The sequence below is a fragment of the Notamacropus eugenii genome, chromosome 3, assembly GCF_028372415.1.
Source record: "Notamacropus eugenii isolate mMacEug1 chromosome 3, mMacEug1.pri_v2, whole genome shotgun sequence".
Lineage (NCBI taxonomy): Eukaryota > Metazoa > Chordata > Mammalia > Diprotodontia > Macropodidae > Notamacropus > Notamacropus eugenii.
Genome location: NC_092874.1, coordinates 275,843,232 through 275,987,410, shown reverse-complemented (window position 1 = coordinate 275,987,410; position 144,179 = coordinate 275,843,232). Strand labels below are relative to the sequence as shown.

The 144,179-nt window shown below is 40.5% G+C and overlaps 2 protein-coding genes across 4 annotated transcripts; one reads left to right on the top strand and one right to left on the bottom strand.

The window, feature by feature from the left end:
* Positions 1-40,643: 40,643 nt before the first annotated feature.
* MRPL42 (mitochondrial ribosomal protein L42) lies at positions 40,644-91,235 on the bottom strand. Of its 3 annotated transcripts, XM_072655577.1 has the most exons (7): positions 91,135-91,235; positions 58,255-58,396; positions 55,940-56,047; positions 54,373-54,436; positions 52,532-52,616; positions 46,908-47,071; positions 40,644-40,823 (listed from the first exon to the last, which is right to left on the bottom strand). In XM_072655577.1, the coding sequence occupies exons 2-7, from the start codon at positions 58,301-58,303 to the stop codon at positions 40,778-40,780; spliced, it is 516 nt and encodes a 171-aa protein (XP_072511678.1). In that variant the 5' UTR covers positions 58,304-58,396; positions 91,135-91,235; the 3' UTR covers positions 40,644-40,777. The 3 variants fall into 3 exon arrangements, with proteins under 3 accessions (XP_072511678.1, XP_072511679.1, XP_072511681.1); XM_072655578.1 differs by lacking the exons at positions 58,255-58,396; positions 91,135-91,235 and adding an exon at positions 58,200-58,253; XM_072655580.1 differs by lacking the exons at positions 58,255-58,396; positions 91,135-91,235 and adding an exon at positions 58,011-58,072.
* Positions 91,236-91,353: 118 nt separating this feature from the next.
* On the top strand, positions 91,354-133,127 carry UBE2N (ubiquitin conjugating enzyme E2 N). Its single transcript, XM_072655581.1, has 4 exons — positions 91,354-91,575; positions 131,386-131,632; positions 131,797-131,937; positions 132,439-133,127. Exons 1-4 carry the CDS (start codon positions 91,546-91,548, stop codon positions 132,477-132,479), a joined length of 459 nt encoding a protein of 152 aa, XP_072511682.1. The 5' UTR covers positions 91,354-91,545; the 3' UTR covers positions 132,480-133,127.
* The last annotated feature ends 11,052 nt before the right edge of the window (positions 133,128-144,179 follow it).

Genomic DNA, 144,179 nt, shown 5'->3' with positions numbered 1-144,179 from the left:
GACCAAATGTAATGTTCTTACCACTGGGTAACAAGAAATACAGGTTAAGGGGTCAAGAAAGCTATCTGGTCCTACAGGACAAAAGAGAAGACGGAGACAAGAGCAGGGAGGGAGGATAGAGAAGAGAGCAGATAGGTCACAGGGGCAATTAGAAAGCTCGGGTTTGGGGGGGGAGGGGAGAAAAGGGGAGAAAATTTGTAACCCAAAATTGTGTGAAAATAAATGCTAAAAATTAATAAAAAAAAAATAGTGGCATCAGAAAGCGGAAAACAAACTGGCAATAAGGAAGGAGGTCAATCCAGACATGGACACTGTCTGGGCAAAGGTACAGCAAGTAAACCCTTTAACAAATCCAGGAATGCAGTCATAACCTTTTGAAAAGTGAGTTTTAAAAATTGGTTTGTTTCTAACAAGCTTTTCTACAAGTTGGAACTGAGAAACAACTCAGTTTTACAGCAAACATTGTACTTCATGGCCATAGTGCACTTCAGTGGCATCCTGGTTGGCATTAAGGTGGCTTTTTTCCTTTGTTTTTTCAACATTAGAAGAGCTTTGACTTGGAATCAGGAGACTAGACCCTACCAGTAACTTCTTTGGGCAAGTTCCCTCACCGCTGAGAGCCTTATTTTCCTCATCTACAATATAGGAAAGGAGAAGGAAAGGGAAATATGCATTTATTAGCACCTACTACATTGCTGTTGGTTGTCCTTTGTTCTCAAAGAGCACTATGACATCAGGGAGGTGATGCTACGACTTGCAAGTGAACTGGATTGAAGTGAGGCAGGGTTGTACAAAATCACCAGCCTCACTTTCTCCTCCAGAGCCATCTGGGTTCAGTGGTGAGATATAGATCAGGACGACTAGAGATGGCCCTGGATATGGTGGGAGACCTTGGCCTTTTTAAGCTAAGGTCTTCCCCAGATCTTGGTTTGTCTGAGGTAATATGCCCATTCAGTGATTAAGGCTGGATAAGTAATGAGGCAAAGAATGGCCTCTTCTATCTAGTAAAAAAAAATCAGTTTGGGAGAGGAAGACCCTTAGTGATTCTGGCCAAAACAGAAAAAAATTGCTATTCACTCTGAATGCTGAAGCCCAAACAATGACCAAATGAGGCTTGAGTTGAGACATGTTATTGGCCAATCAAAGAGAGCCAGAGTGCTTTGGGTTTAAAGCTTGGTCCTTAAAAAAGAAATCTAGTCCTTAAAGCCCCAAAAAACTTGTGAGATTTCAGCAAACAAAATTCATATTCTCTGAGCAGAGTCTTTGAAGGTAAGGGCATAATTTCCTATGTGGACAGAGGAAGAGGAGGGAGGGAGAGAAAGAGGGAAGGATAAAAGGAAGGAGGGAAGGCACTGTACTAAGTGCTTTGCAAATACTATCTAATTTGATCCTTACAACAATCCCTGAAGGTTGGAGATACCTTAGAGGTAGCTACTATAACAATCTCCACTTCATAGCTGAAAAAACTGAGGCAGACAGAGGTTAAGTGACTCATCCAGGGTCATAAGTGTCTAAGACTGGATCTGAATTCAGATTTTGCTGACTCCAAGCATTGTGGAGCCATCTGGCAGCATCTAATGCAGAGACAGTTCAATTCAATAACAAACATTTCTTACATCCACTATGTGCCAGGTAGGAAGTAGAATGATAAGAGAGCCAGCCCTTGAGTCTAGAACACCACAGATCAAAACCAGCTTCTGATAAATCACTTAATAGCTCAGTGCCCTTGACTCTTAAGCAGCCGAATATTTCTGATTCTCTGTTGGCAGAGGGAGTTTTATTACCAAGAATTCCCTTCTGTAATGAAATTGCAGGTCTGCAATCTGACACCCCCTGCACACGCCAGGTACTGGGTTCACAGCTTACTGATGACTAGAGAACCAGAAAAAAGGGAGCATGCTAAGAAGGGTGGGATCAAGACAATAGTACTTGGCATAAGGGAACCATAAGGAGTATGGTACAGGGCGATAGAGGGCTGGTCTTGGAGCAGAAAGACCTGGGCTCAAATTCTGCATCAGACATATACTCCTCCTCTCCCTCACTTCCTTAAAGTCCCAAATAAAATCTCATCCTTTACTAGAAGTCTTTCTCAGTCCCTCTTAATTCCAGTGACTTCCCTCTATTAATTATTTCTTATTTATCCTGAGTATAGTTTGCTTTGTAAATATTTGTTTGGCATGTTTCCTCCCCCTTTACATTGTAAGCTTCTTTAGGGCAGGGACTGTCTTTTGCCTCTTTTGTATACCCAGCATTAAGCATGGTGCCTGGCACATAGTGAGTGCTTAATAAATATTTGTTGATTGACTGATGCTAGCTTTGTGACTGTAGGTGAGTTATTTAACTTCGTGGTCTACCACATCATTCTCCAAGCAATATTGAGAGTGCTACATCTGGAATCAGAAGACCTGGCTTCTAGTCTCAAGGTCTTAGTTTTCGTATCAGAAGACTGGAAGAAATGACTGCTTAATGTCCCTTCCTGTCCTAAATCTTGTCTTTTACTGGGATATTTTATGTTTCAGTCAGAGATAAAGCCCTTTCTGAGTGAAGCCAAGGGACTGTTGAGGTATCTGTGAGTCTGGTCAAGGAATTCAGCTTGAGTTTTCATTGTTGTTATTGTTTTGTTATTAAATTAGCAAGATTTTCCTCAGCAGATGGAACTGCTGAAATAATTTTCTTTAATAATCTCCTAAGAATAAACATTAAACAGGAGAATGTGGGATTATCATTTAATTCTGGAAGGAACCTTAGCACTTTCCTCAGTTTCCTCATCTGTAAAATGGGGCTGCTGTGGTCAAATTAGTTACTATATGTAAGTGCTTTGTAAACCTTAAAACATTATATAAATACTAGCTACTCAAAGTTATTGAGGACCACCCCCAAATAATTTTTGTCTATGTGGCTTATATCCAGAGAGCATGGTAGTAAATATTTAAATATTAAATTTAAATATTGGCTTCTCCCCCCAAAAAAACGCCTGTATGAAGAATATATTTTTAAGTTTAACCTACATTATTATTAACATTATTTCCATCACTTTCTTAAGTCTAGACAATCAGCTAAATAATAAATTAAGACTTGATTTGTACCTTCTTCAGGAAAGAGCTGGCTTCAGTAAACCCCTGGTAATATTTATCAAATGTACCATATTGGAAGAGAAAGCATCTTAGTATGATTATGAAAATAGTTTTGACCACAGTTGTTACTCAATCACGTTTCGATGATGTCTGACTCTTCATGACTTTGGGGGGTTTTCTTGGCAAAAATAGTGGAATAGTTTGCCATTTCCTTTTCCAGCTCATTTTACATGTGAGAAAACTGAGGCAAACAGGATTAGGTGACTTAATGAGTCTCACAGCTAGTAAGTGTCTGAGGCCAGATTTGAACTCAGGAAGATGAGTCTTCTTGACTCCTGGCCCAGTGTTCTGCGTGTTATGGCGCCACCTTGCTGCCCTGTTTTGACCTCAGAACCCTACTGTAAAGGACTCCTAGATCACACTTGGAGAACCACTGTGTTTGATAATAGTATAATGTGAAGGATTTGGAACTGCTGAGCAGATCATTTACAAACCTGTAGCAACTGACAAAGAGTTCTCTAGTGGAGTGTCCTAGGATCTGTCCTTGGTCCTGTTCTCTGGAGCATTTTTAGCCGGTGATGCTTTAAATGAAGGCATAGTTGGCATGCCCATCAAATCTGCAGATGACACAAAGCTTGAGGGGGGACAGATGACATGTTGGATGGTAGAGAGCAGAGACAAAAAGGCACTGACAGACTAGATTATTATGGGACTCTGCAAACTACAGTCAGTAGCCCTGTTTCTGTACAGCCCCCAGGCTAAGAATAGTTTTTACATTTTAAAATATGATAAAACTTTGTTTTAAAATACAAAACCATTCTTAGCTCATGGGGCTGCAAAAAAACAGCCAGTGTGCCTACCTCTGGAGAGTAATGCATCACACTGGACATAATGAAATTTAATGAGAATAAATGTTAAATTCTACATTTGGGTTCAAAAAATCAATTTCAGAAGAGCTCCCACCAGGTAGTGATCATGCTCCTCACTGCACCCTTCATGAACAGGGGGAAGTGAACAAGCATTTACGAAGTACCTACTATATACAGACACCCTTTACAAAAATTATTTCATTTGACAGATAAAATATCATACTTTTAAAAAGAGGAAGGAGGAAGATTAAGAGAAACAAGGAACCTAAAAAAAGTAGCCTCTGCAATAAAGAATAGAAAAGCAGAAGCAAAAGAATGAGCAGCAGGAAAAAAAAAGAAGCCCTTCTGATTGAGGAACAAATTAAAAGTTGGAATCTCCTCTGAATAAGAAGAAAAACAACAACAACAAACTTCAGCTACAGCCTGGAAACAAGGCTGGAGCTAAAGGACAAAACAGCCAACAATGACAATACAGATCACAAGAGTCATTTTGTGGGATTCTCATTCATGTTCCAGTGATTTCCCAGATCTTAGCTCAAATGTTTACCAAATACACCTAAGAGCCTTCCTCTCATTTTCTTGGCATTGAGAGAATTTCATTGGTCATCTTGCTTTTTCATTATGTTATCAGCCCACTGCCACCCTGCCCCCCACTCCAGATACCTAGATATAAATTTCTTTCTGTTTCTTTGTGTCTGTCTCTCCATCCCACATGGCTTCTCCTTTGCAAATTTTCATTGATAATGTCTTAAAACCTGCTCATGGCCACCATGCTCCCCCCTGTTGCCTTGTGGGTGGCCCTTAACTTTAAATTCATTGTATATTGGTATTCATTCTATAGGGCAGCTAGGTGGCACAGTGAGTAGAGTGAAGTGGAATCAGGAAAACCTAAGTTCAAATCCAATCTCAGACACTTACTAACCTGTGTGATCCTGGACAAATCATGTAACCCTGTTTGCCTCAGTTTCCTCATCTGAAAAATGAGCTGGAGAAGGAAATGGCAAACCACTCCAATATCTTTGCCAAGAAAACCCCAAACGGGATCACAAAGAGTTGGACATGACTAAAAAATGACTGAACAACAAGAATTCATTCTATACCCAAGATCCATCCAGAATTACAAGAATTTAGCTGTTAAAAAGCTCTTCCTTTGGATCTGTGAAGTAGTCATTGCCCATTTCAAGTGGTGGAGCATATGAAGATTTAGGAGCTGAGGTAGACAAGGGGAACGATACTCAAGATTAGCTCAAAAAGAAACACTATTAAAATTTGGAGTCATTAAAAGAACTAGATAATTTCTTAAAGGCAAACCAGCTCATTCTCCTACTCCTGGTCCACTCTGAGCCAAATTCACTATATCTTCTCCGTCTGCCCATATTATACCTAGTCAATACTAACTAAATATCTGTAGAATTCATTAATTAGGAATGAAGCCCCATGATAAGCAGAACATTGTGGTAGGCATTGAAGTGTATAGAAAGATAAGTATTTGGGACAAAGCCAAGATGGTGGGAGTAGAAAGACAGACCTACTCTAGCTCTCCTCCCAAAGCCCATAAAATACCTGTAAAAAATGATGCTAAACAAATTCTAGAGCGGCAGAAGCCATAAAACAACAGAGTGAAAGAGATTTCCAGCCCAAGACAGCCTGGAAGGCCAACAGTAAGGATCTATCACACCAGGCTCAGAGTGGAGCACAGCCCAGTCTTGACCACACTGCACCAGCAGGGACAGGACTGGAGCTGACTTCAGTACATGGAATTATGGGTAGCAGCTGTGGTTCCCAGATTTCTCAACCCACAAAAGCCAAAGACAGCTTCAAAGGTCAGTGAGAAAGTTTTTTCACCTGGGCAAGGGTAGCTGCCATTTTGGGAGCCCTCAGCCTAAAGCCCCTGGGGGAATCTCCTGGAATCTCCTGAAAGAGATCTGAAAAGAAAAACTCCTAGGAATATTGTAGCCAAATTCCAGAGTTCACAGGTCAAGGAGAAAATATTGCAAGCAGTCAGATAGAAACAATTTGAGTATTGTGGAAATACAATCAAGATAGCACAAGATCTAGCAGCTTCTACATTAAGGGATCAAAGGGCTTAGAATATGATATTCCAGAAGTCAAAGGAACTAGGATTAAAACCGAGAATCACCTCCCAGTGAAATTGAGTATAATACTTCAGGGAAAAAAATGGTCGTTCAATGAAATAGAGGACTTTCAAGGATTCTTGATAAAAAGACCAGAGCTAAATAGAAAATTTGAGTTTCAAACACAAGAATCAAGAGAAGCATGAAAAGGTAAACAGGAAAAAGAAATCATAAGGGACTTACAAAAGTTGAAGTGTTTACATTCCTACATGGAAAGATAATATTTGTAACTCTTGAAATTTTTATCAGTATTTGGGTAGTTGGAGGGATTATATACATACATATATATATATATATATATATGTATATATATATATATACACACACACACATATATATATATACAGATGGCACAGGGTGAGTTGAATAGGAAGGGATGATATCTAAAAAATTAAAATTAAGGGGTGAGAGAGAAATATATTGAAGGAGAAAGGGAGAAATGGAATGGGGCAAATGATCTCTCATAAAAGAGGCAAGAAAAAACTTTTTCAGTGGAGGGGAAAAGGGGAAGCTGAGAGGGAAAAATTGAAGCTTACTCTCATCACATTTGGCTTAAGGAGGAAATACCATGCACACTCAATTGGGTATGAAAATCTATCTACACTACAGGAAAGTAGAGGGGAAGGGGATAAGTGGGGTGTAGGGTGTGAGGAGATGATAGAAGGGAGGGCAAATGGAAGGAAGGAATAATAAGAAGTAATCACTTTAGGGGAGGGACAAGGTCTAAAGAGAGAATAGAATAAATAGGGGGCAGGATAGGATGGAAGGAAATATAGTTAGTCTTTCACAACATGACTATTATGGAAGTCTTTTGCAAAACTACACATTTACAGCTTATATTGAATTGCTTGCCTTCTCAGTGGGTATGGGTGGGGAGGGAGGAAGAAAGAGAAGTTGGAACTCAACGTTTTAGGAATGAATGTTGAGAATTGTTTTTACATGCAACTGGGAAATAAGAAATACAAGGTAATGGGGTATAGAAATCTATCTTGCCATACAAGAAAAGAGGGAAGATGGGGATAAGGGAAAGAGGGATGTGGTAGAAGGGAGGGCAGATTGGGGGAAGGGGTAATCAGAATGCACCATGTCTTGGGGTGGGGGAAGGGGAAAGATGGGGAGAAAATTTGCAACTCAAAATCTTGTGGAAATGAATGTTGAAAACTAAAACTAAAAATAAATAAATAATTTTTTTAAATCATGAACTTTACAAACACAAACATTCCAATGAACAAAATACACAGAAAAGTGTATTTGTAGGAAACTTAATTTCTGTTTACATACAATTTGTTTTGAAATGTATGTTATATTGAATAAGGAAATAATAAAAATTTGTCTCCCCCCTCAAAAAAAAAAGAAAGATAAGTATTAATTTTTTCTATCAAATGAACATTCATTAAGCACTTCTTGTATGCAGAGTATAATGCTGAGTGAGACATGGTCCTGGTCCTAGTTATTAGTCTGGCAACAAAGGTAAGATACACACACAAATAATTATAATGTGAAATAGAAAGAGACGCACCTAAGTGAAAACACAGGGTTATAGGATTCCTAAAAAAAGGAAAATTCTAATTATTGTTGACTTCATGGAAGACATTAGATCTGAGCTGAGTCTTGAAATATGATAGAATTTCATCACACAAAAGGGATGAGAAGAGTGGGGTGGGGGGAGCACTACTCCAGTCACTGGGAAAGGTAGATGTGAGAAAGTATGAGAGTTTTTACGTAACAGAAGAATCCAGATTGCCTGGAGTATGAAATGGAAGCAGAGAAGAAAAGTGAGAATGCCTAGAAATGTAACCTGGGGTCTGTTTGTGGAAGGTTTGAATGCTAGACTAAGTAGTCAAGTCAACATACATTTATTAAACACCTACTATGTAACAGACCTTGTGTTAAGCATTGGGGATATCAAGACTATTTTAAAAAGCAAATAGTCTCTGATCTCAAGGAACTCAGAGTCCAATGGGTACTTGAAACTGTCTCCTCTAACTAATTCTCTGTCTCTCTGTCTCTATTCTCTCTCTCTCTCTCTCTCTCTCTCTCTCTCTCTCTCTCTCTCTCTCTCTCTCTCTCTCTCTCTCTCTCTCTCTTTCTCAGTCTCCTTTTCCCTCCACTTCCCCTCACCTCCTTCTTCCCCTCTCCTTTCCTTTCTCTCTCCCTTCCCCCAATTTTCCATCTACATCTCTTACACACACACACACACACACACACACACACACACACACACGTATGTGTGTGTGTATGTGCATGCACATTAGGGCTAAACAATATTCACAAGATAAAAGACATATGATCTCAGGTTCAGTCACTATATTGTTGAGATATAGTTTGACCTTCCTGGAGGTTACCTCACCTGGAAAGTATGTCAGAATTAGGAAACAAAATATTTCTAATGAATTAATTTCCTTTCTTGTTGATAACGCTATGGGTTTCTAGCAAATTCTCCTGTTTGCACTTGCAAAGCTTACAACTTCAAAGCAGCTTTATCAGTACAGGAAGGCACTGTTGGTTGGGAGTGGGAGGGAGGTGGAGGTGATGATCTCAAATAGTCACATAACAGGAAATCCTAAGCTCAGCTGTTTATGGTGAGAAATGAAGGAGACAAAGAAACAGGGGAAGATAAAATTGATGCAAAGTCAAATACACAGAGGAAGGGGGAAAAGAAACAAGCATTTATTAAGTGCCTACTATATTCCAGGCACCGTGCTTTACAAATATTCTCTCATTTGATCTGAGTCATCTGAAACAGAACCAAGAAAACAACAATACACGACTACAATACTGCAGATGGAAAAAAAGCAATAATGAAGCAATAGAAAATGAATGTTTCAGAATGATCATAAACAAGTTTGGCCTCAAAGAAGAGAACTGAGAAATTCTGCTATTTCTGGGGGACTGTGCATATAATATTAAAAAAAAATTTCTGCTATGTTGTTCTGTTAAGTTTTAAAGACTTGTTTGTCTGTCCTCTCTTTTTTTTCATTATCCGAGATGGCTTTCAGGTAAGAGTTGGGCAGAGGAATACAGTGGAAAATGTATGTGTTGTACAAACATCAATAAAAATTTATTTTAAAAAGGTCTAAAGGAAAGAGAAACATTTTTGAAAGCATCCTGTTAACATTTGGCACACTCATATATTTGCTTCACTTTATTTAAGAGGCAGGATAAGAATATTAGAGTAGGTGTTAGGAAGATCAGAATTCAAAAACCATCTCCAATACTTATTAACTCTGTGAACCTGAGTGGGTTACATCCATGGTAAACCTCAGAGTTCTTCATCCAAACAATGGCCATATTAGTGGGTAGCCTACCTCACGGAGTTGGTATGAAGATCAAATGAGAAGTGGAAGGGATGTTGCAAATGTCCACTATTATTACTAACATAATCTCATCATAATTATTATTATCATTATTTTATAGTGGTGGCCGTTTCATGGAGACATCCTTGGTAAGTGGTAACTTGGGGTTCCTCCCTCCAACCATTTTCTATAGCTTTGGGGAGCCCTGATTTGCAACAAGAAGCAAATACCGTACCCAGAAGCTGGGCAATAATTGAATTCTCAGGGCTGAGGGCGTTTGTATTCCCGGTGCTAAAAAAAGTTCTGAGGCTCACATCCATCCATCTGAACTTATGACAGCTGTTGATCACTTTTACCTATTTCCATTTGTTAAAAAAAAAAAAAATGTGTTGGCCTTAAACATTTCTGATAAAAATCTGACATCCAAAATCCATAAGGAAGTGACACCATAAGATCTATTTCCCTATAGATAAAAGTAGTTAAAGGATAAGAACAGGTGGTTCTCCCTCCTCCCCAATGCAAGTTAGATACAACCACATGACAAATTGCCTAAACTCTCTAATCGTCAGAGAAATACAAATTTAAACATTTCGAAATACCATCATCCACTCCTTAAATTGGTAAGGGTATGTAAAAATGATAAAAATTCAATGCTGGTGGAACTATGGAGAAACAGGCATGCTATTGCATGAAATGATGCTAGCTTTTTAGAATTAAACAATAAAATTGTTCACACACTTTGACTCAATAATTTCACTATTAGGTCTATGGCTTAAAGATGTTATTTGTTAGTATAATGCATACGTACTTATATACATATTAACATTTTTAATGAAACTGGTAGATAGCAACTGTATCATTTTCATATATAAAGAAAAAATGCTTATGAAACCATGATTTTCAATTACATTCAGCTTTTTAAAAAGTATTAAATATGTTTAATATGTTCATTCTAATATTGTCTTGCTTTTCTACTCCTTTCTGACCTTCTATCTTCTATATATTTGGTAAATGTTACATTAGTTTTTTCCCTTTTTTCTCTCATTTTCTGACATCATTATTACTTCTCTCTTGTTAATTCCCTGCCCCACCCAATAAAATTCTTCCCTTGCAACAAATATGCATAGTCAGGCAAAACAGATCCACATATTGGTCTTGTCATAAACAGTATTTTTCATCTGGGCCTTCTAGGCTAGTTGTGTCAAACTCAAATAGAAATGGGTTGCTAAACAAGGATCTCTGCAGGCTATGTACTGACTTAGTTTTAAAATATATTATCTATTTTTTATTGTATGTTTTACTTATTTTGTTTAATATTTCCCAGTTATATTTTCATCTGGCTTGGGTCACACTCAGGAGTGCTATGAGCCATGTATTTGGCATCTCTTCTTTTTCAAGAGGCAGGAAGCATGATCAATCTTCAGAAGTCCTAGTTATTCATTACATTGACCAGGGGTCTAAAATCTTTCAGTTATTTTCCTTTACAATGTTAGAGCTATTAAATAAATTGCTCTCCTGGTTCTGATCACTTATTCTACATCTGTTCTTACAAGTCTTCTCAGGTTTCCCTGAATCTGTCCCTTTTCTTGTTTCTTACAGCAGTTTCTTACTTGTTTGTTACATTCCATTACCTTTATGGACCATAATTTGTTCAGTCACTTCTCAATGGATAGATACATTCTTTCCTACCAATATTAAGAGCTGCTAAAAAGTATTTTTGTACATATGTGTGCTTTCTGTCTTTCTTTGATCTCTTTGGAGTATAAACATTGTAGCGGTATTGCTGGGTCAAAGGGTATGAACAACTTGGCGATTTTCTTTTTTGGTATACTACCAAATTACTTTCCAGATTGATTAGACCAATTCACAGCTCCAACTAAAAGTGTCATTTTCTTTCTCTTTTATTTCCTCCTCCTCCTCCTCCTTCTTCCAATTGATGGGTATAAGGTGGAATCTTAGAGCTGTTTCAATGTGTATTTTTCTAATTAGTGATTTGAAGTATCTTTTCATATGTCTGTTAATAGCCTGGATTTCTCTTTTTGAGAATTGTCCATAAATATCCTTTAACCATTAATCTATAGGGAAATGGCTTTTATTCTTATATATTTAAATCAATGCTCTACATACCTTAGCTTTCAGGGCTTTATTAGAAAAGTTAGCTACAAAGACTTTTCCCAGTTAATTGTTTCCCTTCTAATTTTAATTGTACTGATTTTTTGTGCAAAAACTTCTCATTTTTATTTAATCAATTTAATCCATTTTTCCTTCTGTGATTCTCTCTATCTCTTGATTGGTTAAGAATTCTCCTATCTATAGTTGCAAAAGGCAGTATTTCTCCTACTCTGATTTATTTATGATAATGATCTCTATGATAAGATCTCTGGGCTATGCGTTGATTTGAAGCTTCTTGTGATATGTGGTATTACATGTTGGTCTAAACTTAATTTCTAAATTGTTAGGAAAGAAGCACTCAGTGACTCAACAATTAGACAACTGCTGAATAAACTATGGCATATGAATGTAATGGAATATTATCAGAAGATAATAGAATTTTGGAGTTGGAGAATATCTCAGAGGTCATCTAGTTCAACCTATACCTGAACAAAGATCCCCTGGACAACATATCTGGCAAGTGGTCATCAAACCTGTTTGAAGACTTCAAACAATGTGGAAACCCACCACTCCTTAAGGAATCTCTCCTCACCATCCTCACCCTTCTTCGGTGTACTCTCCAGTTTGTCATTGTCTGTACTAATATAACAGGGGAAATGGGTTCATGGCCTTCTCCAATGCACTTACAACATAATTCCAGATAAGGAGTTATAGTGGGGCCACACCCAGTAGGGTTTTAATGTCTAATGGATCTTTCACCTGGGCATATGAAACATCCCACTTCTCTCTGGATTTGTCTCATCTTGCTCTCATATCAGCAGGTCAAAGCTTTCAAAGATCAACAACCACCACATGGTTATATTTAAATTCTCTGAGAATCTTAGACAGTAACCTTGTTGAAGGGAAATTGACTTTCCCAACTTAGCACTCTAGCTCTTGAGCTCCATCCGAGATGATTTCTACCTACACAACCAGCCACTCACAATTATGACATTTTTAGATCTTAATAATAATAAGGTAAAGGAAAAATATTATAGATACTAACTTGCTAAAGTAAATACATAAATAATTTAAAATACATAAAATACAAAATATATTGTTATATATTATGATTTTAAAATTATAAATTTACAATATTATAATTCTACACATATAAACCCAGATCATACTCTTCCACCAATGTACTCAGTAGGTATGGGGATAAATGGGCACACAATTATAGGAACATGGCAGGAAAACTCATGTGCTTAGTACAACTCACAACTCCAGACTGCAGGCTTCAACATTACTGGTATCTTTGGGAACATCTGCCCACTAGTATCCAACTCTCTGCTGACTGATTGACTTTTGATCCTCACCACTCTTTAGCTGGGGAGACCCTCTATCTGAACATAGCCTCTAAGCTCTTTCAAAAAAAAAACCGCAAAGCGAGTTTAGAAAGTAAGAGCTCTTAATACAAATAGTAGCTTAATGTAAATAGTGAGAGCTCTTAACGTAAATAGTAGCTCTTAATGTAAAAAGCCAGCCAAGTGCCATAGCTCATCAAACTGGGTTTCTCTAGGCAATACAAACCAGACCATGCAGCTCACCAGGATGCTGTCCTTTCTAAGGAGCTCACAACTCAGTTCAAGTTCACTCTTTAAGCCTTCTCACTCAGCTCTGCAGGAAAGAAGGAAAGAAAGGAAATAAGGAAAAGAAGGAAGGAAGGAAAAGAAAAAAGGAAGAAAGGAAGGATTCTGGGAGTGAAGTAACATGGTGAGGAGAGAGCATAGGCCTGAAGAGAAAGGAAACATGGGTTTCTATACTGGCCCTAAAGTCTACTATCTGCATTTCCTTGGGCAATGCCTTTCCTTGTCCTGTCCTGTTTCCTTAATTTAGATGCTGCCTAAGATTCTCTCTAATTCTAAATTCCACCATCCTGTGGTTCATTCCAAGTTCAATAGCATCTCCAGGGATTCCCCTAATTTTTTTTCTCTCATAATTCTAGTCATTTCTAGGCCATCCCCCATGGGTCATCTCGTCAGCCAAATCAAAGCTAGAAGAGGTGACAGATAGGATCCTAGTGATATCTCCCGCTGCCCTCCTTCAAGCTGCTCACCCCTCTGTTTGGCTCATTTGTCCTTGCCATGCACCTGTATCCTCTGGTTGGTTGTTGTTGTGTTTTTTTGTTTTGTTTTGTTCTTATACAACTGGAGCACAAGTAAGTAGGGAGCCATTTTTTTAAGGAAAACATTTTAATTCTTCATTTTATAAGGATGCCCACCAGATGCAGTCTTGGCTCCTTCATGAAACCTTCCACCATCCAGCCCAGTCAATAATGACCTCTTCCTCCGCAGATCCCATAGTGGGGAACAGCAGAAGGAACCTTGGGTGTGGACGCAGAGGACTTGCTTCAACTCCCAGCCTGTCTCACCCTGAACAAGTGGCTTCCTTCCTCTGGACTTCTGTTTCATCATCTAGAAAAATGAGGGAGTTTGAACTAGGTGACCTCTAAGGCTAAAATCGAAGATCCCTGATACAACAGTTCTAGGAGAATTTCACCTCATTCTTATTCCATGTCACTCTTTCATATAATTTACTTCCATGTGTGTCTTATCATCTCCTAGCATCTGGACTACAATGTCCTCAAGGGCAGGGATTGTGGATTGTTGTTTTTTTTCCTATTTCCCCTCGTGCCTGGCACAGTTGACTACACTGCACCTAGAAGTGATTCAGTAAGGAATAAAATAGCAAAATCTCACTAGTGCAAGAGACCTAAGAGATCGCAGAGCAGATGGTTTTCTGAATGAATGGTTGAATGAATTTCAGTTTCCTTGTATGTAAAAAAAAAAAGGATGCTGGAGTAGAATCAGGGGTTCTTTAACCTGGTGGGGGGGGTGGTCTATAAACTTGTATTTTTAAAAAATCTTTTGATAAATATCTTTTGGTATATTAGGTTTTCAGTCCTGTGTGTTTTATTTCATGCATTTAAAAACGTTATTCTGAGGAGTACATGGTCTTCACCAGGCTGCCCAAGGACAAAAAAAATGGTTAAGGGGATACCTAGGGCAGGTCATCTTGAAGGGCCCTGACAGTTCTAAATGCTATGAGCCCCTGAATGAATGCTCAGTGGGACATATTCTGTCTAGGTCTCTTGGTAAAGAAGGCTTTCAAGTAAACTCTTCATTGAACACAACAAAGAAAAGACATCCTGAGCATGTCAGAGTTCTCTGATGACAGACTGGCAGAGAGTTAGTTCTCAGTAGCCCATACATGTAGCCCATAAAGCAGGAAAGGGCTAAGGGGGTGTTGGCAAGGCGGCTTCTATCAACAATCTTGTCAAATGAGAGAGAGTAATCACCAGTTAACCCTTTGGTGTTTTCCTGTGCTTAAGACTCCAAGAAGCTAACAGGTCATTGGCAACCTCTGAGAAAGCAAACGGTTGGTTGTGGTAGAATACACCTGTAATGCCCAGAGCCAGCAAGGCAGAGCCTGGTGGATCTTTTGGGTTCTGGAGTTCTGAACTGGAGTAGGCTAAGATAAAGGATGTCTGCAGTAAGTTGGGCATTAAAATGGTGAGCCTCAGGAGTGGGAGCTCATCTGGCTGCCTGAGGATGGACCACATTAGAAAAGATGGAGGAGGTCAAAGCTCTTCTACCAATCAGTAGTGGAAATCAGTCTGTGTATGACTGCCATACCACAAATCTGGGCAAGATAGGGAGACCAAGTCTTAAAAAAAGGGGGCAGGGGAAGGATGGAAAGGGAAGGAAGAAGAGAAAAGGAGAAACAGAAGAAAAGGAATGAGGAAGGGGAGAAGAGGGAAGGGAAGAGAGAAGGAGGAAAAGGAGAGAGAAGAAAAGAAAGCAGAACAAAGAAAAGAAAAAATAGCACCACTAAAGCAGAGATTCTTAAACTTTTTGTGTCTGGGACCCCTTTCGCAGTGTCTGGTCAAGTTTATAGATCCCTTCTCAGCATCCTGTTTTTAAATAGTAGAAGGAAATGCTAAATTTCAGCTGGAGGTTAGTGAAAATGAAATGTCATTTTCCCCCCCACCTGCATTCACACACATCAGGTTAGATCCTTCTAGATGAGAATATTGGGGTAAAGTTCATTGAAAAGGGTTGAGGAGAGGCTGGGGTGTATGAAGGCAGCTTCTGATGAAGAGGGACTCACGTCCTCCTTAGGGCTATTGGCAACAGATGCCCTCCTGCCCACAAGTTGCCCCATCCTCCATCATCATCAGTTGTCCTACCTTTATTGGTAGGTACAAGGTTCCTACCTTGTACTAACAGAGCAAGTGACAATTAGCAAAGTGTTGCTTAGGCGGAACAATGACATGGCAATATTAACAGGGGAATCACCGATAGTCAAAGAATTTGCAAGAAATAAGTACACCAATCCATTTTAGAGAAAAGTGTCCAGGGGGTTGCAGATGTGCTTTTTCCTGGTGCTTACTGGAAGAGCCCTCAACCTTGGCCTACAATCAATTTTTTTGGCATGGGTTTTGTCTTTTTTTTTTTTTTCATAAAAGTAAATCAAGAGGAATTTTCAAGAGCCTAAAAAGGCTTCTGTCTTTGCATACATTCCTTCTTCATTTTTCTGGCAGGCTTTCCAGTAAAAAATATTTGAATCTCCATTGAGCTAAGAACTAACACCCCTCCTCCAAGTTAAAGGTTGGCAAATGAATCAATGAATGAAAATGCATTTGTTAAATACACTGAAGATAGAAATGGAAAATGCTACACAGAGTCTCTACTCAAGGAGTTCACACTCAAACTGGGGAGAGATAACACATAAAAGAATGGTCATCTAAGGGGCAGATGGCAAGGCCCAAGGGTCCTTAAGCTATCTGGATAGTCTGGAGAGTACAGGCACAGGACAATAAGGCCTGAAGAACCTTAGGAGATTGTAAGGCCTGGTGGTGATCCATCTCATGGAAAGGAATAGAGCTGGTGACTCTCATCTCATTCAAACCATGTGAGCAGTCAAACAGTCAAGAAGGGTCCTAGGCAATCCAGGGCCAGGTAAAAAGAAGGATATAAGCCTTTATATAATGCCTATTATGAGTGAGGCACTATGCTAAGTAGTTTTTTTTTTCTTACAAATATCTCATTTGATCCACAGAACAGCCTTGGGAAGTAGATGGAAGTATATTATCTTGATTTTACAGTCAGGGAAACTGAGGCACGCTGAGGTTAAGCGACCCAAAGTCACATAGCTAGTAAGTGTCTGAGGCTGGATCTGAACTCAGATCTTCCTGCCTCTGAGTGCTGAGCTCTATCTGCCATGCCACTTAGTTACCTCCAGGGTAAGGAGGGAGGGCACCCACAGTGGTAGCAGTTCTTGATACTTGGCCGTCCTGGATTGTCATCCTTCTTTTGATGAATTTGCTGATTCATAAATTGCTTTTATTTTCTAGTGAACAATGCCTAAGCTTGTTTATTTGTCTGTTCTGTTCATACCCCCTTGACCATTTTCAGATTAAGTCTAGAAGTCATCTCAAATATACTCTAAAGCTAAGGAGGTTTACCTTCAGCCTTCCTTCTCACTGCTATTGCTAAAGGGAGGATTGGAAGGGAACGGTGCAAATAAAGCTTCACTTAGCAAAGATACTGAGTATTTGATCCCAGAAATTATTCAGGAAAATACATGGTGCTTGGTTTGAACTGGGAGGATTACAGTTCTGGGTTCAAATCACAGTTCTGCCATTTATAACCAGTGTGAACCCAGGCCAAGCAGCTTAAATATTCCTAACATCAGTTTCCTTATCTGTAAAATAGGGGTGGGGTGGGGGTGAGGAGGGGCTGGGCCTAGAGAGTCTGTGAGAAACCTCCCAGTTCTGAATCCATAGGCAGAATTTCCTAGTGCTCAAGTTGGAAGGGGTCCTTAGCAATCATCTAGTTGCTAGACCCTATCCACCCTCTCATTTTACAGAGAAGGACACTGAGGTCCACAGAGGTGATGAGGCTTGTCAATACAGAGCTCATAAGCAGAAGAGCTCGGGTCTTCTGACTCTTAAGAACATCATTCTTTTCACTATTTCATAGTCTTGTTTCATACTCACAAATGTGGGTGTCCCTCAAAGTTCTGTCCTGGGCTCCCTCCCCATTTCTCTCTCTAGACTCTCTCAGTGAACTCATCAGTTAGCATGTCCCTGCAGATGACTCCTAGATCTCTATATCCAGCTTCAGTCTTGTATCAACAACAGCCAAGCAGACATTTCCAGTTGGGTGTCCTGTAGGCATCTCAAACTCAATAGAGTTTAAATGAGTCTAAAATAGAACTCATTTTCTCTCCTCAGAGCCTTCTCCTCTTCCCAACTTCCCCCTATAACTGTCAAGGGTACCACTATCCTCCCAGCCCCTAGGCCAGCAAGCCATGAGAGACTCCTCATTCACTCTCATAGACCTAATCCACTGCCAAATCTCATTATTTCTACTTCCACAATATCTCCCATCTATGTCCATTTCTCTCCATTCATACAACCGTAATTCTCTGTTCAGGGCTTCATCTCCTCTCTCCTGGAGGGGTACAAAACCTTCTAAATGACGCCTCTGCTTCAGTTCTCTCCTGACTCCCTCCATCCTCCACTCAAATGACAAAGTGATTTCTCTAAAGTATTGGTCTGACCACCTTGCCCCACTGCTCCAGGAGCTTCAGTGGCTCTTTTTCTCCAGGATCAAATAAGAAGCCCTTTCCTGAAGTCAGGAAGACCTGAATTCAAATCGGATCTCACATACTTATCAGCTATGTGACCCTGGGCAAATCACTTAACCTATTTGCCTCAGTATCCTTATCTGTAAAATGGGGACAATAATTGCACTTATCTCCCAGAGTTATTGCAAGGATTAAATGAGATTATAATTGTAAAGTGCTTAATATAGTGCCTAATGTATAGTAAGTGCTATAGAAATGCTGGTGATGATGATGATGACAATGTGGATGAAGGAAGAAGGAAGGAGAAGAAGAAGAGGGAGAAGGAGGAGGAGGAGGAGAAGAAGAAGGAGGAGGAAAAGAAGGAGGAGAAGAGCCTCAGTATCCTCACCTATAAAAAGAGCTATTGAACTAGATGCCTCTAAAAGAATGGATATTTCATTAAGGCAGAGATGCAATTTACAAATAAACACCAGGGAAATGGTTCAGCCTTATTAATAATGGAAGAAGTGCAAATGAAAACAACTGCAGGGATGTGATCTTTATCCCATTAAATTAACAAAAGTAAGTAAGAACCATCAAGTCCAAGGTTGGCTGTGATCTCACCTGGTGCTGGTGGCAGCGCAGACTGGGGCAATTTCTCTGGCAAGAGCACAACAAGAGTGTCCATGTCCTTTGTCCTGGGGTTTCCATAATTGGGAATCTATCCCGAGGAAATCATGTGGTCCCAGAGGGGCCAGGGGATAACAGCAAAATATAAAGTAGGTCATGGGATCCTAGATTAATAGCCAGAAGGCACCTTTGAGGTCACTCAGTCCAATCTTCATTTATTTAGACGAAGGTACTGAGGCATAAACAAATTAAATGCCTTCCCCAGAATCACACAGCTGGTAATAATCTGAAGCGGGATTCGAACCCAGGTTTTTCTAAATCCAAATCTAGGGCACAATCCACTAAAATCATACAATAAAGATAGGTTTAATTCCTTAATTGATGTGGGAGGATTATAAAGCTTTGGCTACTAGATGAAGGCAACTGACCCCAAACAGAAAATATGATTGGTTGAGAATCAGTTGTGCCCCTTGGGCCTATATTTAAAAAAAAAAATCAATCATCGGTGGACCCCTGGGGGGGTAGTGGTGCCCTTGACAGTTATAGAGGAAAGTTGGGAAGAGGGGAGGGCTCTGGGGAAAGAAAATAAGTTCCACTCATTCAGCATTATTACACAGGAAAAAGAAAAGACATATAATATGCAAGGAAGGTTCTGAATTACATAAAATAAAAACATTTTAGTAGAATAAACTAGAAAAGATCCAAATGTCCAGCAGTTAGGAAACAGACTGTAGGTTCACAGTCTCAGAAGGGTCATCTTTCACCAGAAGAAGAAAGGCTTGGTAAAAGCATGGGATAACCTGGGAAATTTCATGTTTTCCTTTACATAATTCATTTTTATCTCTGTATCCCTGGTGTCTAGCATAATGTCTGGCACTCAGGAGGTGATCCATAAATATTTGCTGATTGAGTGGTTGATTGTTACAATATCCCCCCAAATGAAGCTCCATCTGGTTTCCACTACAGAGGATCTGGCTCTGCACACTGGTCTTCAGCAGATGATGTCAATCATAGGTGATGGAGAAGCAATAGCAACAGGGGATCACAGAAAGGACCTTAAGGGTCTGCCCATTCCAGACCCTCCTTACCAATGAAGAAATTGAAGCCCAGAGGGATGAAGTCACTTGCCCAAGGTCAGAGGTTGTAATGAACAGACCTGGGACTGCAGATGAGGTACTCTGATTCCAAATCTAGAATTTCTCTTAAAATCATGAACTTAACTTTAGGGATATTTCAATATACAAAGAACAAAAAAAAACTATGTATAAAACTGTGAATCTATTATATACAACTTGCTTTTTTCAAAGTGTATATTAAACTTAATAGGAATGAATCTAAGTTCAAACCCAGTCTCAGATATTGTGGAACCTTGAACAAGTCACTTAACCTCCATTTGCCTCAGTTAACTCAACTGTAAAATGAGGATAATGACCTATTTCCCAGGTTGTTGTGAAGATCAAATGAGATATTTGGAAAGCACTTGGCACAGTGACTGGTACACAGTAGGTATTAAATCAATGCTAGCTATGATAATAATGATGATAAAGAATGAAACATTCAGTACTTCCTAAATGTGAATTCCACTCCCTGTTCTTAAGGAGCTCCCATTCTGATGAGGGAGATAAGACACATGGAAAGTTGTAGCTGCCAAAATCCTATTATCCTTAGGGTGCACTAGCATGCTAGTGCCAATATTGTCCTCTTTGCTTGTGTCAACTTCTGAACTACTTCTGCTCTCTTCTATACATTTTTAAAAATGATTCGACACTTTTTTCATTATTGTCACTTTCCTGCCTTCTCTTAAAAAATATAAGCCTTCCCACCTAACAAAATAAGTACAGTCAAGGAAAACAAACCATCCTTTGGCTGCATCTGAAGAGTCCATCCCTGCCCTGTTGAGAGGTGAGTGGGTGACTTGCTTCCATCAACCATCTTCTTGAGTTCTAATTGGTCATGGCAGCGATCAGAGCTCTTAAGTCTTTCAGCGTTGTTATCTTTTAAATTGTTCTCCAAGTACTTCTCATTTCATTTAGATCAGTTCACACAATGTTTCCCAAGTTTTCTTCTGAATCTGTCCCTTATATTATACATTACGGAATAATAATATTCAGTTTTATTCATATGCCAGAATTTGTTCAGTCATTTTTCGTTTAATGGACAGACACCTTCCTTTGTTTCTAGTTCTTTGCTATAAAAGAGCTACTATAAATATTGTGAATTTGTGTGTCCTTTCCCTTTTAATTTGTCCTCTTAGGCTGTATGCCTAGAAGCAGCATCCCTGGGTCAGAGGGTGTGTGTACAGTTTAGTGACTTTTTGGATTACTTTCTAGAATAATCCACATCTCCATCAACAAGGCATTATTCAATTTGATAAATATTTATTCAGCACCTACTATATGCCAGGGACTGTGCTAAGCACTGAGGATACAAAAAGGGACAAAAGACAGTCCCTGAGCTCAAGGAGTTTACAAATAATGGGCACTAATGTGCTCGATCTCCCACAGCCCCAACCATTATCCTTCTTCCTTTTCTGTCTCAATCTGATGGAACCTCACACTCACAGACTGTATTTCTCTTATTGTTAGTGGTCTGGAGCATTTTTCTTCCCCAGTGACTGTTGGTTTTGTAGTTCCTCTTCTAAGAGTTGACTGTTCATGTCCATTGACTGTTTATCGATCAAGGAATGACTTCCATGGCTCTTTCCACTGCCCCATGAAACCCCCTAGGTGCATCAGGGTGACTTGGAGGTCTGCGACCTTATGCAAAGCATAGGCCAGATACTTTCACAGAGGATGCAATGGGGACAGTGTGTGCATTGCCCTCTGGCTTTTCTTTTTCTTGGCAACTGATTTTAGGTTGTGAAGCCAGATTCACTAGTGGGAACTAGAGGGGCTGCAGGATCCCTTCTTTCCTATCGCTGTTTCTGGCTCTCTCCTTTTCAGAGATCAAATGCCTGCTCTCTCTCTCTCTCTCTCTCTCTCTCTCTCTCTCTCTCTCTCTCTCTCTCTCTCTGTCCCCCTTCCTTTCCCTTCCCTTCTCTTTCCTCCCTCCCTCCCTCCCTATTGGAGATCTCCCTTTCTAAAGCATATTTTCTATATATTTTCTCCTTTCTCTTTTTTTCTCCCTCTCTCCTCTTTTCATTCTCATGATTTGGGATCTAAAAGTTGTCACTGGACTTACCATTATTCCAGCTGACAGGACCCTACGAAATGTATCTATTTAAAATCCATTTCCATTTGCATAAACATGCCTGAATGAATTTTTAGGATTTTGTGTTAGAAAATAGATTGTTTTTATCCACTAAAGTTTTTCTTTTTCAGATCTTCACATTTATATTAAGCAAAAACGCCTCTGAAACACTTGATCTGTACGTTAGTTGTGTGTGGGTGTTCATATTTTCCCTCTCTTTCAAAGAGAACTGTATTATGGGGTTTGGAGAAGGGGCGGGAGGAGCCAGGAGCATGCTACTAAATATTCAGCAACTGACGCTGAGGGGAAAAATGTACAACAACACACCTATAAGTCTAATCTTCATTATTAACATTTTTCCATCACCATTTAAAGTCTAAAAAACCAGAATCATCCATCAGGCCCTGATTTGTAGCATTTGCTAATTTTCAAGGTGTATATATGCTCATAATGAACATTTAAGAGTCACCCAGGAGCCAGTAAGAGCTGGCTCTAGTACATCACTGGGGGCTGGGGCAGAGGAGAGGGGAAGTATTCAAGGGAACAAATCTGTTAAAACATTTTCTATCCAATCAGCCTAGAGTCTAAGGGCACCAGATTGTCTTCTTAGGAGACCCAGGCTCCTCAAGCATTCTTTGTAAGAAATGGAAAAATGACTAGACCCTCACCTCACCTTAATAGTATTACAGCAAATCACCCTTATAGGAAAAGGCAAACGTAAATAAAAACAGCACCAGCCATCGAAAGCTAACCACCCTGATCTTTATGACTGTACAAACGTACTTCTATGAGGTCATAATTACGCCTACAGTACTCCCAGGTCTATGGTTGTTCAGATGGTATGCTTGGACAGCACCCATTCCATTCTCAATGCTAACCCACTTAGCCCCTGAGATGCTGCCTTTACAGTCTTCCAGAAGCACAGAGACTGGGAGCATTCTGTGACTGCAATATCCACCCTTGGGATAACATGGTGAACATGCCTCAGAGGGCACCTGTCAATGTAGGGGAAAATGTGGCATGTTGAGTGGACATTTTATGTGGAACCAGTATTTTTTCTTCTAAAGACAATAGAGGGTTGTTTTGTTTTGTTTTGTTTAGGTGATAACCCCATCTTTATTTAGGTTTTGAGTCCCTTTCTCTTGGAATTCTCATGGACTCCTTGGCAATCTAGTGAAGTCTATGGACCCCTTCCTTTTAATACAAATAAAAAATACAGAGGATTTAAAAGAAACAAATTATACTGAAGTGTAGTTATCAGAACACTTTTCCTTAAATGCAATAAACAAGGTCACAGAGCTCAGGTTAAGAATCCCCTCCTCTAGATAGTTTTCCTACCTTCACATCCTCCCTTACGTTTTCCATGATACACTCCCATGAAACTGCAAGTGAGACCTTGCTCTTCTGAATTCCCAGGGCACCCTAACTGGATCTCTTGTATTTATTCATCACATTCAGCCACAGCCATCTGTGTACGTGCAGGAACACAGGCCCTTGTGGGTGTGGCTGAGACAGGAGAGGGGTACGGTGGACCCAGCTTGGGAACATGCCAGCATGGCAGCAGCACATAAGGCAGACGCAGAGATTGTAAGGCACATCTGCAAGACACCAAAGCTTTGGGGAGATGTGCTGCTAAGACAACCAGCCATTTCCTCCAAGGAGCCATGTCTCTTGCTTCCGAACCCAGAACTGACTTCCCCACAACCATGAATTTCCTTTACAAGTTTTCCCAGTATCTCAGTCCCTTAGATTTTGGCAGTGGGAAGGAGCTGACATTTTGCTTTTGCTTACTTGGCTCCCAGTTTGGACCCTGGGCTCTTGTTCCCTAAGGCATGAAGTGCCCTTCTTGTACCTCAGTGATTGTCTAATTTCAAGTACCCACCTTGTCTGTCTCCATAAATAGAGGGTCCACTATGTACCAGTCACTGTGCTAAGTGCTAGAGATACAAAAAGAAGCAAAAGACAGTCCCCTAATGGGGGAAGGTGACAAGGAAACAATTTTGTAGAATCAAGATGTGTGCAGGATAAATTGGACATAACAGGAAAATGGGGAAATAGCAGAGGAGAATAGGAAATTAACAGAAGGAAGGCACCAGAATTCAGAAGGATTGAGAAAGACTTCTTGTAAAAGGTGAGATTTTGGTGTGGGATCTGAAAAAAGCCAGGGAAGTCAGCACGTGGAAGTGAGAAAGAAGAGTGTTCCAGGCCTAGGGGACAGTCAGAGAAAATGCCTGGAGCATTTGTGAGCATTAAGTGAGGAGGAAAGGCCTGCTCTGAGTCCCAGCTGTGCAGAGAAACTCCAGGCTTGACTTTTCCCCTTGGCCAGCAATATGTGACCCATGAGTCCACTTAGCTAGTATTTCCTGCTCTTAGGCGATGGTGTATCAGATTAGGCTATGACCTCGTGAGTTTGGAAAGATCAGGGGAGTTGGTGGTCTGCCAGAACAACACAAAGGAGTGACCAGGACCCACCCAGCAGCAAACTGGCCTCACTGGCATGATGCTGGATCCTACAAGAGGGAGGAACTCCTCCACCAACTAGGCCACATTCTGAAATGAACTTAGGGGAACAAATACTTGGTAAAAACATACGTCTGAGCCCCAGGGAAGAGGAGGAGGTGGAAGAGAAGAAAGATAGAAAAAGGGAGAGGAGGAGAAAAAAGAGAAGAGAGAAGAGGAGGAGACGACAATTCTGCCCTTACCACAGATCCCTGAATACCATCAGGTCCTGGACATCCATGCCCTATTTGAGACCAATCTAATACAGCAGCTGATGGGCAGTATTTCCCACGCTTGGCTGGATGTGGAGTGAAAGACAGAGGGCTTTTCAGACCTCACACTGCTTGGCCCGTGCAAAGTCATCTCCCTGTCCCTGTCTCAGTTGGTCTTTCAGGGATTCCTGAAGGGCTTTTTCAAGACCTGCCAGCCTAGAAAGCAGTGGTGGCACTACTCAGTTGTGTTCTTCTGTACTTCTGGGACCAGAGATGCCACTGTGCCGGGTGGAAGGACTCTCTTCCATAGATTGCGTGGGCAGGAGGGCAGTGACTGTGTCTTAGTCACCACCCTATCTCCCCCAGGGCTGAGCACAGGGCTTTGGATAGAACAGGTGCTTGGTACATACATTTTGAATAGTTGGAAGCAATGGTGGAAATGGCAAAGAGGCTGATTTAGGCCTGATGTCCCCCAAAAGTTTCCTCACAATTAGAACCATCCCAAGGTAAGAAGGGCCGCCTTAGGAGACCAGAGTACCTTCTCTTTGGAGTTCTTCAAACACAAGACTGCCAGACCACTTGTCAGGAGCTGACAGCAGGGATCCCTCTGGTGTATGGGCTGGACTCGACTCTCTAAATCTGTGATTTTGTGTCATCATCCTTATAGATGAGGCTGGAGGAGACCTTAGAGGTCATCTAGACATATAAGCATAGATTTGGAACTGGAAAGGAACTTGGAGGCCATTAAATCCAAACCCTCCCCCCATTTTACAGACAAGGAAACAGGCCCAGGAAAGCTAATTGACTTGGTCAAGGTCACGCAGCTTGTACTTAACAGAACTGGGACTTGAACCAAGTTGTTCTAATTGAAATCTATTCCTTTTACAAGTGTGTAAACTGAGGCCGACAGAGCTGACTGGTGATACCATCCAAATAAGGTAAGAAGGTGATGAAGTAAGGAAAACCCTCATAACAGAGCAGTGCCAGAGTGAGATGACACCTTTCCTACCTGGTCTCGGTTTAATTTCTTTCTTTTCCTTTATTATTCTCTGACAGGAGACTATAAAAGGTTAATGACTGACATTTAGAATAATAGCTAACATTTGTAGAGCCCTTTAAAACTTGTAAAGTACTTGACAAAGAGTATCTCATTTGATTCCCAATTTAAGGAAGGTGCTATTATTATCCCCATTTTACAGATGACAAACTAAGGCAGAGAGGCTAAAAGATTTACCCAGGGTCATCCAGTTTGACAAGGTTTTGAATTCAGGTGTATCTGGCTTCTATTCACTCTGCTACCAGGCTGCCAAGTCTAAACGTAATCACTACTTTAAAGTTTGCCAAGTGTGTGAAAATGTCATCTCCAACAGTAGCCCTGTGAGGGAGGCAGTGTAGTAAAGATTCAGGATTTGAATTCAAGGCTTTGGACTCCAAATCCAGTATTCTTTCCCCTGCACATTTGCTATCTTGAAACAGTTTTGGATTCAGAGTCTAAAGAACTCAGGCACATTTCTGCACCAATGCACCAATTCTGCACCAATGGGTGCTAGTTATTTTCCATGTGACCTTGGCTATGTCATATCACTTCTCCAAGCCTCAGTTTCTTCTTTTGTAAAGAAGAGGGGTTTAGGCTAGATGACCATGGAAGTCCCTTCTAGTTCTAAATCTCTGAATTCTTTCGTAAGCCTTGAGGGTGATAATAAAACCTGCTGGAGATGCAAACGAAAGAATGTGTATATGTGTATACCCACAAGATCAAGGAAGAGCTCAAGAGGAAAGAAAAAAATGAAGAAATAAGAGTAAGACTCAGTACAAAATATATCGCCTAGTCCAAGAAGCTTGCAAACATGTTGTTGCTCCGTCACTTCAGTCGTGTCTGATTCTGTGTGACTCTTTTTGGAGTTTTCTTGGCAAAAATACTGGAGTAGTTGTCCATTTCCTTCTCCAGCTCACTTTACAGATGAGGAAACTGAGGCAGAGTGACTTGCCTAGGGTCGCACAGCTAATAACTATCTGAGGCCAGATTTGACTTCAGGACGATGAGCCTTCCTGACTTCAAGTCTGGCACTCTATCCACAGAACCACCTAGAAACCCTTGTAATCATAGGGACACAGATAAAAGATTTAGAGGCAGATGGGACCTTAGGGCTCATATATTCCAACCCCTCCCCCCACCTTGTATTTTCCACTTCAGGAAATTGAGGCCCAGAGGGTTAAGGGACTTATTAAAGAGTATTTCACTAACTTCATTACTGTCTCACCTTCTTTGGATTTCAGGGCTACCCAGCAGAAATGTCAACATGTATAATGAAGCTGCTACCTAGGTCTGCTCTGTTACTTACAGTGAGCATGACATTTCCCTTCCCCTAAAATCCAGGTGGAACCTCTTTCAGTTGGTCATAGAGTACGGTAGAAGTCCATGGTGAGAGTATGGAGTTTCGTGTTTCCTCCAGTTGAGTTCTAACCAAGTAGAGAGGAGTCATGGACTTGTACAAACTAGCAAGAAAAACAATGACCCAATTAGAAGAGAAGCAGAAAGCTGGGAAATAATTTTTATAACCAGAGTTCCTGATAAAGGCCTCATTTCTAAAACATATACAGACCTGAGTCAAATTTACAAGAATACAAATCATTCCCTAATTGATAAATGGTCAAAGGATATGAACAGGCAATTTTCAGAAGAAGAAATTAAAGCTATCTATAATCATATGAAAAAGTGTTCTAAATCACTATTTATTAGAGAAAAGCAAATTAGGACAATTCTGGGGTACCACATCATGCTGATCGGATTAGCTCACATGACAAAACAGGAAAATGATAAATGCTGGAGAAGATGTGGGAAAATTGGAACACTAATGAATTGTTGGTGGAGTTGTGAACTAATCTAACCATTTTGTAGAGCAATCTGGAACTATGTCCAGAGGGTTATAAAACTGTGCATACCCTTTGATCCAGCAATACCCCTTCTAGGTCTGTATCCCAAAGAGATCATACAAATAGGAAAAGGACCAAAATGTTTGTAGCAGTTTTTGTTTTGTTTTGTTTTTTTTGCAGTGGCAAAGAATTCAAATTGAGGGATGCCTATCAATTGGGGAATGGCTGAACAAGTTGCGGGATTTGAAATGGAATGGAATACTACTGTTCCATAAGAAATGATGAGTGGGCAGACTTCAGAAAAACCTGGAAAAACCTGAATGAACCGATGCTGAGTGAAGTGAGAAGAACCAGGAGAACATTGTACACAGTAACATGGTGTGATGACCAACTGTGATGGACTTAGCCCTTCTCAATAATGCAAGGATCCAAGACAATTCCAAAAGACTCATGATGGAAAATGCTGTCCACATCCAGAAAAAGAACCATGGAGTCAGAATGCAGACCATTAGCAGACTGTTTTTTCTTTTTTTCCTCTTTCTTGTGGTTTTTCCCTTTGGTTCTAATTCTTTACAACATGACAATGTAGATAAATATATTTAATGTGATTATACATGTATAGCCTATATCAGATTGCATGCCATCCTGGGAAGGGGAGAGGGAAGGGAAGAGGAGAAAATTTAGAACTCAAAATCTTATAGAAGTAAATGTTGAAAACGAAAAATAAATAAATTTTTTTAAAAAGATAGTGACCCAGTATTTTATATGTTTCACCATTATCCTTATTGCTACCATTATAACCATTAGTAGGAATATCTCCAAACATTAATCCTTCAGGATCTGAAGTCAGAGGACCTGGGTTTGCTTCCTGACTCTCCTACTTATTTTCAGATCACAGATTTAGAGATGGGAGGGCCCTTACGGGTCATCAAGTCTAACCTCATTTTACAGATAGGAAAACTGAGGCCCAGAGAAGATATGTACCTGGACCAAGGTTCCACATGGACAATAAGAACCATCAATGCCCCATGAGGTGATGAAGTACACAGTTAATGAGTGTCTGTGGCAGAATTCAAACTCAGATCTTTCTGACTCCAAGTCCTGCGCTCTGTCTATAACTCCATAGTACCTCTTGTCAGTAAAATGGCAGGATTGGGCTAGATGGTCTTTAAGGTGTCGTTCAAGTTTCAACTAGGTTCTTAATACTTCACAACTTCAAGGACCTGTGCCTGTTGGTGCGGATATTCCTTTCACCAACGCCCCTTCACCGCCCTTTTATGCTGCCAACAGATTCTCTGGGACTCTGTGATGACACTCTCTAAACTTAACTAAGCTGGTCTTTGGCCAAGAGATCTATGGACTGATAAGTGGTCCATCTCTGAGGCCTCTCCAGCTTGACAGGACCTGCCGGAGCTGAGAACCAGAACCAGGAGTCTATGAAGACTGATAAGATCAGACTCTAATTAGCGCAGACAATACACATAGCAGGATTTAGATTTGGGGCTGAAAGTTAAGATACCTCAGAAGCTATTGCCTCCCAGAATCATCAGTTTTAAAGTCTTAAAGATCTTCTACTCCAATCCGTTCATTTTATAGATGAGGAAAGTAAGGGCCAGAATAGGTAAGTGACTTACCGGAGGTCACACATGTAGCAAGTATCCAAGGAGAGATTTGAACCCAGGTCTTCTGACTACAGAGCCAGTACTCCTTCGACCAAGGTAGTCTGTCCTGAAATAAACAGCAGATCTTTTTGCAATAATTTACAATTTCCAAATCACTGTACTGAAAACAACCCTAGGAAGTAAGAGAGGCATTATCACTTCCCCTCTCTTCCTTTTTACAGACAAGGAAACTAATATGGAGTTAAACTAACACAGCCTTACTAACCCCAACAAGAATTTCATCCTATTATTCTGCAAAATTGTCGATGAGTGGAAGGCAAAGTTAGCTTGCTAAAGAAGCTCAATAATTGTTGGTAGAAGAGCTAAGGGGAGAAAGGTATTGTGTGAAACTGTCATGCAGGAGAGTTTTTCAGCAACAGATTAAAAGGCACCAAGCTTTTTGTTTAAAAGAAAAAAACTCTTATCTGTGTTGAAAGCTTATGCATGTGTCACAGGGCTTCTAAGGTTTTTTTCCACTCTTGCCTCCCAGGCTTTTTATATTTTCTCTTGAAATGAGGTAATCCCATAGTCTAAGGAACAATCATAGTGACTCACTAGAAGAGATGATCTTTTACCCATATTTGGAACTGTCAAAGCCAGCAAATGCCTCAAGAAGACCTAATTTCTCTATACCAGTAAAACCACAGGTCAAGACCCTATCCAGTATTTATTGCAAGACTTTACTTATATGTCCATGTTGTCTCCTCCTATTAATATCAATTCCTTGGGGGCAGGGATGTTGGTTTTTTTTTTTTTTTTTGTATTTGTAATCACTGCACCATGCATAATACTTGGTATGTAGTAGGTACTTAATAAATGCGTGGGGAGTTAACTTTTCTGATCCATTAGAGAGCTGGTTTAGAGGACCTCTAAGGCCCACCCATTCCAATTTTAAACCTATAATCTAATGGTGTTGAACAAGTCACTTCACCTCTTTGGGGTTTACTTTTAATTTATACTTATTCCACAAATATGTACATTTATATAGACTATAAATATATACTATCCTCCTTGACTGGTAAATTGTCCAAATCTCAGGTCAAGTATACTTATATACATACATGTAGTCTCCAGTGATTGACTATACGCTACCTGAGGGCAGGGATTAGTTTTTCTTTATGGTCACAGTTGCTAGCACAGTGAGATCAAGTCCAGCCCCTTCATCTTATAAACAAGGAAACTGAGCCACAGAGAAGATAATTTGTCCAGGGCTACATAGCCAATAACAGTCTTGAGTAGGACGCGAAGCCAAGTCTTCTTGACCCCAAATCTAATGGTCTACCAACTATGTCATGCTGGTTCCCCACTCTATTTTCACAGATTACCACCTGTCCATGGTCTTCAAGAGTTTTGTTGGCAAAAAAATGTATTGGCTATGTATTGGCTAAAATATGGTATCCAATGATGAGCCTCTCAATGCTTAGTCTTGTCCCCCACCAACAGAAGACTGGTCCTTGAAGCCATTCAAGTTTGGTGGGACCTTCAGGAGATGGCATTCCCCTGGCCTGGCCTTCGAGTACACAAGGCTCACCTCCAATCCAAGATGAGGCACCAGACAAAACATTAGTGAAGTATAACTCAAAAACCCCAGGTAAACAGTTACATTTTTTGCGGTGGCAAAGAATTGGAAACAGAGTAGATGCCCATCAACTGGGGATTGCTAAACAAACTGTGATATGTGAATATAAAGGAGTATTGCTATTCTGTAAGAAATGATGAGTGGGATGAATGGCTACAGAGAAGCCGAGGAAGATTTGCATGAACTGATGCAAAATGAAGTAGCAGAGCTGGGAAAACAATGTGCACAATGACCATAACAAAGGAAATAGGACGAACAGTCAAAATAGTCAAAAGCGATTTTTGCAAAGTTATAAAAACCAACATGGCTCCAAAGAGGAGACACAAAAAGATATTTCACCCCACTCTCTCTGGAGGTGGGAGCTACACTGTACTTCTAGACTTTTTTATGTATTAACTAATATTACATTTTTCTTTTTTTTCCTTAAAATATTATTTATTATATGGGATGGCTCTCTGAAAGGTGGAGAAGGATGCTCAGGGAATTTTTTTTTGAAATTAAAAAGATATCCATAAAAATTTATTTTTAAAAAATTAATTAATAATGCATATGTCTTATCTCTCTTACTAGAGTTCCTTGAAGGCCAGAGCTGTTTCACTGATTTTTCCTCCAAAGCACCTAGTGCAGGGGTCTGCTCATACAAGGTGCCAAATAAATGCTGAACGTAAAGTATGCAATGAAATTAAATATATCTCATGAGAACAGCATATTAATAAGCAAGATCCCCTTGCAGGAAACTCATGTTTGAAAACACTTTGCCAACAGCTGTCTAAGCACTGTGATGATTTTGTGCCTGTGTCCTGTTCTAATGAGGTTCACCAGCAGCTGGAAAGATATTTTTATACTTTGATGGGCTTATAAAGGCTATGTTGGGCTTAAATAGAAACATTAGGGAAGGGAAAAAACTAGAATTATTTATGGTCACTCCTTTATATTCTGAGGGTTTCAAATAGAAAGCCCCAAACTAAGAATTCACCAAACTGATTAGCTTTTTCTTGGATAAATTGAGTTACCAATGGAAGGAAGACTTTGTCAGTAGCCAAGAAAGGGTAATGGTGGAGTTCCTTGTATGGCTCTGAGACAGCCCGAACAGTTGCAGCAAGGCATGGCTGCTAGAGCCTACAACAACAATCTGTCCATGGGGCAGAAAGAAGAAATGCTTTTTGGTACAAAAGAAGTCGATGGTGGCAAGAACCCCTGGACTACCCATTGTTGGCAGCAGTGAAAACAGCAACCAAGTGGAAATGTGTACAATGGCAAGCAGATACCTCCAACATTAAAACAGGAGTGAGGTGTTGACATATAGGTAATGATGTTGCAGCGTGGATAGTGGGACGTAGGCACAGCACTGACTCAGACAAGTTCCTAGGGACAAGGACAATCCCAGAGCCAGTAATTGTGAATAGATCTATGTGACCATGTCAGAACAGTGACTATACTCATTCATCTTGAGACCAGTTCAATTAGTTCTAGAGAAACTAGAGGAGCACTGTTGACAGAGATTGTTGGGATATTGGGTCAGTGTAATGAATATATTTGAAATCAAATATATGTGAAATATATTTGCAACTCTTATTCATGTTGATGTGGGAGCTGGCATGGCCCCCAGATCTCCCTGCATTACATTCGGATTTCAGTAGGTAGGTGATGTCTGTCTATGTTCTAGGGAAAACAGATCTGAGACGTGTTTGCTATGCTCTCCATGGATAATGGGAGCATATGTGACTCGGTCTTCTCAGACCACAAGGGGAACAGGCCTCCTAGCCACAGGCTGAAATAAAGATTTTACCTTTATCCCTAGAGAGGGTAGTATTAACCCTGAGGAGGAGTCCTTATCAGATCTCATTCTTTTGCAAATCATTGACGTTGTTCAGTCGTTTTTCAGTCAGGTTGGACTCTGTGACCTCATTTGGGGTTTTCTGGGCAAAGATATTGGAGCAGTTTGCCATTTCTCCTCCAGCTTATTTTACCGATGAAGAAACTGGGGCAGACTGTGTTAAATGACTTGCCTAGCATCGCATAGCTAGTAAGTGTCTGAGGCTGGATTTAAACTCGGGAAGATGAGTCTTTCTGATTCCAGGCCCAGTACTCTATCCACTGGGTCACCTACCTGCCCCCAAATTCTACATTCTAGCCAAATTGGCTTGTGTGTTGTTCCTCCATATACATTAAATCTCACTCTTCCATGCCTTTGCATAGGCTGTTTCCCCTACCTAGAATGCCCTCCTTACTTACCTCTGTTCCTTGGAACCCCTAGCTCTCTCTAAGGTTCAGCTCAAAGTGCAAACTCCTTCACCTCTAGGGAGAAAACTGATGAACTCTGAGTGCAGATTAAAGCACACTTTTTCACTTTATTTGGCCAAGGGGAGGGTGGGAAGGGTATGCATGTATGTGTGTGTGTTTTCTTTTACAACACAGCTGATATGGAAATATGTTTTGCATGACCTCACCTATATAATTGATATCGTATAGCTTGTCTTCTTGATGGGCAGAGAAGAGGCAAGAGAGGGAGAGAATTTGGAATTCAAAATTTTCAAAAGTGAATATTAAAAGTTTTTTATATGTAATTGGGAAATATCTAATGAAATAAAATATGTTATGAGAAATGACTATAACTTACTGACAAATCTTGGCTCTGCATTTCTGAATGGATTTTCCACACCAGGAATTCCCTGCACCAATTTCTCGTACAGGTGAAGCCTAAAAGAGAAAAAATAGACTGTCGCATTAGTGACTTACTTCCTCCTTAGCTGTTAGCCAATACTCAGCAAACATATGCAACAGTCAAGTCAGGCTCTTCAGGTTGTCCAGCCCTGGGGTGTCAAACTCAATAGAAATGAGGGTCACTGATCCATATATAAGGATCCCTGCATATTGACTTAGCAAAGCACATGAAAGGCCCCACTGGGCTTATGTTTGACCCTGGAGTCCAGCCTATACACACATCCAGAGACACAGAGTTATGTTACACCATAAACGTCACTTCATTGCCTTTATTTTCACTATATTTATGAGTATCCTGTGCTCATGATTTCTAATCTAGCCGTCAGGAATATCATATGAAATTGTTAAGAGATCCTCCATGGCCACACAGTGTCAAAGGTGGGATTTGAACCCAGGTTTCTGCCTCCAAGTCCAGCACTCTCTACCCACTATTCCATGTTGTTCCTCAAGAATATATTACATCCACTAGGTGAAGAAAATGACATTCACCTGACGTATAGCACAGAGGACATCCCAAAAGAACTTTGAGCTTCCTGCGTCAGGAGAATTGTGTATTCCTGTCCTAACTTGTTTTGAGGCCATAAGTTTCCTCACCTATAAACTGAGTCACCAGCTTAGAATGACATTGGAAGAACTGAGAGGCAGTTAAGGGCTTCTTGGGGTAAGAGTATGAACACTGGGAACTATCATTAACTCAAAATAAATACAGAGACAGCTAGGTGGGGCTATATTGCACCACACCTGAAGTCCTTAAGACTGAGTTCAAATCCAGCCTCAGATGCTTATTAGGTATGTGATCCTAGGTAAGTCACTTAACCCCATTTGCCTCAGTTTCCTTATTTGTAAAATGATCTGGAGAAAGAAATGGAAAACCACTTTATTATCTTTGCCAAGAAAATCTCAGATGGCATCACAAAGAGTCAGACACAACTAAATACAACTCAACAGTAACAAAATGAACACTGTCCTCTCTTGGCCATAGCAGAAAGTACTTTAATAATCTCTCTGATTTCCTTCCCACTGGATTATAACTTATTCTCTTTGTGAGAGGTCAGAGCACAATAGGAAATCAGAACAGTGTCCCAATTGCTAACATATAATTAAGTCAATTTTTTCTCCCATTATAATATTCAATTAGCAAATTATTGGGGGGAATTCAATTCAAGGCACAATGTCTGAAGAAAATTCTAAACAGGAACCTCCCCCCCACACCATGTTTAAATGCAATGGAGAAATACTTCTTTAATATTAATGCCATCAGAGCAGGAGAACAAAACTATAGCAACATGGTAAAAATAGAAAATTTTGAGACTTAAGACCTCTCATCAATGCCATGACCAATGACAATTCCAGACGACAAAAATAGGAGAATGCTACCCGCCTCCTTACATAGAGGTGATGGACTAACTATGCAGAATGAGACATATTTTTAGGCATAGACCATATGGAAATTTTTTTTGCCTGACTATGCATATTTTTTTAAAGGATTTTTATTCTTTTTTTAATTCCGCTGGGGGTGGTGAATGAGAGAGAGAAAATAGATGCTTGTTAAGTGAAAAAAATAAGAAATGGAATTTAAAAAAGAAAATATTTGTGACTTCAACAAATTAGTCACATTTAGAGATCCTTTTTGTAACCTACGGCATTCAATTATGACTAACCCTGAAAGTTTTCTGTTTGTTGGATTTTTTTAAAATAATAAAGATCATATACCGAGGAAGCCAGGTTCCTGGGGAGTAGGAAAGAGGAAGCATGCCAGAAGGCAAGAGGAAAGAATTACTGCATGTTTTATCTTCTTTTATTTGTTATCTAAGAGGTCTTTGCAAATCAGTATCATTACCTTCAGTATCAATGCCATTTCTGACATGCTAGACTGCAAATAAATAAAAGTCAAGGGTGAGGGAGATTTATTTTGCATAAACATAACAGATTATGTTTATGATTCTGCCTGTGGGGGCTTCCACTGCAGTGAATGAGGATTCTTTAAAGGAAAATGGTCAATCAAGTGCGTGTATGGGTAGCCATTAAGAGCAGCTAGATGGTACCATGGATAGAGGATGTGGCATGGAGTCAGGAAGACTTAAGTTCAAATCCAGCCTTGGACACTTATTGAGTGATCCTGGGCTAGTCACTTAAGCTCTGTCTGCCTCAATTTCCTCCTCTATAAATAATACTAGCCCCTACCTCCCAAGGTTATTGTAAGGATCAAGTGAGATAATAATTGTGAAGCATTTAGCATAGTGCCTGGCATATCATTAGTGCTATATAAATGTTGGCTGTGATTATTATGACAAGTAAAATGCCAACAGCTGGCCCTGATGGTTGGGAGATTCTTGGTACCTTCAGCCCCTTTCCCCACAACATCACCATGGAAGCAGCAATGTATAGACTTGGGGCTGTTGGGGTTCTTTCTATTTCAAGAACTCCATGGCGCCCCAAAATTGGCCAGTGTTCTGATCATGAACTTTTCTCTATTTGGTTGAGCTGGGCCTCAGTCAAGTCACCCAATCGGTCATTAGTCCTATACTTAAGTCACAAAGATGATATTAAGTGACTTCTATGTGCAAAGCATTCAGAAACAGAAAAGTAAGGCAGTCTCTGTTCTTGAGAGGGAAACAAGACAGATGAAAGGTTTCAGCTGCAAGACAGACAGCAGGTCCCATGGTGCTTAGAGGGCAGCAGCAAGGGGGATGGTGAGGAGGTCTTGAATTCATCATTTCATCTAATGCTGAACTACTTGGCAGTGCCAAGGTCTTTGATGGAAAGAACTTTCTTTTCTGGGTCTTCAGGAACGAGGGCTATATGGCAACTTACTTAAAAGCCTTTCAACTTTGGTAGAACCTGCTAGACCTCAAAGAGCTTTTAAGAAAATGGGGTTAGAAAGCAGGGTCAGTAGCCATGAATTAAAATCTTAGCCCTGGCATTCATCCATGTAAATTCAAACAAATCAACTCACTCATTTTACAAATGAGAAAGATTATGATAAGACACAGCTAGAGCGCAGTTAGGTGGCACCACAGTAAATCAAGTGCCAGGCCTGGAGTCAGGAGGACTCATCTTTGGGAGCTCAAATCTGGCCTCAGACACTTATGAGCTGTGTGACCCTGGGCAAATTACTCAGTTTCTCATCCATAAAATGAGCTGAAGAAAGAAATGGCAAACCACTCTAGTGTCTCTGTCAAGAAAACCCAAATGGGATCACGGAGCATCAGACATGACTGAAATAAGTGAACAACGTAAGTTAAGGAGAGAGTGTAAATAGGACACAGAACCCCTATGATCCCTAGTTGGAGGTGGCTCTTTCCATGATGCCAAGAACTGTCTGTGGTTTTGTCCTGTATCATTACAAGTCTTCAACTAGTCTGTATCTGGTTGTGTCTTGGCTGGACTGAGAATCAGGAGCCCTTAGCAAATCATTTTACATCTTATAAGCCTTACCTTCTTCATCTGGAAGGAGGGAGGGTTGATCTAGAATAGATTACCTTAAAAATTCCTCCCAGTAATCAATCTATGATCCTGTTGGTGTAGGGACTGATTCTCCTCACCTCTCCTTGACTAAGTTCCTTAGGGGTAGGGACTTAACCTAATTCATTTTTGTGTATCCCACACGGCGCCTAGAACAATGCCTTCCTTATGTATGGCAGGCATTCAATATTGACAGAATTGAATGGAGTCATTTTCAATTTTCCTTTTCCGATAGACTTCCAATTTTTCTTCCCAAAGGAATCTAGTTGTTCTACTGGGTTTGCATAAAATCTACATACAACGGCAAGTCTGAGATATTTCAGCTGTTCTCAAGTAACTCATTTAGTAATGTCATTAACACAGGATAAGGCAAACTTGGTTCTGATAAAACTTCCCCAAAAAGCTTTTATATTTTATCACAACACATTATATTTGTAAATGACATTTAAGCCAAAAATTTAACAAGATTTTTAGACAGTCATTTAAAGTGGCTTGATCACAGAGTTCTCTCTCTGTATTCCTGGACTGTTAATTTCTCAAAGTGCAGCATTTTCCTTTTCATTGGCAGCATGTTAATCAGCCACATTCTTGACATGGCAGTGATTGCAAATTTACAGCAATAAAATATATGGGCAAGAGCATATCATTATGTAAAACTTGTCAGAATAAAATATTTTATTTCTAAATTGAGTGCTTTATCATGCCTAGCATGAGACCATGCATATATACCCTGTAGGCAGTTAATCAATATTAATCTAAGGCTATGAATATTTACCCAACTAAGAGAGATATGGCCAAAATTTCTGAATAATTTAAAATCAGATCTAATGAATAAATTTATTATTCTTACTCCCATGGTGATAAAGTAAAAAATAAAGAAAAAACTGGAGATAAATTTAAGATTGATGATATGGAGAATCTTCATGGACAGAAAGAGATAAGGCTTACCTCAGAGAGAGGTTAGTAAAACATAAACAACAAGGAAATATAATCAGATTTTTCCTTCCTTATTCTGTATGACTTCTTTAAATGAGTTTAAGTCCATTACTCAACACTCCAACCACACAAATGTGCTTGTGTTCACCCCTTCCACCACTTTAAGAAATAAACATTTGGGGTGATTGCTGCCATATTCATGGAGTCTAGGTCTTAGCTACAGACAGGATCCTGCAGCCTCGCTTTAAGAGAACAAAAAGACTACGCTACAGCTGCCTTGAATTTGAATTTGGGCATCAACAATCGGTAAAAAGTTTAAAAATCTAACTTTCCCATCACATCTTGTTTCTTCAAAGATATAATCAAATATTTGTGGCAACAAATCTGACAAATATAAAAGGAAAAAGTTTCTGTTTGTAGCTGGATAGGCTTTTTATGAGACTCTGATTGCAAACTTTGCCTAGAAGTTATTTCACTTGCCCTGCTCTCAGTATCTTATTCTGCAAAATGGGAGGCTAAGATTATTCAATTCCAGGTGCCATAGTTTAAGGACACCATGAAAAACATTGGAGGACAATGGGGATGAAGAGCCTTAGGGGATCTGGTGAAGGGAGTGAGGATGTTTAACTGGGAAAAGAGAAGACTTTGAAGGGTCATGGTAGCGGTCTTCAAGTAACCGAGGGGCTCTCATAGGAAAAGGGGAACAGAACCAGGAATCATGGATGAAAGTTTGAGACAATATCAGGAAAAACAGCCTAATAGTCAGGACTGTCCTGAAGTAGGACAGGCTGTCTCCACTGGCAGAGGACTCCCCCACTTTGGCAGTCATTAAACAGCTAGGTATGGTGGTGTTATCAGGAAGGCCTGAGCTCAAATGCTGCCTCAGATACCTAGGAAATGTATGGTCCTGGGCAAGTCTCTTAACCTCTCAGGATCTGCCTCCTCATCTGTAAAATGATGGGGTTAAATCTGATGGCCTCTTTTAAGTTTCCTTTCTAGTTCTAAATCTATGACTGGACGTTCCTTTGGCCATGCCATGACCGTATGGGGGGTATCCCTTTCAGGTACTGGTTGAATTAGATACTTTCTGACTCTCAGACTCTGATTTAATTGCTAAAAATCATTTAACCCCCAGAATCCAAGTGATGCCCAGCTATCAGAAGAATCAGTCGTTATATTCGATTTGAGTCAATGAATCTTTACCAGGCCTGTATCATGTTTACTTCGTGGCCCTCCCCACTGAGTATTTAATCTCAGGTGAATATCTAATTATTCGCAATCAATTAAGACTACTATTGAAAGTGACATATTTTTTGGTTCTATAGCAGATGCTGACCACTCACTAGAAGAGGGTGCCCTCTGGTGGTTCATGTGACATTGCTTTTTAAGAATGAAAGACAGTGGCTTCATCTGCATCTTATTCACTCAAGGAAAAGCCATGTTAGCTGGTGCCCACTATGGCTTACCTCAGGTCTTTCTGGAGATTTTTAGACAGCTCTTAACCTGAAATAAAACTCAACATTCTTTTTCGGGGTCAAAAAAAAAATCAGAATTTCAAGTACATATAGCAACTGTTTGAGCAGGGCATACCAACAACTCAAATTTCCTACGGCAATTTAAAGTTAACATAGAGGTTTCCTTAAAACAATTCTGCGGGTAGCTACTGTTCCCGTAGGTGAAAGTGAAGGAAACCAAAGCACAAAGAAATTGGTTTTTTTTATCCAAGGTTATACTTCTAGTGGACAAATGATTCAAATATCAAATTTGTTTTGGAAGCTTAAAAAGTCAGGAGTTTTTTTCTTCAGTTTAAAAAATATGTAGATGTATTTGATTGATCTAACAAAAAAAAAATCAACCAGGTTTTTTTTTACACTTTTATTGGCAACCAACTAGAGCAGAGATATATTTTCTCTGTCATTTTCCAATCACTGTCCCTGACTTTAATTCACCAAATATTTTTAACTGCCTGTGACTTGCAAGTCTACAAATGATTTATTCAAACTAGGTGTTCAGTATTATTTTGGTAGATGAAGTACTACGTCTAGGTCTGAGTATACCCACCTGAGTATACCAGCCACAAACATAATTTTCTTTTTCCCATTAAAAACTTTTCATTTTAGTTTTTTTTTCAGCCCTTGCTGAGTTTAAATGTGGAACTTTTTCTGCCTCTTTGAAAGACTGATTAACATGTTAACATGCCCTTCCTGACTAGGGAAGAAATAATGGGATTGTAATTTTACATTTTGATAAAAAAAAGGCAGTGAGAAAATTTATGTTCTAACCACAGAGTTACAGAAAACTCTGTGATTCTCTACACATCTTTCTTCAGTCAGTAAAATGCTATATAATGAGAAGGGGGAGTGGGAAAGTATAATTTGAATTAAATAACAAGTTAAATTCCTTTCCAAAAAAAAAAAAAATTCAGCAGTTACTTTTTTTTTCCCCTGATAAAGTAGCAGGGAAGGCATTATCTCAGTGAAGCAATCACATTCAAAACTTAAAGAACAAGAAAGTTGATTTGTGGCTTTTCTATGGTACTTTACGAGTTATTTTCAAAGGCAAGATAAGATCTTTTGATGAAGAGCAGCCATTCCCCATTTAAAAATTGTTTTTTTCTCCGTGTTTATACCACGATCATGATAAGACTGAGTTGTGATATCCTATAAAATGAAGTGAAATGTGACAAGTGGGAATTAACTCAACCAGGTGTTTTTTAAATCAGAATGCCAAGCCTGGAGATTATTTGATATGTGAACAAAAATATAATCAAAAATCTAGAAAAAAATTTTATTAAAATTTCCCCATATAACATCAGGAAACACTTATTTCATTTCTTCAAGCAGCGAGAGAAACAAAAGATGACATTTCCCTTTGACAGTAAATGATGACTACGTTAGCATCTGAAAATCATCTCTCTTTGGGAGGATTGGGTTTTCTGCGCCGCTGGTGATACCTTGAAAAGAAGAAAAGATATCCTGGTAAAGATGTGGTATTCATTTAGATTGGCTTGCTGTGGCTGTCTCTTTTATACATACATATGTACATATACTTTTACATGTGTGTGTTTCTAGTACATATGTATAGGCATGCATGTGTCTGTAAATATAGACACACATATACACAGAGATGAGTAAAACAATAGGATTTATATATGTGTGCCTCTCTCTCTCACACACACACATATATACATCTCCAGATAATCATCTCACAATAGGAATTCTGGGGAAATGTATTCCCTTCTTTTGGGTCGCTAAGACAGTAAGAACCCCAAGTGCTGGAAGGCCTTTCTCACTTAATCTCACCATCTCAGGGACACCAATGGAGCACGCCCTGCCTCTACCATGTGGCCAATCCACTTTTGCTGATGCTGTGTTCCATGTCTTGTAGCCATGCAACACTGGGAGAATTTTTAAAGAGACATTTTTTTTGTTTCCAGGAGAAACCTGGGGTGACCAAAGGAACTCTGCAACTTCCTAATGGTAAACCAGCCTGCTCTTCTCCTCCTCCTCTTTAATTCTGAGCCCAATTTGTCATCTCTCCGTTGTGCATCCAACTACACACAAGCTGGACAAGGGACATTCATACAATCATTGGTCTTTCCTGTCAAATTCTGTCTAGTGGGTACAGAGACTCAACAATGCTCCAGTTCCAGGGTTTGATGTCATCTGAAAACAGGAGCACACGGAGGCCCTTACCCTCCACGGGAAATTCCTCTTCAACTTGGACTGTGTTGGATCTCCCCTACCACAAAGTCAAACACCATGAGAAAGTAGACACCCTGTGTTATGCTTCCCATGACACTTCTTCACATGATGCAGAGGTATCAATAGGGATTCAAGTAATAATCTTCAGTGGTTTTGGTGAATGAATGAGAGCTACCTTGTTGGAAGAGAGCCTCGTCTACCAAAACAAACCATGAACAGTAAGTCACCAGAACTTGTTTTCTGGACATCTTTCAGTCAACAGTACAAGGTAACAGAGGTCGGCTAGGGACTTTCCTGCTATATATCACGTCCATTCCCAAACTCCTACTAACCCTACTGATGACTTTCCCTTATCAAGGCTGCCCTTGATGAAATGCACAAAGCAGACACACAGGCCACTGACATTGCCAGTGTCAACTGTCTTTCAGCATAAAACTCTGAGATTTTTCTCAACAGCTCTAACACCTGCTGCACTAAGCCAACCCCCCAACAACTGTCTTCTCCTCTGTATAAAGTCCTTGTCCAATGCAGCTGTTTTTCCTGTCTTTCTTCTCTTTCTGCTTCCTCTAAAAGAGAACTGAGGCTGTGATGTTAGGTTCCAAATGTGGTAGTTCTATTGCCCTAGTAGGTGAAAACATTTATTATAAAAATCTTTATGAACCTTTTCCCATTTTTCTGGTCTACTGTCCTATTGTCTGCCTAAAATGTCCTCAGGACACTGCTTAGGTGGATTTCTTACTGAGTTTTTAAAAAAAACTCCTATTACTCTTCATTACTTTTCTTTGCTGTTAGGCATCAGCTGCCTCGGTAAGACTTTATGCAAATAAGTATATAAGTTAGACTGGTCGTGCTTCTGACCATTACTATTTCTGTCTGGTCAGTGAGTCAGGTGATTGCTATCTCTTTAGGGTCTCCTGGTATACGTGTGATGGCAAACTGGTTTATACGGGCACCACTGCATGGTTTGGTTTTTCTGCCATCCCTTACTCAGTACCGACTTTAATAGTTCATCACTGAGTTGTTTCAAGTGTATGGCATATGTTTTTCTCATTATTCTCCTAGCATATTACTCGCTCTGATCTTCGTTCTGATGAGTCAGTAATCTGAATGTAAAAATAGTTAAAGTGGACAAGAAATTATTAAGAACAGAGGTAGTGTAGAGGAAGTCTGGGAGAGCCAAGAGTGTATCCTGGAAAGGAATGAATATGTGGCTAGCCTGGGCTTGTGTTCCTTAAAATGAAGGCTCTGGAAGGAACCAGCCAATCAGAAGAAGAAGCTGCAGGAGTAGGGGGTCACTTCCAATATGTGAAATCTAGAAGTTGTGACCTTCCAGGGTGAAAAGTTTTCTGAGACATGGCGGAAGAGAGCTAGAGAGAAGCCTTCAGGAGGAAGGTGGCCCCTGAGTGGGCCTTGAAAGAAAACAAGGCTTCTAAGAGACTAAGACAAGGAGGCAACACGTTGAGGGCGAGGAGGATGGCGTGGACAAAGCAGACTGGGACAAGAGATGGAGTGTCAAGAATCCCAGTCATCAGAGTAAGTTCAAGAAAGTGGGACAGAAGAAAACAGCGAGGATCCCAGCTGAGAGGCACAGGGGAAGAACAGCGGTGATTCAAGAGCATGGCAGCTCAGTCCAATACTCACTCACTGCCCCATGTGACAGACACATGGTGGGAAGTGCTACAAGCAACACACAACCACATTCTCTGGTCTAGTGTCACTAGAACCCCATGCAAATGTACAGTACCAAAAAACCAAAACAAAAACCCTTCAATGTAAAAGTCCTATGGTCAAACTAATGATGACTTAGATTTGATTTTCCGGACTTGGGCTCTCAGAGCCCTGGGATCCTGGCCAGAGGCGGAATAAATCTCCCAAGGACTTGGAGACTGAAGACTCTAATCAAGAGGGCTTTATGATGAAAAGAGAGGCGAGACGGCAAAGACAGGCCCCAAAGACAACTGTTAAATGGGACACTGTACTGCAGAGGAAAACAAGCATGACACTGGGGAAAAATAGTGAATGAAGAGCCCAGTCATTAACAGGAGAAAATAATCTTGGATCAGTGCTAACAGTATTTTGGCCTCATCTACTTACAACTGCTCAGAGCATGGGACATAAACTCAAGTGGGGAGGCAGCTACAATAGGCCAAGTCAGAGAGGGCCTGGACTGGGACAAAGAAGTCAGTTATGTCAACATTAAAGAAAGGGACAAATATGAAATGAGGTCTAAAGGAAGGACAAGCAGGATCTCATAACGGACTTCATATGAGAACAGGAAGGACACGACTTTGTGACCATAAGGAGTTCTACAAAAACAAAGTATTTCCAGGTTTCTCCTTAAGGGTAAGGCAAGTCAGTGGCCTAGGCTGTGTAGAAAGAGAACAGAAAGGGGAAATTTCAGGAAGGAAGGGAGGAAGGGAGGAAGGAAGGGAGGAAGGGAGGAAGGAAGGGAGGAAGGGAGGAAGGGAGGAAGGGAGGAAGGAAGGAAGGAAGGAAGGAAGGAAGGAAGGAAGGAAGGAAGGAAGGAAGGAAGGAAGGAAGGAAAGAAGGAAGTTATGTTTGCCATGATGAAGCTGATAGTCCATTTAGGAAACATTTCTCAAGAATCGACCTTAGCCACTTTCCTAAACACTGGGGATACAAACATGAAAACAACACACACCCTGCCCTCAAGGAGCTCACATTCTCCTTGCATGTACACAAATAAACAAGGAAAATGGAGAAGAAGGTCACCCCAACAACAGGGATGACCAGGGAGGGCTTCCCAGAATGTGGCACGCCTTTGCTGAACTTTCAAAGAAAATGACTGGGGAAGTAGTAACATTTCCCAGGGCCCTGCCCCATACAGGCTAGGCTACTTTCCTTTAGGAGTACTGAAATCACCTCTAAGACTTAATTAGCCAAGAGGATCAAGATTTAAACCTTTGCCACAGCTTTAGCTTCCTGGTAGCCTAAATACAAACACAAGCCCACAAGGACTCAGGAGTTCTTGCCTCTGGCTTCTGAGCAGCACATCCTGAAGCAGGGAAGCTGCCCCAAAGGCATCAATGCTGTAGCCTTGCTGAGTATCCTTTCCATGCTATGGCTTAATAAACTTCCTTTTGTTAACTGTTAAACTGATCTAGGACAACGGTGTCAAACTCAAATAGAAAGGGATCCCTGCAGGCTGCATACTGACTTAGAAAACCACAAGCTAACATTATCTATTTTTATTTATTTTGTTAAACATTTTAAAATTATAATTAATCCAGGTTCAGGCAACCCTATAATTTTGCGACATCTTGCAGCCTACCCTCCAGTTTGATACCTCTGATCTACAATGATTTCATTTCACTCCAATTTTAACCCCAAGGCACCATTCAGTCTACTCTGGATCAGGTCCAGCTTATGTTAAGGAACATTTTGGGAGTCAGGGAGAAGTAGGCAGTGTATGTGGGCATGTACCTTGAGTGAAGACATCAAGGCAAGAGATGGCCTATCAAGTGATGGAACAGCTTGTAATGTGATATGGCCAGAGCACAACAGAGTGATATCAAATAAGGCTGAGAGGTAGCTAGGAACCTTAAAATATCAAGCTAAGGATTTCATTGTATTTCCCATAGAATGTGATATTTGGAATTTGACTGAAAAAAAAAAAGAAAATTGATGGAGAGACAACATGAGCATGTGATCAATCAACAGACATTCCCAGCTATGAGCATGAGTTTCACCAGGACATGAGATACAAGCAAAAAACTAGGCTCAGATCTGAGTCCTGAAGAATCTCTATCATTAGGAAGCATTAGAGGGAACTTTCCACGAAAACTTCCCCAAAACCTATAAAATGAAAGCTAGTTATGACCAGCACCTGTAAAACAAGGTCAGACGGGATGCCAAGAGGTGATGCAACCAAACTCTGAGTATTAGCAAACATGAGGGTGATTCTGTTTCCTAGCACATGTAAAGTCTTGTTTTCTCACTCCAGTCATCCAATTCCTTCAATTTCTTGACGTATTCTTGAAAATTCTGAAAGCTGTTATGGATAGTAATGAATCAATTCTCTGTCCATTCCTGAGTCCTCCCCAAGTCCAAAGCCTGCTGTCTGTAGGATGCTAAAAACATCACCTCACTATGACTATAAATCATTCACTAGGGAAATAAATAAAAAAAACTGAAGTACTAAATAAATATCTCACAGAATTTTAAAAATAGAAGAGTCCTTTTTATCGTCAAAGATTTTTGCCAGTTTCCATTACAAGCCTTGGCAAGATTCCATTATAAAATTAAGAAAAACGTTGTTCTGACATTTAGCTTCAGTTGTCATGTCTAGGCTAGCATCTAAAAGTAACGTGCTAGATGCTGAGATTAGTCCTAGTTTCCCAGAGACTGTCCCAAGTCCCCCCTCCTAAACCACAAACACTGGAGCTAATGGGGTCTTAGTTCTCCATAACTCCTCATTCTCACTCACCCAGGGGTCAGATCTGGCCTTTCCTACCTCCACAACATCTCCGTCACATCCATCCCTTTCTGTCCACTCTCATGGCCTCCACCCTGACTAGTTCAGGACCTGGATTCATGCAGTGGCCTCCTTCCTGCCCAGCCTCCCCATCTCCAGTCTCACCCCCTCCAATTCACCCTCCAAACAGCTGCCAAAGTGGTCTTCCTAACGCACAGGTCTGACCGTGTTATTCCGCTGTTCAGCATATTCTAGGGACTGCCTATTTTCCTCTAGATCTCATTACAAACTTTTCTATTTGGCACATAACCTGGATCCTCACAACCTGGATCCAAACTACCTGTCCAGTCTCATTATAATTACTGCCCCTTGCCCGGCTCCACAGGTCTATCTGGCCTTCCTGCGGCTCTTCACACAAGATACTCCATCAGAGGCTGCCCCCAACCATGTATTCCATCCATCTTCATACCTAAGAATCCCTGGTTTCCTTTAAGGCTCAGCTTAAGCACTATCTTCCACATGAAGCGTCTCCCAGTTCCCCAGTGGCCAGTGCCTCTACCTCCAATCTCTTGCCAAAAGAAAGGCCTTATACTGATTTATTTATTTTGTAATGTAAGCAACCTAAAGTCAGGGTCTATTTCATTTGTGTACATCCACAGCACATGGCAGAGTGTCTGGCTCATAGTAGGTACTTAATAAAGGTATGTGGATTATGATCATATTTCACTAAAATTATACTACTACCTTAGTTTTCTCAAGGGAGAGAATACCACTTTAGCAAAAAAAATCTTTTAGGCTGTAAAACATTAATGCAATAACTACCAAGCATTATTCTTTAGTTCATCTAGATTATTAAGAGAGGATCATTTTTGTTTTGCTTTTTAAAGAAAATACGTACTGTCCATAAGGGTACCAGCGGTGTTTGGTGGTGAAGAATAGTTCACACAGCTCCTCCATCATGGGTCCTTGCTGAGTAGTATTACCCTCTGCTTGTAATCTGGCTTTCAGCATTTGATCATATGTTTCTCCTTGGTGATCCACAGGATCTGGTCTAACTATAGGCTGCAAAATATGAGTTCACCATATCAAAATGAGAGAACTTCGAGCCATTATTTACTAACTTCTGTCATTAACCTGTTGATTCACTAGGTTGTAGTGTTTAAATGGTAAAGGTATTTTCCTGACAAAGCAGTGAGCACAAACTTTTAGGATATGCCTGATTTCTTTTCTTTTTCATACCACCATCTATCTGCTGAATTTTTTCAAACGAAAAAATCCTTATTACTTGAATTTATACTTACTAAGGATGAACATTGATTGCTTACTCAAAAGCCAAAATTCTCATTGAGACGTGAGACTCAAAACCAATCCTTCATAAACTGTTACGATAAACTTAAAACTGTTGGCAATATCAAAAAAGGTGCTAGGTGGCACAGCCGATTGAGTGCCAGGGCAGGAAGACCTGAGTTCAAACTCAGACTCAGATACTTACTAGCTGGCAGGTCACTCAATACTGTTTGCCTCAGTTTCCTCCTATCTAAAATGAGCTGGAGAAGGAAACAGCAACCCACTTCAGTCAATATCTTTGCCAAGAAAACCCCAAATGGGGTCTGCAACACGTGAACAACAGGACCAATAAGCTTCAATGATTTCAACTGTATGTCCAATATTTATCCTTCATAGAAGATGCCATAATTATTTTTTTAATCAAAGGCATTAAATCTAAAAGAGAGAATCTATGGTTTATAGGAGACCTAAGGAAGATTCCCCTCAAAAGATACTACTCCCCTACAAGGAAAAATGATCATCTGTATGTAAAGCATAAAATGATAATGCAGATGAAAACTCATCACAAAATCATTCTGAAAAACTGTTTTAAGAAAAATCAGATACACTCTGATGCAAAAAAAAAAAAAAATGACCATGAAAATGTGGCCCAGTTTTCCCTGAATTTACAATTACCTGAATTACAACAGAATTCTTCACTTTGCCCACAAAGCACTTAAATGACAGGTTAATAGCACACAGTAACTGTGCTCAATGCTACAAGGCCTCCAGGACACAAATCTGTATTTCTTTATTTCACTACATCAGTGTGAGGATACCCACCCAGGCAGCAATTGCCTCTCATTCAGAAAAAGCCTTGGAGTGGCTGTTGCAGAATTATTCATAGCCCTGCCACCAAGCTGGGCCTCAAACAACTTCTATGCTGTCAAGCCTTTCCTACCCGAGGGGGCTCTGCCACAAGGGGCTCCCTGAGGACAGAGCCTTCAAGAACCCAGGGTCTCCTCGGGAGTCCAAGGAGACCTAGGACAAACAGGAGAGAAGAAGGAAAGGCTACCAGTAAGTCGATCCATGATAAAAGGGTGGAAAGTACATGACAGAGAAACACAAATGAAGGATAGGCCAATGGGAGGGGAAGGCTTCTTCATAAGGGCTGTCCTGGAACCCAAAGGACAAGGTTGGGGTCATGAGAAAAGGCAGGTGGACTCTTAGGTGAGAGTGAATACAATGTGGAGAAGGTATAAAAAAGGCAGGAGACCCCAGGAATCACCAGGAGTCTGGTAGGGAGAGAAGGGAGGGAAGGGATGCTGGACCTGACCGCTTCAGGACAAGACCTTCGTGCCTGCTGGGGGAGGAGATCCCGAGCCATGACAACAAGCAGCAGAGAGAGTGCAGCAAACATCCATCTCCTAGCTAAGGTGAGATGGAGTGTAGGGGTGCTGGGCCAGACCATGCTGGGGCTGGCTGCCAGGTGCAAGGAAGGGCTTCAAAGAGCCAATTCACCTCCAAAAAGGAACATTTTCCTCCCCATTCAGCAGCAGGATTGGCTCAACATGTAACGGATCTCCCTAACTGTAAGAAGATGGAAAATATTTTTATTTTTAAATAAAGATACAAACACTGTGATTAATGATTTGTTGAAAGTCACACAACGAGCCTCCGGCATACTCAGAAATCAAGCCATTATCTGATTCTCAGGCACTGTTTGATCTACTTGGCTGAACCTCAAAGAGGCAACATGTGAAAAATTCTAGTTAAACAGGAGAAAGGGGGGAAGGAAAGAAAAACATTTATATAGAGCCTACCATGTGGGAGGCACTGGATTGTTTTTACAAATGCTTCTTTACAATCTTTTAAGCATTTAAAAAAATTTTACAATGATTCTTTTTAACAAATATGACTTCATCTGACCCTCACAACCCTGGGAGGGAGATCCCCATTTTACAGTTGACAGAAATGAGGCAGACAGAGGTTTAGTGTTTGGCCCAGGGTTGCACAGCTAGTATGTCTCTGAAGCCTGACTCCAGGCCAAGTGCTCTAGCCACTGCACCATCCAGCTGCTCCTAAAGCAGAGTATAGTTGAATGCTGGCCTTTAAAAAATTGTAATTCTGAAGTTTTTCTTTTAAAACAATTTTCTGTGTTCAACTCCATGGTACATAATGCTGCTGTCCTAATAACTAAAATAGTAAAGCCACTCCTTCAGTTATTTACTGTTCTCACACTAATAATTTCATTTTCCTAAAATAAGAGAACTGGAAAAATCCTTTTGAGCATTCATGTGGCCAAAGGCACTCCAGCTACTTTAAAGAAACATGCTGGGAGCACAGTTCAAGGTGGCTTATTTGAATGAAAACATACGGCTTAATCAATATTTTTTCAACTACGATTTATTGGTGGTTAAGTGAACAGCACAGATTTATTAGATGATTGAGGGATGAAAATAATGTTTACTATAATAAAGACATTTATCTTCCCTACTTTTCACCAGGGTTCAAGATTGGGGGCAGGGGGAGGGGAGGAAAGAAGGGGAAAAGGCAAGAGGATTTAGAATATTGTGGATCATTGAGATTCAAAATTCAAAGCCTGCAAAGAACAGTATAAACATGAGGGGACAGAAACCTAAATTTATAAAACTCACACTTAAGAATATTTAGAGTAAGCTTTGAGCCTATAAGGGATCCCTTCTTCTAAAGCTAATCAGAAGAGGAAGACAACCCTGCTTTTGCAGAACAAAAAATGTCTAAGACCTGCAGCTGGACAGAGGAATTTATGTCCTGCTTACCGCTTACCAGTCTTTACCCTGGCTAAACTCCAGCTCCTGTAAAGAGTGCTCATGCGGCATGACTGAAGACTGTCCTACCCTGGCTTCACCCACCTCTGCAGACTCCTCACACACTTCTGGGTCTACTGTGCTCCTGCTTTTCTATCTCTACACCTTTGCCCTCTTCTTGACTTGCTGAATTCCATGTCCAATGCTAATGCGACCTCTTGCACGGATCCTCTAGGATCTCCAAGAGTAACAATCCCCCGTCGGAGTCAGGGAGCACACACTCCTCTCTTCTCTACTTGGTCTATCTTTTCCATCTACCTACAAACATGCTTCAGATTCCCCCCATGCCAAAAGAACCTTCTCTCAGGCCTGGGGGTAACTCAAGCTATTGTCTCTTCTTCAGGATAAACTTCCAGAAAGAGGGCATGCCCACTGCCTCCCTGTCCTTAACAGTCACCCCTCAAACCCTTTCAATTCAGCTTCCAACTTCACCAGCTCTACTGAAACTGCTTCCTCCACGTCTAGAACAATCTGTTATATGGCCAGTCCATGGCCTTCCACCATCCTTATGCACCCTGACCCTTCTACAACACAAATTGCATTCTATTTGACAGTTGCCACCCCCTACTACTCCATTCTCTCTCCCTTCCCTTGAAGTTCACCAAACCGCTCCCTCTGGAATACAGTGTAGGTTGGCCTTCACGGTCTCCTCTGATGGTCTTTCTCCCAGCCCGTGATGGGACACCTGAGCACAGATGCATCTCAATGTTTTCCACCCTCAGCTTTCTCTTCTTCCCCTCTCAGAGTTGGCTTTCCTCCAAGCCACACTTTCAATAATCACCTCTGCACAGACAGTTTCCAAATCCCTCTCTCACTCTGAGCCCTGGTCATTCGATGGCTTGCTGGACCCTGCAGTCCGAAGACCAGGGTCAGCCTCCTGGCTCTGGGCCAGTCAAAGCGTCTCTCCATCTGTTCTGTCCTGTGTAAAGTGAGTGTCCTGCAGGAAATCACCTCTGCTGTCCCATGGACCTGCAGATCTCCTTATCCACATTCCTAGGAGCCTGCCTACCTCTGCCCCTACTCTCCATTCTGTCTACCACCCACCACCATGCTCACCCTTCAGTTCCTCCAAACTCAAAACCTGCCATCTTTGGCTTTTCCTTCCCCCTTGCTCCCTACATCCAACTGGATACCAAATCCTCTTGTTTTGACCATCACCACCTCTTTGGTGCCCAATCCTTTCCTCCAAATGATCCTTCTCATACCTGACTCTGCACTAACACTGCTCAGACGCTTCACAGGGTATGGAGGTGACTCTGGGTTCTTAAAGGCCATCGTAGCAGGAGACAGGTTCTAGCAGGTCCCACTAAGCAGGTAAGGTTCCAAGTATGCTGCCAGTAATGGGCTATATAAGTGTCATGCAAGTATGAACCCAGTTAAGGTCAGAGACATCACCAGGGGAATTTCTGTGTTCCAGAAACTCATAAACAGCATGGAAAACAAGGGTCTATGTCTGTGGAGTACCCACATGAACAAAACCTTAGATCCCTCATACTGAAGCACAGGTCTGTGTAAGTCACACCCCTGCTGAAAAATATTCAATCACTTACTGCCTAAAGGTTTAAATTCAAACTCCTAAAACTGGTACTTAAGACCCTTCATACCTGGCTCCAACCTAATCTTCCTGTCTACTTTCATTGGTCTTTATTGCACACTACATTCCAACCAAAGTCTGCCACTGGCTGTTCCTCAATCTCACTGTGTGAAGCTGCCCCATGTCCATCTGCTCCAATGCCACCTACTCTGGTCTCTAGGCTCCCTAGCTCCAATCTCAGAAGGATCTCTTTGGGCATCTCTTCTTTCTCTGCCATGTTCTACATCATATCATGCCTCTGTAGGTCCATGTCCTAGCTCCCAGTAGCCTGGACTCCCAGACTGTTTTTTCAATTTTAATTTCAGGGCCTAGCACAGCACTTTTCATACATAAGGCCCTTAAGAAAGTTCTAATTTCTGATTATCTTATAATACAGAGTATTGTCACTACTGGTGTCCATGTCAGCTCCCTAGTAGACTATAAATTTCAAAAGGGTGGAAACTGTCATATAAAACTTTTTGTCTTTCCTCTGCCTTGACAGAGGTCTCTACAGAACAGGCCCAAACACATCACTAAAATGTGGCGACCAAAATGGAACAGAATACTGCATATCTACATCTGCAATGTAGCATGATGAGGAGCCTGCAGAGGAACTAGAAACGCCTCTGTGCTTGAGAGTGCATTTTCATGAATGCCGTCCTGAACTCTCACTAGCTGCTGTGACATCACTGATGTTACAGTCTGATAAGTTGAAAGCAGAGAACCCTGCCTTTCCCTCCCTCATCCATGCTGCTCCCGCCCATACTTTACTTTCTTCTATCACAATAAGATATGATTTTATGGTGATTCAAAGAGTAAGAAACGCAGACCTACTTTGGTGTGCTCATAGGGCACGTCCACAGAAGGATGGTAACAGATGATGGTTCTGCCATCTGAAGACAACGCGAGTTCCACCTTGCTATAAAAGAAAAGCATTTTACTGTATACTGGACATAAGAGATTCATGTTGTAAAATTAAAAGTGATGAATCTAAAATTACTTGATGAGGAAAACAATGCTAATTGAGCAGTTATCCATTTGGCCCATGTGAAAGAGGGCAACACATCGGGCCACGTCTACGAAGCCACCCTGAGATCAATTTGTATTTTTATCCTGTTTATATTTAAAATGTTTATAGTTCTAAATGTACCACCTTGTGGGAAAAGAATACTGAGGTGCACTAGCCATGGTGCAGATTTCCTCTACTTGTTCCAAACCTACTTCCAACAATTTCCAAGATGTCGCCCCTCATTCTAGTCAGCTGTGATTTAGCAAAAAAGCCTGTGCTCACCTTACCCACTCTTCCGTGATTCTATGGACTTGTAAGGTGAGTAGTCCTCCTTTTTAGCATATTCTAACAGAGCCACTCCCATCCCCCACCCCCCCCACCCCCACCCCCGATCCTTCTTTGGACTTACTCCAGCTTCATTCTCTTTCGTAAGGTCTGGTGACCAGAAATGCACACAATCCTCTAGGCACAAAATCACTTAATTCCTCACCATGTGAAAAACGAATGACCAATATCTTTCTCCTATTTCATACTGCTTCCAGGCCTCAACACTTCCCCAATGTATTCTAAAAGAGCACAATTTTTATAGCTGCCAAAAGAATGTCTTCTTTAGATAACGTGCCACATTTTGGCTCCAAGAACTTTGACTCCAGTTACAGGAGAAACCAGTGTGGCTAAGAAGTAACATGAAAGATCAAATGCTCAAAACAAAAAAATATTTTAGCCAAGTGAAGACCACCAAAAATGAACTACGATGTCAGAACGTTTCACCACCATTCCAGGGTGGAATACTCCAAAATGCTGATCACGTAAACATTCATTTCGGCAAAAAGTGTTTAATGAATTGAACTGAAGCAGCTTTTGACTTAAGAGACTTATATATTTCCAAGAAAGGCACTGGAATAGTGGAAAGAGAACAAAATTTGGAGTCGGAGGATCTGGGTTTGTAATCCTAGTCTCCCTGACAGACCAGTGTGAGACTGGAAAAGTGAATGATCCTTTCTTCCCAGCCATGAAAAACAGGTATTGGACTAGATGATACTTAAGGTTCCCCTCTCTTGCTCTTAATATAGTATTCTCAAATGTGCAAAAACACTCATGAGAAAACCTGAAAATGATCAAAAGTAAATGAGCTTTAGAATAACAGCCCTAATTCACATTTTTAATGGAGTACAGTTAGCATTCCTACTAAAAACAGTCACAAAGGGTAATCTATTTTTATTGACATGTATTAAAGTAAAATGCTCAATAAAGTATGTAGATTAGTTCCTAAATGTTATGTAATTATTAACTGTTCAAAACTAAATAATAATTTGAGCATTTTTGCCTACTAGATATAAACTAAAATCGGGAAATTAATTTTTCCCCAAAGCTACAACACTGTTGCAAAAAGAATAAAGAGGATTTCTGGCAGTATATTTATGTCATAATAAATTGAGCATTCAGTCAAATACAATAGCAGTAATTTTTTATTAACCAATGCTTGTAAACATATGCTTGTTCAAAAACCACCATAATAACTATTGAAAAGAAAAAGAATGGGAAAAATCTGAGGAAGAAAGCAGCAGACACCAAAACAAGTAACTCAATTTGGTTATTTCTAAGATTCCATCTAAGACACAAATAGAAATTATTGTTCTTGTTTCATTTGGATTATAATACATACCAATTGTAGTCTTCTGGAAGAGGCGTGTATGTTGATTTGTGACAAACACAGCCCAGAGCTCCTTCTGGAAAGACCCAAACCACAGAGATCAAGTCAGTCTGCAGCTATATGTACATTTACATCTCCTACTTGAATGGATCTGTGATATCAAGGACGTGGATGCTCCTTCTCTTAATCCCTTGGCACATTTCCTCATCCTCTGTAGCTCGTTCATGCTCCTCAACATACTAGAGACCTTCTATATGTCTTGTCACTGCATGGATATCTGAGGAAGCTCTCCCCAGTCTATCTCCGGGATAGCACAGAAAGATGTGATCCTTTATTCTGACTGCACAGACTTTGGAGGGGGAGGGGAGTTGGAGAAGGAAAGCATAGCTAATCAGACTTACTCAGGGTCACACAGCTAGCGTCTGTGGCCGACTTTGAACTCAGGTCCTCCTGACTCCAGGGCCGGTGCTCTATCACTGTGCCACCTAGCTGCCTCGATTATACAGACTTTTAAAAATTATTTTTTTCCTTCATACAAACCCAATCAAAAAAGCTTCTTTTTACAGCACACTTTCCATATTATCCACTTATCAACACAATTTGGATCCCAGTTTTTTAACTTGAATCTTTCTAAGGTTATTTTTTTTTTAATTTCTGAAAAGGTTTTCTTAGAAAAGTTCACCTTTGATATAAAAGAAAAACTAGAAAATATGATAAATCATCTTTTTTAAATAGTCAATTTTAAATATTTGTTCAAGTTAATTAATTGTCAACCAGTTAGAACAACAATAGTAATGAGACCAAAGTGAAGGCCTAATTTCTGCGAGGGTCAATTTAACTAGAACACTTCTAATCTGTCCTATACAGCTTAGCATTTAATGACATCTTCTAACTCATGTTGAACATCCATGCACAGAGAATGCTCTTGCCTCATTCACAATTGTTTTTATGTAAGTGATCTTCCCAACTTGCCTGTAAATATCTTGAAACCAAGGGCATTTTCAGGGAGTATAACCCTCTTTATCCCACAATATTTGTGAAATGTTTGCTGTGCAAAGAGCCTTTGCACACTAGATGAATATTTGTTATTAATGTTAATCACAATTTGTTATTGATGGTAATTTGCTATTCATATTTGTTATTAATTCAGTTAGGGAATTCCTCCCTTCCATGAACCTAGCCCTGCTCTTTATCTTACAGATGAGGAAACTGAGGCCCAGAGAGAAAAAGGACCTTTGCACAGCAGACACGTAACAAATACTGTGGGGTTTTAAAGAGGGTTATACTCCCTGAAAATGTCCTATGTGCCACCCCCACACCTCAAAGCATGCCAGCTCTAACATGCCCCTGCCTGGTGTAGAGTTTAGTGGAGAGTCCCTGCTACTCAGTGTGGGCCTCTCTGGTCTCATTCAGCCTTGAGGCAGGAGGGAAGAAGAGAATGGGGACAGGAAGAGGACAAAGGAAAGGAGTCTTAGCGCTGTGCATGCTGACACAGGTTTAGTGTTAGGATCACTATCAAGCCTTTAAGACCCTGTGGCCTATTTAAAGTAAAGTACGTGGAGTCCAAAACGCTGCTTACTCTGCAGGGTCACTTGCCGGATGGAGGCGGCTTTGTGGGCCAGCACTGCTCTGGAGAAGGCCGACCTCACTGCTGCCAGGGCCATAGTGCAGAGGGTGCAGACAATGTCTGGAAAGGAAAGTAGTTTTTTTAATCTCTCAAAACACACGCTTCCTGTTAGCACTGAGTAGGAGATGAAAACAGAGTAGGCTACAACCATTTAAACTGAATGGGACCCCTATCTTTTCAGCCTCATTCCAACACTAGCCCAAAGTAGCCTTCTCTCTAGTCTATCCCACCCATTTCTGTGCCCCTTCCCTCCTCATGTCCCACACAAGACACATTCTTCCTCCTTGAGACAGTGAAAGGCTCAAAGGATCTCATAGCTTCATTAACATTTTTGGTGTGATTTTCCTATTGCACAAAACATAAGTATGAGGGAAGAGTGTTCAGATACAAGACCACAAGACTTAGATATAAGAGCCATTTCCAGAATCAGGCCTTGGGTATCACGTGGTCAGTGGTTTCTAACTTTTTCAAGTGTGAAGACTTTTTCTACTGCGTGGCCCTGAACACAACAATGGTAATAGTCTTGGCATTCAATGGTTGAGAAAACACTATGGTAAAGAGTTGTTATCAATTAGGCATAGACTGGACCAGCAACTTCACTAGTACAGGGAACTCTGTGAGGATGAAATTCCCTCTACCAAGAGAAGCAGACACATTCTCTACACCTTAAGAGACATTAAAAGGTGCCCAGGGCATTGAAAAGTCAGGGACTTGGTGTAAGGTTATACCATCACCACATGTCAGAAGTAGGATGGGAAGTAAGAGACCAACTCTTCCTAAATCCAAGGACGGTCAGTCAGTCAGTCAATAAGTTTTGATTCAGCACCTACTGTGTACTAGACAGTGGGTTACAAAGTCAAAAGCCAGCGCCTGCCCACAATCTAATTGTCAGTGCTCTACCCACTATACCACAGTGTCTCTCATAAATAAATTCAATAATACTTTTGGATAAATTTGACTTGTATTAGTTACATCGCATCCAAATACTTGAGAATGCTCAACTGGTAGGTGTAAGTCATCATTGCTGCATCGTGGTGTGCTGGAAAGAACTCTGGCTCTGGAGTCTAAGAATCCATGCTCAAATCCTTCCCCTGATATGCCACTGGTCACTCAGGGGACCCTGGGCAAATCACTTCCCCACTGAGCATCATTTTTCTCATGTGCAAGATGAGAATCATATATCCACCTCACGGTCAGAAGACTTAACATACGTAAAGTGCACTGCAAACTCTAAGAACGCCAGATCTACGTTTGTTATTAACGGCATTAGGGAATCCCTCCCTTGCAATAATATTCCTGCAGGTGGGACCCCTGATCTAGGTCTCTTCATCTCACAAATGAGGAAACTGAGGCTCCCAGAGATAAAGGAACTTTGTCTTCCCATCCCTCTTATGCCTGGAACACGCACCTTCTCCTTTCCCTGGTTTCTTTCAAAGTTAAGCTCACAGGGCACCTCCTACATGAGGGCACCTTCGAGTGCTATCCCCACAGGGAAGAAAAATCTCATGTTAATTTCACATTGATTTATACACTGATACATTGTCTCACTTGATGGAATGTAAGCTCTCTAAGGCTAGGAACTACTCTTTAGGAGCTGGGGATACAGATACAACACGTCTCCATTCCTCTACCAATGAAATCACGGTGCTAATCAAAATCAATATGGAGTATTCTCCCTCCTGGTACTCCCAGCCTCTCCCTCAGTGGCTTGTACAACACAAAACTACTTTCTCTTGCTCTGTGTTAATTATATATATTATATATATCAAGACACGTCAACTTATATTGATACAGGTGTAAGTACTGACAGATCGATATAGAAATCTATGTCAATTGACAGATAGGTAAATGATTAAGTTACGCAGATAGCTGGATAAAGAGATATAGATGACAGGTAAGTAGACACCTGGGTGGTTTGATGGATGGATGGATAAGGAGACAGACAGGTGGACAGAGGGATAGATTCTGCACGTGTGCGTGTGTGTAGAAAGAGGAGAAAACACACTTTGAGGGGTACGCCGACCTTGGTTCCTCCGCCCGGGGGAGCCTTGGTTTCCTGACTCGTACAAACGGAGGCGGCCCGGGCCCGCGTGCCTCAGTTTACCCGCCTGTATAAGGGGGAGGATAACAGCCCCTCCCTCCCAGGGAGGTGGGCAGGCTACGCTGAATAAGGCATGGAAAGCACTTCGCTACGACTATTAATTATTGTTACCGTTAATATCGTTATTACTCCACCCCCCGCAGCCCGGAGAGAAAGTGACAGTTACCTCCAAGGACACAATCTCGGTCGCTCCACGTTCCCCCGCGGCCCCTCATGCGCCTGCGCAAGAGTCACTTCCGGTTGTCGGCGCGCTTTTACACTCGTGACGCGAGGCGTGCTGGGAAATGTAGTCCAGCTGGAGAAAGCGTCTGTAAGGGTATTTGAATATCGGCAGTCCGTCCATCCATAGAATTCAACCTTTACCTGAACCCGGATCGGCTCAGAAGCCTTAGGCCGGAAGATGGGGATGGAATATTGGCGAGGGAACGGGATTTGTAGACTTGAGTCCAGATTCTGACTCTGAAATTTACAACCTCGGTGACCTTGGATAAGTCACAGCCTCTCGGCTGCATTTTGCTTAAGGGTCAAATGTAGACCTGATCTCCAAGCCCTTGTCCTACCGTAAATCCTATGACCTCTAATACAGCTGGTTATCCAAATAATAATAAAAATCATAAACAGTAGTAATAACTAATACTAAACGAGGGGTAGCTACGTGCCACAGTGGATAGAAGTGCCAAGCCCACAGTCAGGAAGACCCGTGTTCCTGAGTTCAAATCCAGTCTCAGACACTTACTGGCTGTGTGACCCTGGGCAAGTCACTTCACCCTGCTTGCCTCCAGTATCTCTGCCAAGAAAACCCCAAATGGGGTCATGAAGAGTGGGACGTAGCTGAAAAACTGAAAAAACTGCACCATACAAAGGGAGTGCTCATACCCTCTTATAATCTCCCTTAACAAAAGGTTTCATTTAGCCTCCATCACCTTACTTCTGTGTGTGGAGGATGTGGAGCAGCAGAGAATCATCTTGTTCAGCTCTCATAGAAACGAAGGAATGAAGGAACGCTGCATTTACTAAGTACTTAGTATATGCCAAGCTGAGCTCGGTGCTGGGGACACCAACAAAAAAAGATGTTCCTTGCTCTCCCATGGGGGCCATAAAAGATTTGGAAGATTTCAGCTGTAAGTCAGATGGAAAAATCATTCATCTTTGGGGTATGATGGCCAAACAAATGGTCATGCCTCTTCGTTAAAGAATAAATAAATGAATCCTTTATTAAATAAATAAATCCTTTATTAAGGGGATTTGTTCTGTGAAGTTAGGATTCATTCAAAGGGCCATACTCGAGGACCTGGGGGGCCACATGTGGCCTTGGAAGGTTTCTCACCCTCCAATCCCCTACCCATAACAATAACACTACTCTTCACAAGTAGTTATACAGTCTCCAGCAAAAGATCTCCAACGATAGGGAGCTCACTACTTCCACCCTTTCAGGCAGAGGCAGACCATTTGAGGAAAGCTTGCCTTATACTGAGCCGAGCTATGACTCCCAATCATTTTATATTCACTAATTCTAATTCTGCTCGCCAAAGTCAACCAAAAACGCCAAATCCTTCTCTTATCGGATGCCCCTTCAAGCATTTCATAGCAGCCCTCCTATCTCCCTGAAGGAGTGTCTCATCCAGATGAAACCTCTGGAATGTTTCCAGTCACACAGCTATCTGGGTTGACCACTTTGGGCAGCCCTAGCTCATCTGCATCCCTTCTTGAATTCATGGCTTCCTGAGCTGCCCCCTCTTCCCCGCCCCCCCCCCCCAGCTGTGCCCTGAACAGAAACAAGCCCCAAAGTGTCACCCCCTCCCTCCCTTTGGGCACAAGGCTTCTTCCATCAGCTTTTCTGGCCTCTGCCTCACTCTCCTGATTCATATTGAGTTGACACCTTCAGAAAATCTTTTTCCCATAAACTGTTTTCTAGCTTTGCTTCCCACAACCTGTATGCATACAACTGATTTCTTAAGAATTCAAATGCAGTTTATTTCTCCTACATATCACATTGTTACTTTCATCAAATAGTTCCAATTGGTTGGAATATCAGGGGGTCTCAGTTCTGCCATCCAACATATTAGGTAATCCCCCAGGTGTCATTTCATGATAAACATGCTCTCTATTTTTTCCTCCATATCACTGATAAGAATGCTGAAAAAAAATCACACCAAGGATGCAGCTCAATGGCATTGTGCTGGAGACCTCTTTTCCAGGTTGACATAATCCCATTAATTTATACTGGAAGAGACCTGAGAGATCACTCAAGCTAACTCCTCATTTATGATGTTGTTCAGTCATTACAGTCTTGTCCAACTCTTCATGACCCCACTGGAAACTGAGGCAAACAGGGTTCAGTGACTACTGAGACCCAAACACATTGAGCTGCCAAGGTCACAGGAGCAGTTAGTCAGCCACAATTTAAAGCAGTGCTCCTTTTTTTAAAAATTAATTTATTTGTTTTCAGTTTTCAACAATCACTTCCATAAGTTTTAAATTTTCTTCCCCCTCATTCCCCAAGATGGCATGCAGTCTTTTATGGGTTCTACTACACATACATTCTTATTTGTGAAAAATGAACCCAACAAGCCCCCAACTGTGAAAAACATGCTCACCTTAAACAAAGAACAATATTTGTTGTGAAATCAGCAAAGCTTTTATTAATTCTATGTTCATTCCCCCTGAATAAAGAGGTAGCTCCCAAGGAAGATTACAATTGGTTCAGTCCAATGCAAGCCCTTTGTATTGTTCCAAGTGTTAGAAACACTCTTGACACTAAAAAGGTATCAAGGAAAATTTATCGCAGCAGAGTTCAGAGGAATTGAACACTTTGACCAAAGTGGATCCCCACCCTCTTTTCAGGAGGAGGAGGCACTGAATACAGAAGTGAGATGAGCTATATACTGTTTAGTTCAAGACAGATCCTCCCACCAGTAGATGGATTGGTCCATTCTCCATTAGGTCACCATCTTCTCTACATGCCCATTACGTGACCTCCCTTGGTGTGATTCCCTCTCCCAAACATGCTCTAACGTAGGACCCATGATCAGAAAATGGAGAGATGATTTTATGCAGGGTGTGTCTGCTTATTTGCATGAGGTTCATTAAGCAAGTGCAGTGAAGAAAAGTCTTCTCCAGGTAACTCTAGGTCATTTTTCTTGGCTAGTCCCAGCTAGCTGTATATTTGGTTCCTTTATCAAAAACTTTATAATTTTCTGAAGACCACTGTCTGCCTTTTGATCGATTGAGTCCACCTGTAGTCTGCTGGTCTTCTTATTCACTTAATAACGTACTGTGGAAACTTAACTTTTGCTGTCTCTCACACAGGTGTGAACTTCCCACTATTCCATCTATTGGCTGGGTGCAGCCTCCCGAACACCTCACTTCATGTTCTCCTCTCTGATAGGCTTCCCCCAAATGGCTCGTCAAACCGGCTCACAAGTTTCTGACCTTTTTACCCGACCATGCTAGGCCCCAACTCTGATAACTACCTGCTATCACTTAAAACTGGGAGGAGTTTAAACCCTGTGGAAACAAAGTTCCCTTTCTGTTCCCCACATTATTAAACACATTTTCACATTAGTCATGTTGCATAGAAGAATTAAAACAAGAGAAACTATGAGAAAAATAAAACAAAATATAACACAAGAGAAAATAGTTCTGCTTCATTCTGTGTTCTAATCCCATAGTTTTTTCTCTGGATCTGGATGGCATTTTGCCTCAAGAGTCCTTTGGGAATGTTTTAGGTCCTTGCATTGCTGTGAAGGGCTAAGTCCATCAGAAACAGTCCTTGCACCCCATGGCTGTTACTATGCACAAAGTTCTCTTGCTCCTTTCACTCATCATCAGATCACATAAGTCTTTCCAGGCCTCTCTGAAGTCTTCTTGTTCATCATTTCTTACAGCACAATAGTATTCCATTACATTCATATACCATAACTTCTTCAGCCATTCTCCAGTTGATGGACATCCCTTCAATTTCCAGTTCTTGACCACCACAAAGAGAGTTACTATAAATATTTTTGCACATGTGGGACCTTTTCCCATTTTTATGATCTCTTTGGAATATAACCCTAGAAGTGATATTGTTGGGTCAAGGGGTATGCATATTTTTTATAGCCCTTTGCGCATAATTCCAAATTGCTCTCCAGAATGGTTAGATCAGCTCACAGCTCCACCTACAATGAATTAGTGTTCCAACTCTCCCACATCTTCTCCAACATGTATCATTTTCCTGTTTTGTCATGTTAGCCAGTCTAATAGGTGTAATGTCACACTCAGAGTTGTTTGGATTTGCATCTCTCTCATCAATAGTGATTTAGAGCATTTTTTCATATGACTATAGATAGTAAAGCAGTGCTTCTTAAATCCCATGTCTCGACCCACAGTTTAAGAAGTGCCAAAGGGATTACAAGTGGAAAAAGTTTAAGAGCCCTGATTTAAAGCTTACTACTCCAGCCCCAGTACTCTTCCTACTCCAACAGGTTACCACTCTTTGAGTCTGGCAGGGCAACCATTCCAAACATACCTTAACTATACTAACACCCAGGCTACATCTTCCCCATTTAACTCACAAACATATATTGAAATAGCCAAATGCCTGGCTGAAGTCCAGATATAATACACTCATGACCTTCTCCCTTCTTGGGGAGAAAAATCAACTCATCTGATTAAAAATAGTTAGAAGCTGACCCCGGGGTTGAGGCAGGGAATTTTAAAGACACAAGGGACACAAAAGATATGGGAGAGATAGAAAGTCTGTTTGAGCTGAAGGGGAGGGAGGGAAGGCCTCTGTTGGGAGGCACTTACAGGAAATATAAATGCGTGGATGAGGAATCTCGCTCTGCTTTTAGAGGCAATGTGGAGACATCATAGCTGTAACTAATACAAGATGACCAGGGTTTGACCTCAGGTGCTGAATATCTGGGGAGGTAGGGGTCCACTTCCTGCCTGCCCAGCTCAGCTTTGTCTGACAGCAGATCAGCTGCCTGGGTCAGGCACGCCCCCAAAGCACCCCAGAGCCCCATGGCTTTCACACCTCTTTTTTGGAGTCATCATCCTACTGAGGTGGACTGCCTGAGTCCAGCTGCTTGGCCCTGATGTCCCTGAGGTATCTGGGAGACCTGGAATCCATTCACTGGATTGAAGGATTAACTCCCTCCTCCCTTCACAGTAATTTCTTTAAGGACAAGAACAAGGTCTCACACCTCTCTTTTAGCCTCCCTAGCAAAGAACACTGTCCTACAAAGAGTAAGCACTCAATGTTCATCAACAATAATGGTGGTAGTTGAGAGATATTGTGGAATAGTGGAAAGAGATCCTGTCTCAGAACTGGTAGGACTTGGGTTGGAGTCCCATCTCTGACTCTTCCTGGCTGTGTGACCCCAGACAGGAAAGAGGCAGCTAGATGGAAAAATGGATAGAATGGCAGACCTGGAGTCAAAAAGACCCGAGTTCAAATCCAGCCTCTGACACTTAGTAACTGTGTGACAAGTCACTTAGATTCTGTGTGCCTCAGTTTCCTCATCTGAAAAATGGGGATAATAACAGCCTCCCAGGGTTGTTGTGAAATGAAATAATGCAATGCCTGGCACACAGTAGGCACCACTACATAAATGCTAGATGGTATTATTATTTCACTCCCGGTACCCCCAGGCGACCCTACTAGAAGCCAATGGTTATTGATCTGCATAAGAATGGAGAGTTGTTTGGAGGGAGCACCCTATTCCAGGGAAACCAAAGGTCTGTTCAAAAACAAAATAAAGATTAAGTAAATGATAGTGATTGATATGTGTCCTGTCAAACAAAAAAATCACACACACACACATACACACACACACACACACACACACACACACACACACACACACACACACACACACACACACACACACCCCTTTGGAAATCAAAAAAGGGGGTCTCCTCCAGAATCAGGATCACCAGAGGCCCTTTCATTCTTTCTAATCTGAAACTTGGAGCCAACTGAGCTCCTCAGTACTTAGTACTCCCTATGGAGGATGACTAAGTGATTCCTCTCTCTGCTCCTGTAATCCTGTGATTCAGAACTGCTGCTGGCCTTCTCTCTGCTGTCATCCCTGCCCCTATCCGCCCCACACACCTTGTCCCTATAGCCTTCCTCACCATGGCACCCACTGGAAACCCTTCTCTATTGACAGACTCATCGTCTTTTTCCTCTGGTGTTCCCTTCGATCTTCTGGCATTCACTGAAACCTGCTTTGGCCTAGAGATACAACTTCTCTTGGAAACTCCTCCAAGGCTGGCTGCTCCTCTATCCCACTTGCCCCGAAAAGACAGGGGGAGGAGGAGCCTCCTTGCTCCCCACTGCCAATGTCCAACCTTCCCTCTGCCGTCTTGGTACCCACTTCTCCTCCCTATCTTTATTGCTCTCCTCTGTGGACCTCTATGTCACTTTCTCACCAAAAAGCTCAGTACCTGTCTCACAGTCTTCTCTAACCCAAACCATGTCCCCTTTGAACATTCTAGTTTCCCATCTCCTCTATCACCTCAGCTCCTATGACCCCTCTGCTTCTAGTATGCTTTAATCATATACAGTTCAGTTGTATCCACTCTTCATGATCTCATTTGGAGTTTTCTTGGCAAAGATCCTAGAGTGGTTTACCATTTCCTTTTCCAGCTTATTTAAGGATGAGGAAACTGAGGTCAACAGGGTGAAGTGAGTTGTCCAGGGTCACATAGCTAATAAGTGTCTGAGTTTGGATTTGAACTCCTGACTCCAGGCCCAGGGCTGTATCCCCTGAGTCACCCGGTTGTTCATATACAGTAGTGGTTGGTATCAAACTCAAAGAGAAAGTAGGCCATGAAACCAACCATACATAAGGAATCCTGCAGGCTACGTAGCAACTAAGAAAACTACATGTTAATATTATGTTCTATTGTATTTTTATTTATTTTGTTAAATATTTCCCAATTACATTTTAATTTGATTCCAGCTGTACTCTGGACTAGAATGGGCCACAGTGTAGCCCACAGGCTATGTATTTGATACCTCTGATAGACAGGAGTGAAATTAGGACAGACACACACACACTCATACAAATATACAAATCTCATCAAACTATTCTGTCCCAAATGCTAGAACTCACACTTACAGCCCCAGGAACATAGAGGTTTCCAAGCATGGGTAGCACAGTGAAAAGGCAGCTTCAGGAAGACAAGGTTCAGTAGAGGCAATGGGATACTACTGAAAAAGGATGTACCTGGAGGTGGAAGACTGAAGTTCAAACCTCAGCTGTGCCATCTTTGAATCTAGACAAGTCACAGCCTCTCTAGGCTCATATCTGAAAAAGGAGGGGCCTGGACTGGAAGAGCTCTTGGAGCACTATCTTTATTAAGCATCTGCTATGTGCCAGGCACTGTGCTGGGAGTTTAGGATGCAAACCCAATGAATAAAACAATCCCTATTCCCAAGGAGCTGGGGGGTGGGGGTGGGGAGAGAGCAGAGGGAGAGACAGCAAGTGCATGTATACATATACACACATACATATGTACACATATATGTCTATATTTCATTTGCACAGACATAGTACATAGTACATACAGAGTACATAGGAACAGCTAGGCAGCACAGTGGATAGAGTGTTGGGCTTAGAGTCAGGAAGACCTGAGTTCAAATCCAACCACAGATACTTACTAGCTGTGAACCTGGGAAAGTTACTCATCCTCTGTTTGCCTTAATCCACTGGAGAAAGAAATGGCAAACTACTCCAGCATCTTGGCCAAGAAACATGAACAGTACTGGCATGCCATGGTCCAAAGACTCACACATGACTAAATCACTGAACAAAAACAAGTATTTTTGTACTTATGTACAGATACATTTGTGTATGTATATACAGATTTGCCATATGTACATGTAGACATGTATAGAAGAGGGGAAACACAAAATAGTTAAACACAATGTCATTTGGGAGGGAAGACACTAATACTTGGGGATGTCAGGAAAATACTTCAGGTAGAAGATAGTTCTTGAGCCGAATCTTGAAGGAAGAGAGGGATTCATTCTATGGGTCAGAGGTGAGAAGATACTGCATTCCAGACAGGAGGGATGACCAGTACGAAGTCACTGAAGTGGGCAATGGGATGGAATGGAGAGAAGACCGGTCTGGCAAAGTGTAGGAGAGAGAAAGGCATATATAATGAGGGTAGAAAGATAGTTAGGGCCAGATAAACAGTTTATAATTTATTCTAGAGGCAATATGGGGGTATAAAAGCAAGCACCCCAACCTACAGAGGAGGGCCTGCTGTCACAAGTTCTTTGATCTGCTTTTCTAAAAGGAAAGGCAACTTTTGAGGGATTAACAATCTCCTTTAATCAAGAACATATATCATTCACCAATAGAGAAAAATACAGGAAGAGAAATAAAGACCAATAGACAGGTTTCCAACTGAATGTTCATAAGCAATATATATATCACAGACCAATAGACAGGTCCAACTGTCTGACCATAGTTACCAGAGAGGGAAGCACCAACATCTGGGTTTTCAAAGCCAGGGGACTCAACAGCTACCCAGAGTCTCATCTGGCCAAATAAACTTCTTCCAATGAGTGAGTCCCAAGGCAAAACCTAACCTCAGAGTATTTATTAGCTTTTCGGAGTCTGAGGGCATGACCTTCTGACCCAGTGCCTCAATAGAAAAAAAAAAGGTATTTGAGACCTTCCTACAAAACAGCTCCCCTAATCAAGCTTCCCTTAATGGGCAGATCCATTAATGAGTGGGGAAAAATCTTTAATCACATTAAAATAATTAACAATACAAATACATACACTGTTTCTAGTTTAAAAAAAAACTTGTTTCTGTACTTTACTACTAGTAAAGACTCTTGGTTGATAAAAGCAAGATTCAGTCAAAGGAACTTGATTATACTCAAACAAAAACAGCAAAAGATCCTATTTGCTTGCTATTACAGGGGCCACTGGAGTTTACTAAATATGGGAGTGAGATGGTCAGAAGAGAACTTAAGGAAAATCATTTTAATAGCAACATGGAGGACAGACTAGAGTAGGGAGAGACTTGAGGCAGAGAGACCAATTAGGAGGCCAATGTAATAATCTAAGAAAGAGATGATGAGGGCATGGAGCTACCTGTGAGGTCACTTCTAGCTCTAGATATCTATGACTTTCAGCTTACTTAGGATACACATATATGGAAGTATCTATAAGATAGATTATAGGCTTGGAGAGACTGGTGACAAAGATGCATCTGGAATAGAAGGTTATTCTACTAATTTGAGAGATTCGGGTCATGAATACTTGAATTGTTGATGGAAGCAGTGTACAGAGTTAATATTAGAAACATTTGGAGTGAGTGTCAATAGAATTTGTTGGTCCTACACAGAAAAGGTAAAGAAGAGTAAGGGATAAGTAAGTCAAAGATGACTCCAAGAATTTTGGGGCGTGAGTGGCACCATTGCTGAACCTGCTGTAGGCTGAAAAGATGTCCCACGTGGCACTAGATAAGAATAGTTTGCATTTTCACTAGTATTTACTAGTGCTTTTCCTTCATCTGAGAGACCATGAAGCATAATGGATAGAAAGCTGGTCTTTTAGTTAGAAAGATCTGAGCCTGCCTCGAATACGTTCTGGCTTTCTGTCCCTGGGCAAATCATTCTAGTAGACTGTAAACACCTTGAGGTCAGGGAACATCTTTTGACTCTCTTTGTATACCCAGTGCTTAGCACAGTGCCTAACACATAGGAGGCATTAATAAATGTTTGTTGAAAGAGTGAGAGAATTAATTTCACCTAATAGTGCCCCAGACATTTCTTTAAGACTGTTACAGAAGAGTTGATAAACTTTCTTCAGTGGAAGGGATTTCCACATTTAAGAGTTCCCTACCTGGAACTCTTTCCCCTTTAATTCCCACTGCATAACTTCCCTGACTTCCATCAAGTCTCAGCTAAAGTCCTAGCTTCTGCAAGTATCCTTTCCCAGTCCTTAATTTTTTGCATTCCCTATCTGATGATCGCCAATTTATCCTGTCTATACCTTGCTTGCACATAGTTTTTTTACATGTTATCTCCCCAGTTAGAGTATAAGCCCCTTGAGAACAAGGACTTATCTATCTACCTCTCTTTCTCTCTCTCTCTCTCTCTCTCTATTTCTTTGTATCCATATCTATTGCCTTTCATCGCATCCCTACCACTTTAACACAGTATCTGGTACATAGCAAATATTTAATAAGTGCTTGTTGACTCGATTTGACTATATCAATGAAATCACATCTGAAACAAAAAAAAATTGCCATAAATTCAGGTTTCCAACTCTGATTAAAGTACCTAAAACTGTTTCAGTTTTAAGTACTTTTTATTTCATGCCTTTTTGAATTCTCAGACTAATATTTTACAATCTCCTATAACTTAAAAGCAGTGAAAATTAAAGGTTAATTTCCTTTATTATAAGCGAATGAAACGGTCAATCAAATGTGTCTAGCAGTTGGGAAGTGGCCTTAAGTGACCTCACTTTAAATTTGCATTGGTATCCTAAATGCCTAAAATAGCTTATTTTGAGCCATTTTTAGGCAAATTAGAAATCAAAACATTCCAGTCATCTTCTTGTAAAACTCCTTGGGGTGTGTGTAATAGAAACATTGCGAAATCTGAACTGCATTGAGCCCATTTATAGACTATGAACTCCATCAATCATTTACATTAGTTAAGCTATAATCACAAAGACTTCTAGTCCACCTTGTACCTGAGCAGGCATCTAGCCCAACCCTGCCAAATGACTGTCCAGCCGATATTTATTATGGGCCTCAAGTGAAGGGACGCCTACTACACTTCCTCTGGAATCAGTCCATTTCATTTTTGTGCTGCTCTGGAGGTAGCTAAGTTGCTTAATGGATAGAATATAGGAAGACCTCAGCTGAAATTCAGCCCCGACACTTACTAGCTATGTGACCCTGGGCAAGTCATTCAAACTCTACTTGCCTCAGTTTTCTCATCAGTTAACGTGAGGATAATTGTAGCACCTAGCTCCCAGGTGCTACAGGTGTCATGAGGCCCAAATGAGATAGTAATCATAAAGTGCTTAACGTAGTGCCTAGGACATGGTAGATGATAAGTAAATCCTTGTTTTCTTCACTTCCCTTGTTTCTCATAAATACCTGTGATTAACCTTTCCTTTTGTCATTTCCTTGTTCACAGCATGAGGGTGTGGAACAAAGTTGGGAGCCATCAGGTAGAAAGCAACCTTTTCTAGACAGACCTGGGATCCCAACTCTCCAGAGCATTGTTAGAGTCTTCTCTCTCTTACTGACAGTATAATCTCCGGCCCTTTGTCTCTTTCATGACTATACTTCCAAGGGCAGATTTACTATAAACCCAAGCCTTTCAATCCGCTCCACCAGACCATGAGCCTAATCTGTTGACCCCCAGAGTTACACAGATGGCAGTCTGTCACATTGCAATTGTGCCAGAAAAAATTGAGGGCCCATCCTGCGGAACAGTGCTTCCCAAAGGGGGTGCCGTGCTGTATGCTACTTGCCATGTGCTGCAAGTTTTCTCACCAGGTGTACCACAAATTGTGCCTGGGCCTCCTGACTCTACCACAGAGTGCTCTGATTCTTTGAGATGAGCAAAAATGGTGAGAATCCTGGCCCCAGAGAATCTAGGCCTGGTTCCCCATGATATGAACAACAACTCCTGGGCCCTTGATCCTCTAGTCTCCAGGATGAGGAGTGTGGTAGCGGAGGCAGGTAATGCTTTCAAAAATGGTGAACCTTGAGAGAGAAAGGACATTGTGATGTCACATGGTACAGGGATAGTGAAGGACTGGAAAGCACAGGTACCGAGGGCTAAAAAGGCCTGCAGAGGAGATGAAGCATGACAGCCAGTATCAACACCCCACTTACAATTCTACTTATCTCCAGAAGGTTGGGCACCAAGTGATGACTTATTTTTCACTATAGCAATTCATGACTATTTTGTAATGTGGAAGGAAAGAAAGAAGTAAGAGATGGAGGGAAGGAAGGAAGGAATGAAGGGAGGGAAGGTAAGGAACACAGGAGGAAAGAAGGGAGGAAAAATGTTGTTCACCTCCAGAGAGAGAACTGATGAACTCTGAGTGAAGATTAAAACATATTTTTTTACTTTCTTTATTTTATATGTGTTTTCTTTTGCAACATAGCTAATAAGGAAATGTGTTTTGCATGACTTCACGTATATAACTGATTCCATATTGCCTGCCTTCTCAAGGGTGGGGGAAGGACAGGAAGGAGGGAGAGAATTTGGAACTCATATTTCAAAAATCAATGTTAAACTGCTTTAACATGTAATTGGGAAATATTTAATGAAATAAATGAAAATTAAAAATAATTTTTAAAAGTCTAGCCCTTTAGGCATTTCATTACTAGAAACTAGGTCCTTCTCTGTGACCTGCAGAAAGCTAGGGATTAAGAAAAAAACAAAACACCAAATCATGTTTTAACAGTTTCATATGCCAAACGTATCGCATTGTATACAACTGAAATCACCTAGGGAACCACTTGCATTTGAAAGTCACTTGAGAGAAAAAAAATTTTTTTTGGAACCTTAGGTGGTCTCTTTTAAAGGTGTTCAGTGCACCTTATTAGTAGAAATAGTATTTAAGCCCAATCATAATTACATCAAAAGAAAATGAATGGAGAAACTGGCTGGCAGCCAACCACAGCGATGCAGATTGCTAACAGTTCGAGGAAGTGCGGCTTCTCCACTAAGTCTTGGAAGGATTCTCTTCCATTAAAATTTACTGAGTGCCTGACTTTATTAAATATCTCTGGGGGCCTACAAGCCCCTTAGTGGTATTGACAAAGCCCCCCCCCTTAGTGGTGCTGATTAGTTTAGGTGAGGAAGTAATGAATTAGTCGAGTCACTTAATATTTCTATGGAAGATGTGAAATTTAAAAAAATATATACATATATACATATATGTATACATATACATATGTGTGTATACATATATAATATATATATATGCATATGAGAAAAGGCAGAGTCAGATGAAAGAGGAGCCAAACAATCTAAATGCAATAAAATTGAAGGTAGCTGATGGAAGGGGCTCACGCTGGGGATTACTCAACTGATAAAATCAGACGCTATTTATAGCTGCAATATCCGGCCCCTTTGGGAGCAACGAGCCCAAGCCGTGTACAAACACAGCAGGCTATATTTAAACTGAAGATGCTTTCCTTTTCATTTCTCCTTTTCTATCTATCTCCACCAGACCCCACTAAAGGCAAATTCATGTTAGTTTAATCATAGGTATTGGATTCATTGGCTTCAGTATATTTCAAGAATCAATGATTTCGTCAGTGGGAGTTGTCCTCACACCAATGCAGTTTTTCCATCCCCTTTTTCAACTTGAGGCCCCCCTGTATGAGGTGTCTTTTCCTGTTAGAATCTCAGCTCTCTGAAGTGTCTTTGTAACCCCAATGCTTAAACACAGTGCGTGACACAGAGGAAGCAGTTAAAATTCATTTACTGATCCCATCCAGGATGGAATTGATGGTTTTTGAGAGGAGCTACAGTCAAAAACTTCCACTAGTAAGGCAACAAGCATTTATTAATCATCTACCATGTGCCAAGAGTGATAGTGCTGGAGTCAGGAATAAAACTAAGTTCAAATCTGACCTCAGACCCTAGGCAAGTCATTGAACTCTGTTTGCCTCAGTTTCTTTATCTGTAAAATGAACTGGAGAAGGAAATGGCAAACCACTCCAAGATCTTTGCCAAGAAAACCCTAAATGGGGTCTTGGAGAGTTGGACACAACTAAAACCACACCACCACCACCACCATAACAATAACACTATGTGCCAGGGACGGTTCTCAGTACTGGGAACACAAATAAAGGCAAAGAATAGTTGAGAATCTAAAGAGCTCAGGCTAATGTGAGATAACATGTAAACAACTATGTAAAAAAACCAAAAACACCAAACCAAGATATAGACAGATTAAGCTAGAGATGACCAGGGCCAACCTGGTGATCAGCCTCTGAATTTAGGCTGGCCCTTGGCAATAATCTCAAAGTTCATCACCAGACCTATGCCTGAAGCCCTGTAGACTTGGTAGGACCTTCCAGAACTTCTCTTTCATTGGTATTGACTTTAAAAACTCAAGGTCATTTTGAGGCAGTCTCTCCTACCCCTTAGACCTCTCAGTTTCCTCATCTATAAAATGAGAGGTAGACCTGATGGCCTCTGAGTTCCTCTACTCCCTCCCCAGCTCTAGACCCAGGAGCCTATGGATTCCCCACCTTGATTAAGTATTAAAGGAGGATTTGGGAAGAATTTTGTTATTTTTGATGCTTTTTGTTTCCACATCATATTCATTTCCAAATAAATTGTCCCTCACCCACTCCATGATTATATCTTCCCTTACTACATAATAGCTAATACTTATGAAAGGTTTTAATATTTGCAAAGTATTTTCCACATATTCCCTCCTTTAATAATGAGTAGGGAAAGGGATGAGGGTATGCGTTAGGAGGGAACATAATATCTGGGAGAGAAATCACCAGCAAATCAAACATCCTGATTCAGAAGAGGCACAGGAAAGAAGAGTGAACAGGGATCTGGAGCTGGGAGGTACCATAGGTGGCCTCTTAGAGAGGGAATGGCTCAATACATTATGGCCTACCAACATAAGGGAATATCATCGTACTGTTGTTATTCAGGCATGTCTGACTCTTCTTGACCCTATCTGGGATTTTCTTAGCAGAGATACTGGAGTGGTTCGCCATTTCCTTCTCCAGGATGAGGAAACTGAGGCAAACAGGGTTAAGTGACTTGCCCAGGGTCACACAGCCAGAAAGTATCTGAGGCTGGATTTGAACTCAGGTCTTCCTGACTCCAGGACCCAGATTCTATCCACTGTGTCACTTAACTGCCTGTCTTATACTGTTAAGAAATGACAAAAGAAGCAATTTCAGAGAATCTTGGGTAGTAGGAACTGATGCAGAGTGAAGGAGAACTAGGAGAACAATTTATATAAAGATAGCAACATTTTCAAGAAAAATAATTTTGAATGCCTTAAGAACTCCTTGGTCGACTGACCATCCTTCCATGGGACCTATGATTAATCAAACACTTACTATCTGCCAGGCACTGTGCTAAATGCTAGGGATACAAAAAGAGGCATAAGACATTCCCTGCCTTTAAGAAGGTTACAGCGTAGTGGGAGCTACAATATGCAAACACCTATAGACAAACAAGCTATATGAAGAATAAAGAGAAAAGAATTAATGCGCTTATTAAATACATATTGATTATTAGATAAAATGTATGAAAGAGCTTTTTAAATATGTCACCATACAAACCCAAGGTATTGCTACTATACTCCCTGACAAATAGTTGAGGCACCCTGGGGAGTTTTTTAAGGGTCCAAAAAGAATCATAAGAGAAGTACCATTTTACATCAGAACCTGAAGATCTTTAGCTCAGAAAGGCACTCAAGCAAAGCTATCCTTCCATTCAATCTTTCTCTGACAATATTTTGTTCTGCACCAAATAGGTCATCTTGTTCCATAACATTCCTGTTTCTGTCTCTGGGTTCTGAAGTAGGCCTACGTGCTTAACTTTCAAAGCATATTTATCTAAGCATATCAATGAGGAATGCATGGCATTTCAGAAAAGTCCTGGCAGAAAGAACTAGAACTAAGCAGAGTACAAGGAAGGGGGTGATAACAGAAGTGTATGCTATGGATCATCTATCCACCCTGGTTTTGTTTTGACCCCCAGCTTCCTCATGACCCGTGACCTCTACATTCTCATTTTGTTTGAAATATAATAATACAAGCCAGCATTTGTATGGCACTTTAAGGTTTACAAAGCACTTTATAGCTATCGTTTCATTTAATACAGCATCCCATGAAGTTGTACTATTACTATGCCCTTCTTACAGACAGAGAAACTGAGGCTGAGTTTAAGTGGTATGTCCAGGGCCACACAGCTGGTAAGTGTCTAAGACAGGATTATGAACCTGGGTCTCTCCTTCTCCAAGGCTGGTTCTTTATTCACTGTGCCACCTAAAAGCTACTTACCATTGTAAGTAAAGATGATATTCTATCCAGGAGTTAGGTTGGTAGCAATAATAGGAGCGGGATTGTGAAATGGTTCTCAGGGATGAGTTAGAACCAGGTTGCATTTTTCTAGGAACTCTTCATTGTTTTTCATGTTTCAGGTACACAGTATATCTTTAATATAAGAGGCCATGCAGCATAACAGAAAGATATAAGAAGACCTCAGTTTAACAGCTCCCTTTGACTCACAATGTTTGTGGTTGTTGTCCTTCATTCTCAAAAGTACATCCCTGGAAAGCACACTACCAAGGTAAGTGAACTTATCCACAGCATTCAAAACTTCTCCATTTGTTGTAACTGATGGTTCCACATATGAATGGCGTGGTGGTGGCTGATGGAGCACCTGTGTTTTCTTGGTGTTAATTATTAGGCTAAAATTAGCACAGGCAGCAGAGAACTGATCCATATTTTGTTGCATCTCAGCTTCAGAGGCTGCATTGAGTGCACAATCATCTGCAAACAGAAAGTCATGCACCAACACTCCCTCCACTTTGGTCTTGGCTTGTAACCTTTTCAAGTTGAAGAAGTTACCATCAGTATGGTAGTTGACCTTGATGCCATGTTCATCCTCATTGAGAGCATTCATCAACATGGCTGAAAACATCATGCTAAAAAGCATGGGAGCAAGCACACAGACCTGTTTCACTCCATTGGTGACTTGGAAGGCACAAGAGCATTGCCCATTATCCAAAATTGGGCAAACGTGCCCTCATGAAATTGATGTACAATATTGATGAACTTCTCTGAGCAACCAAATTTTTACATAATTTTCTATAAGCCCTCATGATTAACAGTGTCAAAGGCCTTGATCAGATCTACAAACGTTGTGTACAGATATCTGTTCTGCTCCTGGCATTTCTCCTGGAGTTGTCAGGCAGCAAACACCATATCGACTGTTCCTTGGCCCTTTCTGAAGCCACACTGGCTCTCAGGTAGATGACCATCTTCCAGGTGAAGGATCAGACTATTAAGGAGGACTCTAGCATGAATTTGCCAGCAATGACTAAGAGAGAGATCCTCCTGTGATTGTCGCAGGACAGTCTATTCCCTTTACCCTTATAGGGTATGGAGGCATCCCTGAACTCCTGGGGGATAACCTCCTCTTGCCATCTAACCTGGAAAATTTCAGTCAGCTTTTGTATGAGCAATGGTCCCCCTACCTTGTAAATCTCGGCTGGAATAGAATCAGCGCCAGGTGCTTTGCCACATGAAAGGAGCCTAACGGCCCTCAAAACCTCTTTTTCAGTTGGAAGTTCAGCTAAAGAGGGATTGATTTCAACCTGAGGTAAATGGTCAATGGTCTCAGCATTGGTTGATGATGGTCTTTTGAGAACACTATGGAAGATTCTTAGTCACACACCTGGGACATTGAGAAGAAAAGTGACGGTGAAGTGACTAAGAGTCTGAGTTCCAGATACACAAAGTGTCAAATCTGCATTGGTGGAGGGAATTTTCACACAGGGAAATCCCTAAACCAATGAAATCATAAGTCTGGACAAAAAAAATGTCATAAATTTCAAGTTCTAACCCTGGTTAATGGGCCAGATGATAATTTTCCTGGTTAATGGGCCAGATGATAATTTCCCAAATGCCACCTTGTAATCTCGGATATTTTACAATTCCCCTATGAATCAGAAGCAACTAAAATTATGTTGGAGAAAGAAATGGAGAAGCAGTCCAGGATCTTTACCAAGAAAGACTAAATGGAGTCATGAAGAGTGAAACATGATTGAAATGACTAAACAACTCAAATTATGTGTTGTTGTTTTAATCTTATAAAGCCTTTTATTCATAACAACAAATCAGACACTGTATAAAGTGTCAGGGTGGTTCCTACATTTCCTGATTTCAGCCTGTCCTCTCATTTAAAAAAACAGCTTTAGAATCCATACAACAAAGACTTGGGTAGGAATTTCTTTCACTGGCACAAAAGTCCTCCTCTGATGCCTTATCATGGTCTGGAGATCAGTTCTTATGTTTTTGGAAATTGTGCCTTCATGCTCTGACAGATGGCAAAGCTTTTACATGTCAGTCTGGGAGATGACTGTCTGCTAGTTCATGGGCTGGTGTAGAGCAGTTCATCAGCTGATTGACTAGGGATGAAATCTGTCAACCACAGCAACTCTCTAAGACCATCTAATGGGATAGTGACAACGGGTCACGGGTTGCAATCTGCACTGGCAAAGGGAGTACCCACAATGATAAGTGTACAGGTCTTTGAAGATAAGTGTCTTTTAGAAGTTATATGACAGATGGCAAACAAAAGTAATAATGACACATTTTTCTAGCACTTCACAATGTACAAAGCACATTTCTCATAATAACCCTCGGAAGTTAGTATCATAAGATTTAAAAATAGAAAGACCCTTAAGGATCATGTAGTCCAATCTTTTCATTTTTACAAATAAGGAAACTGAGGCCCAGAGAGAGGAAATTTATGTAGTACTTAGCGCACGGTCTGGCACATAGTAAGTGCTTAACAAATGTTTATTGACTGGTTGTGGATAACAGGATTCAGGATGTAAACATTGATCTTTTGAATCCATATCAAGCATTCTTCCCACTGTACTACACTCACAATTGTCATTACTGCTAATTTTTAAAATGAAGAAACTATTTTTAAAAATTATTTAGTATTTTATTTTTCCCTAGTTACATGTAAAAACAGTTTTTAACAATTTTCAAACTTTGAGTTCCAAATTCTCTCCCTTCCTCCCTCCCCACTCCACCTTCCATTGAGAAGGCAAACAATGCAATATAGGTTATGCACGTTTAGTCATGCAAAACATTTCCATAATAGTTATGCTGTGAAAGAAAACATGGACCAAAAAAAAAACCAAAACCCTCAAGGAAAATAGAGTAAAAAAAGTTTGCTTCAATCTATATTCAGACACCATCAGCTCTTTCTCTGGGAATGGATAGCATAAAATGAAGAAACCTGAGGCTAGAAACTCGCCTGTTGTCACACAACTAGGAAACGTTGGATCTACAATCTGAATTCCAATCTCCTGACACCATGTTTTGTACACTCACTCCACCATGGTCTAGAGTGCTATAGGACCTCGGAAGCAGCGAACAAAGGGGCTGTAGTCTTGATTTCACAGAACGGGTGAATCTTCACTTGGGCCCTGAAGAATTATCCTTTGGAACACTCTGCTTCCAATCACCTCGACCTCTTGGAATTTCCAGCTTCCTTTAAGAAAGTTCAAATGGTGCCCTACCCACCGTTTCTTTCACTCCACCCAATCTCCTAGAAACTACTTTCTCGTCACTTAACCTCTGTCAGCCTCAGTTCCCTCATCTGTAAAATAAGATAATAACAGTACCTACCTTCCAGGTTTGTGGTGAGGATGATAATGGCCAGCATTTAGAGAGCACTGGACATGTGTAATCTCATTTGATTCTCATGACAACCTTATGAGCCAGGTAAGAATCATCCCCATTTCAGATGGAGGCTGAGAGACGATTACGAACAACACAATACAGTCAATGTTTACCAAGTACTGTCCACTAAGCCCTGGAAATGTCACTGCTACTCCTACTACCATTACTACCACTGTTACTACGATCATATTATTACTCCTAAAATACTACTACTACTAATTACTACTACTACTATTATACTATTGCTACTACTACTGTTATTACCACTACTACTACTTCTAAACAACTAACATTTATAAAGTGCTTACTATGTGGGGATATAAGTAAGACAGGAAAACTAGTCCCTGCCCTCTCAAAGCTTATGATCTAAGAGGGGAAGGGAACATGCAAAAGAAAGCTAAAAGGCAGAGGGGTGTGGGGGGAAGATAATCTGTACAAGGGCAACTGAATCCAAGAAGGGAAGCTGCGAGAAATGAAGAGTTGGCTGGGTTTCTGGAGCCTTGACAGAGGGATGCTTTCGGAGGATATTGTGTGCTCTCCTGCCCCAGCTGTCCACTCATTGGGGCAGAACCAACTAAGGGTACTGATGAAGGGTGAACATGACTTATGTTACCACATGATGATGGGCATGCTAACGGGGAAGTCAAAGCCAAGAAGCATGGCTAGTGGGAAATGAAGGTAACCATGAGAAGTTACCAGAGACAGTATCTTCTAGGGGAGGTCACCGGGAAAGTCTTGGTGTGAGGGGATACGCAAGCTTAGTTTTAAATAGAGCTAGGAATGCCAGGCGGCAGAGATGAAAAGGCAACACATGCCAGACACGGAAGATAGCCAGGCCAGGAGTGCAGCAACAGGAGATGGAATGCACTGCCTAGAGAAAAGCTGATAAGCCAGTTGGACTGGAATGTATAGGGTGCACAAACATGAAATGGGACTGGCAGGACAGGAGGGAGGCAGACTGTGGAGGCCTTGAAGTCTGTGCTTAGAGATGAAAGGCTGCTTCCTGAGCAGGGGAGCAACATGTTCAGGTTTGTGCTTTAGAGATATTAAAGAAAGAGCTGAAGATTAAATTATATTTTGACAGAAAAGAATCAATTGAATACTAATTGAGGGGTTATTTCTGGATCATCATTCTGGGTACAATCAGAACAATAATTTATTAGATCTAAGATCAAAACCCTAAACAAACTAGAAAAGTAAGTAAAGTTTAGAAGACATGACATGCAATTGAAGCAACTCCAACTTGATATATTTAAATAAGGAGTTGATGCTGAAAAATGGGAAATGGATAAAGGAATTCAAATTGACATGGATTATTTTCGTTTCTTCAAGAAGTCTAAATGATATAAATCCATCTTTAAGGTGGGAAGACCAGAACCTGAGAAGCTGCTTTAGTCAGAAAACCCTGGGTCTCTTTGCTAAACATCTCAGAGAAGTATTCTGATTTAGAACGTAGAGAGTTCTGTAAAATCTTACAGAGGAAATTGGTGGAAGATTACAGGCATTATCATTTCACAAAACAGTAAGAAGTAAATAATGGAAAAGCGATCTACAGAAAGCTTGGCAAGAGACCTAAGTGAGCGGCAAAGTCATCCCACAGGCATTTTGGAATAAAACTGAAAGGAAGAAGACAGACGGAAAAGGAAAAGATCAGTGAAGATTTTAATAACAAATTCTTTTTCCCCACTGACAGTGGGAGCATCACATTTGGCCTCTGACATAACAGATCCAGATGTGCTTCCAGATGTAGTGTAAATGACTGTGAGGAAAATAGACACAGGAAAAACAGCTAGACCAGACTGATCATGAACAAAGGAGGCTCAAGCTGGGTGAAAGTGGCATGATCTTAAGGGAACTGGGGATCATTGCTCAAGGCACTCTAAAAGAAGTGAGGGCCCTAAAGGCTTAAAAAACCCAGACAACTCCATTTTTATTGCTCTTCTCAAAAGGCAGTCAGGAGAACTGTAATCACTACCATCTACATTTCAATTTCCTTTCTCTGCATGGATATGACAAAACCATACAAAACTCCTTGAAAGTTGTAACAACAAAAATAATTTTGCTTGATGAACAGATGATTATTAATATCCAATAAGCACAAAATAGGGAGGTATACGTTCAAGGTGTTGGCATAACCAGACAAGGAGAGTAGATTCTGTCCTTAATGGAGTTTAAATGGAAGAGCAGCTCCCCATCGATGGTGAGGTTATTCACATACTCCTGTTTCTGGTACACTGTGTTATTCCATCAAACCCAGGAACATTGTAGAGGCTCCTGCATGAGATCCAGAATCCCTCCAAAAAGTTAGACCTAATAAAATTCAACAAAGGAAGACTAAGGCATATTTTGTCTGAACAAGATATTTTATTAACAGGGGTGCCAAAAGTTAGCAAGGGTAAGGACAGCATGACTGGTCAAAGCTGAGGCTTGTGGGACAATATAATTGGTTGGAAGTTGGGAACAACCCCCTCTTCTCCTCCTGTGACTAAGAAATGTTCCTTGTTTGAGTCTACCTGCAAGGTCAGAGACAATGGACTACTCTGAACAGCAAAGCTGACATCCTCAAAGGATAGCTTGGTGGTGTAAAGATACTGGACTAGACTCCCTGGTGTCTACCTTCATCCCCCAAGGATAACAGATTTCCTTGAGGCAAGAATACAATAGTGATAAACAGAAAAACTGGATGTCTACATTTAACTTATTATAGACCAGCTGAATTTCTGTACTAAGTTCAGAGACAAAGAACTGTGACTTAGGCAGTTACAAGATGAAATCAATTAACTGCAAATAAGATCAATAAAAGATGATACAGAATCAATTTTAATCTCCTCACTATCCATGCAGAAATCCAAGCTGATGAATCTTCCAAGCTATCGACCAAATTGTGTGTGTGGTTGCTGTTTGTCCTTCGTTCTCAACATCAAGGAGATAGTGACATCAAGGAGATAGTGACATGACTTGCAGTTGACTTTGATTTGAGTGAGGGGGGGCTGTGCAAAGTCACTAGCCTCACTTTCTCCTCCAGGGCCATCTGGGTCCAGTGATCAGGTATCAATCAGGATGACCTGAGATGGTCCAAGATGCAATTGTCCAAGTTATGAAATGCAGTTGGATGGATAACCCATAGAGTTTTTCTGGTGGATAGACACTGTGAAAATGAGCTGGGACAGGAACTGAACAGGAAGGGAGAACAGGCTGAATTGTTCTGGGGAAATTTCACAATGCCTTTAATGGCCATCAACTTCTTCTTAGACCAAAGATCCAAATTTTTAACAACAATAACCTCTAGAGACGTTGTATGGCTACAAGTCATGTAAGGTCATAGTTTCAAAAGAATTCAAGTCAAATCAAATTTATAATACAAGTCATTCTCCAACTGATAAATGGTCAGAGGATATGAACAGGCAGTTTTCAGATGAAGAAATTAAAGCTATCTATAGTCATATGAAAATCTAGAGAAATGCAAATCAAAACAACCCTTAGGTACCATATCACACCTATTAGATTTGCTAACATGACAAAACAGGAAAATTACAAATGCTGGAGAAGATGTGAGAAAATTGGAACAATAAAGCATTGTTGGTGGAGTTGTGAATTGTTCCAATCATTTTGGAGAGCAATTTGGAACTATGCCCAAAGGACTCTAAAAATTAGCCTGACCTTTGACCAAGCAATACCACTTCTAGATCTAAATCCCAAAGAGATCATAAAAACAGGAAAAGAACCCACTTATACAAAAATATTTATAGCAGCTCTTTTTGTGGTGGTCAAGAATTGGAAATTGAGGAGATCAAATGGGGAATGGCTGAACAAGTTGTGGTATATGAATGTAATGGAACACTACTGTGCTATAAGAAATGATGAACAGGCAGACTTCAGAAAAACCTGGAAAGACTTACATGAACTGAAGCTGAGTGAGGTGAGCACAACCAGAATATTGTACATAGTTATGGCCATGTTGTGCGAAGACTAACTTTGATAGATTTAGCTCTTCTCAGCAATGCAAGGACCTAAGACAATTCCAAAAGGTTCATGATGTTGTCCACATTCAGAGAAAGAACGGCAGAGTCTGAATGCAAAACGCAGATCGAAGCATACCATTTGCTGTCTCTCTCTTTTTTTGTTTTATTTTGTTACTTCTTTCTTGTGCTTCATCCCATTGGTTCTAATTCTTCTTTATAACATAAATAATGTGAAAATATGTTTAATATGAATGTATATGTAGAGCCTATATCAGATTGCATGCCATCTTGGGGAGGGGGAAGGAGAGGGAGGCAGAAAAAAATTAAAACTCAAAAACTTGTGTAACTGAATATTGAAAATTAAAAATTAATTAATTTTAAAAACATAGAATTCAAGTTGAAGGTCACCAAAAGGTGCCAGTGAAGAATTGAGTATGAAAAAAGGCATGAAAGATAATGTCACAACTAGAAAAGATGGTGGACTATTGGTGTGGTGAGAGGAAGGGAAACCCAACTGATGGACAGCCCATGTGGTGTCTGTGCAATATCAAGAAATTGACAGCATGGGTTCTTAATTTTTTTTTTTTGTATAAATGGATCACTTTGGAAATGTGGTGAACTTTACTGGTCCTTTTTCAGAACATTTGTAAATGCATAAAATCAAATACACGGGATTACAAAATAAAATAATTATGAAAATAAAAATGTCATTTTTTTTCCCTGTCCAAGATCATGGACTCCTTGAAATCTATACACAGACCTCTTGAGAGTGATGGACCCCATGTTAAGGAGCTCTGGTCTATAGGAAGGTCTCCAGAGAGTCACATGGGATGAGTGGGTTGTGTTTTGCATCTTTTGAGATTCCAGACTCATCAAAATAGTAACAGAATTATTGAGCACAAGCAGGTGACAAAGTCTGGATGTTGGATGAAGACAGGGAAGCAACAAAGGTATAGATAAAGCACAAAGTTCCTATTTTTGGACTGACAAAAAATTCCTCTCTCAGAGTATTCTGCAAGGAGCAAGGGTACAGGCTACCCAAGATTGCGTGCTGTTTTGCACTTGTGAGAGAACCCCATATTGGGAGGAAACACGGTGACCAACTGAAGAACAATTCTTCCTTGGGAGAAATCGGTGTGAACTGAGAAACTCTGACTTATGTGGGTGGAGAAGACAATGAAGACGGGAGTGTTTTGATAAGTAGTCAGGGTGAAGCATGTGAAGTGGGAGGGAAGGGAAGGCTAGATCCTAGTGGGGAGACTCTCTCCCTAACCAGGACAGAGGGAGAGAGGGGGGATAAATGGACAGGATAGAGATGCAAGAAGAGAAATGCAAACAATAGGCCCCTAAGCCTAGATGGTAAAAGCCAGACAGAAGGGCGAAGAATCCCCTTCCCAGATTTCCTGTTCTATTTAGGCATATGGCCAGATGTCATGAATCACCATCACCTGTCAGTTACTCAGTAAGTATTTATCAAGCACCTATTACTTGTCAGGCACAATGCTAGGTGCCTGGATACATTCCACTCCCTGCTCTCTCATGGTCCGGTGGGGAACACAACACGCAAATGCCTACGTACAAACAAGATACTGACAGGATAAACTGAAGATAATCAGAGAGGAGGGCACTAGCAGGCTGGGGAAAGGCTTCCCATAGACGATGGGATTGATGTTGGAACTTGAAGGAAGCCAAGAGGTAGAGATGAGGAGAAAGCTTCCCCCACAATTTGCAGGGGAAGAGGCAGGGATATGGGAGTGCATATGCCCCAAAGTGACTCCTAGAGAAAATGAATACAACTAAGGGAAGTACAGTATGGATAAAGGACTTTACAAAGCAGTTCTGGCACATGATCTCAGTGGAGCCTTACACAGTGCAGAGGTAACTGACTTCAAAACCAGGAAGGGACTAGGTTCAAATCCTGTCTCTGACACACACTGGCTGGGTGACCCTGGGGAAATCTCAATCACGCAGTGCTTCAGGCACTGGGAGCCAGGACAAGTCTACTCTGGCTTCCTGGTGCTTTAGTAATAGCAGGCAGGTTACACTATGATTGTGATGGATGGGCCTTGAGTCTTTTTTTAAATTATTATTATTCAGTATCACTGGCTAGTGCTACCTCTGACATTTCTAATGAAGAATGCCTTCAGTTGGAGCAAGCTGTTTAGGTTGGGTGGTACCAGTTGATAGATTACGGTGGTGCCATGTGCTATAGGCTGGTAGATAACTTCAGAGAGCTGGGTCTAAAGGACCCTGAGTGGTTTGCTTAATGCTCTTAGGTGATCAAGAAGTCCTATCAGTATGGCAAGAGCCCATGAGGAAACAGCTTCAAGAGATGAGTGGCTCAAGCCATGGCTCCTTAGGACAATCAAGATGCTGGGGAAGGTTTTGTCACCTTTAGGGGGAAATGAGGCTAACTCATGTTGTTTGGGGAAGGGAATAGAGTGGATGTTGTTCCTATCACAGAAGGGATAATGGGATCATATGTGCAAAGCTGGAAGGAACCTCAAACATCACCTAATCTAACTCCTTCCTATTACAGATGAGGAAACTGAGGACCAATGAGGTAAAATAACTTGCCCATGGTAGTGCTGGAGGGACCGAACACACTGGTGAATTTTGGAAAATGCTGCCACATGGAATTTGGCATCTAGGTTTGCCGTCCTATACCTAGGATTGTCTTGTTTAATCAGACCACATCTGGAGTTTTGTGTTTAGGTCCCAGTGCTATTTTTTGTCCCTTCAGCTTCTTAATCTATCATTTTTTTCAACCAGTAAGAATCTTCTTTGCCATCTCCCCAAATGAGAATAAAAGAAAAACAAAATGTGTCCCAAACACGTAGAGTTATTTTCACATTTGGCACAGAACTGTATTATATTAATAGGTTAATACTGGTAAGCTGAGAAGTATCCTGAGGGTGGGTGACCAGGATGACTCTCAAGATCATGTCACATGAGGATGATTTAAAGGAACTGGGGACCTTTGGCCTGGACAAGAGAAGACTTGGTGGGGACAGGATAGATGTCTTCATCTGTTTGTCAGGGAAGGAGAGAAGAAAGAAGTGTTTTGCTTTAAGCAATAAAGACCTAGAGAGAGGCTGTATTATGCTTGATGGATGGAAAAGCTTCTAACAACTGAGCTACCCCAAAATGAGATGGTGTGCTTTGGGAGTTAATGGGATCCCTCTCAACAGAAGTCACCGGATTGATCTGAGATTGAGGCCTATAACGAACCTCGGAGGCCATATGTGTTGCATTATAGGTAAGGAAATGGAGACTTAACTATGGTTACTCAGGTAATAGGTGCAGCTAAGTGGCCCAGTGGAGATCGCTGGGCCTGAAGTCAGGAAGGCTCATCTTCCTGAGTTCAAATCTGGCCTCAGATACTTTCTAACTGTGTGACCCTGGGCAAGTCACTTAACCCTGTTTGCCTCAGTTTCCTGGTCTGTAAAATGAGCTGGAGAAGGAAATGACAAACCACTCCAGTAGCTTTGCCAAGAAAACCTCAAATAGAGTCATGATTGAACAAAAACATTCAGGTAATAAGTAATAGAGGCAGAATTTGAACTCAGGACCTCTTGACTCCAGACTCAGGGCTCTTTCCACTGTACCACACTTGCTGGTCATCAAGTAGAAAGAAGATGAGCACTTCTGGTGTTTTCTGTAGAGGAGAGTCTCCCAAATGGGACTAGGTCAGTTCAGAGACTTTGTGATTCTATAATCTGGTGATCCTCCTTGCATTGATATTATCAACTCATGCCACCTATTTTTTTTCCACTGAGGCTGAGGAAAGAATGACATATACCATTGGAAGTCATACCTTTATACCATAATCCAAGTTCTAGAGTACCTAAGGTACTATGGATGCCACATACCTTGGGATGGAAACTTTCCATTCAATGTTTTGGGTGAGTAGGACTCTCAGGCATGTTTCTAAGTTGGGACTCAGCTTTGTGCCAACTCTGGTATTCTGGTAAACAGAACATATCCTGTTTAGCAGGATTTATATCAATCATCATTGCAAATTGTTTTTCAGTGACTGCTTAAGAAATATAGGGGAGAGGCAGTATAGAGTGACAGATGGAAAACTAACCTTAGCTCTGGGAAGACTCAAAAATCAGGTCCCTTCCCTAACACAGGCTGTATGGCTGTGGGCATATCCTTTAACCTCTCAGTTCTCTGCTCTCTCTCTCTCCTCTCTCTCTATAGATAGATACATATAATTACATATATACATGGGTGAGTGTATATACAGGTAATCCCACTATTCTTACATCAGTTTTAAGCATTAATAAAACCAAAATAAGACTTTTGGGACATTGTGTGTGTGTGTGTGTATGCGTGTGTGGGAGAGAGACAGAGACAGAGAAATATGCATGTATGTCTAAATATCTATATACATTAAAATCTTATATGCACCATATGTTATATATTTAAATGTATGTATGTATTGTGTGTAAGTATATATGTGTAGATATATGCATATATATGTATATACACATACATATACACACATATACATATTTACACACGTAATTATTTATATCTATTTCCACTGTAATTTACCAATACAGATTCACTGAACTTTGTTGGAAAAAACAGCTGTAGGGGGTCTAAAAACCAAATATGCAGCATTTCTGGATGCCTTCTATATTTAAGAATAAGGGTTTAGATTTCTATGGTATTTTAAGGTTTCTAAAGTACCTTCCTAACAACAACCCCCTGAAATATGTAAGGCACATCAGTATTCCCATTTGACAGATGAGGACTCTGCTCTTGGCACTGTGGTATAATGAACAGAGGGCTGGGTTTGGATCCAAAAGAGTTTTGAATGTTAGCTGTGTGACTATGTACAAGTCACATAACCCCTCTGGGGTTCGATTTCCTCATCTGAAAAATGGGGGCAGGGGTTTGGACTGAATGGCTTTTAAATTCAAAATGGCTGACCATTTTTGTTGGGTGTAAGGGGCAGTTAGATGGCCGTGGATAGCATGTCCAACCTGGAGACAGGAAGACATCTTCCTGAGTTCAAATCCAGCCTCAGATACTAGCTATGTGACCTCAGGCAAGTCACTTAACCCTATTTTCCTCAGTTTCCTTATCTGTAAAATAAGCTGGAGAAGGAAACGGCAAACCACTCCAGTGTCTTTGCCAAGAAAACCCCAAAGTGGGTCATGAAGAGTTAGACACGACTGAACAACCAAACTAGTGAGAGGATTCTCAATAGTGTTGTGAGATCTAGCCCAGTTTGGAGATTCTGTAAGACACTTACATGCTAGGATCATCAGTACATGAGCATTTATTAAGCATTTATTATAGCTTAAGCCAGGCACTGTTCAAAGTGCTGAGAATAAAAAGAAAGTTAAAAGAGAGTCCCCGTTCTGCAGGAGTTCAGTTCCACAGGGGAGAAAACAGGCCAAATAACTATGTATGTACAAACAAGGTATAGACAGCTAGGAAGTGTAAGATGTGAGTTTTGAACCTAGCTCTTTTGACTCCAGAGCTAGCTCACTGCACTGGGCTGCATCTTACACTTGGCACTGTTTGTATTAAGACAGGAAAACCTGTTTCTTTCCACTCTAGAATGGGCAATTCTACATGAATCTTGCCAACTTTAAGTGTTACGATAATAATGATAGCTAACCTTCATATATCACTTTAGGGGTTGCAAAATATTTTGCACCTATTATTTTATTTGATCCTTTCAACAACCCAGGAAAGTAGATGCCCTTATTGCTCCCATTTTACAGATATGGAAACTGATGAGTTTGCACATCTGTAAAGGGACCAGGAAGGGTTTGATGACCGGCTTAGGGTCACATAGCTAGTAACAGTGTGAGGCAAGATTCAAACATCAGGTCTTCCTAATTCCAAAGGCCAGCCGTCTATCCGTAATGAAACCAAGGTGCTTTCTAAACCAAACCTTCCTCCCAGGTTGTTGCTCTATGAAGCAAAAGCTGGTCCTACTGGATAATTTTGGGAAGATGAAGCAACTCTGCCCAACAGGCCTACTGAAGAGTAGTAATTCCTTACCGTGAAGGAAGCATCTCTCCACTAATCTCCTTTTCACACAGCCCTTCCATAATCCTCTTTGAGTGACTGGCTTTCTTTTTTGGTAATTCCCCTTTTAATGAATAAACTTAGTTCTGAAATCTCTTTCTTTTTACTGATTTAGGCAGGTTATTCATGTAAAATAGAATCCTACTTATTTTAAATATAGCATTCCTTTTCAAGAGAGGCAGTATGGAGTAGTGTATTCAGAAGTAGCCTCAAAGCCAGGAAGACCTGAGTTCAAGATCTGCCTCTGATACTTGTTGGCTATTTGACCTCCAAAGAGTCTTTTAACCTCTTAGTACCTTGGGCAACTCATGAAAGAATGAATGCATGCAGCATTTATCAAGGGCTTACTGTATACAAAGGAATGTGAAGAGAGCTGATGATACAAAAAAAGGGAGATTCATTGCTTTAAAGGAGCTCACATTCTAAGTGGGGGAAGACAAAACATTTAGAAAGTTGCAGCTGCAAATCAGATGGAAAAATCCATTAGTCTTTGGGGTGTGATGGCTGAACAGAGGGCAATACTTTTTCCTTAATGTTATTTCCACTAATAAAATTGTACCAGTTTCTAGGGTGAGCTAGGTGGCACAGTGGATAGAGCACCAGCCCTGGAGGCAGGAGGGCCCAAGTTCAAATCTAGCCTCACACTAGCTGTGTGACCCTAGGCAAGGCACTTAACTCTGATTGCCTCCAAAAAAAAAAATTATGACAGTGAGTGGTCCAGACCCATTCCAGGCCAGTTGTGGAAAATGTCCTGGGACAAACTACAAAATTCTCCTTTAAGGCTTTCTTCTGAATGACCAGAAACACGTACAACTAGTCAGTGACGCTGATGATGGTGGTGATTTATAGAGCATTTTAACATTTGCAAAATCAAGTTAACAAGCATTTATTAAGCCCCTACTATGTGCCAGGCACTATGCTGAGCTTTAGGATTCAAAGAAAGGCAAAAGACACTCCCTGCCCTCAAGGAGCTCCCAGGCTAATGGAGAAGTCAACACGTGGGTACCTACAAGTAAACTAGATCTATTCAGGATAAAATGGAGATCACAAGAAAATGTTTTACATACCAACTTCTCAATAACCCTTTGAGGTAGAGACGACACTCACTGGTCCTCTTATTTTATAGATGAGGAAACTGAAGGTAGGTGACTTTCTGGGTCATTTGGCTTCTAAGAATCAGTAGAATATGAAGATACAATTACCCTTAGGCCCTACTCCCCAAAAGCTTGAAACTCACTGGGAGAAGTAAGTCATGAATATAGTTAACCATGGTAATACTAAGAATTCCTTTTATCTCCTCTAGTGGACCATAACCTTCTTGTATCTTAATGTATCTGGTCCCATTTCTATCTCCTTAAGATGAGAAGGTTGGGATAGACCAGGGGTTCTTAAGCTCCACTGAGATGCGGACCCCTTAGTGTCTAGTGAAGCCTTTGGACCCCTGTTCCGATAGTGTTTTCAAACACAGAAAATAAAATACATAAGAGAAAGGAAACCAATTATATTGAAATATGGTTATCAAAAATATATTTTAAAACAAATTCACAGATTCTCCTGTTATGAACTCCTTTAATAGATGGTCCCTAAGATACCCTCTATTCCTATGAAATTTGAGTTCCTGTCTATTTTCTCAGATACAGAAACTTTTCCTAAAAAGGGGTTTAAAATTAGAACCAGGTATCTTGGGAAGGGTAGTTATTACTCATCATTGGGGGTCTTTTTTATGATGGGTCTCCAATAGAATGCAAATGAGTCAAGGGAGTTTTTTCCATTTTGTTTTTTATGTCTCCGGTACTAAAGTGTCTGGCACACACAGTAAGTGTATAGTAAGATGTATCCAGGTGGAGAATTGGATAGAGCCCTGGGCCTGGAGTCAGGAAGATCTGAGTTCAGATTGTGTCTCAGATATTTCCTAGCTATATGGCAAATCACTTAATCTGCTGGTCTTGGTTTCCTCATCTGTAAAATGGGGATACTAATAACACGACCTGGTGGTTGTGAGGATCAAATGAAATATTTGAAAACAAGACAAAACTAAACCAAACCACTTACTACAATGCCTGGCACATGGTAGGAGCTTAATAAATGTTTTCTTCCTTCTTTAATACACGTTTTATGATTGACCGCTCTTCTCTATCACTAGGATGCATCCCTTCTCTGACATTCTGAATCCCTAACTTCCTTAAAAGTTCAGCTCAAAAGCCACTGCCTACCTGAGACCTTTCTGGAGTTCAAACCCAGCCTCCAACACTTACGAGCTGTGCAGCCCTGAGTAAGTCATTTAACTTCCATTTGGTTCTGTTTCCCCATCTGCAAAATGGGAATTATAACAGCGCCTACCTCCCAGGGTGGCTGATCAAGTGAGATCATAGCTGTGATGCTTGGCAATATTTATCTATATGTGCGTGTGTGTATATATGTACGTGTTTATATAGTTAAATGTTAGCTATTATTCTTCTTCCCTCCGCTTCTGTGCCTCCCTCACCCCAAATTACCTTCCACTTACCATCTATGCATTTAGTGTTTACTTATTTGTAGACATATTATTTTCTCCATAGAATATAAACAAAGATAAGCGACTCTTTTTCTTTTCATGTGGCCGGTGCAGCCGTGCAGGGGTTAATGCTTTTTTGCTTGACTTTTGGATTCCAGGGCTTAGCACAGTACCTGGCAAACAGTAAGTGTTTAATAAATGCTTATCAATTGATGGGATTCATTTGGCTAAGTAAGCACTATTGAGGGATATTAGAGACAGAATTCATGATGTGGATTGGGGTTGGACTAGATGACCGTTGTACATTGGAACGAGCCCTGAATTTGGGATTAGAAGACCTGGGTTCAAGTTCATATGGGAGTTGAGCATTGTTGGGTCCTGTAGAGTGCTGACTATGGAGTTAGAGGACTTGGGTTCCAATCCTGGCTCTACCATTTACCATCCATGTGGCCTAAGGCAAGTCACCTTTCCTCCCTCATCTGGAGAAATGGAGTCAGATTAGATGATCTTGAATGTCCCTTTTAGACCTAAAATCCTCTATGGAACCTCAGTTTCCCCATCTATCAAATGAGGGGGTTGGATTAAGTGATCTGGAGGGTCCCTTCCAGTTCTCTCACTCTATGTTTCCTGGATGCTGGCCCTCCAACACTAGCTACCCGGGAGACCCAGATCAGTCACGTGGCCCTCTCTGAGCTTGAATCCTCACCTGCAAAAGGAGCAAACTGGCCCCAATGACCTTCTCAGGGCCTCAGGATGGGGTTGACCAGGTGGCCTGGGAGGTCCATTAAAATTATAGTCCATATGATTTTATGAATGAATGAAGGAAGAAAGGGATGGATGGAGGGAAGGAGGGAGGGGCGCGATGGGTGGACCGAGGAGCGCGGATAGAAGGAGGAAAAGATGAATGGAGAGGGAAGGGTGAATGAATGAGGGAGGGGCAGAGTGAGGAATGGATGAATAAATGGATAGAAGGATGACTGAATGGATAAGGAATGGAGGGAGGGAAGCATGGACGAACAGATGAATGAATGGACGGAGAGAAGGGTGAATGGCGGGAGGGAGGGAGGGCTACCTGAATGAGTGCACGGCGGCTATGGCCGCCTCCCCTCCAGCCATTCCGCAGACAGAGCTGGGGACAGCCCGTTTCCTAGAGGTCGGCCCCGCCTCGCTGCCACGAGGGCGGGGTCCGGAAATAATGGGCAGAGAACAGGAGAGCATAGGAGGGAGGTGAGGGGCCGCCCTGCCACTGCCCCGCTAGGCTTACGTCATTTCCGGCTCCTTCTCCCGGTCGGGAGGCGGAGGGAAGCGGCCCTCGCCTACAGCTCGGGCTGGCCGGGACTACATTTCCCGTGGGGCCTGGCGGCAGCAGCGCCCACGACGGCGCGGTGGCGTCGCCCGGAAGTGAAGCCCGGGACTTCCACTCGTGCGTGAGGCGAGCGGAGCCGGAGACGAGACCCCGAGGCTGAATTCCGGATCAGACAAGATGGCCGGGCTGCCCCGCAGGATTATTAAGGTAACTGCCGCGGCCGTCCCCCCTCCGTCCCCCTGCAGGATCTCCGTCTTCGCCGCGGCTCCTCCTTCAGCCCCGCGGGGCCGGCGGTGGCAGCCCGGGCCCGGGGCCTCACCGGAGCCGAGAGGAATTTGGCCGGAGCCCGCCGGGGCAGGGCGCGGGAGGCGCCGGAGACTTCCGGCGGGGCGCGGCGGGCCGAGCGGTGGGGCCAGGGCCCCGGCTCGGGCTCCCGGAGGGGGCCGCTTCGGGCCTGCATGCGCGCGCCCGCGCCCGCGCGCCCGTGCCGCGGCGTCCGCGCGCCCCCGGCGGGCCCCGGGCGGGCGGGCGGGAGGGAGCACGCTGCCCTGGCGGCGGTCGTGGCGGCGAATGAATGGGCGCGGGTGGGGCGTCCGCGCGGGGCCTCGCGCTCCCCTGCCGAGCTACGCCTGGGCAAATAGTCCTCATGGCGCAGGCGGGGAAACTGAGGCCCGCGGCCGCGAGGCGGGCACTAGCTGCGCCCCGAGTCCGGATTCGAACCCAGCCCCGATAAATGGGAGAGGCCGAGCTCCCCTCCCCCCACTTCCTCTCTGGTACCTCAGCCGGACACTAGAGTTGATGGTTCCCGCCGGCCAGCCTGCCCCAACCCCGGCCTGGACACGCGCTCCCGGGCCGCGCACCCAGTAGGCGCTTTGTGCGAGCCCCCTGGACGCCTCGTCTGATGGCGAAATGCTTTAAAGTGACGGTGATTGGGTGCCTGCTGGATGCCGAGCACGGCCTAAGAGCAGGGGGGCGGGGGGAGGTGACACAGAGACAGCCGCCGGTGTACACGCTGGCATAGACAAAGAAGGCTGGGCCAGGTCCGAGCCGAGGTCGGGGAGGGGCAGCCGGACCCTCGGGTGGTCAGGGCCTGTGCCTCAGTGCCTTTCTGAGATCTCATCACTACCTGCATTCCGGGGTGAGTCAGCAGCATTTATTAGGCGCTTGCTGTGTGCCAGGCGCCAGGCCGGGTGATGGAGGAAGCCAGGGATCCCCTTGTCCCTCCGCTTCAGAGCTGTCTTTTGATGGAAGTAGAATCGTTTCGTGCTTTCTAGTATGCCCATTCTAGTAGGGATACAATGTTTCTTCTTGATGGAGGCATTGAAAAAAAGTTACCGTCTTGTCTAACTTCTTTCCATCCGAAGTTCCTGCAGTTGTCGGTGATCACATTCCCATCACTGCTGACCGCTTTCCTTAGGCCCACAGAGCTGCAACCAAATGGGACCTTGTTGCTGGAGCACCTGCCCTAGTGCCTGGCACATCAAAGGAAGAGATTTAATGAATACTGACTGACCTCCTGACCTCGGAGCTCCTCTGGTGGTGGGAGCGTAGATGTGGGCCGGAAAGGGGTGATGGAGACTGTGGAGTCCAGCTCCCTGCTCTTACAGAACTGAGGCCCAGAGCGGGCGAAGGCCTTGCCTACAGTCAGCTGGCTAGTGAGAGGCTTGGTCCGAGACAGGCTAGGAAGGCGCATCTTTACGACTCTCAGGACTAGTGCCCTCTTTAGATTTTTTAAAGAATGTTTTTTTTGGTATTACATGTTATCATATAAATTTGCACTTTTTTCCTGTCAGCCTCAAAAAATAAAAATTGACCTTTTAGGTCTGAATCTCACCATCTTGATACCATTTGAGCTGACTCCAAATATGATCCAAGGCAGAATTATTTTGCTCACTTCTTAGCTTATTTCACTTATAGCAGTGAGATGTGGAAAAGGTATGACTACTTTACTCAACAGTAGTGTGACTGATTCAGGATTGTTTCCTTTCATGGTGCCTGGTGAATGAATGTTTGTAATCTAATCAGTTTTTGATTTATAGGAACAGAAATTATAAAATAAAAGCCAAATTAAGGATACCTAAATACTTGCTGATAGCACAAACTTGATGAGGGCCTGCCATACAGAATAATGTATAGTGTATTTTGTTCCCTGATTTTATATATAGGCATACATGGGAAATGCTGTTTTATATTTAATCAACGCTGAGAATGTATCAGGTGTTAGTTCAGTAGTTTAAAGCCAAAATGTTAAGGTCACAATTTTGAAACATTTTTCAAGGGCACAGAATTCACTGTAAATTTAAATTCGTCTTGGATCTAGTCCAAGGTAAGTTTAGTTGCCAGAAACCCCAGAGAGGTTTTTGTAGTGTGGTCTCACCTGTAAAGCTGTCATGTGGCATGGACTTCAGTGATCATCTTCCATTTGATTTCAGTTTGATTGGAAACCAAATGAGGGGAAATGGCAGGTGAGAGAACTGCACACCACATTCTCTAGAGAGTCTATTTATTCTTACAACACAGCTTTACTACAAATGCAAATTAATGTGCAAGAGAATTCTGAGAAATACAACTAGTTGGTTTAAGATTATACATGAATTAGTCTGCCCAAGTTGTGGTTTTTAAAGCTTTACTGTGAGTGATATGAAGGCATCTGAGGGAAAGATTTTTATGCTTTAAAGTATAGATAATATGAAGCCATCAACCTTTTTTTATTTTTCAAAGGGGGTAGAATTGTTATTATATTGGGTTGGCCTATTCATTAGCAGTTGATATTTCTCCAGTTTATTTCTTGTTTATTTAATTTATTCATTTTTAGTTTTCAGCATTCATTTTTATAAGAGTTTGAGTTTCAGCTACTTCCATGCCCCCCTCCTGGATGACATACAGTACAATATAGGCTATACATATATATAATATGTACAGTCATATAAAACATATTTGCACATTAGCATAGACCTTTTTTAACTGTAAATTGATGTTTATTGGTTCCAGTCCTGGTCCTGTTAATGGTCCTTGGTTACTCTCATTTAATTTTACAGTTAATATTTACACTTTTTTACATAAACTTGGAAGGTAACCTCCTTGGAACTGTAGAGTTTGAAAATATTAAATGTCCCTTAGCCTCCCTTTGTCATAAAAAATGCCATTCTATTTTGTCTGTTCTTTGAAAAAGATGACTTGGTGCTTTTATTAAGCCAGTATAGTTTAGGGGAGGAATTTTAGTATTGCAATCCTACTAACAATATAATTTTTCTTTTTGGAGTATGTATTAAAATAGGATGCTGCCATTGTTAGATTTTGACCACTATTAATATAGCATTGCCTATCTCACAATTTCTGTTAGGATCAAAAACTTGTGAAAAGTTTTAATTATAAAGTGCTATGGAAACAAATAGTGTTTATTTAAGTGAGTTGAGCTCTTCAGAAGAAAAGCATGATGGAAGAATTGGGTATAGTGTATAAGTAATATTAGACATTTTCTAGTGGACTTAAAAATGCTAATGTTAATTAGGAGTTTATAGATGAATTTATCTCTTATTGTACCCCTCCCTCCAAAAATAAAGTTTCTTCTTGGTAGGCTTGAGTGAACTTGAGTTGGTCACTTAAGATCCCTAGGCCTCAGTTTTCTGATTTGTAAAATGAGCAGGTTGGACTAGATTTAGATTGCCTCTGAGGTCCTTTTAGCTCTAGGTCAAAGATTTCATTTTCTCTATTTTCTGGAATTTTCCAGGTTTATACCTACTTCCGTCTAAAACTTTGTCAGAGGTCTACTTTGCTTTGGGCCCTAGTTTTCTTGTAAAATACTTGACAAGAACAGGTGGGGTGAGCAGTATATTATTACATAGACACCAGCCTACAGTTTCTCTGCATTTTATCTAGCTGATGGAGGCATTTGTAGATAGATATGCTTTATTTGTTAAATGTATCCACCAGATTGTGAGCTGATTTAGTGGCCTCAAGGAGTGAGTGACCTGGCAGCCATACGTTTTTGAGTTCTGAGTGTATGTATGATGAAAATCAGCCTTGCAAAGGTGTAAATAATTGAGATGTTGGTGGCCCAGTCCTTTTTATGCAACAAATATCAGGAAGGGCCAGGTGTTCTGACACCTAATTTAAATAAATGAAATTATGTATCACTGAGAACAATAGGAAAACTTCCTTTAAGTTGGAATTGTTTCATTGGAATAGCAAAATGACTAGTCTTTTCCAAAGTAGTCTTAATTAAAACATCCAGTTGTGATCATTGACAGAAGTGGCATTCCTGCTGGAGAGCAGTGATTTTGTGATGTGGTAGGGAAAGTTTGAGAAAACAGCCAGCCCACCACAGTGACAGTTTGTTCCAAAACTGAGCCCCTTAGCCTATATAGAGCAGTAGATTTAGACCTCCAAGGGACTTACTCATTGATACAGTTGTTCAGCCTCCTGGAGTTGAGGTCTGGAGACCTTTGAGCAGTGCCTGTGTTCATACAGATTTTGGGATGGAGCAGGGGTTCAGACTTTGTGTCCAGTACTTTTTCCACTGCAGGCTATCTTCATTTGGTGTACTGTTTCTAGTTTCAAGTCCTTTTATAATATTTTTGATTTGATTAACTTTTGGGTTAATTAATTGAGTTTGGGTTTACTTTTTATTTTAGTTGTTAGGAACTCTAGGAAATCAGTTTAAGTTTTTGCTTGTGAGAATGAAGGAGCTGTTCTCAGTATTAAAAAAATATTTACTATAGTAAATATGATTTACTATAGTCACAAGATGAGTTGCTTAAGTGAGAAGAAAGCTATTTGTAAAGATTCGGCTGAAAACTCTTCTGGCTTATTTTTAAATTATTACTGTTTTTTAAAAGGTATGGCAAGAATGACTAATGTAATAATTGAAACTAATAATCTTATTGGAATTTGAAATTATTTTTAAACCGATTCATTCTTTTCTCATAGGCCTCCTCTTTGTGATTTATACTCTATCTTAAAAGATTGGATTATCTTGTTAGTGTCAGTTAAGTAGATATTTATGTATAATAATAGCACTTACATAGCATTGTTAGATTTGCAAAATGCTCTGTGAGGATTATTTAATTTTATCATCAAAAACCTTAGGAGGCAGGTGCTATTAATATCCCTATCTTAATATCCCTGTCATAGGTCCGGTAACTTGCCCAACATAACACAAATCTGTGCCCAAGGCAGGATTTGAACTCAGGTCTTAGCTTCCTTAAGTGGGAGTAGACTGCAGTTTGACCCTAGGCAAGTCCTTCAACTTCTGTTTGCCTTGGTTACCTCCTCTGTAAAATGGGGATCATAATAGCACTGACCTCCAGGGGTTGTTGTGAGAATCAAATGAGATGATAATTTTTGTAAAGTGCTTAGCACAGTGCCTGACACATGGTAATAATCATAAATTGCAGTAAAGTTAAAATGTCATTTGGGTATTTGATTGAGATAGAATGTGTCCAGTACTGTGAAGGATAGTCCGTCCCTATTTTCTCTTCCTATCTAGTTGACCTTTTAATGATCACCTAACCACAATGTGAATTATTTGGAGTTTTGTAAAATTTACATATAGATACAGGTATACCTACCATATTCTATGACTGTACTTGGTATTAGGGACCAGGATTTGTTCAATAACAATAGTTGTAAAGTATACAAAGTTTTACCTCTGTTGTTTCATTTCAACTTCACCATGATCCTATGAGGTAGGCAGAACTGTTGTTTTTTTCTCTGCTTTAAGAAAAGGAAACTGAGACTCAGGAAGATGAAGTGACTTCCTTCAGTAACACAGCAGGTAAATGTTAGGCACCATCTGAATCGAAATGTCTCCTGACAGATAACTTTGCACTGTGCCACACCTAATAAGTAGAGAATAGGCATAGAAAAATAAGATAATTTCTGATTCTTTCTAATTACATTGTAGGAGTCAGTTTTATATTAAAAAAAAAAAAACTAGGTTAGGGCCTTCCTCTTTAAAATCAAAGTTTGGACTACTTAGATTAAACATTTTACATACTTGCTGGAGATAACTTATGTTTTATTAGTGAATATGAAGATTTTTTGAAAGTATAGGCCAAATATGTGTTCCAATTCACTTTAATACCTTGATTTCAAATAGGTCAGTAAACACTTATTAAGCTCTTAGCATGTGCCAAGCATTAAACTTTGGGGATATAAAGCAAGTTAAAAGACAGCTGTGCTTAAAAGAAGTTCACAGACTAAGGGGGGGAGACAACATCCAAGTAACTTACACAAACAAGCTATATACAAGATAAGTTGTAAATCATCAATTGAGGGAAGACAACAGCATTAAAGGAACTTGGGAAAGGCTTCCTGTAGAAGGTGGGATTTTAGCTGGGACTTGGAGGAAACCAGGAGGTGGAGATGAGGAGGGGAGCATTCCATGCATACAGGGCAGTCAGTGACTGCTTGGTGTCAGGAGAGAGTTTGTTTAAGCCATAGCAAGAAGACCAGGATGCCTGAATTGAAGAGGCTGTTAGAAGACTGGAAAGGTAGGGGAAGCAGGTCAGGTCATGAAGGACTTTGCGTGCCAAAAAGAGGATTTTATGTTTGATCCTGGAGACAATTGGGAGCCCTTGGAGTTTATTGAGTAGGGGTGGGTGACTTCACACCTGTACTTCTTAGAAAGATCACTGACCACTGAAGTGTGGCAAGATTTGAGTTGGCAGATCAGTCAACTGGATATTGGCAGTAGTACAGGTGGGAAGTGATGAGGACCTTCACCAGAATGGTGGCATGGCCAGAGGAGAGAAGGGGGCATCTGTGAGTGGTCACTAAGGTAGGACTACAGCATGTGGTAACTTATTGGATATGGGGAATGAGAGGGAGGAGTTGAGGAAACCTAGATTGTGATTCAGGGAGGGTGGGGTGGCCTTCCCAGCATTAGGGAAGTTTTGGAAGGGTTTGAGGTAAAAAATGTGCAGTTCAGTTGTGGTCTTGTCGAATTAAGATGTCTATGGGACATCAGTTCAAGATGTTTAATAGGCAGTGGGGGATGTGAAATTGGCAGTCAGCAGAGAGATCAGGGTTGGATGAGTAGATTTGAGAGTCATCGCAAGTACAGAGATGATTGATCATTGAATCCATGGGAGCTGATGTAAAGTAGTATAGAGGGAGGATTAGCTGGTGTGATCTGGGTGAAGATCCAGCAAAGGAGCCTGAGAAGGAGGGATTGGATAGCCAGGAGAAGCCCTATGAGAGAGAAGTGTCATCAAATCCTGAAGAGAAGTAGCAGGGAGAGGTCACTCCACCATGTCAGAGGCTGCAAATAGACTGGCATATGGAGTTGACACATAGCATAGGTTTTGAACCTTTCCTATGGAAAAAAATTGTTTCCATGGAAAAACAAGGAAAAGAGGAAGGTTTTTACCTTCCTTAATAAGGAAATGAGATTTCTACCCATTATTTGTTGTATACCCATTTCATTTGTGTCTGACTCTTCATGACTCCATTTGGGGTTTTCTTGGTTTGGTTTTTCACTTCGGTTTTCTTTACTGGAGCGGTTTGCCATTCCATTCTCCAGAGCTCATTTTACAGATGAAGAAACTAAGGCAAAAGCATTAAGTGATTAAGCTGAGGGTCACACAGTGAGTATTTGAGGCTGAATTTGAACTCAGGAAGATGAGTTCCGGACTCCAGGCCGGATACTGTATCCACTGTGCCACCTACCTGCCCCTCTACTCAGTAATGGCAGAGGTGTTATCTCTTTCCTTTTTTTAATAGTTATATTTTCCTTTTCTTTCATCTCAGGATTTTTGTGAGAACAAAATGAGACAATCAAAAAACATTTTCTAGGGTTTGGAAACGAAAAGATAGTTAAGATGCTTTGGCTTCTGGTGATCTCATCAGCAACCATGTATTCAATTATCTCTGCTGATAATTCTCACTTTGTTGTTGTTTTTTAAAGCCTTAGACTCTCTTCTGATCTCCGGTCTCTCCAACTTCCTATTGGACATCTTGAGCTGGAAATCCCTATAGACATTTTAAATGTAGCATTTCCAGAACAACTCCTTATCTGCCCCCTCCCCTCAATTTCTAAGATCCTCATAACTCCTCACTCTCTTGCCTCACCCCCTTCTCTTATCCATTCTGTTGCCAAGTCCTGTCAGCTCTGCATACACCACAGCTCTTGAATATGGCCCCCCATCCACACCCAGCTGTCAGCCTGGAGCCCTCAGCATTTCTTTCTTGGACTGGGGCAGTAGCCTTCTGGTTGATCTTTCCATACTCTGGTCCATCTTCCACCCATTTGCCCAAAGTGATCTTCCGAAAATACAAATCTTGACCATGTCACCTTCTTCCCACTCGGTGACTCCAGTGGCTTAGATATAGCATCCTTTGTTTGCTTTTTAAAGCCTCGGCTCTTTTTACCTTTCCAGTCTTCTTACAAGTCATTCCTTTCTAAGTACTCTGCAATCTAGGGACCTGAGCCTCCCGGCTGTTTCTCAAATAAGATACTTCATCTCTACCGTCCCATGTTTTTGCACTGCTTGTTCCCATGCCTCAGATGCCCTGCCTCCTTATCTCTACCTCTTCCCATCATCCTTCAAGTTTCAGCTCACATCCCACCTTCTTCAAGCAGTCTTTCCTGGTTCCCTTTAATACTACTGCCTTCCCTCTAAGATTATCTCTTGTTTACCCTGTGTAGATCTTCTATGTACTTCACGTTAGAATGAGAGGTCTTTGAGGACTTGGCACAGTACCTGGCACTAATTAATAAATGTTTGTTGACTGAAATAATGTTTGTTGACAGAAAATAAGACTTATACATAAACAAATGGCACAAAATAGAATATAAAGTTTAGTGCCATGAGATTAGATAATGGAGAATAATATCTATTGGGGGAATCAAGGAAAGCTTATGGAAGAGACGGTATCAGAGTTGAGCTTTGAACAATAGATGGTAGCTGACAACAATATGTTTGTTTTTTAGGTCTTAGAAATATTTGGTACTATTGTTACCTTCCTGAAGTATTTTTTTTATACTCTTAAATTGAGATTAGTTTGTTTCCTAAAAATGGTAGTCAGAGTGTCTGTACAGTGCTATTTGTCCCTCCCCAAATGGCATGGACAAGGCTTGCACAAGCAAAGAACAATTTTGAATTACTTTACTATGTTAACAAGTAAGTTTTCATACTATGTTAACATTAATTCTCTTCCTCCAAGGATGTTCAGTGGGAGTTTTAATTTTCTTGTTGTAACAGATTCAAATGCTATTTTCTTAGTGTTCTGAGAATGGATTGTTAGGGCAACAGTGGACTTAGGAGATGTTTCAGAGAGGCGGTTGCAGTAGGCTCTACACTAGGCTGGTGGCAGTTGGAATAGAGAGGAAGCCATGAATGAGAGTAACTGATGATACGGAATGAACAGGACCTGGGCACTGATGAAGCATTTTCTCAACTTCTCATCTCACATCTCCAAATAACTGCAAAGTTTCAAATATGGAAGCCTGCATAAATAGTGGTCTCACTGATAGAAATGATGGTGGCAGCAAGAAGAGCCAGTTCGGTGGAAAAGATAACAAACGTCCCTCTTGGACATGTTTAAGTTTGAGGGGCCAGTAGGTTTCCCAGTCATTAGTCAGTAGCTTCCTATGCGCCAGGCACTATGCTAGGTACTAGGGATATAAAGAAAGGCAAGGAAAACAGAAAAGCTCCTGCCCTCCTGGAGCTCACAGTCTAAAGGAGGAGACAGACATGAAAGTCACTGTATGTACCAGATATATGGAGGAAGGGAAGTGAATCGGTATCCATCTAGCCCAGCTATGTGCCTGACACTGTGTTAAGTACTTTACAAATATTATCTCATTTGATCCTCACAACAAGCTGTGAGTGCTCTTGTTATTGTCCCCATTTTACAGATGAGGAAACTGAGGTAGACAGCGGTGAAATGACTTGAGTAGGGTCACACAGCTAATAAGTGTCTGAGGCCAAATTTGCATTTAGGTCTTCCTGACTGTGGGCCCAGGGTTCTATACACTGCACTGAGAGCTGAGTGGATAGGAAGTTAAGCACTTAAGGGTAGATATTAACAGCTGGGAACACTAAGGAGGGCCCAGGTAGATGATGAGATGTGAGTTGAAGGAAGTCTGGGAAACTGAGAGGTCAGGGTGAAAGGCCATGAGGGACAACCAGTGAAAAGACACAGATGGGGGATGGAGTATCATGTTAAGGAACAAGTAGGTCAGTATTGCAGGATTTTGTGACTCTGGGAAGTGGAGGAAAATGTAAGAAGATTAAAACGGTAGGTAGGGCCCCAATGATGAAGAACTTTACAAAACTTACTGAGGACTTTCTGTTTTATCCTGGTAATAAGGGGAGGAGCCAAGATGGCGGAGTAGGAAGATACACATATGCTAGCTCCGAACCCACAGCCCATAAAATATCCTGGTAACAAGGAACCACCAGCACTAGTGGAAAAAGGAGTTTGAAGGTCAGACTTCTGCTTTAGAGAAACCACTTTGGTAGCTGAGTGAAGGGTGGTAGATTGTAATGAGAAGAGACTTAAGGCAGGGAGTCCAGATAGAAGAAATCTGTTGCAGTAGTCCAGAGGAGGGTCAGTGAGGATCACAACTAGGCCTGTTTCTGTGTGAGTATAGAGGAGCCAAATAGGAGAGATGTAGTTAAGGTAGAAATGACAAGATTTGTTAGGGGATTGGTGTGGGCAGTGAGTGAGAGCCGTGGAAGATGATGCCGACGATGGCAGGGTGGTGGTGCCCTCAGCAGTGGAGAGGAAGTTTTAGAGATGGGAAGGTTTGGGATAGAAAAGATAATAAAGGGTGCATTGAATGTGCTGAGTTATGAAGTGCCCACTATTGTGCCAGGTTGTCTGCTAAATATGGGGGCATAATGGAGCAGACATGCCAACAACTGGGCACTGAGTGATCAGCAGACAGAAGGCGCTAGCATTAAGGGGTATTGGGAAAGGAGGAGGGAGATTCCTCGCATGGGGAACGGCCACTGAAAATATCTGGAGTTAGTAGATGGACGGTCTTGTTTGAGGAACAACAAGGTCAGTTTTACAGAAATGAAGAGTATGAAGTGGGGAGGGAGAGGGTATAAGATCTAAGAAGAGAGGAAAGGTAGGATAGGGACCACTTAAGGAAGTCTTTATAAACCAAGCAGAGGGTTTGATTCTGGAGACAATAAGGAGCTATGGGTGTTATTTGCATAGATAGATGACAGGGTCAAACTTGTACTTTAGGAGGATCACTTTTGACAGCTGATTGGAGGGTGGACTATATTGGGGAGAAACTTGAGGCAGGGAGACAAGCCAGTAGGTTATTGCAGTAGTGCCACCATGAAGTGGTGAGGGCCTGCACCAGAGGAGAGAAAGGAGCATATATGAACAATTTTTATGAAGCCAGAACTGGTAGGATTTGGCAACTAATTGGATATGGTAGATGAGAGAGAGTTGAGGGTATGATCAAGGTTGTGATTCTAGGAGGATAATGGTGGTCTTGCCAATATTAGGAAGTTTGAAAGAGGGGAGGAATTGAAGTGAAAAACATTGAATTTAGGGTATCTATGGGATATCTGGTTCAAAATGTCTAAGAGTTAGTAATTGAAGTTTTGAGACTTGAAGTCAGCAGAGAGCTTAGGGTTAGACAGATAATCCTGAGGATCATCTGTATAGGAATGATAGTTGAATCCGTGGAAGCTGATGAAATCACCAAATGAAATAGGATAAAAGAAGAGAAGAGGACCTAGAAGAGAACCTGACGTGAATGAAGATCCAGCAAAGGAAGCTGAGAAGGAGTAGTTAGAGATGTAGGAGGAGAACCAGAAGAGAAACCCTGGGGGGTGAAAGGGAAGAGGATCAAGAAGAAGGTGATGGATAGCTTCACAGGTTGAACAAGTGAGAAGAATGAGGGCTGAAGGTAGGATGTTGACTTTGGCAATTAAGAGATCATTGGTAACTTTGAGAGAAAGTAGTTTCAGTTGAATGACGGGATCAGAAGCCATACTACAGTTATGAGAGAGGAGACTTGAGTCAGCCCTATTTTGAGAAGTAAATTACATGATTTATTTTTGCTTTCATTTGTAAAAAATTAATATGTTTCATAGCTAGAGAAGAAGATTTACAGTGATAAAACTTAATATTTTAGATACTATCAAGCTCTTCCCTTATGGAATATCTCTTCTCAGACAAACTCATCTCCCCCACTTTGTCTTAACTAAGATAAAGGATTGAATTAAAGAAATAACCAGTAGTCCTAGCTGCTGGATGAAAGGGAGCTGGGGTCAAACTCTCTGCCTTTCACTGTATGTGGAGAACAGTCATTTGGCTGAGCATCTCCAGCTGTGACAAATGAAAAGGTCAAAGACGATCAGATACCTTCATAGGATCGATCCAGCAGCCTTACTCCTATGATCTCACCAGGCATCTTCTAGGAAACCTGTCTTTGGTTTACAAGAGAAAGCCAAATGGCCATCTTTTTATTAATTATTTGCTAGTCATAAATAATATAATGATTCTCTAAGAAGCTATGTCTCAGGAGTTTTTCATACAGCCCACAGCACTCTAAAAGATTCTGGAGTTGAGCTTAACATAGAGAGCCCTTGCTCTCTGCCGAACTCCCTGGTTGCCTGCCTGACATCTCCATCTGGATGTCCCAGGAAGCATTCAGTTTCAATATATCCTATAACAGAACTGATTGTTGACTCCAGACTCAGCTATCCTCCTAACATCTCCGATTCTGTTGAGGGCAACACCATTCTTTTGGTTTTCCAGGTTCATAGCCTGGCAGTGATTTTCTACTGTTTAGTCTCACTCACCCCACATATCCATTCCACTTCAACATTTTTTTCATCTGTGCCTTATCTCACACCACAAACACCTTAGGCCAGACCTTGGACTGTGGTAGTAGCCTCCTAATTGGTCTCTTTTATCCAGTATTTCTCCTGCCCAAGAAGGAGCTTTGTTGCCTCCTCATTGCTTTTAGGATAAAATACAAACTCTTCTTTTAGTCTGGGTCCTGGCAGTAAAGAGATTTAAATGCTACGCCAGCCCGCTTGCTATCTTAAGTTTCGAGTGTTCTTTCTTCACTTCTGACCCCTTGGCTCCTCAAGAGTTCTTAACTAATACTGGAGTTAGTGTGGTGTCCCCTCAACCCTCATCACCTCTTTTATTTTGTAATTTCTCTCCCTTCTCCATTCCTTCCCAGTACAGTGTAAGGTCCTTAAGAGACTGGTTTTCATTATGTTTTTCTCAGTTGCCTGTTAAAAGAATGCTTAATCAATTGCTTGTTGATTGTTGAAATCTTTACATCTTTCCTCCTTTATCTCACTCTCATCCAATATACTGACCTGTCTTAAGTGGGATTGCCTTTATAGCTATTCACGTTTAAAATTCTGAGCTGTAAACTTTTTTTTTTTTAAAGGAATGAGAGGAATTACTGAAGCAAGGGAGGACTTTAGGAGATATCCAATGTGGTGAGAATTTTGTCATCATCAAAGTAGTCACCTTGTGTGGTTGTGTACTTTAGGATCTCCCTTGTTAGAAGGAACCCAGCCTCCTTCTCCTTCCTATCTACTTTGCTGTCAGTTTGCAAATCCTGTGTTTGGAATTGCCTCTGAAGCCTTTGGCACTTTCACCTAAATAGCTTCAGAAGGGATGAATCTTTTTTGATGGTCGGAATTAACAGTCATTTATAGCCAGGTCTGCGAAATATCTGGGGAGGGGCAGGAAGCCAGGAGACAAGACCTGCACTCCACCATTACTAAGATGCACCTGTGCATAATCAGCAAGCATTTATTAAGTTCCTACCATAGGAAACAGACCCTAGTCACCAGGGGTCCCTATTCTTGTGGGGAGAGAAGTACATACATAAATATATACACAATAAATATGGAGTGAATAAATACCAAGACAAACTAGTTAATATCAGCAGTTGGGATGTGCTTGATTTGTGTCATCAAGGAAGACAAGAACTTTGAGGGTGCAAGAAGTAGGAAGTGAATTCTGTTCCAGACATGGAAAGTGTGAAGGCCGTGGGAAATAGAGATCATGTGTAAGGAACAGAGAAGGCTGGGCATTTACTTCATTTCCTCTGTGGATATTTTGTAGTCTCAGAGCAGTTAAACCAGCCTATCAGTAAACATTTATTAAGTGTTTGCTGTGTGCCAGATGCTGGTTTAAGTGCTGGGAGCCTACTAGCAGCTGGAGGTACCAGGAAGAACTGCAGAAGGTGAGGTTGGAGCATGCACCTGAAGCCAGGGAGCATGGCACTTATCTTTGGGCCTTAGTTAATACCCATCCATACCCCTCCCCTTTTGTCCCTTCTTGCTCAAAACTTCCAGGAGTCATTGCTTTTGTGACTGAACTTAGGTAACAATTGTTTTGGTCATTAGCCCCCAAACCTCACTGACAAAAAGATAATCAAGCCTGATTTTCTTGTATAGCTTATAAACTGCCTTGGACCCTTTTGAAAAAGGGGTGGTATCATGGCAGAAATACCTGTATATAGAAAGCCTTCTTTGCTGACTACTTTGGAGGGTAACACCTAACACTAGAATTTATGTAGATGGATATCTAAAAGCATTTGTACCATTTCATTGTCACATCAGGCAGATTTCAGTCAACCTTGTTATTGATTACTGCGTACATTTGGATGAGTTGCTTTTATTTAGTAAATGGTTAGTGAGAATCTCAAAGTTTGTTCTTTATGACCATTAGATTCATAAATAGCTAATGGTGCTTTGCCACTGTGGATCATAAGCTCTTTTACTTGTTAGAGGGAAAACATTAGGGTAAAAGGCAAAATTATATTAAAAAGCAAATAAAACTTCACTCTGAAAAATATGCTTATTTTTTAAAAGACATTGATAGGACTTTTGAAGAAACATTGTCATTTTGTATTTAATATTATTATAAGTATTCCCTGGAGATTGAATGCATTAAATAGTCTTGTCTCCTACAGGTTAAAGGGAGAAATAAGAATCTAATCTAAATGTTATCTCATTTATCCTTAAGTGTCATTATTAGCTCTAAGCATTTGGGTACAGTTATTTGGTATAACAGAAAGTGCATTTGGACACTGCCAAGAGACATTGATTTGACTTGTACCATTTTCTGCTGGTGATCTTGTGCGTAGCCCCGAACCTATCTGATGAGACTGTTAGTTTGTCTACACTTTGAGGGGATTGGTTAAATGAGCTCTAAGGCCCCTTAAAGTTCTTCAGTTAATGATTGTTGGTTGTCAGATATAGGTACAGGATAAGGATGAAAGAGAGAGGAGGGAAAAACAGAGGATCCAATAAAGGAAAAGGTAAGAAAAGAGGAAGGAGAAAAAAAAGTTACAGAGTAGAGAGTGGTTGCAGTAGAACAGTGATAAGAGTTTTTAAAAAATATGTCAGTTCTTCGGAATGTGTCTGTGATACGTATTTTTCCAAACACTGTGACTAGCACATCTTAATCTTGGTCAATTTCTATAGACACCGGAGGACAGATCGTTTTTAAGGCCTGCTTCAAGCCAATGAAGTTTTCCTACTAGTGCTACAGACTGGTGATGTCCAACTGAAATATAAATTGGGCCCTTGGACTGTACATATGGATCCCTGCAGGTGCATTTTGGCTTAGAAAATCATGTCATCCATATCTTTGTTTTAGTATCTCCTTATTTTGTCAGATATTTTCCCATTATTCTTTAATCTGTTTGGGCAGCATTCATGAGTGGGACTGCATGTTTACTGCACCTGGTATAAGCTGTCTAACTCTTTTCTTCCAGATTTTTTCTTACTGTTTAGGATAAAAATAATATTTTGGGTAAGTAGCTAGTCAGAGATAAAGATTCAAGCTGGGGTAGCTCTCCTATCTCCTTAATTGTTGCTAGTGATGGAGACACAACCCAAGATAGGCTTTTTCTGCCTTAGGATGCAACCTGACTTTTACTTGGTGTATGTGGTAGCAGATACCACCATTCTTAAGGTCAGTAGATAGGCACTCAGCTTCCCTTTAGGTGTGTCATGGCATTCAGAAATTTACCAATATGATGTTAAATGAAAAAAGTAGGAAACTTACAACTAGCTTATCTTTATCACTATGCTGTCTGTGACATGGAGTCTTGAATTTTTTTTAACAGCATAGTAACTTATACTTTACCATTTCATAGTATTACATAAAAATATCACTTCAATGTCTTAGTACAACATTTTCAAAGTACTTTTGCTCAATTTCTTTTGATCTTTAAAACTATCCTAAAAGATATAGTTGAGGTATTAAATGTATTTTACAGATGAAAATCAGGCCCATAGCTATTGTCTGGCCTTGCTGAAGGCTATGAGACTGAGAAGGGGCACTAAAATCCAAGTCTTCTCTTAGTTCTCTCTACTACCAGATTCATTCTTTTTTTAAACATTTTATAATGCATTACATTTTAATAATTTACTGGAGAAGTAGGGTGGGCCCAGATCTTGGAGGGTTTCAAAGGTAGAAGGGTGGGAGCCATTGAAGGTTTAAGGTTAGGAGAGTGAAATGACAAAACAGTTACCCATTGGAGGTAAGCAGGTTCCTGGAGTTAAGAAAAATTGCAGTCAGAATGATCACAGTGAAGAAGATAGTAATGGGAACAGAGAAGAAGGAATAGATATCAGAAGCAGTTCAAAGGAAAAGTCAGCAGAATGTGATAACTGCCTACATACAGAATGTGAAAGAAAAAGATGGGTTGGATATTTGCCAAAATTTCAAGCCCAGAAGATTAAAAATGCGTTAGGATTTTTAATCTTTCATTTTTCCTTTTAAATTATTTATTTCTTTTTAGTTTTTAACATTCGCTTTTATGATTTGAAGTTATAAATTCCTGTCCCTCTACTACCCCCACCCCAAGACAGCATGCAATCTGATATAGGCTATACATACTAAACCAGACCATACTAAACATATTTCCACATTAGTCATGTTGTGAAAGAAGAATCAGAACAAAAAAGAAAAAACAATTCCACAAAAAGAGAAAAGAGTAAGCTTTGATCTGCATCCAGACTCCATAGTTCTTTCTCTGGATGTTGGTATCATTTTCTATTATTGTGAGTCTTTTGAATTGTTAGCTCAAAAGAGTTAAGTCTAACAAAGTTAGTCATAGCACGGTGTTGCTGTTACTGTGTATGTTCTCCTGGTTCTGCTCACTTCACTCAGCATCAGTTCATGTAAGTCTTTCCAGGTTGTTCTGAAGTCCACCTGCTCATCATTTCTTATAGCATAATAGTGTTCCATTGCATTCATAAACCACAAAGTGTTCAACCATTCCCCAGTTGATGGGCATCCTCTCAATTTCCAGTTCTTTGCCACCACAGTAAGAGCTACCAGCTTCATTCTAGTTTAACTTTGGTTGATTTATCAGGCCAAGAAAATTGTAACTATAATTGTTGATAGAATAAGAAGACAAAGTTGACCTTAGAGTTATTCTTTTAAATGTTGTAATTTTTATTCTTTATGTGTAACATAGGTTGGAAGAGACCTTGAGATGGCATCTGGTCAAACCAATGCTTTTAATATGTCCTCCCTATCATCTGCTTTGCCTTACTAACAGAACCTTTGCTCAAACAGTTTGAGCGACACATGATTCACTCCCATCTGAGGCAGCCCATTCCATTTTTTGTCACTTCTAACTGTTAAGGAGTTCCTCCTTATTTTGAACTGAAATTTGTTTCCTTGTAACATCTTCCCATTAATCCTAGTTTTGGCCTGTAGTCCTACACTGAATAAATCTTATCTCTTCGTTGAATAGCCTTTTAGATAGCTAACATTTAGGAATAGGAACTGAATTTGGGAACTCACTGGTGAGGAAATTGCCTCATCTATTATGCCTTCTTGGCAACTTAGAGTCTTAGAGAAATAGCTGGAATTGCCTAGAGCATTGGGACATTAAGTGAGTTGTCCCTATGGGTCATACTGTCCAGTATATTTCAGAGGCACGACTTGAACTCTTTGAAGATGGTTCTCTGACCATGGTGCCCTGCTAGTTGTCAGATTAATATTTATGTATATTAATACAGCGTTCCCTTAATGTCTATTGTGTTGTGGTTTTTTTAAACCCAGAATATTTTTTTCTATGAATGAGTCATCTGTAGCAAAATCTAAAGTCTCAGGCCTTTTTTCCTTCCAGTCAGAATTATTCTGGGATTCATTGCTCTGCCATTAGAAGTTGTGGTTATGGAAATTTAATTTAGGGTATTTAAAGTATGAGGGAGGAGGGGTTGGGGGAGTTTACAGATACAGATGACTTTGTTATTCATCGAAGCAAAACAGATTTAGGGGAGCAAAAGTCATTCGTTAACATTCGAAAGGTAAAAATGTGTGTGTATACATACATATATGTGTAATACATGTGTGCGTACTCACATTTATATATGTATATTTGTTTCATGATTGCTGGTTATCCATGTCACAGTAAGAGATAGTGGAGTTAACAAATAACGTCCAGTATATGAAATGGCATACAACATGCATCTTGCCAAATGACTAGTGAGCATTAGGAGTTTTATATATATATATATATATGAAACTAATTATTAATGAAGTTTTCCTAATTCTGATACATTTCAATTAAGTGTGTGGTAGTAAAGATTTGAGGTAACTTTTATATTTCCAATAAACACACATAATGATAGTATCTCCTTTCATTCCCTTCCCAACCCTTAGATTTTTCAGATTAGATTCTCTCCTCCATTAGAACTCTTAAGGATATAAATTGCTAAATTATGCTGAGTATTGTACAAGTAAATCTTCAAGTTTTTATGGTAATTCTTTATGCATTTGCCTAATTGCTTTCATATGCATTTAAAACCTGCAGTGAAATATGTAGTCCTGTGTCAGTAGGTCTGGGGACTTTGGAGGACCCCTGAGGTAGATTGGTTGGCTAAGGCAAGATGATAGTAGTAGAGACCTGTGAAGTGTGAGGCAAATTTGCTTTTCTCTTAAAGCCTGAATTCAGCATGCAGAGATCTAGTGATCATCCCGTTTTTGCTTGAAGATGAACCTGCTGCCTCCTGGGGAAGCCCATTCATTCCACTTTTAGGTAACTTTTAAGTTTATCCTTAGATCAAACCTACTCATCTCTTTGCTACTTTCATCCATTGCTCCATATTATTTGCCTCAGTTGTCCAGAAGAAATGAGAGATTTGATTGGGAAGATTGGTAATTTTGTGGGATTTAGCTAGATTTTTTTCTATTTTAAAATTTATTTAAAATGTTTTTATTATTAATATTTTTTTCTGCAAAAAGCCACCTTTTCTTTCTCCCACTTCAATTCCCTCCTTCCCAATTGAGAACAAAAGAAAAACAGAAGCCTTGTTACAAATATGGAGTCAGACAGTTTCAGCATTGACCGTATCAAAAAAGTGTCTTCTTGTCTGCCCCGATCTTAAACTCTATCTGGAGGTTCCATCATCTGGAATTGTAGGTGCCATTACACTTGATCAGAGGGCCTAATTTTGTCAGTTGTTTGTTTTTACCATATCGTTGTCATTATCCAAATTGTTCTCCTAGAACTGCTTCACTTTACTTTGCATCAGTTCATATAAGCCTTCCCAGGTTTTTCTGAAACTGTCCTGTCATCATTTCTCACAGTACAAATAATATTCCATCACATACATGTACCATAACTTGTTCAGCCACTTCCCCCCTCCCCCCATGTTAGCTAGATTTTCTGTGGATATGGGGAATTAGAGTACTTCAGAAGCAAGTTGTTCACTTGTTTCATTCATGTCTGACTGTTCTGTGATACCATTTGGGGTTTTCTTTTCAAAGATCCTGTACTGGTTTGCCACACTTTCTTCTCCAGCTCATTTTGTAAAGCGGAGGCAAATAGAGTTAAATGACTTGCCCAAGGTTACTTGGCTAAGTGTCTGAGGCCAGATTTGACTTCAGGAAGGAGTCTTCCTGGTTCCACTGAGCCACCTAGCTTCCAGGAGAAGCAATAGATATATCCCACTTACTAGGTGCTAGACATTATGCTAGGCACTGTACAATGATTACCTCATTTGATCCTCACAGTATCCCAGATCGGGAGGAGGTGCTGTTATTATTGTTCCTATTCTACAGTTCAGGAAACAGAGGCAGACAAGTTAAGTGACTTGCCCATGGTCACAGAGCTAGTGAGAGTCTGAGGCTGGATTTCAACTCTAGTCTTCCCAACTCAAAAGCCTGCTACTCTATCTACAGCACTACTTAGTTGCCCCAGCTTGTTTTGAAAAGTTTTTAAAAGTCACAGAGTTGACTTTTTTGGTTAAAACTAAAGTTCTGTAACATTATTAGATGTTTAATTAGCTAATGGTTGAAGTGTAATAAAACTTAGCTATACAATAAATCTCAGACATATTCCTGAGAAATTTTGTGCAAAATGAATTTCTTAAGATGAATTCTGCAAATAAATTCCATTCATGTGATTGCATGTAATCAGCATGAGTAGAAAAGGTGGATTGTTCATGTGACAATAGCATGACATAACTAAAAAGCCCATGTCCACTGCTGATATCTATGAAATATTAAAATAACTAAAGAAAGACCCTTAGTGTGTCGGGTGGACCTTCTTTGAAGGATTTGTAGGCGCATACAGACACTTTTTGCTGATTTATATGCTAAATATGAATCCATAGTGATGTCTGTATTGCTATAGGAAGTAGTCAGAAGGACAAACACTAGCAGTAAGTAAGTAGGCCCTCACCTCCCCTCCCCTCCCCTCCCCTGTGGTGTTCTACCCAGGGGAAGGTATACCCCATGGTCAAAAGCTGCCTTGTTTCCTCTGGGTTTACTGGCTACATTTCTTTCTCAAAGATCAAGCCTTAAACCCAGTTCACTCTGAACCTCACAGACTGGACGAGTCCCCACCCATGTAGCACAGAATGGATATAATAACTAAATAGTCATTGTTTCTCTTTTAACCAAGAACCCTGAGGGTCTTCCCCTCCCAGTTTTATTTTTATTTTTATTTTTTTTTGATTAAAGGGGCCCTCTCTTGAGTAACTTAAAGAACATTCATTGAAAGTGTGTATCTCACTCAAAGGGAGAATGTGATAAGACCCTAAGCCTGAACCAGTGAGGGTCTCCCATTGCATCCTGGGCCATCTCCAGCCATCCTGATGAATATCAGGCCACTGGACCCAGATGGCTCAGGAGAAGAAAGTGAGGTTGGTGACCTTCCACAGCCCTCCCTCACTCCAGTCAAAGTCAACTGCAAGTCATGTCATCATCTTGATGTCATGGTCCTTTTCAAGAATGAAGGACAAACACAAAACACAAGCCATATTAGTGAGGTCAATCTCGAGTTTAAAAAGTATTATATGCTAGGCATTAAGGTTTACAAAGACAAAAATGAAACTGTCCCTAATCTCAAGGTGCTTGCATTTCTATTGGGAAGACAGAAGAATTAATACAGTGTAGTTTAGCAGAGAGGCCAGTAATAATTGAGAAAATTCTAGACCTGGGAAAATATATATAGTTGAGTAAAATGGTTGCTTAGTAACTTCAGTGGTGGGGGAGGCTATGAGAAAATAGATGGTTGGGCTATTGATGAAAGCCTTTTGTGAATAATGTGTAGTGACAACCTCTTCAGTCATTCAGCAAACATGGATTAAGTGATGAGAATACAAAGAGGCAAGCGGCTCACATTCTAAGAAGGGAGACAAACATAAAAGGAACTAGGTACAAGATACATACCAAGCAGCTAGAGGTCATCTCAGAAGGGAAGGCATTGGTAGCTGGGGAAGACCAACAAGAACCTCCTGCAGAAGGTGAATTTGATCTGAGTCTAAATAGGAGCCTGGGAAACTAAAAGGCCAAGGGGAGGGGGAAGAGCATTTGAGAACCTGAGGGAGAGCTGGGGCAAAGGCTTGGTGATGAGAACTGGAGTGTCATATGTTGCTGGATCTGAGAGCCTGTGAGGTAGGGTAAAGTGTAAGAAAGATTAGAAAGGGGCCAAGATGTGAAGAGCTTTTAGTGCCACAGAAGTTTATCTGATCTAAGAAGTAGTAGGAAGCTCCTGTAGTTTGGTATTGCATGAAAGGAGGGTGACATGGTCAGATGTCTGCTGCAGAAAAAATCACTTTCACCCCTGTGTGAAGGGGGAACAGAAAAGGCTGTTGGGATAGGCTGGGCACAAGCTGGTGAGGGTCCTGAACCAGGGGTGTGGCTGTGTGAATGGATAGAAGATTGGGCAATGGGTTGATTGACTAGGTACATAGGACCAGGGGAAATGAGGGCTTGTGAGGTAACACCAAAGTAAGCAGTCTTGTTCATGGCTTCTCTTCTGTTGTTCATAGAAAAGTGAGGGCCTCAGAGAGGAATGTTCAAAGCTAGTGTAAACTTGAAGGAAATTTGGTATAGTTGAAAGTTTTTTAATGCTAGTGGATTCTGTTGTGGAAACCAAAACTTTGTGAATGTCTTACAACCCAAAGCCGCCTTTCTCAGGATCGCTGTTTTGAGGCTCAATGTTTCAAAAACAAATTGTTGGCAAATCATTTCCAAGTTAATTTGTTTTACAGGACTCAAGAATTTTTAGTTCTTTGAAGTTTAAAAAACTTAGAAGGGCTATAATAGGTGAAGGTAGTAGCTCAAGTAGTAGCTCTGAAGTTCTTTCCACATTCACCTCTTTCACAAGTGTATTTTCACTAAATAGCAGAATTAAAGATAGCTATTTCCACCTCGGTTCAAATATCTGAACTCTTGTTTCATCTGACTACAGAGTGCGTTATCAGTCTGTGAGAATCATGCATTGATTTTTCAGATGATAGACTGCCTTCAGCCTTCCTGAAATTGCTGACCATCTTAAGACAAGTATTCTTATCGTGTTTTCTGCAGACCACTTTGTTTCAGTGGGTTGATTTCAGGGAGTTTGTGAAGTTGAATGGGACACACAAAGGCCAGCAGATGACAGAAGCTTAGATATTTAGAAATGCATAAAATCTATGTACAGTATTGTATAGTATCAACATATTTTATCTTTTAATACCTAACAACACAGACTTCTCTGGTATGAAGGGAGGGCTAAAAAATTTTACACTGACTTTTCCAGATTACAGGGGTGTCCTTCCCCTAACCACCGAGATGTAGACAAGACAACTGTAGTTTCATTCTTCCTTAGAGACAGTAGTGAAATCTAGAAGTGATTGCTGCTCATCTTCAGTTGGAGAGGAGGGCAAGAGGAGCTAATTTAGAGAGAGAAAAAGGGGATGAAACTAATGAGGGAGCCAGATTTATGGCCCTGGAGTTTTGGATTGAGATGCGTTTAGTTTTCATTCCTGCTGTTATTACAGTTCTTTTTAAGGTTTCCTTTTATGTCCTTTACTTTTTTCTAAGTGGAGATTATCATCATTGACTATTTTAGTGAGTTCCCTTTTCATTTTAGGACGGTGAAAGAACTTATATGTTACTATGCTACAGTTTCTTTAGCATCAAAGGAAGTGACTTAGTTATCTACCCATTTAAATAAATGGTGTCTTAAGTTTTAAAAATTTGCTTCCTTTTATTTGAGGCAAAATAACTTGTTAATAGAATTATTTATTTTTCTGAATGTTAATATCAAAATACCTTGGTTTGAAATGGTAGGGAATTTGTGTTGTTTTCTAAAATTATAACATTCATGTGATCCTGAAAAGATGTGTATTTTACTTCTGTAGTTTTGAATAGTTTGATACCTTATATCTGTAGTGTCTGGCCCATAGTCATCTTTTAGGGATCAATCTAGAGTGCTTAAAGCATGTTTAGTATTTTCCTCTTTATTCTTTAGAGACCCTGGCTACCCATCTTTATCTATGAAAAATTTTTGTTAAAAAATTTTTATTCTTTAATGTAGAAAAGACCAATAAAATGGGCGTCTCCATGTAATTGGTAGAACAGGAAAAAAGAGGATTATAAATAAAACTCTGGATCTGCTGTCTTTGGAGATAGATATATAAAACATACAACTTTCAAAGCTGTTCTGCTTATCTGTGTTTCTGGGCCCCTTTTCTATAAATTTTTAAAACAAGCTTCTGTGAACCTCTTTGGGGGACAAGGGGAGGGTTTCCTACCTCTACCCTGCCCCATACATATTGAGAAGAAAATAAAAAAACAAAACTCTTGCAGTAAATATGCATAGTCAAGAAAGACAAATTGCCACAATATCTGTATCTGAAGATGTATGTCCTTTTGTGTGTCTGGAATAATGGATCTTCTTAACCATGTAGATGTGATGCAGCATGAGACACATTGAGGTAGTAGAGGAAGAGCCTGCCTTCTTCTGGAAGATCTGGGTCCATGTCCTAAGTGGACTCATGCTGAGTGTGACTGTGGGCAAGTTACTTATCCCTTCCCTACCCAATGTAACTCTTAGATTTGAAGGTGCTAATATACATTGATAGAGGAAGTTCCTTACTTGGAGCTTTGTACATGAAAAATATGAAAAATTAGGTCTTTTTTCTTTTTTTAAGGACAGTTAAATGTGTTCCAGTATTTTGTGGGGGTCAGATTTTTATTTAAGGCACTTGTCTCCAACTAATGGTTCACATGTACTAGTATACTTAGATTTAATGTATATCATTTTCATTATCCAGATTGTTGGGACCAGGTATGCTCAAGTTTTGTGAAAATGAGTAGAGTTGAGAGATAGCAAATTTTGTAAACTGAAATAGTAGGACCATGTCTTTTTCTTAGAGTTATCCTGATTCAGTACTATTGCTTATATATAAACACACAGTCATTGTGGAAAAGTTATGCAAAATATTCAAAAGAGTTTTGGGGGAAATCACAAACCTAGATAGGCAATCAGTAATTGAGGTTGTTCTGACTTAATGTTTCCAAATTCATGATATATTATTCTTTGATGTTGGGAACAAGAAATCTAAATTCCTGAGGAATTCCTGGAATCTTAAGTTATTCTGTATTGTTCATAATGCTTTATTTACATGTTTCTAAGCAATGAGTGCTAATAGTCATAACAGCAAGTCATTTTTTTCTGTAATAGGGTTATACTAAAAATTTCAGAGGTTTTTGTTAAAATATGATAATAAAAAAAATATGGTTGTTTATTATTATTACCCAATACATTATGACATTTTGAAATATCTGGCAATGACTGGTTACTGATATCCTTTGTTTTTGTTATAGTACTTCCAATATTCTTCCTTCTTTATTCATTATTATGGATGTATTTAGAAATTTTATTTAATAAATAAAATATATTAAGTATAGTAGGTTCTACAAGGAACTGTAGCCTATAGGATATATTCAAACCCTGGAAAATGCCTACTATCCAAGACTGGGTAGTACTTGAATTATATAACAGTTAGGTTAACAGCACTACAGAGTCATGTTTTGAAATCGTCAGTTTCAGGACTGACTTGTTATTTCTTGAAACATCACTCCTAGGATATAAACTTATTAATATTTATTTTATTTGCGAGAGTGACTCAGCAGCAGACAGAGCTGTGAACACATTTGTGGCAATAGTGCTTTGTGATAACTTATATTCTACCTTCTTCTGTCCAGGTTCTGAAAATCTTAACCTTCAGCTCTGTGTCATCATTTTCTGCTCTTACTTTTGACCTGTCATCAGTAGATTTTTTTCAAACCAGTAACATCTCTGTGTTTGATTGTTAACCTTTAATTCTCAAAGGACAATCAACACTTTGTCCCTAATTTCTCAACTGATTTTTCTCAGTATTTGGAAAATATAAAAATTTTCTGAGAAATGCTGGGAAGGATTTCCTTCATTGAAGCACTATCCTGACAAGTGTTTTGCTTTCTTTGCATCTCAGAAACCTGGATTTTCTCTCTCAGGCTTATGGCATAGCATAGCATATCCTCTGGAGCCACAGAAGAGAGAAGATCTTGGTGGATTCCTTACACTGGCAAGGAGGATTGGTTCAGTTGACCAAATCAAGAGTATCAGCATGTCCTTTTTTTGGCAGGCTGACAAAGTATGCTGTCATTGTCCCCCCAACAAAAGTGCTCCTCTTTTCCTTCATCCATCCATGTGGATAGAGGAGTCTCATTGGGAAGCCATTCTTGAGCCCAGATAGATATGGGAGGTCACTCTAGGAAAACTCACCTCCACTCTGGTAACAGCTGGTAGCCAGTGGGTGTGAGAACAGGGGAAAAAGCATAAATTCCTCTTGCAAGGGACTTGAAGGCAGCCATTGCTCCAAACAGTGGTGCTGCCAATCATCACCAATTCCTGTGGTATGATATGAAGCCAGATCTGAGCTCTGGTCTTCAAATGCAAGGTGGGAGACGGAGGCAGAGGCAGAAACAAACTCAAAAGGTCATTCATGGGTAATTAGGGCATGACTTGTGCCCCACACAGTCATAACATAAGAACATAACAAAAAAACGTAAAAACATAACCAATCTGGATTGAGAATTTGTATAAAGAGAGAGAGAAAGAGACTAGCCGAGGCCTGAACCTGCAATGTTCTCACACGACTGAGACAAAATCCAGTTTGTGTGGCGGAAGGTGGTATATCCAGTCCCATTCATCCCATCTAGATAGTCTGGGAGACGTAAACAGTTCACAGGACCAAATAGGCCTAACTTTTCTAGGAGTGCCAGAAGGGCCCTGCTCCAAGTACATAATTCCAAAGCAAGAACTGACTGAAAATGTGTAAATAGAAGGAAATACTGAACACAATTAAATGCCTAAGAGGTAAACCCAGAAGAGTAACTAACTACTTAACAATTATAATCAGAGCCTCATGGAAAGAAAATAGCTTAGCTACAACTACAAGAGTGAGTGGAAAAAATGAAGCCAGGTATTTAAAAAATAGCGATTTGTGGAGGAAAAAATGTGAAAGAATAAATAACTTAGAACAGAATATGGAAAAGCTTCCCCAGATGGTGGACTTTATGAAAAAACAAGATGGAGCAAACAATCATTAATTCCTTGGAACAATAGGACATATTGGAACAAAGTCAAAAGATGAGATTAAAAATAGTTGACCTGGAAAATAGATCAAGGGGAGATAGTATAAACTCCATTGGATTCCATTAAAACTGTGACTAAACAAACTTGTACAGGGTTTTTAAAGGAATTGTTAAAATAGCATTGCCTGTGTTTACTAGAACCAGAAGACCAAGTGAAAATAAAAGAAATTTTCTGACCACATCTTGAAGGAAACACAGAACTGAAATTCCCTGGGAATGTTAAAAGAAAAAAATTTTTAAGCATTCTGAAAGAGCTCAAATACCTAGGAACCAGTCAGAATCGCAGAAAACTTGACTTCTCTGCCGAAGAGAAAATCTTGAAATATGATAATCCAAAAGACAAAAGATAGTGACATAAAACCAGTACTAACTTAGCAGAAAAACTGAGTATAATCTTGAAAGGAGGAAATAGAAGACTTCAAAGCATTCCTCATGAAAAAGACCAGAACTGAGTAGAAATTTTAAAATGCAGACAAAGGAGTCAAAGGGAATCTAGAAAGGTAAATTGACCTGAGCGAGTGATAATGAAGTGCTTATGTTCTAATGGGGAGAAGAAGCAAATTAAGAGTGTGTGGGTCAGAGACCACTGACTCAAATGAAAATCAGAGACTTTTCAAGGTAGAAGCAAAGCAGCAAGATTTTATTATGATCTTGCGAGAAAAGGCATTCCTCTCTGCTGAGTAAGCATGAGAGTGAGGCACTTGCAGAAGGTGAGAACAAAGATTATGTAACCTAACACAGAAATCCCCCACCCTCCCTGCTGGCCGTTACTCCCATTGGCTGGGAGGCAGGCTCACAATCTAAACTCGGCCATTTACCTTAGAAATAAGGAGCATGGAAGTAGTAGAACAACCAATGTAAAGCTAACCCAATGCTCATAACCTTATTTGGGATGCAGTATGCTGAGGTGGCACTCCAGGGGGGTTTAAGTTTCAAGTTTCTGCAAGGTCATGCAATTTCTGGGAGAAAAAAACTTAGGCCTAACTATCTACTAGAAGCCTATTGTCAAGTGCTGAGAAGTCTTCACTGACTCTTTCACTCAAGAGTCTTAATGTCTTGAATATGTTTTTTTTTTTTTATTTTTCAAGTAACAAAATAAAAAAAAAAATCTGTCTCTTCTATTTGCCTTCCCCTCATTGAACACTTGCCCATAAGGCCCTGAATCCCTCAGTACATATCTACATAGACTGACAAAACAAATCCCCACATTAACCATGTCAGAAGATGTGTGTCTCCATTTTTAGTTCATCACCTCTCTGTCAGGAGGTGAGTGGCATATTTCATCTTCATTCTTTTGGACCTGTGTTTTATAATGATGTTGATTCAGATTTTAAAGTCTTTCAAAGTTTGTCTTTGTGTTATTGCTGCATGCATTGTTTTCCTAATTCTGCTCTCTTTGCTTTGCGTCAGTTCATAAACGTCTTGCAAGTTTCATCTGTGATTTTCCATTTCATCATTTCTTATGGCACAGTATTCCATTACATTCATGTAACACAATTTGGTTAGCCATTCCCCAATTGGACAGCATATGTATGCTTTCACTGCTCAAAAAACATTTTTTTAGACTTAGTTGTGGTATAACTGGGTCAGAAGATATACCCTGCTTGGTAACTTTCAAGAATGGTGGGACCCCACAGACAATATAAAATACTTATAGTTCCTGGGTTTTTCTTGGCAGGTAATTGTTTTTACGGGTAATTGGGGCAAAAAATTATTTAGTAATAAGAAAAAGAATGATGGGACCAATTTACAGCTCCACAAACAGTGTATGTAGTCATGTACCTGTTTTTCCCATAGCCCCTTCAGCATTTGTCATTTTTTCTCATTTGTCATTTTTGCCACTTTGATAGGTGTGAAGTGGCATTTCAAATTTGCCTTAACTTGAATCTCTTTAATTATTATGAATTTAGAGCACTTTTCCCCAACTGTTAATAGATGGCATTTCCTTTAATCATTCTTCTATTTGAGGCAGAATCTTAATGTCTTTTAAAGCTTCACAGAGGAAGTTAAATAAGACATATATTGAGTCGGGGTGTGATTTTTGTTCTGCTTTTTTGGTTTTAAAAAATGAAAGAAGAATGAGAAGAAAGGAATGCGCTAGAGAAGAAATGAGGAAGCAGGGAGAGGAGTTTACCCCTTATAAATGAAGTTCACGAGAAGATTTTGTAAACTTGGATGAAGGAGTAGAAGAAATAATCATCCCGTGACCACATTTTACCTGAACTCAGTAGAGAAGGATTGAATGCTCCCCTCCTTCTCTCTCCATCCCTACCTCCTACAAAGAATTTGATGTAGAAATGCATTTAACCCACTAGGGATACTGGGAGAGATAGCACAAACTTCACCTTCAGAGAGTTGATCATAAGGCGTGATAAAAAAGAGAAAGCATGTAAGAAACAAATCAGGGTCCAGGCTTGGTGAAAAAAAGAGCAGAAGAATAGGAAGGGGCCGTTTCAATTAGAGATTGGTAGTCTTAGCAGATTCCTTCCTTCAACTCCCTTGTAAAAATGAGGCTGAAAAAATACAAATGAAAAGATATAGGAGAGAGAAATATACAATTCATTCAGAAAAGTGAACGTAAATGAGATGAACTCACTCATAACACAGAGGAAAGTAGCAGAACAAGATTAGGAAACAGAATCTAGCAATGTGGTGTTTTTAAAGAAACACGTGTAATAAAGATTCCCATAGCATTGAAGTAGCAGTGGAGAAGGATTTACTGTGCTTTAGGCAAATTCAGAAAATCCAGGGGAAAAATTGTGATTCCAAGTAAGGTGTCAGTAAAAGTTGACATGGTTATTTATAGCAGAAGCCTAGGATTCCAGGTGAGAGTTGAAAGCATTAGGAGGTGGAGACTGGAGTGCAGGGGCGAGATGGCACGAAAATGTGGTGCTTCTGGGCCCAGCCTACCTATATCAAATACTTACCATGCAATCAGAAACTTGGGGTCCTAGGTCTCAGCCATTTGAGAGGTATGAAAAGAAAATGGTTCAATAAAGAAAAAAAATATAGTGATGGATGCTGACAGCTGTTTCTGGTCTGTCAGCAAGTATCCATGAAGCACCCAGTATATGCCAGGTCTTTCTAGGTGCTGAGGCTACAAAGATAAAAGTAAAACAACCTCACTTTCAAGATGCTTACATTCTGGAGAAACATGTGATCAAACAGGTCTAAGTTGTTCCATTTTATTTCAGGGAGTTTGGGGGAGAAGTATTCTATCTTTGCAGAACTTTGTGCAGTTCATAGATTGCTATACTTCATGTATGATGTCAAATGTATTATGAGTGAACAATTTAACACTGTGGTATAGTAAGAAGAATACTTAGGTAAGAGTTAGGAGACCTGGGTTTGAATCATGACTGCCATTTAGTATTGCCTGTGTAGGCTTGAGGAAGTAACTTGACCTTTTTGAGCTGGAGTTTCTTCATATATGAAAGTAAAGGGATTCAATTAGGTAACATAGTAATATTAGTAATAGTAGTAGGTAATATAGTATTCCCTTCCCAGCTCTTAAGTTCAGCGATGCTTCTTCAGAAAATTAAATTCTTAAATTGACCTGTCAGCTAATGACTGAGAGTTCCTTCCAGTGAAGCATTTCTCAGCCTGTTCGTGTCTGCCTGTTTTGTGCACCTCTCCTGCATGTTGTTATGTTTGACCTCTTCTGTCTTTGAGGAGGGTGACTTAGTGGAGCACTTGGATTGTTTGCCTGTTGTCCATCATTCTTGCCAAATGATCAGCCTTTCTTTACTTCCTGTCATATAATTCTTTGAATATTCCTTTTCATCTTATTATAGTCATTAGAATCCTTGGCTTTACGCGTTGAAGCTACTCACATTCACACCTCTCCATTGTTCTCTCTGTGATAACTCATTTTTAGTTCTTTGGAGGCAGTTGTACTCCATGTATTGCTGCCATATACCAACTCTGTCAGAATGTAAGTAGTGGAAAGTTGGGTATCTTCACTTTTAGGGGAAGACTGAGTAATAAGTAAAAGGGCAATTTAGCTTTGGGAAACTGCAATGTTGAATAGTCCTGTTCAGCTCTGGGTCTAACTCCATGTCCACCTGCACTCACCCAGATATACATACTGGTGAATAAGGTTTGTGAGGAATATGTCCAAATGTATGTTGAAGTCTGAAACTTTGTGAAAACTTTCTTCTTCCCTACTCATACCCTCTTTGAAGGATCTTTTGTAGATGATAGGGGGGTATAGATGGGCAGTTATTATTTTCTTGGTTCTCTTAGGCCCCTCAGTTCCTACTGCCTCCACATACATTTTATATTGGCCCTTTAACTCCTTTACAAGTGTGTCATCACTAGCATGGAACTCTGCTATCTTACACATTTAGTTTAATTTGACTTCATAATGTTTAGAACATTATTGGTGGTAGAATGTCCTTAAGCAGTGCCTGTAATGAGTATCTCTTGGTAGCTAGGTTTCTCTTCTTTTGGTTACTGATGGGAATGATGTAGTAGAACCTCATTGGCTGGAGGATTTTGAAAGCTGGTAGCTGAAGAAAGAATCTAGTGTGTTGATATGCCAGGTCTCTGTATAATTAGCTAGCTGAATAAATTTGGCCAAGTGGTTTTTGTTTTAATGAACTACAAGTCAAATGAGTGATTTTTTTTCCCCCAGACAACTTTATAGAAAGTGTAAAAAGGTTGTGTAAGACTTTGTTAGGATTTCTTTATGTTCTTGTCTTTAATTCTATTGTTATGAATCTTATCAAGACACATTTTATTTCATAACTTATAGTTTCAGGGAGGAGTACGTAACTCAGGGAGGGAAGAGGATTTTACTTCATTCATTCTGAATGAAAAGTAGGGAAGTAAGAAAACAGAGAGTGCCTGTTTCTGTATGTTGAACACCGACATCTTGAGCACAGAAAGAACTGGCAAGGGCTTGCACTTTCAAAAGTCCCTTTTAATTTGTGAAATATTTGGGTCCAGATCTATTTTTAGTTCACACTTTTTTTGTCTATAGTTTTAACTGGTCATTTAGATTTAAATTCATTTTAAGGGGGTTTTAGTTTTTGCATTTTATCCTAATCATTTTCAGAATTCTCTTTGGTCTTATCAGTAAAAAGATTTATTGACGCTAGCAAAAAAGGGAACAATAGATTCTTAGGTTATCCATTTGGGAGGTGTGTTAGTTTGTATTTGATTATTCAGGTCTTTGCTTTCAGGAGGCGTATAGCACTAGTAACTTCAAGCCATAAAATCAGTCAACAAGCATATATTAAATGGTTACTCTGTGCCAGGCACCGAGCTAGGTTCTGAAAATACAAATGGAACTAGAGAGGGTCCTTGTCCCCAGGAAGCTTACATTGTAATGGAAAAAAGAAACTGAAGAGGGTGGGTGTGGGAGGGACACAAAGGCAGGGCAAGTCTGAGATAGAGTGAGGAATGACTAGCTTGGGCACCCTCCTTAGTTAACTAGAGGTTCTGGGCAAAGTCCTCCAATGAGAGGAAGAGGCAGCAGGGGTGGAGAGTACTTTGAATTTGGGAATGCCAGTGCAAGAGTAAGCTTCCAGGATGCAGAGAGGATTTCTGGAGAGGACCCTCATATCCTTTTCCAGCTCCCTAATGGATTCACTGTCCCCCTCACAACAGAAATTTTTCTAAACCTTTTCATTCCCCTGTAACTTTCCAGGGCTCATCTTTGCTCCACCCTCTCATCTGAGATTTTTGCTTCATATTTCACTGAAAAAAAAACTGAGACCATTAACAAGCACTTCCTCTTCTTCACTCCCCCTCAGCTCATCTCCCAGATGACTCTGCCACTCTCTCCACCTTAATCTCTTTGTCACATAGTGAAGTGGCCCTTCTTTCTAAGGCAAACCCCTCTCTCTGTATGCACAAGTGATACTGTTCCATCCCATCTCCAGCGGATCATCCATGCAAGCATCCATCCCCTGCTTACTTCAATCTCTCCTTGTCTACTGGCTGCTTTTTGCTTATACACATTCCTGTCTCTCTCATTCTGAAAAAAACCCTCTCATTTCTTCCATTCACCCACTGTAGCTATTTTCTCATATCACTCCAGCTGAACTCCTCGAGAAGACCATTTACAATAGATGGCCTCCATATCCTTTTTCTTACTCTTTTCTTAACTTTCTGTGGTCTACGTTTAGACCACATCATTTAACCAAAAACTTGTTTTCAGAATTACCAAGTCTCCTAATTGTTAAATCTAATGGACTTTCCTCATTCTTCATCCTTTTTGACCTCTCTGTAGTATATTTTAGATGATTCATCACCCTGTTCTCCTTGATATTCCCTTCCACAGGTTTTTATAATATTTCTTTCTCTTGGTTTTTATTCTTCCTTTCAAGATATGAATTCAGTTCATGTCTGATAACCTTGGGTGTCCCCCAAGACTCTTCTCTGTCTATACTATTTCATTGATCCCATCAGCTCTTCAGTTATCTCTTTACTACTAATGATTCTTTAATCTCTTCGCCCCACCCAAATTTTGCACTTGATCTTCTAATCTTCCCTCTCCAACTGCCTATTGGACATTTAAAACTGGATGTCCCAAAGACTTCTTAAATCCAAGTGTCCAAAACAGAACTTACTGTCTCTATCCCCAGACCCATCTTCCTGACTTCTCCATTACCTTTGATGGCACCACTATCTTCCCAATCAGCCAGATTCAAAGTCTAGGTGGTATCTTCATCACTTCACTCTTCAGTTCCTCTCCTGTCCCAGTTACCCCCAGTCTAATCATTTTTCAGGTCTAATCATTTCTACTTTTGTAACAGTCGGTAAACATCTAATAACATCATTTATATATGCCCTCTTATGTCCCCTGGCACTACTCCTACCCCGACTTGGGCCCTTATCAAACCCCACACCTGGACTTTTTCAGTAGCCTATTGACTGGTCTGCTGCCACAAGTTTGTTCCCCATTCCCGCCCATCTTCCACTCAGCTGTCCAAGACCGTGGCATCTCTTGCTCCAGTGATATTCCCTGTTACTTCAAGGATCAAATATAAAACCTCTCCAGCATTCACAGCCATTCATAACCTGCATGCCCCTACCCCAAACTGTGCAGTCTTCTTACACCTTACATTCCTCTCCCCCACCCTCAAAGGGCTTTGGATTCTACAGTACATTATGTCATCACACATGGAGGTGATGAAGAGACAGAGAAAGTACAAGACCCCATTGTACTTATTACTACAGGTGTTCTTCCAACAAGTTGTCTCCCATCTATACTTCGTAATTGAGTCTTTGAAAGGCATATAGCAAAAGCCTTCCAAACATAAATATCAGGTAAGAAATGGAAACGGTTTTCCCCACCATAACGGAAGGAGGCTCTCACGTAGCGTCCCTCCACAAGCTCTTGTTTGCGATTGCCTCAAGCCCAACAACATTGCAGACGCTCCTGAAAGAGATTTAGAACCACTTGAGAATTTGGCCTACCTATCCATATGGGAAAAATCAAATGGGTGATGAATATCTATTCAAATTATGATGCAAGTAAGTAGATGGACAATAAAGTGGCCCATGGTTAAATGGGAGGAGGAACTTGAGCTGGATTGTCTTCTGTAAAAGTCCATGTTTTTAATGCCAGAATTCTTCAATGATTATGAGTCATAGAAGACTTCAGACTGCAAAAAAATTTAAAATGCTAATACAGAGAAGAGTAGGTGGGAGCAGGTTGCAACTTAGGAAAAATAAGGAAATTAAAAAGTGAGTTGTCACATTGCAAGAGTGAAGGTATAGCTGGTGGGCAGCCTTGTGTTCTCCACAGGCATCTTTGGAACGCCAGGAGAGTGCTGAGATGCCCGTCCTCCACCCCTATCTCTCCATCTCTCATGGGGGTACTTTGACAAGACTTGTACAGGATGATGACTAGGCATGAATGGGTTGATTTAATATTGTTGGAGGGAACATCTAAATTGATGATATATGTATATATATCTCACAGGTGTATTTGAATATTTTTGGGTATATTTCACCTTTTTTTTCTTTCAGTAGATTTCATTTTGTGAGTGTAGTCTGCATTTGGGGCAGCCAAATGATATGTAAGTTTCTCTGGAAAACTGCATTGGTACAGTGGAAAAATACTGGACTGAGTTAAAACCTAAATTTTTTATCTTTAGCATTATCCCCTTGCACAGACATTTAATTTTTCAACCTCAGTTTCCTTTTCTCTAAAATGGAATGCTTATTGCTCCCACTTATACTAATGCCCTGGTCCACCAGAGATGAAATGATATTTTTAATAGTCAGTACTCATCTGAAATTTAAATTACTATCCTTCGATGTTTATTCATAATATCTAATCATTCCACCATTACATTCTTACCATTTTCTGACTTTGTTGTCTGTATAATGTCCACTAGGGGGTAGTGTGAAATTACTAAAATGAAATTAGTCCCTAGCGGAAAAAAGTAACCTCCTTAGATTTATTATTAAGCCTAGTTTGAATTCTGAATTGTGCTTTCTAAAATTTGTTTTTAATTAGATTTTTAATTGGACTTTTTCAAAAGAGATTCTTGTGGCCTTAGTAGAGTTACTGATGTGCATGTATCTGTAAGGGCTTAATCATAATGCCAGGTGTTTATAGTCCATTTCCTAAAGTTATCTTTCCCATAAAATTGAGCTCTTTTATGTTCTAAATTTTGCTCAGTGCTAACAAGTATAATAGGTTTGAAAAGTTACACTGGGTCTGTTAAGTCTCAACATTAGAGTACTTGCACTATCTGTAACTATTGACTTCTTTTTCACTCCTGTGTTTCCTCTTGATGCACTTCTCCAGTGTGGCTTCTCTTCTGCTACTCTCACCCTGGAACCTAGTACTTGTATTTAAGTATCTACTTAATCCAGGTGCTCAGGATCATTGGACTAGCTTGTAAAGTAAATAAGAACCTTATTACCATCTGGCATATCATAGAGGCTCTATAAAATAAATCATTTTGGGACCCTGAAGTGGTTTCATAGTTAAACCAAAACCAGAAAACCAAATTAAACGATTTCAAAGTACCAGGGGAACAGTAGGGATGTCCTTATTTATAGCAAACATACAGGTTCTGTATCCTAAACATGCAGGTTCTGAAGGGCTAAGTTTTCCAAACAGAGGAGATTTAAAATTTTTAATGGGAAAGTTTCTGAAATGTTACATACTTTTTACAGCTAGCTTGAAAAGAATATATACTAAATATTATTTAAATTTTTTTTGGCAACACAGTCATTATGAACAAGTCATTTTATTACGCTATCTAATATAATAGGCCCTGCAGGGCCTACAAGGTAAATATGACTTGTATGCTTACCTCGTAATACTTGCTCTGGTTTTTAACAGATTTCTGTTTCTCAGTCTCCTTATTGCTATTTGTCACGTTCTTTGTTTGTAAAACTGCCATGTACATTTGAGAAGGTTATAATGCTTTTGATTCCCAATAAGTAACCACCAGAGATCCATCATATAAAGCATTGCTATTTCATTGCTTGTGATGACTTTTTAAGTGTAGTGTGGTTTCCCATTTATCTTTTAAAGTCCTATTTTCACTTTTGCCTTTTCTGACATCATGATTACTACCCCTGCTTTTTAAAATTCATTTCAAGCTTGATAGATACTGCTGGAATTCCTTATTTTAGCTCATGAATCTTACTGTTTCAGCTGTTCCTTGTAAACAACATAGTTTTGTTTCCTGATGCCATCCTTTTCTTCATGTTCTTGGCATGATTGTATTTTTCTTTATCTATAGACTCATTCCTCCTGATCTGTCTTATCTGCTAATGTCTTCCTGTTTTTAAGCTGTATATATTATGTGCCTTCTTAGAGTTAGAGCGTTTTCACCGTTAGATTGTGAAGGCAAGGATTGTTTTTTTATCTATTTGTAGCCTGCGTTTAGCACAGAGTAAAGCCCTTACTCAGTGTTCACTGACTACCCTCTGCTCCTTTTGCTACTCCCATCCCCTTTAAAAAGAGGAAGTCTGTAGTGAAAGTAGGAGTGTGACACTGGCTATCCTGCCCCACCTCTCTTTTTCCTCTTGCCCAAACTCCACTTACTAGTTCTTAACTTTTGTTTTTTTTTTCCTTTTTAATCCATACTTTATGGTTTAGATTTGTTTTGAGTCGACTTCCTCCTTTTAAAACTCCTTTCTCCTTTTTGTCCCTCCTGTTTTCCTGTTGACTTTTAATTTCTTCACTAAATCAGTCAGCAGTTACTTAAGTGCTTTCTGTCACTGTTCTAAGTGGGGAGATTACAAGTACAAAGGATGAAATGATCCCAACTCAAAATGGATAGCTGTGTTTTCTAGTCTTCTTTGACTCATGCAGATAATAGTGAAGTCCATTGCCTTTCTTTCCCCATCTTCTGGGTTGGTATATTCTCATACATCTGATTATGAGAAATAGTTAATTATGTTCCTTCACCTTTCTGCCATAATGTGTCTTCTTTCCTTCCTTATAGCCATCAAGATAAAATAGATCTAAGCCCACATCTTTTTTGTCTTGTTTAATTCCTTCTGTGACTCTTGAAGACATTAAGGTTTCTACACAAAGCCTACTCCCCCCGCCCCCCCAAAAATAAACAAAACTTAACCAGTTTCTAGTTCTCTGCAGCACCTGACTTCGTATGACTTGTGTATCTTGAAAAGATAATGAATATATTTGTGAATGTTGAGCCCTGAGATGGATGTGACTAGCCATTGTGACCCAATATCCTTCCTCTTTTTTTTTTGTTTCTTGTGTTGCTTTAGTATGACAGAAGAATTTGTGTTTTCCTAGGTTGTGATTCCTGCCCCCAAAACATGTTTAACCTTGTCTAGATGGTGGTAGAAAGAAAAATAAACTTGTAAACCTGATACTTTTCTTCAGTTTTCTTCTTTTAAAGGAAGAAATAGTTGACCAATAGGAAAGGAAGGAGGTGGGTGGCACAGTGTTGGGCCTGGAGTAGGCTTTTCTTCCCCAGTTCAAATCAGACCTTAGATACTTACTAGCTGTGTGACCCTGGGCAAGTCACTTAACCCTTTTTGCTTCAGTTTCCTCATCTCTCAGATGAGCTGGAGAAAGAAATGGCAAACCACTCCAGGATCTTGTAGAGAAAACCCCAAATGGAGACAGGTAGATTTGGACAAGACTGAACAGTAGTCAAAGGAAGCAGGGAACATCTAATGACACTGGTCACTTTGTGTACGCTCTTCCTTCTCTCCCCTTTAGTGTGGGTTTCTTATGGGAAGTAGTAGTAGTCAACATTTACCCAGTGTTTACTACTACTGTATCATGTTTGAATGCTGAATGTGTCAGCAGTTTCTGGAACTGTACAATAGCTAAAATGGCTAATCCAAAGTGACAAAGTCCTTGCCTTCTGAAAGCTTATAATTGACTGGTCAGGGGACTCCTTCACATAGTCAACACACAACTGGTAGATACCTCTGGACAAAGCACTATGTGAGTGAAAAAGCCCTTATTAAAAATTGACCAAGCACTGTTCTAGACACTTGGAGGAGAAAAAGATTAAAATTAGGACCTATCCTTGCCTTCTACCAGACCAGTCTGGTGGGCACTATGATACATAGAGGAGGACATAGATGAGGGGAGACGAAACAGTATCATATAAGGAAGCCTTTACAGAAGAGGCCTCATTTGAACGAAACTCATGAGGGAAGCAGCATTGCTGTAGAATGGGCTCTGGGCGGGTAGGAGGAGACTTGGAGTCTAAAGGAACAGTTTGAACAAAAGGCACAAAGGTAAGCTGTTTGGCATGGTTTGAGTCTAGTTTGCATCAAGTAAGTGGGAGCTTGGAAAGCTTGAAGAGTTGAACCTTAATTCAATAAGGTACTAGGGAGGAACTGAAGGGTTTTGAGCAGAGAAGAGAAAGAACCAATCTTTGCATCAACAAAGGTTAATTTGGTCACTTTGTAAGAGATGGATTGGAGCATAGCGAAGTGGAAAGACTTCTGAAATAGAGCTCAAGACATCCCTTGATACCCAACTGTGCCGCTAACTGTGTGACCTGGGACAAGTCATTTTTCTGGGTGTCAGTTTTCCTAATCTGTAAAAGGGAGGAATTGGTATTCATTAGGGAATTAGAGAACTAATTGTAGTATAGGAATGAATTGGTTGTTATTGTACTTTAAAATGACTAATATTATGAATTATGAGAAATAGGAGTAGGTGGGAAGGCTTGCATTGACTGATGAAGAACCAGGATAACAAAATCTTGGTCTCAGAGAACAGATAAATGGAACCCATTTAGATAGACAGGTAAGCAACTTGCAGGTATAGAATGTGACATTTTCCATGTCTCAGTATGTCAGTTAGGGTTTTACTTTATCATGCAAGGGAGCATTTCTGGTGATGGGGATATATTGGGACATGATTGGTTTAGAAACCCTTTGACAGTTGATAATTACAGTATCGCTGATACTGTGTACAGTGTTCTCCTGGTTCTCCTTACTTCACTTTTCGTCTGTTCATATAGTTCTTCCCTGGTTTTTCTGATGCCCTCCCCCCATTATTTCTTACAGCACAATATTCCATCCCAGTCATATACTACAACTTGTTTGGTTGAAACTACACCATTAGTGCATTCGTGTTAAGGTTTTTCCATGTCTTGCCAGCATTCATTATTTTTCTTCTCTGTCCTATTAGCCAGTCTGGTTAAGTGTGGAGTGGTGCCTCAGAGTTGTAATCAGTAGTGATTTAGAGCATTTTTTCACATAACTGTAGATCTTTGATTTCTTTTTTAGCTTTGTTTTTTAAGGGAAATTTTGAAACACTTCAAAAAAATATTTGATCCGACTGTCTCAGTGTGTTATTGGTTTTAGTGTAGCCAGCTTCCTTTATCCCTTGCTCCTTCGTTCTGGTAGGGGGCCTTTGTGTTATTTTTCCTATTAATTATAAGCTATTGGTAATTAGCTGTTAATTTTTTTCAAACAAGTAAGATGTCTCTGTGATCACACCCAGAGTGTCTTACACTGTAGCTTTCCAATCATATTGTTACATTTAATCAGTACGACTTGTGAGGTTTGTATTTTGTGCCTAGCCAACAGCACGTCTCCTAAATGTGCCTTTTTGTGATCTTCTGTAGAAAAGAATTGGATGATTTTTTTGTACCTAAATGACACTTATCACATATGTTTTGTGTGTTCTTTCTTTCTTAGGAAACCCAGCGTTTGCTGGCAGAACCAGTCCCTGGGATAAAAGCAGAGCCAGATGAAAGCAACGCCCGTTATTTTCATGTGGTCATTGCGGGCCCACAGGACTCCCCCTTTGAGGGAGGGACTTTTAAACTTGAACTATTTCTTCCAGAAGAATACCCGATGGCAGCTCCTAAAGTACGTTTCATGACCAAAATTTATCACCCTAATGTAGACAAGTTGGGAAGAATATGTTTAGATATTTTGAAAGGTAAGTGGTATCCTTATCCCAGTATTGACATTCCTCCTTTCCTTTTAAGTGTGGCACATTTAGAATCCTCCTTAAATGAATGTCTAGCTCTGTGGGAGGAAAGTACACGAGCACTTTGGGTGGCTCTTATGTTTTTATAATGGTCCGAACTGCTGTCTCCTTAGATAAATGGTCTCCAGCGTTGCAGATCCGTACGGTGCTGCTCTCAATCCAAGCTTTGTTAAGTGCTCCCAATCCAGACGATCCATTAGCAAATGATGTAGCCGAGCAGTGGAAGACCAATGAAGCCCAAGCCATAGAAACAGGTATTGACTATGGGATATTGTGTTGGGAGAGACATTCTGATGTTTCCCTGAGTGTGGATCAGATCTCATCACCCCAAACCAAACAGTCCAGCAGCCTCCTAGTCAGATTTGTTGGCCTGCTTCTTTCACATGTTTGACACTGCAAAATTTTAAAACAACCAAATCATCGTTTACTCAAAGCTTATTTTCAAATGCATTTGGCCTCATTCAATCCAACATCTAAGTCCCAAGTCCCAACCATTTATGTAGTGTGGCGAATGGAACAGAGTTTAGCATTTTGTATCTGTTGTGGTTGTAGAATTTCATTGATGTTTTTAGGACAAAGACATGCAAAATCTTTAATATCCTCTAGAAAATATTTACATATTTCTAAAATACTGCTTCTGTTTAAATATTAATTTCAGTTTTTCAATTTTAAATTACCTCTCTTAGTTAACATCTTTGGAAAATAGTATATTGAACTAAGTAATCTATGATTGCGTGTTTGTTTTTTCTTTACAGCCAGAGCATGGACTAGGCTATATGCCATGAATAATATTTAAATTCAATCTCAACATCAAGTGTGCATCACTTCTCCTGTTCTGCGAAGACCTCTTCCTTTTTTGTTTGCATTTAATGGACACAGTCTTAGAAACATTACAGAATAAAAACCCAGACCATCTTCAGTCCTTTGGTGATTAAATGCACATTAGCAAATCTCTGTCTTGTCCTGATTCACTGTTGTAACGCATGAGCAGAGGCTAGAAGTATCATCTGGATTGTTGTGAAATTGTTTAAAAGCAGTGGCCCAGCTCTGCTTTTATTCATTTCTCCCATCATGGTTTAAGTATCAGCACTGTGAATGAAAGTAGTTGTCGGTTAGCTGCAGGGGTGTGTCTTTTTTTCTTCCAGTTTTGTGGGCTCCTTTTCCCTTTTTATGGTGATGCTAATTGCATTGGTTAAAGCAGCTAACCAGTTGTACTTTAGAATATGCCCTCTAGCCAAGTCTAACTCCTTAGACGCTGTAGATGGACAAGCTTGGTTGTTTGAACAAAAATGGGAACATTAAACATCACAGCCCTCACTAATATCGTGATTCTGCTGTCAAGTGTAGAAACCTCCCTTCGAGAAAAGCTTGTGACCATTTTGTATGGCTTGTCTGGAAACTTCTGTAAATCTTATGTTTTAGTAAAATATTTTTTGTTATTCTACTTTGCCTTTGTACAGTTTATTTTGCTGTGTTTATTTCGTTTCCCTAATGTGACAATCGTATTTGAAGATTAAAACTAGTCTAGGACATTTTATGTTTTGGGTCTTCGCCATCTGACATTAAATAGTAAGACATGGACTTTGCCAATTTCTTTTCATTGATGCAGATATGTGATAAAATGCTGCTAAATGAATACTCATAAATTGATCCCAGAAATACCGAAATCTCTAAAGTGACTGACATGTTAATTAAAATAAACCTAAAGTGTACAAAATTATCACTGTCTGATCAGTTAGATGACAATTGGTATCTAGACCTCGAATGTTAGACAATTACTGTTCAGGGAAAGACTGACAGCAAGCAGCAGTTGTGATTGGCAAATGTGTAACTTTTCCTTTGTGCCACATCATGTCTGGCATTGATATGGATATTATAATTTTGTTTCTTCCCAATTTGTCTGAATTTAATACATGACCTTTTGTATTTTATAGGACGACAATGATAGATTTGCTAATTATTCAATATTTGCTAAGCCATTTATTACAATCTTATCTACAGACCAGATGAACAAAAAATATTGACCAGCTAAATTGAATTATTAGAAAGTTTTTCTTAATTTGAAAGTCCTCAATTTTTAGTGTAATATAACCAATGTTTAAATTTTCTGCATAATCATTTCCTGATGATCCCATAGGTATTCCTTAAAGGAGCTCCCCTCAGCCCCTCCCCCCACCTTTTTTTCTTCTTTAATTTGATTTTCCATGATTTTTTTTAGTTGTCCTATCTTTTTCTCTTTGCACTTTTCTCACTCTGCATATTTGATTTCTTTTTATTTTTAAGCCAATCATATGGCCAGTCAGTCTGAGTTATGTTCATGTTAATTTGCAGGTGGAACTTTTGTCTCTTGCAGTTCAAGGTGATGGTTATGTAGCCCATCTGAATTTTCCCCACTCTTATCTCGTATCATCTGGAGTTTCTTCAGAATGTGGTGTATTTTATTGTGCTCCTATGTAAGATGAAGAATTATCTATTAAAATTACATTTTCAACATACAAATGCTTTTGATGACTGGTAACTGGTATACCTCAAAATGCCTTGCATGCTAACAAGTGTTAGGACTTGAATCCATAATTAGTTTCTGTAAGCCTGCTATAAACTACTATTGGAATTTGTGATGGATGACAACCTAGGAAAACCTATGCCACCTAGGAGAACTAATAATTATCCAAGAGAAACAGGTACATACCACATACACATCAGGCATGAAAAGTAGACATACGATTGTATTTCAGATTTGTAGTCTTTACATAGCCAGGTAACTTATAGAAGTATTACAATTTAAGTGGATCTACAGATGACCTGTCTCAAGGAATTTTCACCTTTACAGTGCTAGAAATGATAAAAATAAGTAAAATCACAACCCAGCAAGCTCAGTGGGGCATTAATTTTCCCATTGTTATTAGAATAGCATTCTCTACAGTAATTGGGAATGAAACAGCAGGTGTTTATCCCCCATAGTTTGTCCCTTGACATTCTGTGTAGAGTGAAGGGTTGTTAGTTGGACTAGCTCTGGAAGAGACTGACGGATAAACTCAAGTCTGGAATAAAGGGAAATTAATTTATAGAAGTAGAGTTAACACTTGGGAAGTTTTGTAGTCTTCTTTTAGTAAAGACAGGGCATATTAAACTTTCTGCTTTTTGCCAGCCCTCAGGCAGGTCATGAAGCGTGTAATTCCTGCCACCGTGTACTAAGAAGTCATATTTGAGCTCATTCCAAAGTTTAGTTTGGTTAGAAACAAGTTCAATCCAGAATTTTTAAAAAATGGTAGATTAAATTGGGTCAATTAGGTATGCATCTTAAAAAGTTATTTGGTACTTCTGATTGTTTAAAATGGAGGGGGAAGGAAATGCATTACTTTGGGTTGTTCAGAAATCTAATGTAGATTTTCCTTGTGCTTCCATTTTGAAAACCACCCTGAATTGAGCTCTAAATTTTGGATTGTCCTCACCATGAGGGTTCTAACTTTTTAGCTTCTGCTTCCTCAAATCTTGATGCATCCATGCTTTCAGTAATATTGATGTCTCTTATCTTAGGGAGGAACTCCCTTGTGAAGGAGGGAGTTTCAAGTGGTAGCCAAGTTTGGAATCCGGTTTACCTGGATTCTTCCATTTAGCTAATTTCCCAATTTAACTCAGCCTTGTTTCTTCATCTGTAAAGGAAGATGAGTGGATGGTTTAGTGGGTAGGGAAATTTGGGGGTCAGGAACACCTGGTGTCTTCGTCACCTTTTAGTCTTTCAGGCTGCTCTAGCTGTAAACTTTAGAAGCCAGTCTGAATCAGGGGAAAGAAGGCCCCATATCAAAGAAATATTAGATTGCTGAACCTGTCCCATGGAATAGGAAAATCTTACAAACCTTAAAGCACTCTATAGAAGATTGGAAACCTTTTTTCATCCTAACAGTTAACGTACCATCATGTGGGGATCATGTCAATAATTGATTATTATTAACTTCCTCACATGTTAAATCAACAGTTTGCTCCCAGAGTTGGCTCTTTGAATGCAGAGCTTTCTTACTGTAAGTTTGAAATGGACCGAGTGGCTTCAAACCTAATTGCGTTGTAGACTTTCCCAATCTGAACTTTTTTCTTCTACCTCTGGGAACAAGTTGTATGGAACAGTTGCTGGCATGAAAATGGCTATTTTAGTATTTTTTGTGACTTCATCTTTTTGATGCATAAATGGGTCTATATATATATATATATATATATGTGACTGGTTGATACTATTTTAAGGGTGGCAATGGGTGCTTTTCAAGCGGTGGCCCAAGACTAAATGACGCTGATAAAGGATGCCATTTCAACTGGCAAAGACACGTTGGCAGTCATTTCTTTGATTCTTCTCCCTTCTGCTGCAATCTATTCTAACAGCAGCTGCTGAAGAAAATGCTTCTGCCTCTTAATTACTCCTGTGGCCATTCATTGACTTAATTATAGAAGGGACACCTCCCCTCCGTTTGACAGTATCTGACACAGTTTCCCAGGTTTTAAAATATGCCAAATCTGTAGTCCAGATTTGCTTAATAAAATCACTGTCCCAGTGACTTTAGAAACTCTTTGCCAGTAACATATACGGCCTCTTCTGTACACCTCAATTGATTCCACTGTTGTAAAAAATGGTTTAGCATAGTATTTCAGTAACCAAATAGCTTGATAATATGCTGAATTATTTTCATTTCCCTGATTTTTAAAAGACGCTACCTGGCCTTTTTATTCCCTTGGCAGCAATGGTTGTCACTTTAAATTCGTCTTCTAGGCATGCTGTTGAAGGGTCAACTTTTTTAGGGTAGTGGTGCTTATGATAAGACTGAGAAAGATTTGCAATATGCCAAATTCCTCAGTGATGAAATTTGCTGTGGAGAGATCAGTTGCCTATTAATGTTTTCATCAGAGTGGTCAGGATTTTATTGGAGCATCTTCTAACAGTTTTTGTTGTGATGTGCTAGGTATTAGCCTGTAGGAGATTGTCATTAAGAAGCCTATAGCAAAAGGGATAGGTTTAATAAAATGGAAATGTTCGAGCTTGTTTTTGTGTCTCAATGCTATGTTCAGTTATCTTCAGGGGAGCGCTTCCTCTCTGTCTCCACTTCCATTTACAGTAGAAGAAAAGCTATTCAGAGTGTGAAGAGACATGAACCAAACCCTGTTTGTGAATGCGCCCATGTGCACACATACAGAATCTGGCAGTGTTCCTGACAAGTTACTGCAAAGTAACTGAGTCTGGTACGTTGGGGAGACTTGCTTGTTTAAATGCATTCGATATTGATGAAGCTGTCACCTCGGTGCTTGGGACTTTGGCCTAACTTGATTTGTACATGAGAAAATGTCTACATTAGTTGGTGAGCATCCCTACTAGCATGCTGTTACAGGAAGGTACCAGAGCTGATGGAATTTCGTGGTAACTGTTGGACAGGTTTTTTTGCATATCCAAAAGCTCTGTGCACCTCTCATTTTACAGCTGAGAAAGGACAGACTCCCTAACTGTGGGGAAAAGACTAACAGTGTGACAAGTCAGGAAGCCCAGTCCCTAGCAAAGGTTGTTTTACCCTTGGGTCTGTTTGGGTTTGCCTTTTTTTTTTTTTAAATTAACAACTATAGTTCTATTGTTGGGGGAGGTGGTGTGGCAGTCAGGGTTAACTGACATAGTCAGGGTCATCAGGAAGTAAATAAATGTCTTGAGGCCGGATTTGAACTTGGGTCCACTGCACCACCTAACTGCCCCTTTGTAACTATTTCAAAGAAATTGTTTTTCTTTATAATCTTATGTATTTAATTTTATGTCTTTACTAAACACTATTTTGAGAAAGTGGTCCATAGGCTTCACCGGACTGACAAAGGATAAGGATGTGTATCCTCAGTTACTTGGTTCGTCTAGTGCTTATAGCTGATAGCAATAGACTGAAGGGGATTCTTCTAATGCAGTCTCCAAATTTTTCCTTCCACATTTCTGTTTGCTGCCATCCTGTATGGCCATGGCTTCAATATCAAATATCAGCCTTTTGCCTAAAAATTAAACCTCATCAGGGTTTGGGGTGAATTAGGCATGTGCTGAAAAACATGCTTTTGGATCTGTGATAGTAGCATGTGCTCCATTCAGTAGGACGAATTGCAGCACCTTCCAAGGCCTATTTACCTTTGCTATTCTCCATGTCTTTCTGCAGATCCTGAATAGAAATCCCACCTATGGTGTTGGGGGTGTATGTGTGGGTGGGGTGGGGGTGGTTCTTGGTTCTTTGTGTTTATTTCTTGGTTGCTGCTGTCCAACTGTGAACCTTACTGTAGCATTCTGAGTCCACTTCCTTTTCCAGGCATACGTGTCCTGGTTTCACATTTCTTGGGCACATCATTATTATTAATGTGCTGCAGACTGCCTTGAGCCCAGCACAGCTTTCCAAAGCTCTTTGGATTTTTCTACAATCCCCATGAGTCAGTTACAAAACATTGCGGGAGAAAAGATGGTCATTTGGATCAGTAAGCAATTTGTGATCTTTGAAAGCATCACAGTTTCCAAAACATTATCCAGCCTGGTCTCTGTTCATTGTCTCTCTGGTGCCTGTCCAAGGTAATCTATATGGATGGGCCAACTCGCTGAATTGCATATTGTAATCTGAGAAATAAGCATTTCTCAATCACTTTTTCCATTGTGGTTGGTCAGGCCAGTCACTGGAATGATGCTGGATCTCACTGAGAGGGATTGGGACTGGATGGAATAAGTACGTTATCATTTGTGAAAGGGAGCACTTGGAGAATTACATTCAGTAAGCATCTATTAAGTACCTACTGTGTGAAGGACGGTGCTAGGTAGCTGAATGTGCAAGGGAAAAATTATTTTCCTCAGAGTCTGTGTTTTACTGTGGGGATGCAGACAAATTATCTAGTAAGTACAAGGTGAATTGAGAGAGCATACTGACAACTAGTGGGAGCCAGGGAGAAAAGCCTTCCTGGAAGAAGTACTGGAGCCCAGCTTTGAAAGAAGGTAGGAAATCTAAGAGGGAGAGAAGTGCATTCATTGTGTGGAAGGAGCATGGAGGCAGGAGATGGAATGTCCATGCTGGCGCCAGTTATAAAATTAGATGGATAAGCTAGCCTCAGATTGTGATGAATGCCTCATGATTTCATTGTAGAACATTGGGTTGTCTTATTTCTTGCTTGGTGTCAATATTAATACTCAGTGGATTGATCCACATTTTACATAGTATAACTCCCACGTAGTAGACTCCTTCCTTGGGTGTTCTTCTAAGGAGTCCCTACTGCTTCCAGAATAAAAAACAAACTAACTCTTGTCATTTAAAGCCTTGTTATACGTATAGTTCCAGCAAAACTGGTTTTGAAAAATACTCTTCCTCACATGTGACACTCCCAACTCATCTCTCTGCCTTGTAATATTGGCCCCCATGTTTGGAATGCTCTCCCTCTCCAGCCACCTCTCTGGATTCCTGTCTTTCTTCCTTCCAGCTCAGTACCTTTATTTGGTACACATGGAATTTACTTGTGTACCTAGTGCCTAGTGTTGGTCCATTTTTGAGGGCAGGAGGTATTTCTTTATCTGCATAGATAACACATGGATCTTCTCCCAAGATGTGGTTTTCTCTTGTTACCTGCCCCTTTCTCATTTTTCTGAGAGGTGGTACTTGGATTGGTCATTGCTTAGTTGCTTTTTTTTTCATCCTGATCTTTTCCCATTCTTTCAGTCTTCCTGTCTTGGAGATCTTGAAAACTGATCCCAAAGTATTTTTTTTAAACTGTATTGTTCCCAGAATGGGTTTTTTTCTGCTTGTATTTCGTCAGGTCAGAGTATTCTTCATCTTAATGGCTACTGCCACTTCCTCCACTTGTGCTTGGGATCCTGAGGTAGTAAATGTACTGGGTTTTGTCATTACTGATGAGAAAGGATTGTAGGAATCACCAAAGTCACGGTTTAGAGCTGGAAGGAACCTTAGTCATTTAGTTCAACATTTTACTGATAAGGAAACCTAAGTAAAATGTGTTATCATAATTAGCATAGTTCTTCAGTTTGCCTAGAATGGGCATTCTCACTTAATCTTGAAATTTTTCTAAATAATATTATAGATATGATAATCCATTTATCTTCCTACTTTTCCTTCCCCAATTAAAAAAGGAAAAAAATCCTTATGATATGCATGCTCAAATGAAACAATGTCTATGCCCACAAATAGATCTCATTCTGCCCCTTGAGGCCATGCTTAATTCTAAGTTCCCTGGAATTCTATGTCATTGAGTCATTGAGAGCTTTGTTATTACAATGTTACGTTGCCATAGTATGGGATGTTCTGCTTACTTCACTCACGGTTCATACAGGTCTGTATAGATTTCTTCCAAACCATCCTTTTCAGCATTTCATATTTCTAATTATTTCATTACTTATTTTTGTAATTTATATTTATACACCGTAATTTGTCCAGCAATTCCCCAGCGGATGAGTTGCTGCACCCCTCACCCCCCCACCCCAGTGCAGAGGAATGTAATATCTTTATGCATATGGGTCTTTTTCCTCTTTGATCTCTTTGGGGGTAAATCTTGTGTAATATTCACAAAAACCCTGTGAGGTAAGTACTACAGGTATTATCTGATTTACAGACGAGGAAACAGGCCCAGTGATGCTAAGATTTAGGTCACACAGGTAGTAGTTGTGAGACCCAGGTTGGACCCATTCCTCAGCTCTTCCCATTTACTTAATACTACTGCTTTTCGTATTATTTTGCAAATGACCTTTGTGCTCAGTGTTGTCCCACTCGGAGTTACAGAGTTATTTTTTAGAGTTGCCCATATTTTAAGGCAGGCTGGGTTGTAGGTAATGAACATTGTGTCTGTTTTGTAGTTTTGACAATTCTTGAACATTCAGTTGAATGTGATCATTGCTTTCTACTAGTCTTTGGCTGTGAACAATGGAATTCTCATTGATAAGCCTGAGGATTCTAAGGACGTTCCCACTCCTAGGATCTAATCTTCCATTGGCCATCCTCATCTTTTTGTTCAAGTTACCAAGCTTCTTTAATACAAATTTTCATACACAAAATTAACCATATAAATGTCAACTGTGACATTTTCCAATTTCAAATTAGTACTAAGAATCCTGGTTGGTCATTGTGTTGACCAGAATTCCCAAGTCTTTCCAAGCGAGTTGTCTTTACCAGTTTGGTCTTCTGGACCTACTTATTTCCCTAGCAGAGCTAGGTTATGAATCCAGGCCCATGGTCACAAGCCACATGATTTTGTTGCCCTTTCTTATGATATATCACCTTCACCACTGCCTGCTCCAGGAACAGTGACTGCAATACAGTATACGTAGCCTTGGTTTGATGGTGGACAGAGGGAGAGGCTGGAGCTTGTCTCCACATCAATCATGAGGCTTGCAGATATATTTCCTGGCTAGGTGCTATCTGTGAGGTCAGCCCCCATGTTTTCTTCTGACCTCTCCAGCTGGAGGTGTTTCCACTGCCTTTAAGTTTTCCTTGAGCACTTTAGATCTCTCCTTTTTGCTGTATTTACATCGTATTCTGGGCCGTACACTAAACTCCTGGAGCCCAGGGACCATTTAATCTTTATTTCATCACCAACTAGTCAGGTCAACAGGTGAACAAACCTCTCTAAGCTCATTTAGCCAGGCAAGCTAGTCTTGTTGCTAGGACTATACCGCAAGCTAGGGGTTCCTAACCTTTTTTGTGTCATGTTCCTGGTGAAGCCTGTGAACCTACTTTCAAAAACATTAAAAAAAAATGCATAAGATTACCAGACACCAAAGGCTAGTGAAATTGGCTAAATGCATGGCACTGTTCATTGAATGATTAAAAACAAAGATGTAAGGTTTTTTTGCTTGTCCAAGTTCACACGCCTCCCCCCAACCTCTGCTCTTCAAGTCCTTCTCTGGATGCCTTGGGGATTTACTGCCCCTTGGTTAAGAAGCCCCTACTCTAAGCCTTTCCAGTGTGCCCAGGCTTCACTGGTACGATGAAATGAAGCACCATGCATTAGTGTGGAGCAAATGGTTTCAAGAAACTGAAAGGGATGGGCTTGAGACAGATGGGGAGTTAGTTTACCTAACACTGCATGTGTGCTAAAGCAACTCAGCACATTGGGATTCCTTCAGTCACCAGATGGATATGAATGGGTTGTAATCTGTACGACAGGGGCTTACATATTTCTGTTGGTCTGTCAAAACAAAAGTTCTTAACTTGGGCCGTGAGTAGATTGCCATGTGCCTGTGCACTGGGATAGCAAGTGGGACTGGTGGCACATCTTTATTTTCACAGATCTCAAAATGACAATTTGTATTCGTGCCAAAGGGCACAAAAGGTTTCATCCCTGACTGTAATGCACTGATTTTTTCATCCCTTTACAATCTGAGCAAGACAACTTTCTAGGCATTTCAGTATTACATCATTTTTCCTTTGAAGAGATACCTCGAATGGAGCTACATAGAATCTGTGAGGGGTAGGCCGAGTTGCCTATTTCCCAGGTTTCTGTGCCTCATTAAGGCACTGACATTAGTTGTTTGAGAAGCAGAAATGTATGGTTGGTGCATTCATTAACTAGTGATATTTTTTGTTAGCCACCATAACTTCTTTGATCTGCTATGGTGTACATATAAAAGGAACTCACTCAAGAGTCTGGTATATAATTGTTAGCTTCTGGTGCGTTTTTGTATTGGTTTCCTTGTTTTTAATTTTAACATTAAGGTTGCTTTAAAGTTCTATTCCCCACCCTACTGCCCTCTCCGTCTCCCTCTCCCCCCATCCTCTTCTACTAAGGAATTCACAATACAGAAAACCAATAAAGATGATTCAGACGTTTCCTATGTGTCAGGATTGTTTTAGGCCATCTGTTCATAAATAGAGGTACCACAAGTCTACAACACGTATGTAGATAAGGAGTTCAAGTAGTTATGCCTTTTTGAGGATATCTGATGCAACGTCCAGGTTAAATGCTTGGCTCTTAGTGACAATGAATAGGAAAGTATGCAATTCCGATAACAGAATGCTGTAATATTTGCTAGTGTAAATAGTTCTAACTCAAAAGAAACTCTTTATTTCTGTAAATTCCTCACTGGGTTAGCTTATGTTACACATGAGAGATTCCATTGATCCTGTATCTTGACTGGTGCATTATTGGAAAAAAAAAAGAAGGCACTTTTTAGTCATTCTGTGCATTGAACTCAGCTGGAATGACACTGGCCCCTTTTGTGGTGTTCAATGCATTTGCTGAAGTTGTTGTAAATACCATCTTTTATGTGCAAAATGTAAAAACAAATAAACTTCGACATTGAAGTGTTGCATTTCTCCATACTTTGTCATTTCAGGTAAAAAGTACTCATGATTTTCTAGAATTTCAGAGAATTTGTGAATTTTGCAGAGTATTTTATCTTGTATTTGTATTTCAGAGTAGCTGTAATTTGAATGTATCTGAAAATAGAACTCAGTCAAGTAACTATTCGTAAGTGAGGATCACTTTGTGAAGTGGTCCACTGTGCTAAGCACTCGAACCTTCTAATCTGCTGAGGGTGGGGGTTGGAGGATGAACATCAAGCACCTGTAATGAAAATCAGATAGTCAAGATTTGGAAAGGTAGAGTTGGATAAAATGTCTTAAGTGTTTCTGGACAAGGCCAGAATGTAATGTAATGTCAGATGTAAATGTATTATGACATTTTTATTACATTCCGTTACATATTATTACATAATGTCAGGGTTTCCTTTTTTGTGATCAGTTCAATTGGAGAGGAGAGCAGGGGAAGTCAGAATGAAAAGGGGGTGAAGGTGGGAGGTGCATTCATTAAGAACCATTCTCTAATCATTTTCTCAAGGGCACTGAAGCCAAGCCAACCTGAGGACTAGCTTATCTCCAGCAAATTATACAAGATGACCAGAGAGAAATAAGTTCCCAAGCCCACCAAAATATTCAAAGGAGCCTAAGAGTTAGAACTAGGCCTTTAGAAGTCAGTCACTGCATGAAGGTCTAAAATTTAAAGGTCTTGTCCAACACCAAACAGGTAGTAGTTGGCTGAGGCAGCACTTGAATCCCAGACCTCTCCCACATCTAGTACTCCACCCAACCATGCTCAAAAGCAGCAGCTTTTATAGTAGCAAAGAACTGGATTAGGGGAATAAATTAGGCCTAGAGTACTACTCTTCTGTGAGGAATGTGAACTAAAGGATATACAAACTTACACTCACAACTAGAAACTAAGAGGATATTACATAGCAACAAAGACCAAATAATCAGGCAAGACAAATTAGGATAGGAAAATAACTGGCTGGTCATACCATTGGTGAATGAGAAATTCTGACAACTGTGGAGATAAAGTGAACACAGTGAAACTAAAAGAACACACACGACTACAATATAAACACACACTGAAAAGTGCACCTAAATTCCCTTTTTGCCATGAACAATGCTGGTTCAGAGAGGGCATGACATCACAAACTGAAAGACTGGCTGCCAAGCGCAGCATACGTCAAGCCATGTTGAACTGCTGTTCT

Bases quoted from the DNA above. Each gene is read 5' to 3' on its own strand.
- MRPL42 (XM_072655577.1), bottom strand. From the start codon at position 58,303: ATGAGGGGCCGCGGGGGAACGTGGAGCGACCGAGATTGTGTCCTTGGA. The intron at 54,437-55,939 runs GTAAGCAGCGTT...GGGTCTTTCCAG, and splicing joins CCGGCAAGTGACCCTGCAGA to AAGGAGCTCTGGGCTGTGTT. The intron at 40,824-46,907 runs GTACGTATTTTC...CTTCTTTTCAAG, and splicing joins CGCTGGTACCCTTATGGACA to GTATCACCAGCGGCGCAGAA.
- UBE2N (XM_072655581.1), top strand. From the start codon at position 91,546: ATGGCCGGGCTGCCCCGCAGGATTATTAAG. The intron at 91,576-131,385 runs GTAACTGCCGCG...TTTCTTTCTTAG, and splicing joins TGCCCCGCAGGATTATTAAG to GAAACCCAGCGTTTGCTGGC. The intron at 131,633-131,796 runs GTAAGTGGTATC...CTGTCTCCTTAG, and splicing joins ATGTTTAGATATTTTGAAAG to ATAAATGGTCTCCAGCGTTG.